At 39.2% G+C, this 144179-nt stretch overlaps 1 protein-coding gene across 1 annotated transcript; it reads left to right on the plus strand.

Annotated features, from left to right (window-relative positions):
* The first annotated feature begins 13079 nt into the window (after positions 1-13079).
* On the plus strand, positions 13080-118486 carry LOC143889922 (ADP-ribosylation factor GTPase-activating protein AGD3-like). Its single transcript, XM_077394324.1, has 19 exons — positions 13080-13697; positions 40298-40374; positions 41191-41291; positions 41868-41938; positions 53694-53756; positions 56744-56788; positions 75848-75913; positions 76059-76106; positions 76227-76322; positions 76419-76460; positions 78825-79040; positions 79616-79747; positions 79894-80124; positions 80337-80423; positions 96980-97324; positions 102528-102673; positions 102823-102919; positions 108105-108598; positions 118073-118486. Exons 1-19 carry the CDS (start codon positions 13653-13655, stop codon positions 118188-118190), a joined length of 2520 nt encoding a protein of 839 aa, XP_077250439.1. The 5' UTR covers positions 13080-13652; the 3' UTR covers positions 118191-118486.
* The last annotated feature ends 25693 nt before the right edge of the window (positions 118487-144179 follow it).

Raw genomic sequence — 144179 nt, forward strand, 5'->3', positions numbered from 1 at the left:
CACTACCAGGAAGTTGACCATTGCGAAAGCTTGACAGGGCGGTTCCCCGACGAGGACCGGGAGTTCAATCTGTCCTTCCACTTTGACAATTTCTCCTGAGAAACCGAACAGATCGGAGTTCGTCGGCCTCAAGCGGTCATATCCTATCATCATCTGTTTGAATGCATGATAGTAGAGGATGTCGGCCGAACTCCCGTTGTCGACAAGGATTTTCTTTAACTCCCAGTTCGCAATGAGCATGGTTATGACCAGGGCGTTGTCATAGGGGAGTATCAAGTTGTCGAGATCTGCATCTGAGAAAGAGATCTCATTCTCTGTCTTCATCTTTTTGCTGCATGTGTGCACTGCATTGACTCGGGGCGCGTAGGCCTTTCGAGCAGCTGATGAGTACCTCCGGCGGCCGGTACCCCCATAATGGTGTTTATGACCCCGTTAGGCTGGGATCGACGCGCCTCGGGCCATGGGCTTACTAGGGGAAGAGATTTGTTCCGCACGGGAGACGGCAGGGGTCGTCGAGGGCTTTGGCCCTGGGGGCTTCTCCCCCTGCGCTCTCTTCTGTCGCCGTCATCTTTAACATACTTTTTTAAGTATCGCCGATTAACCAGCAACTCGATCTCTTCTTTGAGGGGCCAGCACTCATCGGTGTCGTGCCCGTGCTCCCTATGGAACCGACAAGACTTCAACTTATCTCTCTTGTTTCCTTTTGAAATCATCCTGGTCGACCATCTTACGAATTCTTCTCCCTTGATTGCAGCCAGTATGTGTCTCCTGGAGGTATTGAGGGGGGTGTAATTCTCTTCCCTCCTTTGTGGGGTTCTCTCTCTTCTCGAGGCTTTATCGTCCCTACGCTGCATGGTAGGGTTCTTCTCTTCGAAGGTTCTCCTCCGATTTAAATCTAAGGCGGCGAGCGTCTCCTCCACAGATATGTACTCCTCGGCCCCTACCATTAGATCTGCCAATGAGTGCAGATTTTGGCGGGCTACTGATCGCCGGAAATCGTTAGACTTCGCGCCCGCGAGGAGCGCATTTGCTGCGGCTGAGGGATCCAAGTTTAGCACCTGGAGGGCCTCCCTGTTGAAACGGCTCACAAATGCTTTTAGAGGTTCATTATCCTCCTGTCGCAAGGCCATTAGGGATGCTGTTGTTTTCCTTGGCCTCCGACTGCTCATGAAATGTTGGACCAGATCGTCCCCGAAGTCATCAAAGTTGCTGATGGAGTTTGGCTTAATCCGCGAGTACCAATCTCGTACCGCACCCGTTAGAGTGGTGGGGAAGGCTTTGCAGAGGAAACCATCGGAAGCGTCGTGGTTTCCTTGGCCTCCGACTTCTCATGAAATGTCGGACCAGATCGTCCCCGAAGTCATCAAAGTTGTTGATGGAGTTTGGCTTAATCCGCGAGTACCAATCTCGCACCGCACCCGTTACAGTGGTGGGGAAGGCTCTGCAAAGGAAACCATCGGAAGCGCCATGGAAGAGCATCATTGTTCTGAACGTCTCCAAATGGTCTACAGGGTTAGTGGTTCCATCATATTGAGGAACCGGTGGCATTTTGAACCCTCTGGGCGCCGGGGCGCTCATAACATTATCTGTGAACGGTGGTCTACTAGAGAATGTCTTCGAAGTAAGCCTGCATTTCGCTAGTTCTTCTATTCGGTGGTCTATTTCTTCGATCCTTCTCAGCATCGGATCGGGCATCTTCTCCATTCAGCCCACGGATCTATTTTTCTCAACGGAGGGGCTCGCCGCAGAGCTGGAATGACTTTCCGAACTCCTTCGACCATGCCAAGACCTTTCCCGTGGCGCACGATCTTCCTTAGCTCGGTGCCTTTGCAATGAGCGAGATCGTGACCTTCGGCGGTGGTGAGGCTCCGTATGGGCATGCCTGGTTCTCGAATGATGTACTCGCCTTGTGGAGTGGTGGGTCCGGTCCCTGCTGGGAGGTGCTGGTTCCCCCTGTGGGCACTAGACCTTTCCTGCGCAGGTCGCGGAGCCTCTGGGGGATGCTGGGGAGGCGCTTGGATCAGGTTTTGGTTTTGACCAACAAGAGTAGTCATCTGTTGAAAGAGAGTTTAGATTTTTTTCGGGAGTAGGAGCAGGGTTCAGATGCTCCGAATGAGCCAGACTCTGCTCTGCTATTGCTGAATGAGCCACTATCTGTGAGGCCATTCGTTCGCTTCGAATCCTGCGAGGCGCTTCGGTTCGGGCTGTCCGGGCAGTTGGTACTCGGGCACTCCTCCATCCTGCCATTTTATAAATGGGGATTTGAACAGCTTTTAGTTCAGGATCCCACGGATGGCGCCAATCTGTTACGCCCAAAATTGGTAACAAATACGGCAGTGACGAGAGAGCTGATTTCGCGAGCCCAAGGGACTGAGCTGAAGGAACTCTGAAGGAACTAAGCCCTACACAAGAGCGCACGAGGTCAGAAGACCAATCCGGAGTCGTTGCTCCGGACGGGCCCTTCTACACTCAAGTCAGTATGAGCAGAAGTGCAAAGCCAAGACTTTAAAAGTGGAAGTTCAGAAGTTATTACCCCCTTCTTTGAGCTTTAGGAGGCTTTTTATAGAGAAAGCCCTGGCGTGGTTGAATTACCTACCCCAGAACAGGTGTCGGCCCATTTGTGGGTTTAGGTTTACCTGCTCTTGGCAGATTACCAGACTACCCCTGGGCAGGTGCCGAATTCGTGGTGGGCCCTCTAAGAGCCACGTGTCGATAGCTAATTGGTCGTTGCTTTTCATACCCCATCACCATGTTTACTTGGTTAAGCGTCACTCATCATCTCGTTAAGATTTATGTGCTGCAAAACTATACCTTTCAATAGACACTCCTGCTGGTTATACACCTGCCTATCTTATCAGAATTAGATTGAGAATCAAACAATTATTGTCGTTCTGGCTTAGAGCCAACTCCACTAATTGAAATTGTTATCCAATAGTGACAGAAGGCGATAAGATTTATTCCGTGAAATAAATATCACTTGTCAATTAATGTTTGAGGGAAGGTTTTTCAATTACAATCACATCATAATTAAAATATGAAGTATTCAGCTCACAACATTATTAAATAGATCAATTTCTTTTCTTTTCTTTTTTTGGAATGGCAAAAAAAATAGATCAATTTCTAAAAAGATATAAATAGATGATTGAGGACCTTATAAAATTCAAATTTCAATTACATCTATTAATATAGACCTTAAGTCACTGATATTAGACAATGGTCGTTTCGAAATCAAAGGAGAAAGAGGGGGGAGAGGGGATATGGGGGATTTTGTTGTGAATCAGTCCCTTTTAGAGGGTTTTTGCAACATACTGGGTTTCCTTGCCACCTCAATGAACATGGATTCGACAAGGAAAATTGGTATTCAGGATGGCAACCAGCTGCGGGTTAAAACATTATTCAAAGAAAAAAAAAATCTCCTATTGTCATGTTTGGAAACCATGAAATTTTTTTCCATGGAATATTACCTTAGCAACTTAGCGAGTGTTGAGCGAGGGCTAGCGAGAATGAGCGAAAGAGAGAATTCAGAGGTTACGAGTGAGGAGACGATACCAAATGACAGTGAAATAACTAATAAGGAAAACAAGAACTTTATTTTGAGTAGAGTTTTTGTTTTTCTTGTTTTTCGGCCACTTCTCTCCCTCCCCTCACTCGTACCCTCTCAAATCCCGTCTCTCACCCTTCTTGTCCCTGTTCCACTACTTGATAAACTAATATTCCATGGAAAAAACTTCCATGGCCGCCAAACATGGCATACATTCCATCAAAATTAACACTAGAGAGAGAGAGGACAGTCAACCAGACGGACCCGTAGGGTCTTGCACCAATGAGTAAATTTGTAAAGTGAACTACACAGAAAGTCACATTTACAATTGATGATAAAGAGCAATTTTTGGGTCCTATAAGGGGGAATTGGAGGGCATGTGATTGAGACCATTAATCTTGTAGAACGCCATGAGGTGATAAACATGGCCCCGGTCCCATACTGAATGGACATCCATTGTGTAACATCAAGGACTAGGTACAAAAATCAACAGTTTAGGATTTCTTGACAGAACCCTAAACGAGGTTTGATCGAGGCTTGATGGATCATCCAATCAAGGTGTTCTCAACAACATTTGGCGGGCCTTATGGTTGCAATTCAGATCAACAGATCCGATGAGCCCAATAAATGTCTTTTAGGAAGGAGCGTAACAATGACTTTTTTTAGCATTTTCTATCTATAAAAGTGATTTATTTAATTAATTACCCTTCTAAAAATGTGCCAATCATAGGGTGTCTTTACGGCATCTCATGATAAACTTAAAAGTAAGCAATTCTGTAGGTTGTTATAGGAATGAAACAAACAAATAAAAGGCAAGGTTCTATTACCGTTTCCTTTTGGAAGACTCTTCTCTACATAATTTGTCATTGTCTCATTCATCAAGGCCAATATGATGTCAACCCATATCTTTTCACATTTTTGGGCGCCCCTACTAAAATAAGCCAGATCATGCTTATAAGAGGAAGTCTAAGCCCTTTCACCTCTTTTTTGCAAGGGCTCCCTTCAGTCTAGAATTCCTCTGCTTATAAATATGGCCAATCCCAATATATACCTCCAATATGTATTTATAGATAAATATGTCAAAAAAATTTCTGTTGATATCTCCTTGTAATTATGATACATCAATATTTGTACCAATCAAATCAATCGATATATTTGGGATACATAAAATGACAAAAATATAGTTATAAAAAAATATCTTGTTAGTTTGATATAACAGCATTTACATCAATCAACTCAGTCCATACATCTGGTATACATAAAATGACATAAAATATAGTAGATGTATAAACTTGTTCACAAGAGAGCTACCTCACTTGTACTCTCACTTAAGATCAGAAGTGGGCATCACTTTGTTGGAGAATTGTGGGCCACTTGCCATTCCATCAATGTTACCGTTGCAGCCATGTTGTCATTTTGGGTTGATTGACTGATTCTATGGGATTAGATTGAAATCTAATCTCAGCAAGATCTTTATATATACTGATATGTATTTTGTAATCTATATGAATGAAAGAATAAACTGAGAGGTCTCTCCGTGGAGTAGGCAAGATTGCCGAACCACATAAAATATCGCCTTCTTTTGTTCTTCTTTATTGTTTTCATGGTATCAAAGCCAAAAGTTTCGAGTTCAAACCTCCCGCATAGCAAAAATCCACATGCGATGGTCGACCCAAAGTGGGACCACATGTGCCATGTGTTTGCCAAGTGGGCCACACGTGCGGGGGAGTGTTAAAGTATAAATAAATAAATAACGCCTTTCTCAAACAGCTTAAGCTTTTGGAGAAGTTGGTTAATACTCGTTAAGCACACGGGTATGCCCAACTAGTATTTTATATAGTTATATGTTATATTATGACTTTCAAAAAATCACATCTATTTTTTATGGAGTTTTTCAGATAGAGATTGATATTAAATATTTAAAAATTCGATACATCGACCGATAATTGATATTTAGTAAAATGCAGCTCCAAATTTCAAAAATGATTTAAAAAATTATCGGCCCATGTAGTTATATCGAACCAATAGTGATATACCAGTATGTGCATATGGTAGACATATCACACTTTTCAAACCTGAAAGAAGCTTTAATATTTTTTCGAAGCCTTAATATAAGAACCTTAATACGGACGACCAGCTTGACATTAAGGCTCCTTTTCTTTTGACTTAAAAATTAAAATGGGTTGTTTTACGCCCATTTTTAAGTGGAAAATAGGTGTAAATTGTGTTTTATATGTAGTCTAATGAATACTATCAAGAAAATTTGCGATGTCTAATCAATGTCTTTGCGTTGTCTAATCCATGTCTTGTTAAATGGATAGTGGAGAAAAAATTAATAGAGGACATGATCAAGTTCTATAATCGAATGATTAGTAATTTTGACATTTTCTTTATCATGTTCTACATGTCAAGGTTCCTCGACGAACTGATCAAATCATGCTGACATCAAGGGATGGGCCAGGTCAAGCTTCTCATGTTCTTCTCATGCTATTTTCTATTGGGAAGGAGAAACCGCTCCAAAACCATTTCTTTCATCGCATGTTAACAGTCTCTAGCCAGCATTGGAGGCTTTATTAGAGATGAGTCTAGTATCACCAAATGAGCGCACTTTCTCTAGGCCAATGGGAATCAAGGACCCTAGACAAGCAAAAGCGCTGCACTTCAAGCCATAAGATTGTTGGCTAGAGGATATCTCCATCGTCGAAGGCGTTCCTTTCGTGGTTCGCTGAGACGACAGATGAGATTCTGGACACTGTAGACGGCCACTCGATTAGATTTCAGCATTCTAGAAGATCAGCAAATAGGGAGGCTGTTAGGCTCGCTTGGGTGGAGTTGATCACCTCTCATTAGAGATATTATATTTTCTGCTGCCTTGACTATGATTGTTCTCTTTTGTTGATCTATTTGCTTATGTTCTCTTTGCTCTCAAGTCTCAACCGTCTTGCGCTTGAGCTCTTCTTTATCATTAATAAATCATTACCATTTTTAAAAAATAGGTATAAAATCCTTTATTTACTTAGAATTATCTTTCAGCTGATTTTTCTTTAAGTCCCTGTTTTGATGGCTGGAAAAACATTTCTTGAGGAAAAAAATTTCCCTAGAATTTTTTGTTTCGACAGTTTATAGGGGAATGATAAATTTTTAGGGATATCACTATATCATTATAAATTAAGGCCAAGTCTTACCACCATGAAAAAAATATTCCATGGAATATTTGTGGGGCTAGTTGTGAGAGATGGGTGGGAGATCGAGAGACCTGAGATGGCGGGAGTGAGGGAAGCATAACAAGACTCTAAAAACCATGATAACCAAAAACCAATTCGAAATAGGTATTTTTTTACTCACTCAATTCGCACCCACTCCCTGCTTCTCCACCCTCTCACATAATCGGGCTAATGAATATTCCATGGAATAAATTTTCATGGTTTCGAAAACTTGGCCTAAAGCTCAATGTAGATAAATCTTGAATTGAGGTGGTTCAAGGTACTATTTTTTAATGTGTAATCAATGGAAAATTTATCAAATGTTAGGACGTATGTAGTTTTTGTTTGGAATTTCATCCCATGGAAAATAAATTTTCGAGTACCTGGTAAACTCATTTTTCATCAAATTTTTTCCAACATTCAAATTTTTCTTTTTTTTCAAGGAAGCAAAACCTACTCGATCCTAGAATTGTATTTTCCATGGAAAATACAATTTTCTATAATTGTCTTTTCCCTAGATCCAAACACCCCTTAAGGCCATCTTTGGCTACCATGAATACGCCCCCCCCCACCCCCCCACCCCACCCCCCGCGCTTACCCAAAGGTGAGCGAGTGTGGGAGACATGAGAGGGACTGAGTGAGGAGAGTATAAGAAAAGCCTAAAAACTACAAAAAAAAAAAAAAAAAAAAATCTACATGATTGATGTTGGGAAATGATATCTGTGCGAAGGTGTTTTGATAAACATGCGCTCCACCTGTCTGTCGTGTAGTATTTAAAGAGATGTTAGAGGATATTATGGTTCTCAAAAAGTTCTTAAAGGCCTTTAAAATGCTACACGACAAACAAGTGGAGCACGTGTTTATCAAAACACCTTGGCGCAGTTATCATTTCCCTTGATATTTCCCTTATTTTTTACCCACTTCTCACCTTATACTCATATCGTGCCCTCTCAAGATTTTCCTTCTCCCAAACGTCGTACCCCGGACTCTCTCACCACTTGAGAAGCTAATTTATAACGAAAAAAGAGAAGTGATATATCCGCCCCTTTTGATCACCAGGAACACCCCTTGTCAGTGTTTGTGGCAATCAAGGGCATTGAATTATTCTGACAAAAGTGCAACAGCTCCTCTTTAGTCATTGATACACTAACAGGGGATGTTCCTGGTGATCAAAAGGGGTGGATATATCATTTCCCAAAAAAAAAAAATCATGGTTACCAAACATTTGGTAGGCCCAGCTGTCTCTTATCACCAAGCTGTTATGCAAAATTTCCAGCTCTTATAGAAGTGTGCGTGTGTGACCCACCAAGATGTCTAGTACTTGAATAGATGTAGGTCCATCAATGAGCACTTGCATAAATTTACTGTAACTTATTTATCTAAATTGATATGATTATTACACCTTCTTTTGGAAACAAGCTTTTAGATTCTAAAAGCCCGGACATCAGCTCATTGGAAATTGTAAAATCCATAAGAATAAAACCCTAATAAGGACAACATATGGAGTGTAATGTGAGGCTAAATGAAAATAATAAAAGGTTATTATCCCCTCTTTTGTTTTGACAATGGTACCACTTTCCTTATTTTGAGTTTTTACATGGTGTTTGCATGTAAATGCTAGTAATTTAAAAAAAAAAGTCTAGGAATTTATTTCTACAAATGCTAATCAAAGTGGGTGAATTTATCATCTTTCTTCTTAAATACTACCAAGAGGTAATCAAGAAAAGTGTTTGGCAAAGAGAGAAGCATTTCTATCATTTCCCATATAAAAGTAAAATTTTAACGATTTTAATGGATAAATTGTTTCTTTTTTCCTATTTTCCTTTTAAAATTGTTGAGAAGAGATCGGAAATTGAAAAATAAAAATAAAAAAAATCAAAGATGTGCCCATCAAGGCCATGTTTGGCAACCATGAATTTTTTTTTCCATGGAATACTAGCTTAACCAATGGTAAGGAAAGGGTAGGAAAACGCAGAAAATTAAGTTAAAATCTCCAAATACAGAAAATTAAGTAAAAAAGCTCCATTCAAAATGCACAATTTATTTTTTCCTTATTTTTAGCCACTTCTCAACCTATCCTCATTCATTTCCTCTCAACTCTCTCACCAGTCACCATCCTATGACCTATCCCACCATATTTCCTTAGAAAAATTCATGGTTGCCAACACTCTGAGAAAAATGTCACCACATTGATGCCCGTTAATGATTGGCACCTCATGATCAACTATTCCCTAGCAAATGCCTTTTGCTATGGTCCCTAGCAAATTATGGGAAATGATATATTAGCCCCCTTTTTCTTCATGAACTGTAAAAGAGTAGTATAGGGGCTGTCCTAGGGAATACAGTTAGGCAAATATATGCCTCCGTACACACGCACAGACTCACACCGTCACACGCACACACTATCCAGAGATATTTCATGTCTGCGTGTGAAGTCCAGTGTTTTTTCTGGAAGTACCGCGAGTCCCACTTCTTAGGATGATCTAAACCGCTCATAGGCTATCCCCCATAGGACGATCCTAATCCTTTGATTTGTAGAGGGACCGCACGTAACCTCTACAAATCGAATGGTTAAGATCATCCTGTGGGGATGATTTATGGGGGACAACCTAGTTACTTTGTGGCCCATCAAACGAAAGGTTTGGATCATCCTAAGAAGCGGGTCCCAAAAGGTTCTTCCAAAAAAATACTGGACTTCATGCCCACCCATCATATAAAATCTCACACCATAGAATGATAAACAAAGATCTTTTCCCATAATTTGAGAAGCAGATTAATATCATACGTCAAGTATCCTTGTTTCAAGGCTGCTATATACGTGTCAGATGGTGTGGTGAATTGGACCCTTCATCTTGGGACCCACCATTCACTTGCTACGTGGTAGAGCTGTGATTAACTCCATATAATATCATGGTTAGGTCAATGGTTTGAAGGCCATAATACACACTTACAAATACCTTTGTAACTAGAGTCTCACATCATATTTTTGCCCTCCCTACTGGCAGCATTTTTAAACTTATTTAATGCCCTTCTCCAATTGAATTAGAGGCTTAAACCAATCAAACAAGTTTATAAGTAAAAATAAGCCGTCAATATTAGAAATAAAACTGGGCTTTAATATTAAATATGGGAACGCTAAAATGCAGATTTCATATGGTGAGTGCATGTCAAGTTTATTTCTTTTCTAAAAGTACAGTGGGCCCGTACTGCAGAGGATGATCGAAACCGTTCATTTATTGGGCCACAACATAAATGGACTGAACACTATAGATCATTTCCATATGATGATTCTAACCATCCGATCTATAGAGGTTTTTATAGTTTGCAGTCCCTCTACAGATCGGATGGTTAGGATCATCCTATGGAAATGATTGACAGTGTACGGCCTATTTATGTCGTGGCCCAATAAATGAGTGGTTTTGGATCATCCTTTGAAAGTGAGCCCCACGGTACTTTTCAAAAAATACTAGACTTCACACGCATTATCCATATACAAAATCTGCAAATATGATCATGTAAAATAGCGATTTGCTCAATTTTGTGGCTGTTCTCTGATGCTGCTGGAGTCTGCCGCGAAATGGCTTTTCGCAAAATTGCCTACAAATCCCCCCAAATATAAGTAAAACGGGTTTTGAAGATTTTTTTTAATCTTATTTAGTCGGTCTAGATCACCACATCTCCATCCACAATAATTCCAAGTTTTATTTAGATTGTCAATGGACCCAGTAAAAGATCTGAGCATTAATGAAATGGATTTGAGTACACGAGCCTGATCCCAATCATGGTCATTGGATCCATATGGTAATCTCCAAAATTATTTCAGATCGTGACCTATATGGAGCCACAAAATTTATGGAGCGTCCTAGATCCAAATGGACCACCCCAATGTTTTTTCAATCAATTATATCCTTACATGAGGGCTACCTTTGTAATGTTTAAAAACACTAAGGGCACATTTTGCTGCCATGAAATATTTTTTAGCTTACCCAATGGTGATGGGGGTTGGGACTTGGGAAAGGGATATATATATATATATATATATATATATATATATATATATATATATATATATATATATATATATATATGTCATACACTAAGTAGGGAGAGTGTTGTTGGGTATATAATATAACCCTATGTATGTTCTAATATAAGCCCAATAAGATAATAGACCGGTGTGGTGGGCCTACTTGGGCTAGAACTCATTAAGTTGTTATAACCCAGTGTATCTCTATATACAGGGGCTTGAGGCAACAAACTAGGTATTCCAAACTAGATACCTAGGGTGTAATGCTTCAAGCAACCTTTGCTTGACTCTAACAAGGGTGTGAAAAGCTTGAAAAATTAGGAAAAAAAAACTTTGCCCTTCCTGATTTTTTTGCCACTTGTAAACTTCTACTCATTTGTGCCCTCTTGCTCCTCCCACCTGCACTTCCCCACTCTCATCACTTGGAGACACTTATTTATCATGAAAAACTTTTCATGGTTACCAGACATAGCCTAATATCAAACACAAAAAACAACATTTTTTCGTCACTAGTTTAATTTCAATGACAATGCCTCTCTCTCTCTCTCTCTCTCTCTCTCCCCCTCTTATCCTACACCATAATTGTGTAAGTAGGACCTAGGAAACTCTTATGCATATTCCAGTTCAAAATTAACTGTGATATGGATTCAGGATTTAGGATCCGAAAAGCGCTCTAACTTCCTGTTTGGATACTAGGATTTTATATTCAGATGGTAAAATCCTAGATTTTACAATTTTTATTAGCTAAAACATGGATTGTACATTTTTAGGACTGTAAAATCCAGGTCTTAACTTTAAAATGCGGGTTTTAGCATATAAAATTCAAGTCTTAGCTCGTAAAATCCAAAATTTTACAATCTGGTTGTTAAATCCATATACCAAACGACTACCGATAAAAAATATGCACTTATCGTGACCAAGACCGAGTGAATCACCCCGACCTCTAATCACATCTACACTAGCTGTGATGATTGTATAATCCATGTGTATGGCATGGATCCTTTGGAACTTGGAAGCCACATAATTTGGGAGCTCATGGGGATAATGACAGGGAAATGATATCAGCACTACCATGTTTTGAGGAAACTGATATGCTTATAGTTAATATAGAGGGATATTATTATAAATTAAAAGGTACGTCTTAAGTAAAAATTGAATAGGGTTGGTTCATGTTATCTTTATTTTATGTGGAAAAATGTAAATGCTTGAAATATCTTTCCTTTGCAAACTTTTCCAAAAAATTCCTGCAATCCAAATGACTTCCTTTTCAAGAAAACAACAAACCAAACAGGTGAAAATCTGATTTCCATCCTTGAACCACTTTTGACCTGTGACCATGGTTTGAAATTTTGGTTTCGGCAGAAATTTCAGCCCAAATCCTGAAATTTCGGACGAAATTCGGTAAAGAGGGGCGAAATGTGGGTTTTATGGGCCGACATTTTGGCTGAAATTTTGTAAAGAAATAAAAAATTAATATTTTGTCCAAAATTTCACCGAAATTACCTAAATTTTGACCGAATCGAAGTTTCGTACATTTTGGGTTTCGGTCATTTCTGTGTCGGTGTTGACATAAATCTGAAATTTCGGTCCGAAATTTCAAACCATGCCAGTGACGTTAGAAATTCATCTTAAAAAAAATCACATTTTATTCGTGTTTTCACTTTTCTACCTTTATTTAAACTGCGAAAAAGCCAAAATATTAAAAGAAATAAATAAAAAGACCCAACCAAGTGGGTCCCACCACAAAAGCGAGTGAAAGGAACCGAAATGAATGGTTTCAGGGTCCGTCCTTAGTTTAAGCGAAAGTGGTAGGTCCCACCAAAAGATACGTGAAAGAATGGGAATTCATATATTTATCCTTTTTTTACTCAAGACAGCCCTTATAGTGTATTATTGATAACTCTTTTGCACAATAGGGAGCTGTCCCAAGTAAAAAAGAGTATAATTTCCCGTGAAAGAATCTCTCTCTTAAGATTGTCAGGTCGGTGCCTCTAAGAGGGATATTATATTAGGGGTTAAATGGTGTTTTTTTTACTTGGGAGTTGGGACAGCCCCTCTAGCGTAAAAGAGTAGTTATAATTCATAAAGTAGTAGAGTTTTTCGCACCCCAACTGTAGGATAATATACCCCCCATCATGATTTGCCGTCAACAAGGGGGCACATTATCCTACATAGGGGCGAAAAAACCCTCTAAAAGGGCCAAATATACTAATTCCCTCAGCAAAAACCGCAGAGGTTTCCGAACTTTGGCAACACTGCAACAACAAAACTCCTACAAATCCGGTCAAAAAAAAAGGGAGAAGAAAAGAGAAACGCAGAATTTTTTTTTTTTAAATAAAAAATAAAAAAAGGACTCTTCTTTTTCTTTCTCTCTCTCTCTCTTTCAGAAATCTCCAAATCATTTTCCTTTCAATCCTCTATAATTCCATATAAATTACAGCGATTTTTCCCTCCCTTTATACATTTTACATTTCTCTGTCTCTGCTTTTCTAGGGTTTCTAGCGTTTTAGAAATACGCTTTTTCTCTTCAGTTTCGCTTGCAGGCTAGGGTTTCTAGAAGTATCAGAAAAAGCTGAAGCTGGAAGAGCTAGGGTTTCTCGAACGATTTGGAATATCAGAAAATTGAGAGTTTTCTGATGTTTTTTGGGTGAATTTTGAGTTTGGCGAAGGTTTTGATCTGATACATTAGATTTGGATCTCTTTGAGGGTTTTTTTAGGGCTGGAACGGCTGGATCTTGTTTATTGGTGGATTTTCTGTTTCCATGGCGGATTTAGAGGTTGTTTTGCGTTGAATTGAGAGTCAGGGGATTGATTTAGGGTTTTGGTGTGATGTTGATGAGGATTTGCTGTGAAGCGGAGGGAAAAGATCGCGGTTCTCAAGATGCTTTTCGCGAAGCTCGACGATTCTCCGATGTTTCGGAACCAGGTGAGATTTTTTGAGCCATTTCGTGGTTTTTGCTGTTTTGAATGTTTTGATATTTGTGTTTTTCCTGCTCTATTTTCTTTCTGTTGCATTGGGACTGAAAAGATGGTTATGGAAATGCTGAATATTTTAGAAGTTCAGATGTGGATAGAAGACAGTAAAAACCTGATTTTGTGATAGAACATCTATATCTTGCTATTTCTTGGCCATATGTTTCTGTTAAGTTACTGAATTTAGCATAGCTTTCTGGGCAAGCCCCACTAAAGAAATGAAAATATCTCCTGTTTTGTTGACACTTAAATGTATGCCACTTTACTTGTTTGATTGATGAGCGCGTATGAGAGACGAAGATTTTGGGAGGGTAGTAGTTAAATAGTTCATATTGAGGTGGTTAATGTGCGAGCTTACCCGGTTGTATGGTGAGCACATTTTTAAGTTTCTGATTGATTTTGAGCTGGAAGGATTGTGGTTGCCATAAATTCTTTTTGAAGGCACTCATGCAGATCTTGGAAGGCAGTATGACAGTATGATCCGCTTTCCATGATTGTGAATAATTTGCTTTGTTATCTGGATTTATGCTGATGTAGATGGGAATGCTATGCTATCCATGAAGCTGATTGAGACTTGGGTCCATCGCAGTGTTAGAAGATCTGTTTTTTTTTGAACGCTAGCCAAATTTAATTGCTGAAAAAGAGGACCGAGATGGTCAAAACACATAAGATACCAAACATCAAAGAAGAGCGAGCTACACAATTGCAAATAGAAGAGAATCACGGAGGAAGAGAGTCAAAAAATGCCAAGGATTCTTTAGAAACTTCTTCTCTAGCTAGGCTATCTGCTATCTTGTTTGTGGAGCAACACACATGCTGAAACGTAATAGAGGAAGAAGCCACCCAATCTTGCATCTCAGCAAAGAACCTATCGAATCGCCAAGGGTGCTTCTGAGAACCTTTAAGCCACTGAATAACATTCAAGGAGTCTCCTTCTACCACTACATGGTCCAATCGATCTCTCGCCACCAACTTTAGACCTTGGGACCCGCAAAGGCCCATAACACCTCCCCAAGCTCATTTCTAAGAACCCCACCAATCCCAGCCGATGCAGGATTTCCCATGCTAAAGCCATCGAAATTAAGCTTTAATAAACTGGGAGCTGAGTGTTAGAAGATCTGTTGTGCTTGCTTTCTTTTGTCTATGTTTAATCATGCATTTTTAATGCCATTTCCATGTATTCTGATGATTGAGAAGTAGGTAGTCTATTTGTGTGGTTGAAAGTTTGTGCTGGTGGAGTCACTTATTATCTGCCCCTGACCCAAATGTGGGTTGTCTGGTGTTGCCAGTTGTATGTTGTTGGGCCACATGATATTTGAAGTGAATATGTGCAACTTGGCTTGTAGCGGGTCTTCACTCGTAGTTGAGGGAAGTTCAGCCTCTATTTATTTCCACTTGAGGAATTTTGGAAAGATCTAATTACCATATTGCATCATTATACTCAAAAGCTTATGACCAGGAATGCATTCAAGCCTCATGGTTTTCTAAATTTATTAGGAAAAAGAAAAACCAATTGGAGCCTATCAAAACAGAAATAATATTAGATTGAATGGTGTTGGAAGTTTGGACTAATATTTTATGAAATATTCTGGCCATAGGTTCTCTTTTATGCAAGATTTCTGGGCCTTGTTCACTGTAGAAACTGTCCACAGACGGAAGATAAAACCTACATTTGATAGCTGAAAGCTTGATTATGTCTGCATATAAACTTTCTCAGGAACATGAAGGGAAGTGTTATTGACATCAATTTTATATGAGCCTGTTAGAGTGAATACTAACAATGATAAGAGTATGTTAAATGGTCATCTCTACAATTGGCACAACAGTTGCATGATAATCTATCTGATACACTTGTAAGCAGCCTTAAGGCAGGATTTGAGCTTGTATCGATTGATACTCTATTAGATGCATCTTGATTTTATAATTCTAATGACAATCAACTGTGTTTTGGACTGGTTTAAAATGTTTTAAAGTTTGAAAATAAGTTGCAAAGATCTAGGCGTTTTTGTCTTGGAGCGCAGTGTTTTGGAGACGAGAAGGGTCTATTTACATGATGTAGAACACTGTTTTACATTGTTTTTTATGAAGTACGGTTTTTTTTTAATTTTTTTAATTTTTGAGATTCTGATGGGGACCATCCTAAGGTCCAAATTTTAATTTTCATTTGTCTATTTAAGTCCTTTAAGTTATAGGATGGGTACCATGGTCTATTTTAATTTTCCCACCAATATCTTTTGGTTTCGTTACGCTGTAGGTGTTTAAAATGGGGCTCACAAGTGTATTACTCAAGTGATATGTTCATTTAAGTCATTTGTAATTATTCACTTATGTTGGTAAGTGACTCATTAGTCTAGGATTAGCTAGTTTTCTTTATTCTTTTTTTAGTCATTTTAGCATAAGTAGGGGTATTTTTGGTATTTTACCGTGTATGGGCTGCTTATATATGGCCCTTCCTTTTCATTGATTATCCGTTTTTTGCTTGGTTTTGAGATGTAGTGATTCTCTTTTAGAGAGACATTGAGAAAGAGGGTTTTCTCTTCTCTTTTATCCATTGTTCTTAAGATTTGGAAATTATCGATTAGAGTGCTAATCTTTTTCTCAAATCTTTCATTTTCTTGTTGAATGCAAGAACCCTATTCCCTATTCCGACAATTCCTCCCTTGTTTTGATCTCTCTCGTCCCCTCGCTTGAAGACACTTTCAAGAATTAAAGAACACGAAGAACATTTCGAGATCCGCTGCATCAATGACCTCTAGGGACCACCTTTATTTTTTGAATGGTACCTCAAGGGCCCACCTTGCAACTTAAAAGAAGTTCTAGGAGTATATTTGTGGCATGGAGTGTCTATGTAATGGTATTCTTAAGTCATTAGTAATTTTAATTGAATTAGGTGTTTTATTCCAAAAACAAAAGTAGTTTATTTGTAGTCGGATTAGATAGTCCTTGTAAAAAGGGGATATGAGTCCTAATTATGCTAGAAGTTGTTTTTGCAAAAAGGATTAGTTTTTTTTTTTTTTTTTTTTAAAATTTTTCGTATGGTTTGCATAACCTATAAATATGAAAGACATATTGGCCTTGAGAGTAGTTCGATATGAATGAAAATTCATGGTTTCTTTTGTTGATTGGGCGTGAAACCTTTTCTGAAGTTTTATGCTTCATATCCTAAGGTGTGATGCCTAGGAGAACCTAGTGTAACTCCAAGTCCATTTTCTATTCTAAATTCTTATCTTTCATTCCTTTTTCCTCCTCTTTCTTTATTCCTTTCTCTTTTATCTATAAAATTCTCCTGTACTCGAGAAACCTTAATCCTGATTCAAATCTATGATGTTTCCCTTGATCTTGCCCAAAGCCCTTGCTTGCACCTTCCTGGCATATGTTTTCCCCCTTCTAAATCTTCCTTAAACCTCGTAAAAATATGTTTTCAATCTAATCATGAATTTAAGGATCCAAAATCTTAATTTTCACCTATTCTTTTTGTTAAGATGCAAATAAGGGTATACTTGTCATTATGTAACAAATAAGGGTATACTTGTCATTATGTAATAATTTACATAATATATTGAATCGTGGGGGGGGGGGGGGGGGGGAGAGAGAGAGAGAACGACTACTGTTCTCTCCCATACACGCCTCCTCTCTCTCTCTCTCTCTCTCTCTCTCTCTCTCCATCATGTAGCATGTTTACATGGTATCAAAGCCAAAGGTGGATCTCTCAAAGGTACACTTTTGTATTCTTTCTTCTCTCATATTCATCCATCTTAGTATTCCTTCTTAACCCTAGCCAACTGCACCTTTTTTTTTTTTTTTCTTCTCCTAAAACCTGATTCCATTCACCCTCTTATCCCTAATCCCAACCGTCCCCTCTTAACTTTTGCCCTAACCCTAGCCGGCAGCCCTTTACCCCACGCTTATTATTTTTGCCCACCCCTTCTCTATCCCATTTTCTTCCCCTAACCCTTGGTGTACTTGATCATAACCCTAACCCTAGACTCTTATTTGTGTTCAAATCTTTTTCCTAAATCATGTTCTACTTCAAATCAGCCCATAATCTTTCTTTCTTTATGATCTAAATTTATTTTCCCTCTCCATTTATCGTGTTGTTGGCTTCGGAAAGTTACTCGGTGGTTCCTTCTTATTTTCTTCATATGTTTGGGTGTTATTTCAAACTCTTATGTGCCCCGGAGCCGGATGTTGATGTCGTCGCACAAGTATATTGGTGGATGGTTTGATATATGGGTTGTGTTCACATTGCTGTTGATTATTATTGATGCTATTGTGCTGATCGATCTGTTGAGGATCGACATGGTTGTTGTTTGACTTGTTGGAGGTATTGTTAGTTGTGGTTGGTGCTATTGTGGTGATTACCCTTGTGGTGATTGGTTGTTGGTGGTCGCATTAGTAGTTGTTGGCTGTGTTGGAGGTTATTTGTGTTCTCGTGATTCTTGTTGGTGCGATCGTGGTTACCAAGACAGCTGTTAGGTGACCCTTTGAAGGATATTCGGGGTGTTGTTGTTATTGGTAGACTTGTTGGTTGTCCCTTGGTGTTGTTGGTGCCTTTCTTATGGATTCTACGGACCAATCATCGCAGCAAAGTGCTGCCCTCAAGGTTGATGAGGTTCGCTCTTTGTCGTACAATGCCCAGCCTAGTTATTCCCTTGTGGAACCTCCCCTTCAAAGGAATTCGATTAAGCTGGATGGGACAAATTACCTCCCATGGAAGATGGCTGTCTACACTTATCTACTTGGACGTAGGAAAATCAGGTTTCTAGAGCGGCCACCTCCGGCTAGCACCGACTTAACGTATGATCAGTGGCGCGAACATGATGCTGTGTTCCGCTGCTTTCTTTGGGGTTGTATGGAACCCAATATTGCTAATTCCTTGATGTACCTTCAGTCATCGAAGGAAATATGGGAGTAGACGGCCACGATGTATTCTGGAGCGGATAATTTGACTTGTATCTGTGATCGTTTTTCAGAGTGGTTTAGTCTTCAGCGAGGCGACAAGCCGGTGGGGACTCACTATAGTGATTACCGTGCATTATGTCAGGAGCTTGATTTATTGTTGCCCTTTACCGTTGATCCTGTTGTTCTTAAAAAGCGCCAGGAGGAGCTACGAGTTGTTCGGTTTCTTGATTAATTGGGGCCTGACTATCTCCAGCTCCGACAGTAGATTGTTAGTTCTGGTTTGATTTCCACCCTTGCAGATGTCTTCTCTCGTGACCCTATGGTGGATGGGTCTGCTCATGTGACATATGTTGGGGCTGATCGTGGTCGTGGAGGTGGTCGTTTTGGCCGCGGTCGAGATGGTGGTGGTCGTGGCCATGGGCGTGGCCGTGATTCAGGGGGAGGCCGAGATGATGGAGGTCGTGGACGTGGGTCCCGTTACTGCACTCACTGTCGTATGGATGGACATAGTGTCGAGTATTGCGATGATTTACATCCTGAGCTTCGTCCTTCCAGACCTGCGAGTGCTTCTACTGCTGCCTCTGAGAATCTTTTCTCCCCTGCTGCTTTATCTATGACTCCTGACACCATGGTAGTCCCTCGTGCAGAATATGATGAACTCGTGCGTCTCAGGGACAAAGGAAAGCATCCGGTTGCCACATTTGCGCATAAAGGTAGCCCCTCATGTTTTCTCTCTGGTACTTCTTCTGGATCATGGCTTATTGATTCAGGAGCATCCCACCATATGACTTGTAATCCTAACATTCTCTCTTCTTTCCAGTCATTTCCTTCTATGGGCCCTCGTACTGTTACATTAGCTGATGGAACTACATCCGCTGTGTCTGGGATGGGTGTAGTCTCCACCTCAATGGGCCTTCAATTGTCTTCTGTTCTTTATGTCCCATCCTTTCCTGTTAACTTGTTATTTGTTAGCCAATTAACAAAATCTCTAAATTGTTCTGTTTCCTTTTTTTCTTCCTATTATGTTTTCCAGGACATGAAGACTGGGACGAGGATTGGCTTGGGCCGTGAGATTGAGGGCCTCTATTACCTTGACCAGACTGGAGCTGGTGTCACACTTCGTACTTCAGTTGATGCTTATCAGTGACATTGTCGTTTGGGACACCCACATGCTGACATGCTTAGGAAAACTTCTTTTGTTTAAGAGCCTATTCCGTCTTTTCATTGCGAGTCATGTGAGTTGGGAAAACACCATCATGTGTCTTTCCCTTCTCGAGTTAATAATCGAGTGTCTCATCCTTTTGAACTTATTCATTCTGATGTTTGGGGTCCTTCGAGAACTACTTTATTAAATGGATTTAATTATTTTATCATATTTGTTGATGATTATTCTCGTGCCACTTGGTTATTTTTACTTAAAAATAGATCTCAAGTCTTTAAGGCCTTTCGTAATTTTTATTTTGAAGTGGTTAACCAGTTTAAATGTTCCATAAATTGTTTACTCACTGATAATGCTGAGGAATATTTCTCCGTGGATAATGGGTTTCATGATTTTCTTGCATCTCGCGGTATCATTCATCAGTCATCATGTGCATATAAATGTTCCATTAATTGTTTACTCACTGATAATGCTAAGGAATATTTCTCCGTGGATAATGGGTTTCATGATTTTCTTGCATCTCGCGGTATCATTCATCAGTCATCGTGTGCATATACTTTGCAACAAAATGGTGTTGCTGAAAGGAAAATTCGCTACCTACTTGATATGACCCACACCATAATGTCTTAGATGAAAGTTCCTAAGATTCATTGGGGAGATGCAGCCCTTACTGCATGCTACCTAGGGAACCGTCTTCCTTCCTCTATTTTATCTGGGAAAACACTGTTTTCCATCCTCTATCCTTCAGGAGATCCATTTCCCTTAGTACCTTTGTCTTTGGTTGTACATGCTTTGTTCAGAACTTGTCTCTCGGTCTTGACAAGTTGGAGCCTCGGGCAGAGAAGTGCATCTTTCTGGGTTACTCTCGTACCCAGAAAGGTTATAAGTGTTATATAGTCCACGCCTTCAGAAGACACTTGTCTCTGCCGATGTCACATTTTTTGAGGACCAACCGTATTCGGGTGATTTTTCTCCTCCTTTATCCGTTGACGTATCTAGTATGCCAGTTCCTATCGTTATGGGTTCTCCTCTACCTATTTCTACAGCAGTTCCCGAACCCGCACCGGGTCCTACAGGGAAACCTACTGAGTCGGAATTGCAAACTTATAATAGGGGACGTGACCTCGATAGGTTGTTCTTCCGACGAATGAGACACTATCTCCGTCCACTGCTACGAATGAGGCACCTTCTTAGCCAGCTGAGCCTCTTCCGTAGTCAGATTGTCCTACTTCAGGTATTTGTTCTCCTACTCCATATTCACCCATTGCAACCCGTACTCGATCTCGTACTACTGCACATCCCATTTCAAAGTTTGTTTCTTATGATCATCTCTTACTATCGTTTCATTCATTTGTTTCTAGCATGTCTTCGGTTACTTTGCCTTCATCAGTTACAGATGCTCTAAATCATCCTGGATGGCGGGCTGCCATGGACGCAGAGATGGCTGCACTTCACTCGAATAAAATGTGGCAATTGGTTACTCTCCCTCCTGGAGCACGACCTGTTGGTTGCCGTTGGGTCTTTGCCATAAAGTATCTTCCAGATGGGTCTATAGAGCATCTCAAAGCTCGCCTTGTTGCAAAAGGGTATACTCAAACATTTGGCGTCGACTATCAGGAGACCTTTTTTCCCGTTGCTAAAATTCCTTCAGTACGGGTACTGATCTCTCTCGCTGTTAATCGTGGCTGGCCTATGTATCAGCTTGATGTAAAGAATGCCTTCCTCCATGGTGATCTTTCTGAGTATGTTGCTCAAGGGGAGATGTGCTCATCAGTATGCCGTCTTCAGAAGGCGATTTATGGTCTGAAGCAATCACCGGGGGCTTGGTTTGGAAGGTTCAGTACTTTGCAGTTTTGCGTTTTGGGTTGAAGCAATGTGCTGTCGATCATTATGTGTTCAGTCACAGGTCCACTACTGGATATATACTTCTGATAGTGTATGTCGATGATATTGTAATTACAGGAGATGATAGATCTGGGATGCAAAAATTGAAATTGTTTCTCCAAAGGGAATTTTCCACTAAAGATTTGGGTCAGCTTAGATATTTCCTTGGTATTGAGGTAGCATGCTCACGCCATGAACTTTCTTTGTCACAAAGAAAATATGTGTTAGACATTTTAGAGGAGACTAGATCAATGGGGGTAAAACCTGCAACTACTCCTATGGATCCAAATGTTAAGCTTCTTCCTGATCAGGGTGAAGTACTTGATGATCTTGGTCGATACATAAGACTAGTTGGTAAGTTAATCTATCTGACTGTAACTCGGCCAGACATATCATTTGTAGTGGGTATGGTTAGTCGCTTTATGAGTTCTCCACGTACTTCCCACTGGGCAGCTGTCATTCAGATCATCAAATATTTGAAGGGTAATCCAAGTAAAGGCTTGTGTTTCAGAAAATATGGGCATGAAAAGGTAGAAGGATTCAGTGATGCAGACTGGGCGGGATCTCTTGCAGACAGAAGATCAACTACCAGATATTGCACGTTTGTAGGAGGCAATTTGGTGTCATGGAAAAGTAAAAAGCAAGATGTTGTCTCTAAGTCGAGTGCAGAGGATGAGTATAGGGCTATGTCCTTACGAGTGGGGAGCTAATTTGGCTTTGCTCCTTATCAGAGATTGGGTTCTCATCAGCATCTCCAGCACAGTTGTATTGTGATAATAATGCTGCACTTCATATTGCAACGAATCTGGTATTCCATGAACGAACCAAGCATATTGAGGTAGATTGTCACTTCATTCGTCATCGGATTCAGAGTGGTGATATTTGTATAGTGTTTACTCGATCTGCAGATCAGCTTGCAGATATGTTTACCAAACCATTAGGGTGTGCAAAATTGAAAGATTCTTGTAACAAGATTGGAATATATGACATATACATTCCAGCTTGAGGGGGAGTGTTAAGATGCAAATAAGGGTATACTTGTCATTATGTAATAATTTACATAATATATTGAATCGGGGGGGGGGGGGGGAGAACGACTACTGTTCTCTCCCATACATGCCTCCTCTTCCCCATCTCTCTCTCTCTCTCTCTCTCTCTCTCACACACACACACACACACACACACACACACACATCTCCATATGTATATATGTAAGTACGTGTGTGTGAGCAAAGTGACTCTAGTCTGGCGACTAAAAAACTCTCTTTACTCCTCCCATCTTATAAGCCGTCCGGTCGTTAGTGAATCATCTCCACCCTTCAAACTTTCTCCCTCTCGTCGAGACTACATTAACCCATTCTTCTCGATTTGGTTTTCCTCTCTCGACGGAAAAAAACTAGGGTTTGCAATCTTACTTCTCTCCTAGATCTCTCTCCACCGCGAAAGCTAGGGTTTGGGTTGCGATCTTACTTCTCGCCTCGATCTCTCTCCACTTCTCACCAAGACTATCGACAGAAAAAACTGGATTTGGGTTTGCGATCTCGACCGACAAGAACCTAGGGTCTTCTTGATCTCTCTCCACTTCTAACCAAGAAATCTCTTTGCCTACCGAAAAAAACGAAGTTAGTTTTGGACAAGGAAGTAGAATTCTTCCTTGGGAGGGGGAACCGCGATTACCCAGTTTCGTGAATCAGAAACGGGAATCTTCTCGAATCCCCAAAAACTAGGAATCCTGGTTCGGATTTGCCAGAAACCCGATTCCCACTTTTGGAAATCGTGGTTTATGATTCACCGGAAACACGATTCCCACTTTTGGGAACCGCTGTTTAATATTATGTGAAACACGATTTTCCGGCGATTCCCCGGAGATTCCTTGGCGATTCCCTACTCCTCGACGCCCCTGTGAATCTCCGGTGACTCTCCTGTGATTCTCCGGCGACTTCACGATTCCCGCTTCCGACCATTCCGGGAGCCTTCGATTTCTGTTTAGATTCCCGCTTTCGATTCCCGCTCTGGCAACCTTGGTTTTGGATTTATCTTGATCGAAAGTAGGGTTTCTGGTTCGGAACTTAGCTTCGAACGAACTAACCCTAAATTTCTTCCCTTTTATTAGCAGGAAATAGTACTCATGCAATGTTTCTCTACCTTTCTTCTCTGTTTTTTCCTTTTTGCTATTCTGGTGTTCCATGCCTTGATGATGTATTCTCTTATTTTTCAAATTTATTCTTCTATTTTACTGATGTATTCTTCAACCCGTATGATTTTCTGTGGTTTTTTTCTCAGCATATCACAAGTTAGTTCCAAGTGATGTATTCTTCAACCCATAGTTAGTTGGAGCTTGGAGTCTGTATTTTCTCTCTTATTTTTCTCAGCTTAAAGTTTCTCTTTGGTTTTCTTATAGCATCACAAGTTAGTTCCATTTATCGGTTGTAGCTGCCATGGTATATGGGTTGAAAACTTTTATACACAAATATATTGAATTTTTGAGACAAGGAGCTGCCATGGCATATGGGTTGAAAAGTTCTAGCCATTAATAGATTGTATTTTTCAGACAGGGACCCTCCATTTATTAAAAATCTGCTATGTTAGACTTTCACATGGCTATTAGATTTTTGTGTTCTTTTCTGTGTATCTTATTTATGACTATCCTTGCAATGGGTTCTTTGTTCCTGCGATCTTCTTTTGTATAACTTCCTCTACATTTCTGATGGAAATGGTGTTTTTCATAAATTGAAGGTCAATCGAAATAAAAATTGAATACAATCAATTTTTACTCTAAATTTTGTTGGACTACATCATCTCTAGTTTTCATGAATAATATTTCATCTCTTGTTTACATTATGAGTTATAGAACTACACGATGCATGGTTGGAAGAAACAAAACTGTTATATAGTTACAACTTAACTTTTGTTATCACAATTGTTTTTTGTTTAATTTTCATGTTATAGGAAGCATAAAAAATGGCATCCTCAAGAAACACTAGTGGTAACTCACATGGCGTACGACCAACAGCCAAATACTGTAATTGTGATATGCTAGTAGTTTGGAAAATTACACAGACTGACAGAAACAATGACCAAGGCCGGCAGTATTTCAGATGTGCCGGAAACTATTTGATGTCTGACGGAGATATATATATATATATATATATATATATATATATATATCAGAAGCGAAAATGAGAGAATTATTTGAATTTCTCTCAAAATTCTATGAGAATTATACATCACTTTTTTTGACTTTTTTTAACAAAGGCACCTATTCAACCCACATATTTTCAATCTTACCCCCTCCTTTATGCTTTTTAACAAAGGCACCCATTAAAGCCACATAATTTCAATCCTACCCCCCTCCTTTATGCTTTTTTAACTATATATATATATATATATATATATATATATATATATATATATATATATATATATATATATAGTAGAAGCGAAAATGAGAGAATTATTTGAATTTCTCTCAAAATTCTATGAGAATTATACATCTCTTTTTTTGACTTTTTTTAACAAAGGCACCCATTCAACCCACATATTTTCAATCTTACCCCCTCCTTTATGCTTTTTAACAAAGGCACCCATTAAAGCCACATAATTTCAATCCTACCCCCCTCCTTTATGCTTTTTTAACTATGGAAACCTCTATAGATTGGAGGGCTAGGATCAGCCTATGGAAATGATTTTCACGGGCACAACCTATTGATGTTGTGTTCCATCACATGGACGGTTTGGATCAACCTATGATGTGGTCCGTACAGTTCTTTGTCGGCCTGTGGCATCACACGGGTTTTTTTACTAGTATATATATATAGAGAGGAAAATGATTGTGAGCTTGAAGCTCATATAGCTTATATGAGCTTGAGGGCCCAAACACATGGGTCCCACATTGTTTGTGGTGATCCAAACCATTCATTTGCAAGGCCCCATCATAGATAGGGTGTGTACCAAAAATTGGCTCCATTGGATCATCCTAACCCCTCCAAAAGTGGAGGGCAAAAATGGGCAGATTTGTGGCAAACGGTGTCTGTCCATTTTGCCCTCCACTTTTGGATGGGTTAGGATGATCCTATGGAGCCGATTTTTTGTGCACACTCTATCTATGTAAGGGCCTTTCATATATATTATATATATATAGCAGAAGAGAAAAGGAATGGATTTTTTGAATTATTTGAAAATTCCATGAGAATTACACATCACTTTTTTTGACTTTTTTTAACGAAGGCACCCATTCTAACCTACATATTTTCAATCCTACCCCCTCCTTTATACTTTTTAACAAAGGCACCCATTAAAGCCACATAATTTTAATCTTACCCCTCTCCTTTATGCTTTTTTAATAAAAAATCTAGGGTGATCTTTAGCATCCGATTTAAGAGGAACAACATATTATGGAAACCTTTAAAGATTGGAGGGCTAGGATCAGCCTATGGAAATGATTTTTGGGGCACAACCTATTTATGTTGTATTCCATCACATGGACGGTTTGGATCAACCTATGATGTGTGGTCCGTATAGTTCTTTGTCAGCCCGTGCAATGCATGAGATTTTTTACTAGTGTATATATATATATATATATATATATCGGCTTACATGCGCTCGAGCGCACAAAACAGAGTGGGCCCATATTTTTGTGGTGATCCAAACCATTCATTTGAAAGGCCCTTATCTAGATAGGGTGTCCACAAAAAATCAAATCCTATGGATCATCCTAACCCCTCCAAAAGTGGAGGGAAAAAATGGACAGATTTGTGTGACAAACAGTGCTTGTCCATTTTCCCTCCACTTTTGGATGGGTTAGGATGATCATATGGATCTGAGTTTTGGTACACACCCTATCTATGGGAGGGCCTTCCAAATGAATACTTTGGATCACCCTAAAAATGTGGCCCCACACGAGTTTTGTGCACTTGAGCGCATATAAGCTATATACGCTCGAGCGCACAAATAGTTTCCCCATCTCTCTCTCTCTATATATATATATATATATATATATATATATATATATATATAGAGAGAGAGAGAGAGAGAGAGAGAGAGAGAGAGAGAGAGAGAGAGAGAGAGAGAGAGAGAGTGTTTATGAGCTTGAGCTCAGAAACTCATGTGGGCCCACATTTTTTGGGGTGATCCAAAGCATTCATTTGAAAGGCCCTTACATGGATAAGGTGCCTACAACAAATCAGGTCCATAGGATCATCCTAACCCTTCCATTTGTGGAGGGAAAAATGGGCAGATCTGTGGAGAAACAATGTCCGTCCATTTTTCAAATGAATGCTTTGGATCTGATTTTTGGTACACACCCTATTCATGCAAAGTCCTTTCAAATGAATGCTTTGGATCACCCCAAAAATGTGGGCCCACACGAATTTTTGACGCTCGAGCTCAGAAACACTTTACACACACACACACACACACACACACCCGTCAGATATCAATTTGGTATCAGAGCTACATTTGTCCTACATCAGTTTTGTATCAGAGCGTAGTTTTTTTTTTTTTTTTTTTGAAATGGTGAGATATTATTAAAATAGCTTACCCACGATTGAGAAAGTCGAGGCAACCATCACTAAAAGAGAAGTAGTCAGAAAAACCATCACAACATAGATTCCCACTATGGCAACCTATAGTGGTAGGACTTAACTGCTCAGGAATCCGGAGTTTGAAACCAAACTTCTCCTTAGGAGGATAGATGGGGCGATTCAAGTGAGATCCAATGTAGATCTAACTTTCTATTCACTCGTGAGGGTGGAGGGCAGGCTTTGGTCCTTCTTAGTATGAGTGACGAGTGGTCTTGGTACGCAAGGGAAGAGTGATGGTTTCAACATGCTATGCTAAGAAGCTGTTTTATGTTGACTAGGATGGAACATACGGGTTCTCTCTCATTGGAATAGATTATAAACGTCATTTTTTTTGGCAAGACGACAGCAGGTCAATCCTGATCTAGAGGTGATAGAGTTACTCTTAAATCTAGTCGGCAAGGTGGATAGTATGGAACGACAATTGACACGAACTGGATTTCTGAATCACAAGAGAAATGCCACAAACATGGAAGTGCCTAGATTTCGTGAAAGCGATGACGGGCAACTGTGTTTTGATTGGGTAGACATATTAGAAGAATACTCTGTGAAGCACAATATGAACAATGACCAAATGATCAGAGTTGTCAGGATGACTTTGGTCGGGCGTGCAAGAGAATGGTGGATGACACGGGAACCGAAACAAAACCTAATTCATTGGAATGAAACGAGGGACCAATTGTTAGAAAGGTGATGTTGGACCGCGAAGAGAAATTGAGGAAAGGGAGAGAAATAGACGAAAGGGGATAGAAGAAGAAGAGAATAGAAGGAGAAGAATAGGGGAAGAAGAAGAAGAATAGAAGAAGATTAAGAAGAGAAGAAGAGACGAAATTAGGGGAGAAGAGAAGAATATGAGAAGAGGAGAAGAAGAAGAAAACAGTAAAGGGGAGAATCAATCTTTATTAATCATCAAAAGTTAACAATAAAGCTGTAAAGAGGCCTATATATAGGCAAATAAACAACCTAAAAGGTAGAAACCTACTAAAATAAGAGTTCCTAAAAATAACATGGAAAATAAAATCCTAGAAACTAATAACATGGAAATAAAAATACTAGAAACTAAATAATGCGGAAATAAATCCTAATATCTGCATCATTCTCCCCTGCTTGAAAAAGAACTCGCCCTCACGTTGTAGTCTACCTGGGTCAAAGATGTAAACAATTCGCTGAAGTAATAGAACACGTAATCCGGTGGAAGCAATCATGTCTAACGCTCGATACAATCGAGAGAAGCATCTGCAAGGTTGGCGGAAGAAGAGGAAAGAAAGGACCCATGTAGACTCATGCGAACAGAATCTGCGCTGAAGGAGTAAACTAGCTGGGAAGATCGCAACGTACTCCTCCTGGATCGGTGGGATCGGCATAACAGCAATGGGCAGTACCAATCCATAACTAGCTTCAACAAGGTCATCATCTACTGGTATCACGTCGGGCGCAATGAAATCAACAACAAAGTCATCTGTTAGAATCGTATTTGGCATAGTGATATCAGACGGGCAATCCTCCTGATCAATCTGCGTAACAAGCTCCTTGGTGTCAGCACAAAGATCGACAATCTGATCAATCGGCTCAAAAATAGTGCAATCCTCAACAATATGCTCTGGAACATCCATCTCAAGTAATGGCTCAATAGTCAGGTCACTCGGCTCGAACTCATGCAATTGATCAGCCTCACGTGGATCTGCCACAATATCTGACTCAGAAGAATGAAGCTGGTTCGCTAGATGCTAGGCAATTGGTGCTGCAGAAATCCCGGAATCGTCATGCTCAATGATGTCGACGTCAGAAATCAACGGAGTCTCTAGCTCTGGATCGTCCATCTCAGATTCTAAATATGAATCTGATGGAATCAAAGGCTCAACATCGATGATCTCATCAATATTAGCATCGGGCTCCGTAAGAATAGCAGCAACGTTAGATGGGACAAATGAAGTAGTGAAACGGCTTTGCAAATATGACTCGCGCATGCGACGCTCGAAATATCGATTTTCGGCTGCAATTTCAGCATCTCGTGCACGACGTGCTGCGGTTTGTCGTGCACGGCGAGCTTCTTCTTCTCGTCGAGCAGCTTCTTCACGCATCAATCTTTGGTCATACGCTGCTCGCTCACTTTTCAATCTCTGTTGATTCTGATAGTGGTATGTAAACTCGTAACGAACATCCTCCCATCGACGAAATGGAGGCTTACAAAACTCACTGCGCTCGTTAACGAAGAAATTCCATTTCGACTTGGCTTCGCGGCACACTGTAACCGTGACTTTGCGAATTGTTATTTGATGATCATAACCACAGTACCTATGATATGCATTAAGTACCTGGATCCAGTTTAAACACGAATCCGCGACATTTCCATAGGGATAGGTGCAATCATCATAACCATAGAAATATGGAACCTGTTGTGCAGAAGAATATTGAGGATCATATCTATCGCAATATGGAGCAGCGGGCAGAGCCATATGTGTGGCGAAAACTGAAATCAAATGTCTAATCTGTCTGGCATGTCGAAAGGAACACAACGCCTGTCTCGGATCTCAAATCGGACTCCTGGATAGCTCGGATCAATGGTCGGATCAAATCGGATGGGTGGCCAAAGTTGCACGAAGTAGTGCTTGCGCTCGCTGCTGGTTGCTGAAAGTGTGCTAGATATGCACTAAAAGTTGTTACGAACAACTTTTGTGGATAGGGCGAGAGCTAGTTTTGATCGAAAATTGCTCAATGGAGGAGAGAGAAACTAGAAAGAGAGAGGAGAGAGAAAGATAGAAAAAAGAAAAATCAATTTCTGATTATTTTATTTTATTTTTTATTTTCTGATTTTTTTTGGGGGTGCCGAAAGGTTAAAAAGAGGGGGGGGGGGTATATGGTGTACCTTAAATGAAGAAGGGGTGCTCAAGAGCAGAATGGGGTGGACTGTGGAGGATATAACACTTTTTCTTTAACTTCAGTGCACATGAGTGACTGAATTGCACGTGAAGATTAAGTGAATAAGGGGGGTGTCCAAGGGGTAATTTAGGGGAGTGGGGAAATATGACCTTTTTCACACTTACTCCCGGATGGACAATATAATATGGGGGTATATTGCCTAAAGAGGGGGGTGCTTAAGGGAGGAGGAGGGGGTGTAGATTAATGGCTTTAAAGAAACATAATTAATATGGAGGGGGGTGTGCTAGGGAGAAAAGGGGGGTTGCTACCCTTGTTATTTTGACTGAGAAGGCAAGTTACTGTATCTGTGTAACTGCTGACAGCAGCAAAAATAAAGTAACTCAACTTGAAAGTGATTTGTTACCCCATTTAATGCATAACTTAGGTAACAAGCAAGTGTTGGTCCTTTTCTATTTTACAGGTCAAAAAGTAACACCTCTCCCGGTTGCCCACTTTTGCTTTTTAAAAAATTAGAAACAAGATAGCATACTTAACTGTGGGTTCTTCTTGGATAAGGAATGTTTTCTATTTTTGTCAGTCACATCACTTCCTTTCAATTGTAGTAACCCAAGCAATGAAGAAAACTTTTGCTATCTATTTTGGGATACCTGGGAGACATTCCATCTGTGCAACACCGAACAAATACCGTGGAGTGGGCGGAAATCCAGTGACGGCGAGCGTGAAGATAGTGTTACTTTATGGTTAGGGTTCCTTCTCTGTAAGGGTGATGGTAGTTTTAGGATGAAGATAGTGAAGAGTTGGGGTTTGTTAGATGGGTTTTGAAGAGGGAGGGTGTAGGAACTTTTAACACAAGGAAAGAATGGGCTATTATGTTTGGTGTGGCTGAAATCTTATGGGACTGTTTCGGTTGAATTAAGAAGGGGCCGAAATTTGGTGTGGAGGAAAAGGGTTGCAGAAGCTTGGGGAAGGTGTAAAAGGGTTAGGAAAAAAAAGAGAAAGTGTACCTGGGCTGTTTGATCATGAAATTTGCAGGCCTATGTGCTGATCAGAAGAGAATTCTGATTAGAGGGATGAATTTGGGTGTTGTTCCTTGGTTGTGGCTGGGAGAAAAAGAAAAATTTCGGCTGTGATCTCCGCAACTTGAAATTCGGAGACTTGGATCTTGGCTTTAACTGTTCGGAGTGAAAATACAGATTTTCGTGTTTGGATCTTTTGTTCTGATACCAAATTGATGTACCGCGAAGAGAAATTGAGGAAAGGGAGAGAAATAGATGAAAGGGGATAGAAGAAGAAGAAGAGAATAGAAGGAGAAGAATAGAAGAAGAATAGGGGAAGAAGAAGAAGAATAGAAGAAGATTAAGAAGAGAAGAAGAGACGAAATTAGGGGAGAAGAGAAGAATATGAGAAGAGGAGAAGAAGAAAACAGTAGAGGGGAGAATCAATCTTTATTAATCATCAAAAGTTAACAATAAAGCTGTAAAGAGGCCTATATATAGGCAAATAAACAACCTAAAAGGTAGAAACCTACTAAAATAAGAATTCCTAAAAATAACATGGAAAATAAAATCCTAGAAACTAATAACATGGAAATAAAAATACTAGAAACTAAATAATGCGGAAATAAATCCTAATATCTGCATCAAAAGGTTTACGCCGAAGACTCTTCGACGGTTCAAAAGGCTACAATCCAAAAGGAATTGAGAGAAGGCCAACAACGCCAAGGCTCGTGGAGTGAGGCAATCCGCTTGTCCGAGGATTTAGAAAACATGATGAATGTATCAGGCCAAGTGAGTGTACAGGTGAAAAGTCATTTCAATCATTAGATCCAGGCTTGTGTGCAAGGATTGATGGTACGAAAATTACTTGACCTCAAACGACAAACGAGAGATGCACTCGTCATCCAGGGTCAATTCCAAATTTCCAACTCCACTTGGCTTGCTCATGTTATTTAAGGATTCAAGAAGCGACCATCATCCTTCAGAAAAAAACAGTACCTTAGAATCAAGATGGCAACAATTGTTATGTAACACGCTTGGAAGAGGCAAATCTTTCGGCATACCTATCAGGAAGAGCTTACATGGCAACTACAACAAGAAAGGCAGATCCAAATAATTTTTGCTAATAAGTCTCAACGGAGTTACCGTTCATAGTGTTTGAACCCCTGCCAAGTTTCCACTATTTAATTAGTAGAGCACAAGCGAGCATCTATAGATCTAAGGAGACAAAAAACCAAGGTTTTTTCTCCTAAGCTTTCACGGTACAAGTTGTATATTTGAAGATGCACTTTATTATTATATTGCTTTGAATCGATGAAATCATTGTCTAATTGTGCACTGGAAGTATCTAGTTCATTGGAAAGGACAACCGTATGTGACAAGTGCGAAGATTCCAGTTGCATAGCTCCCACTCATCATTCCAAGCATTATATTCGATGTGGTTGAATGTTTTCAAGTAGGGGCGTATGATGGGGGCCATCCTAAGGTCCAAAGTTTAATTTTTAGGTGTCTCTTAAGTCCCTTAAATTATAGGAGGGGCACACCGTACACCAGTCTTTTCTCACCAATATCTTTTGGTTTAATTAAGTTGTAGGTGTTTAAAATGGGGTGCACAACTGTATTACGAAAATCTTAAGTGACAGGGTCATTTAAGTCAGTTCCATTCTCCCTCTTCTTTTTTCATTTTTTCTTGTCTGTAAAAAAATGTTCCTTACATGGGAAACCTTAATCCTAACTCAAATCTACGCTACTCCCATCAATCTTGCCCCAAACCCTTATTTGCACATTCCTGGCATATGTCTGCACTTTCTCGGCATACGTCTGCAGCTTTTAAGTGTACGTCTATACCCTTCTAAACTTACCTTAAACCTAGTCGAAATATTTTTCCAATCCAATCACAAATTTTAGGATTCAAAACCCTAATTTTCACCAATCTTTTTCATCCACAACGTCCCTTTCATAGACACCCTGTATTATTTTGGTATCAAAGCGAAGTATTAGTCTTTCCTTCATTGGTCCTACATCAGATTCTCTTCTATCGAGTTCCTAATTGAAAATATTACCCTATGATCTATTATTCTTTCCATGTGGGGATTGCATTTGGTGCTACTAGTTTTAAGCTTTTGATTTATTTGCTCATCACATTTAGTATGAAAGCAGGTCAATCCCTGCATTAGTTTCCCTTGCATGGCATAGTGTCACTGCAGCGAGGCTTCCATGGGAGAGACCGTTTCTTGAAGAAATGATCAAAGATGTAAAGTGGTAAAGTCTTCAAAAGTGTAATGGGCTTATTTTTCCGACAACCTTTCATATCGAGGCGCAATGGCGAAGGTTGATGGACACATTGAGATGCTCTTTCGAATAAATTTGTCTGATATCCAGGTGGGAACTAATTTGGAAGATGGATACCACATCTTATAGACGAAGGAGTAGGCATCCTAATAGGGATATTTAAGACCTTGTGACTCCAAAAGGAGCCTAATTTTTTTGAACAAGTGAAATTTATTAAAATCGAGGCAGACCATTCAAAAAAAAGAAGAGGCAGACCAGAGAGGGCTTCAGTAATAGAGACAAAGTAACAAAAACAAAAGAAACAATGCTGCAAACTACGTATCTCATGCAAAATCCTTAATCTGCAGTAGGAAACACCAAAATTTGCCAAACCATCGGCATACGAGATTCCTTCTCTGTGAATATGGGAGGAGGAACACTAGGAACAATTCAATAAGTGAACTATCTCTCGAAAGAACACCCTGAATTTGCATGGATGGGGAGTCTTCTTATGCAGCCAACTAATGGTGTAGTCACCATCAACCCAAATTTTGGTAGCTCCAATCATATAGAGCAATTTGATGCCACAACTGACCACACAAACTTCCGTCTCTGCTGCACCGCAATCTCTGCACAGACCTGCAAAGGAAAGGATAACACTAGAATTAGGGTCGGAGAATGCTCCCTCTCCCCCCACATTCCAGCCTTACGACTCGTAGTGCATTACTGGATAAGGGATTTACTACTACCATACAAAATTATCTTCAACCAACCATACGATGGAGGAGCCCAAACACCAGGAGGTCTTACTGTGGGGGAGAACTTCCATTGATCTAGACCAATTACAAATATTGGGTCGAAACCCCATCGAGCCATTTAGTTTTAGAAGCATGCTCTGAAAACTCAACAATAACCCAATTTATAATTTTACCAATTGGGCTAGATATATTGTTCAAAATTCTATCATTCTTATCTTTTCCACATAATTCAAATTGCTTAGGAAAAATAATATGGTGTACTCCACCGCAACCAATGAGACATAATAGATGATGATGCATATTCATCTGGCCGAATATCACAGTCACCAAAGAAATATCTCCATATCTTGATCACCTTGGGACATTTGTTAATTAAATGCGAAGGGGACTTCACTGTGAGACCACAAACCACGCAATCTTGCGACTATGGTTTTAAATTTCCACCGAAACCGACACAAGACGACCGAAATGTTTTTGTTTCCATCCCCAGCGAAACTGAAACCGAACTACATAAACCAAAATCTAAGTGTAATAGTGATGTACTATATCAGTATGTATTACATGATTATATTAATACAAATTTCATATAAAATTTGGTGCATCTATTATGTATAAATATTTATATAAATTACATGTGAAATTTGGTGTGTACGCTAGACATGCGCACCAATGCATGTCAGTAGGTGTTCTATGTTTTTTAACCATTATGGATGGTTTTCTTGATTGTGTGATGTTTTTAAGTGTGTATTTGTGCTCATTCTAGCATTTCCAACTGAAACCGATATGTTTCCCTTTTTGTGGCGACTGAAACCGAAATTTAAAACCTTGCTCGTGACTCATATCCATGTTTCTTAATGTGTTGTTCACCAGTAAGAATTTTGCCATGGAGAACAAACTGAAGGAAGGCAATGATCCTAGGGCTATGTTTGGTTGCACGGGGTTGCTTGAGAGTAGTAGAATAAGAAGTCAAAAGGGAGGGGACAAGCATTTGATTTGTCTTTAAGAATAGTGAAATAGTGGTAAGTGTGTTTGCTTGCGCGGCAGTTCTCCCTGAGAGTGATGGAAAAAGTAGTGGTGTCATTACCCAAAAAAGGAGAGTGAAGAGAGAGAGAAAGATAGAAAAGACAACCACTATTCTACCAAAAATTTAACATTTTGGTAGAATTTGGTTGGAAGATGAGTAGAGGGGACATTAGTACTACGTGTACGCCACATGTGCAAAAAAGTAATAATGATGTCTAGAACAAGTTGGGGAGTCAAATGGAACTTCTATGCAATATTGGCAACCAAACAAGGAATCGGCATTCATTGGCATTTCAAATTCCAATGAATGCTGATCGTTTGTCCAACCAAACATAACCTAGGGGGATGTGTAAGACTTCTAGAAGTTTTGAAATCTCAGGCATGGGGAGGAACCTTTTGCCAAGGCATATTAATATTTAACGAAAAAATACTACTTTTCTCTAGGGTCCACACCAACTCATCATTGTAATTCACAATAGAGAAGCACTGTTTGCTAACTCACTCGAAAAGCCTCGAAAACTCATTAGAAATGCTGAGGGAATTTCATTCCCATATCAATGGAGTGATGACTCTTTGGGCATTTCTCCCTCACAGGAAACCTCAACAAGGGCCATGATTGAGAACTCTTGAAAAGATTTTAGGAAAGGACCTGGCCAGAGGCTCACCATACCATATAAAAAAAAGGGCAGCCCAGTGCACGAGGCTCCCACCATTGCAGGGTCTGGGGAGGGCTAGATGTACGCAGCCTTACCCCTGCTTTGCTCACCATACCATCTATCCAACCAAAAAAGAGTGTTCTCACTGTTACCTATATAATAAAAAATATGCGAAGAAAAATTGGAAGACCCTCTTCCAATTCTTCTAGATTGGGGACTCCCCGTCTACCCACTCTCCCAAGCAAAGGTGGTGCAAACCTGGAGGTTCTCCCAAGCAAAGGTGGTGCAAACCTGGAGGTTCGCGGGTTAGTTTGGAGAACTTTATGAGCTAAATGGGTTAATATTCAGTTAGATTAGCTCAAATCGGCCCTTCTTCCGATTAGGTGTCAAGGAATTAATCAATTCGTGTGAGAGACCTACTTTGATCTAACCTTTGAGATAATTCCAACAAGAAGTAAAAAATTCTGCTCAAACATTCATTGTAAAAAAAGGTCACATCCAACAACAATAAACATATAAACGGGACAACAACTAGTAGATGGTCTGAACACAATCTTAAAAAATATGGAATGCAATACGTCTAGGGCCCAAACTCGCCTCCTGCTTATGATAAACAATGTATGGAATAAGGTAAGGGTAAAAGTACCATTCAAAAAAAGAGGTAAGGGTAAAAGTTTAAGGCCATGAGTGTTTGTGGATCAAAACATCAAGTCCAAAAGGGGCTGAAAATCATCAGCAATCATATCTCATCGGTAGGTATGCCCGTCGGCCTTAAATCTCGCATGAAGGGTCCCAATAGAATTGTTGGAGCAGCCGTGAAGTTGATCGGTCCAATAGACTGCAACTGTCACAAGTAGGAGAGCCGAAGAGGGGAAACTATGGTGTAGGGATAATCATTCAACCCCCGGGCAGCAAAGGAAAGATGAGGAACAAAAGAAAGTGAAGAACAAATCAGAATATAGTGGGAAATGGGGACTGTTATGATGAACAACCCCCTAAATATTTGCGTAACACCCATAAAAAGGTAGGGACAACAAAGAGGGTAAGGAGTAAGGGAGAAAATAAGGGGAAAAGAAAATGAAGTCAAGATGAGGAGGATATAAATGCAATCGTGGAGTGCAATCATAGTTTTAAAACTCCCCTGCATCATGTGGACTCCCCCGAGTCGACTCCCTTTTACCTTTGCCGTTTTTCGCGTTCTGCTGCCGCGTTCGGTGTTTTGCACCGTGGAGTCCATAAAAACTCCCTAGACTCCCGAATTATGATTGCGTCAATCGAGTGCTCGATTTCGTCGTGCCGAGTCGACTAGAATTTTCTTCGGCTGCGTTCCGTGCTGCATTCGTGCTTTTAAACACCCGCTGCAATATGTCCACTCGACTGTAAAGAGGGCAGAAACGTGAGGAGGGATGAAAGAATAAGGGGGAAAGTGAGAAAATGAGATGAGAAAAGGGAGAGGAGAACTAGTAGAAGGATAGGAGAGACGAGAAGAAGAAAGAAGTGAAGAGAGGAAGAGAAAGAAGGTAGAAGGAAGAAGGGATGAGATGAAGGGAAGAAAGGAAAACCCTAGGGTTTTTCACTCGCATCAAATGCACAAGGAAGGGGTTCACGATTTTCTCCAACTTGACTTTTCATTTATACAATCGTTTTTTATCCGGGGCCTTATATTTCTTTATGTTGTTATTTTTGAGCCTAGATGTGGGGGTTGTCCACATCAACCAGGGCCGACTACACGACACACCACATTTCATGCCAATATTCCCTTTTATTACTAAGTAGGCGTAATTAGGTCATTATGTCGTAACTTAAGTTATATCCTATTGACCCATAGGATGGGACCACTTACCTAAGTTATAACATAACCCATTGGCCATTAGAAGGGGCCACTTTCTTTCACTTAAAACCTATATAAAGAGGCCAAAGGGGAAGAAAATTGCACTTCTGGAATTTTATTGTGTGAATTTGTGAAGCCTTCCCTCTACTTGACGCTTGATGCAAGGTGGAAGAAAACCCTAGGTTTTTTCTTCCTTCTATCCTTCTTCTCCTCCACTTCTCCCTTCCGTCCACTTCCCTCCCTTCCTCTTCCCTATCATTCTCTCTATTCTCCTCTTATCTTTCTCCTTCCCTTCTTCGCTACCCTTTTCTCCTCCTCACAGTTTTCTTATCCAGACCATGTGGCTGAAAACTGTAGTCCACGTCTGCCCCAGCCATAGTCCCAATCTTTGTCCCCTATTTTCCTCTCGTCTCTCTTATTCTCCTTTCCTTGCCATCTCTAGCACCCATCTCCCCCCTTCAGTCCTCCTTCCCTCTTACTGTTTTTTCTCAGTGGCTGCAACCTTTGCAGCGCCAGGGGACTTTCGGCATCTTTGACACTCTCATTCCCCTCTGTTTATTCCGGTTGATAACCTTACTGGTTACTATCTTCTTCACCACTCTTTTCCAGTTTTTGGTACCTACCATCCCTAGATCCTCCGCAAAACTTCTCTATTCCTTGAGGGGCTGCACGCGATCATATTTCAATCGTATCTCCCCTAGGCCTTGAACTACTGGTGTGATTGTGGTTATTTATTTTGGGTGGATCGGTCATTTTCGACCCTCAGACCCATTAAAACCAAGGACAATGGCAATGGGTTCAGTCTTAGAGACATTAAGGTTGAGGCCATGCACACAGGGTTTACTTCAATTATTACGTTGCCTAGTTGTATCTTCAATGAGGGAGATCAAAACATTGATCCCAGCTGATTGGTCAAGAGATGCCTCTGCAAAGATAATTGTATCATCAACATATCGAACATAAGAAGTTATAGGGCCACATGGGTACGTAGAAAGACGATTAATGAATCCAGACTTAATTGCTCTAGACAAGATAAAACCCATATTTCAGCTGCCATGGTGAGTAGGAATGGAGACTGGGTCAAAAAATGACCCAAAATGAGCCTAAGCTTAATGAGGTAAGAAAACTATATGAAGTCCAAAATGAATGGTCGCATGCCATCCTCCAATTATGTATGAGCAAATCGAGAACTTTCCCTATAAGCTTAACGAGGAGAAAAATATAGAAGATATTTGGGGGATTAAACATGATGCTTAGTTTATTTTGAGAATTATGTGGCATGTAGTCTATCTTTGATACAGAGGATGGCCAAAAATCAACTAGCCAAGATGACAACGATCAATATCTGTGGGAGAAATTGGTGCAAAACAAGTGCATCCAAAAAACATGATGATTATATTAGGGTTGAAGGCTATTTTTGCGGATTCATGGATTTTTTCTCTTGCTTTTCTCCTACCTTGATTCCAAATTGGGCTCCCTGTATTCCATTTCTTTTATCTGAGGCACTTAAGTACCTCCTAGTGTTGATTGTTGGAGCATTGTCCAGGAAACGATGACTAATAGTTTAAATACAGGTGGCATGTTCAAGAAGAAAGATTTAGAATTGCAGACAAGCGGATGAGGGATTGAACCACTTTTGGAGATTTGAGGTATCAATGGTCTTCTCATTGTCAACTTTGGAGTTTTTTATTGGAGGGGGAAAGCTATATTGGGAGAAAAGCAAATTCCTTTGGTGTTTCACTCCACATGCGGTGTTTTGTGGCCTTTGGGTGAAAGAAATTGACAGATTTTCGATATGTTTATAAATCTCCTTGCATCTTATTCAAAGATGTTGAGCTGTTGGGATGCAGGGAGACTTTTTATTGGATAATTTTATTCAATGGGAATTGATTTTTTTTTCCGGCGTTTTACATGGAAGGTTTCCTGGAATAAAACATTAAACCTTGTTTTCTACTTTTCTTCAAAATTAGGAAACCTACAAGGCCTGGAATTTATTTTTCCATAGATTTTCCCAAGTCCGAATGACCCCTAAAGCTTCTATCATTTCATGGGCCATTACGAGAAAAAGGCGGTATATCATCGTTCTATTTACATTGCAAATATAAGGAAATTTCTAATTGCTACACGATAGGGCCATGTCTAGTTGATTTCCTACCAATGGCCGACAAGAATAGTGAAATGAAGTGGATTGGAAGTGAACTTCCCATTGGGTATTTGGTTGTAAAAAATGAAAATGGGTGCAATTATCAAAATGGATGGGTAATTGAACTCCGGTCCAATTATGATTGAGCTCCATTCCAATTATCTGTTCTTAAAATGGTAAAGGAACAATCACGGTTCTCAATATTTTCATGAAACAAACTTTTCCCAGTATTCTCTTGCTTTTTTTTCACTTTGACTACAATTTGATTGGTTTATCATATGTAACTTGCATATTTTTGCTTTGCTTTCTATCATCATCATCATTGACTTGTGAATTAATATTTTATTGTATTCGATTCATACTTTATTGTGTCTGGTGGCTTTTGGGAAATATCTGCTTATACAATAGGATGTGATTGCTTTCTTTCTTTTGCATGTTCTGATTGTAGACCCATCTTCTGGTGGCATAACAGGTTCAATCTTTAGAGGAAAGTGCAGAATCATTAAGGGAGAGAGGTCTAAAGTTCTACAAAGGATGTCGAAAATATACGTATGTCTATACTTTTAGACCTGTTTATATATCTTGTTTTATTCATATTTTTAGTACCTCTAGATATTTCTATTTGATGGAATACATGCACAAACTATGGCCTGAAACATGCTACATATATTTGGTATCACTGGTTTCAATGTTAGTGATATTAGAGGTTTTTCAATTTTTATTGTACTATCTTTTTAGTCTGCATAAATTTGAATTTAGAATTGTAGGACAGTCTCACAATATTTTCAAAATTTTAAGGATCACTCAACTCCCGCCTCACTCTCTCTTTTTACCTCTCACTTTTAGGGGCCGTTTGGATACGCGGATTTTAGAATCCAGGTTTTTAGTTTGAAAACAGTGTAAAAGACGGTTAGAGACAAGAGAAGGAGAGGACCAGCCGTAGTTTTTGACTCATTTTTTACTTCTCTCCCTTCTTTCCATCATCAAGAGAGTAGAAGATCCTCCCATTTTCCAGGTTTTAGAAATCTCAGGTTGCAGGAGAGATTTTTAAAACCTGATTTTCTTGCTTAAAATCCAAGAAACGCTGCCAGGACAGCACACAACAGCCTGATCATGAACCCTTGTTTACACTGTGTTCAAACTAAAAACTTGGATTCTAAAATCCGCGTATCCAAACGGCCCCTTATTCTTTTTTAAGTATTAATGTACCTTGTATGCGATTCTATTGAAGGAAATCCGTACTGGCTTTATTATTGCCAAAAATGGTTTGGATCGTATGTTGCTGTCTGGATATCATTTCTTTTGCATGTAGTATTTCTTCAATTTTTCAAGGATTTCATGTTCATGTTTTCTTTTGATACTCAGAGAAGGGCTTGGGGAGGGATATGATGGAGACATTGCTTTTGCAAGCTCTCTTGAAATGTTTGGAGGAGGGCATAATGACCCTATCAGTGTTGCTTTTGGAGGTTAGTCTCATGCTTATTATTTGTTCTTGAAATATCATGTTAGTTCTAAATAATTATTTTAGCGATTAGCGGTAACATCTCTACTTAATTACATAAACTTGCTATTTAGTTGGTGCTCCATATGGGTTGTAATATGAATTTCAGTGATCAATGGTTTTATATAGGGTAATTCAATAACATATGTTGCTCTTGAACTGATTGTTCAGTTAAATATGTCCCTGCATTTGACATCATGGCCGAATTTAGCTTATGAAGACAGTTTTCACCATTTTCTGTCCAAATGCACAGTCGAATATGGAAACTGCTTTGCATAGCTTCTTTATGCTGATTGATGACCATGAAATGCCGATGGATAACTTTGACACAATTCTTTCCATGACATATACAGAAAAAACGAACAAATTTTTCGACTCTTGTACTCTCTATTTATATTTTTCTGACAACTCTAAACAATACTATTTTTGTTGTTGGCTTCTATTTTATCCTTCCCAGTCTGTTCTTTAATACTGTGTTTAGAAACAATTGATTATCTGGTTTGTTTTCCAGTGTTATTGATGAAACTTCGTGTTGTCTTAGGGCCTGTAATGACCAAATTTACAATTGCATTAAGAGAAATAGGCACATACAAGGAAGTTCTTCGTTCCCAGGTAGACTTTCTCAATTCCTCTTGCTGTTTTTTTCCTCCCGCTGTTCTTATTGTGAAAATCTCTGCATTAATGCCACACATAAATGGTCCGTTTCTTATTAGAAGTTAATGATGTCTGTTATCTGGACACACTCTAGTTTTTATTGGTATTATATTGCTCTCATTGCTCCTGTTATACATGGGTTGGCTCTTTCTTGCTGTTTGTCTGGTTTTCCTTTCAGTTGAATTTCTCAAACTATTTTGTTTCATTTGTGAACAAATTTTTTTCTTGTTGTATTTGAAGACAATCTTTGTAATTGTAAAACCTCTTTGTATATCTCGGTCCTGCAGAGATTGTAAGAAACAAGGTTGCTTGGGTTTGTGTTTGCCTTTGTTGACAGCCTAAACTACCAGTTCTGTACCCGGTTCTTTGGGGGGGGGGGGGGGGGGGGGGGGGGGATTGATTTGGCAACTATGGCTGGGAAGCCTAAACTACTAGTTCCGTACCCGGTTCTTGGGGGGGTGTCGTGGGAATTTGACAATTATGGCCGGGAAGCACCAAGTAACAGAATTTTCTAGTTAGCATATAACTTTACTTAATTCCTCATCTTTTTCCTATTAATTCGGCATAAACCTCAAGACAGTTCACAACTTCAACACGGCAACTTTGAGAAACCAACACTCAAATTCCATGATTGTCTCCACAACTTCTCCCTATTCTCTTGTTAAGAATGATCTCTCCGCCAGTCGTCTATCATATTTGTAGAATGAATATTCAATTTCTAAACTTGTTGATGGTGATGATGGGGCATTGAGAGTCTGATAGTTTTCCTCTCACATGATATATATATATATATATATATATCTATGAGAGAACATTTCCTACACACTTGTGTAGGTAAGTTCCCAAGACACTACCTTAAAATACAGTGGGGGCCCACATTGTTTGGGTGATCCAAACAATTCATTTGAATGGTCCTCACATAGATAGGGTGTCCACAAAAAATCAGATCCATAGGATCATCCTAACCATTCAAACTATGGAGGCAAAAAATGGACTAATTTGTGATGGTTTATACACGTCCATTTTACCTCCACAAATGTAGGGTTGGGATGATCCTATGGATCTGATTTTTTGTGGACACCCTATCTATGTGAGGACCATTCAAATGAATTGTTTGGATCACCCAAACAATGTGGGCCCCCACTGTATTTTAAGGTAGTGTGTAGGTAACTTACCTACACAAGTGTGTAGGAAATGCTCTCTCTCTCTCTCTCTATATATATATATATATGAGGAAAGTGTTTCTAGTCCGGCCGACTAGAGATCATTCTCTAGTCCGCCACCCAAAAACACATGGGTCCCACATATTTGGGTGATCTAAAGCATTCATTTGATAGGCCTCATCATAGATAGGATGTCCACAAAAATTCAGCTTCATAGGATCTTCTTAACCCTTCGATTTGTGGAGTTAAAAAATGGAAAGATTTGGGTGATGCAAAGCCGTCCATTTTAAGCTCCACAAATCATAGGGTTGGGATGATCCTATGAAGCTAATTTCTTGTGGACACCGTCTCTATGTCAGGGCCCATCAAATGAATGCTTTGCATCACCCAAATATGTGGGACCCATGTGTTTTTGGGTGGCGGACTAGAGAATGATCTCTAGTCGGCCGGACTAGAAACACTTTTCTCTCTCTCTCTCTCTCTATATATATATATATATATATATATATATAGAGAGAGAGAGAGAGAGAGAGAGAGAGAGAGAGAGAGAGAGAGAGAGAGAGAGAGTATGTGCAGGTGCACAGATAAGCTATCTGTGCATGGCTCACAAACCATAGGGGCCTTCCAAATGAATTTTTGGTACACACCCTATCCATGGAAGGGTTTTCCAAATGAATGCTTTGGATCCCCTCAAAAATGTGCCCCCCCCCCCCCCCCCCCCCCCAACGGTTTGTGAGCCATGCAAGTGAGTGCATGTTTATCAAAAAGCTCTTAAAACCCTTTAAATATTACACGGCAAACAAGTGAGCGCATGTTTATCAAAACTTTGGAGCGCTGAAATCATTTCCACACTCACACGACTCGTGACTTGTAAGAGTTTTTGAAAAGAGTAGAAATGTAGTTGAAAAAAATATCATTATATCTCAAAAGATGAAGCATGTAAATAAACTATAACCCAATTGCACATAGATAAAGCACTAAGCCAAAAATATCTATCTACCCATAATATATACTAAGCACGTAACTTTCCAAATGTCATTCACCTTTTCCAGAAAAAAGTTTTTCCTAGTAAGTATTTTCCCCTACATCATGTTTTGATCTTTTGATTGTGTGGGGTGGGGCTCATATTCTATACCCAAGAATAGCATGGGTAGGGTCCACTATTTTACCCTTGATCTGATGAGCCCACCAACTCTATCCAAACCCATGCATACACCGTGGGACCAACTTTTTTTTTTGAATGGTTTGGACCATAGTTACCGGATTCACCATCCGCCCTCCGATCCGCGATCCGGGGTCGCACGATCCGAAACGTGGTTCACTGACGACCCGGATCGCCAAAAATGACGAACCGCAGCGACCCGCGGGAGAGAGAGAGAGAGATGGAGAGAGCTACAAATTTTATATATTTTGGGTTGAATTGGAACTAGAGCTTTATTTTGAAAAAAAATATGTAGGGAATACATGAGGTTTTTTTATTTTTTTATTAAATGGATGTAGTATGGACTATGGAAGGATATTCATATATTCCAACGGGAACTTTCTTTTTGAAAAAATATGTATGACATACACGAGGTTTTTATATTTTGTGTATTAAATGTGTGTAGTGTGTACTACGGAATGACATTCTTGTAAAAATATATGAAATTATATATATATATATATATATATATATATATATATATATATATATATATGTGTGTGTGTGTGTGTGTGTGTGTGTGTGTGTGTGTGTGTGTGTACCCTCATCGTACCGCGTACCGGACTACCATCGTACCCCGTACCCGTTCCCGTACTGCGTACCCGAACGAACCGCGTTCTAGGTAACTTTGGACTAATTATTTCACACCTCAGGCTATGATGGGGTGGGGCCTAATATTTAATGACCATGCCTAGGATTGGTGGGGCCCACTGTCTCTATGCAAACCAATGCAGAAAGTGGGGCCCACCACTTTACCCCTAATGTTATTGACAAGGTGGTGTCCACCGTCCCTACCCAAACCTATGCATTTGATTGGAGCCCGTCATTTTACATCTCATGTTTTGATGGCGTGGGGCCCACCATTTACTAGTAAATAACTACATGCTTGTAACTTGCATGAACACAAATAATTAAGTTTTAATTTCCTACTTCCAAGTTTTCAACCATCAAAGCAAGAAAGCCTAGGTCCAACGACTCGATAAGACTCGTAAGAGTTATAGTTTTTTTACTCGACTCGGAGCGACTCGTAAGAGTCACTAGATGACTTGTTAGAGTTTTCGACAGAGGCGACTCGACTCGACTCGACTCGAGAGTTGACTCGACTCGACTCGACTCGAGAGTTGACTCGTACGACTCGTAAGAGTTTGACAACTATGCGACTCGACTCGACTCGAGAGTTGACTCGTACGACTCGTAAGAGTTTGACAACTATGCCCTTCGAACACTCCCTCTCTGCTGAAGTGTATATGCCATAAACCCCAGCTTGTTACAAATGTCACTCAACTTAGATTTTCCCAATGGATTGGTGAATACATCAGCCAGTTGAGCCCCAGCTCGAGTGAACATAATGCAATTCTTTCCTTTCTGGAGTTTCTCATGAAAGAAGTGACAATCCACTTCAATATTCTTCGTCCTCTCGTGAAAAACTCGATTGAAGGGAATATGAAGAGCTGCTCTATTGTTGCAGTACAATGATGCTGTAGATGAGGAAGGAACACCAATCTTTGTCAGAAGTGACCTCAACTAGGTCAACTCTCTACATGTATGAGCCATAGCTCGATACTCTGCCTGCCTCTGAGCTAGATCTGGCCACCATATATTGTTTCTTACTCTGTCACGACACTAGATTCCCTCCAACAAAGGTGCAGTACCTTGTGGTCGACCTCCCATCTGCTGGAGATCCTGCCCACTATGCATCCGTGAATCATTCTAACCTCACATGATTATGTTTCTTGAAGAATAAGCCTTTCCCAGGGTTGCTCTTCAAGTACTTAACTATCTGATGAATTGCTCCCCAATGGGAAGTACGAGGAGAACTTATGAATTGACTAACTGCTTCCACTGCATAGGAAATGTCAAGATGAGTCACAATCAAATCTACTAGTTTGCCAACCAGTCTCTGATATTTGCCCAGGTCTTCCAACAACTCCTGCAATGGGTAGAGCTTCACATTAGGATCCATAGGAACCTCAACAGGCTTCGTTCCCCAAGGTCCAATCTCTCCTAATATATCCAGTACATTCTTCCTTGGAGACAATGGGAGACCACTGCAAGAATATGCTACATCCACTCCCAGAAAATACTTGATACGTCCTGGGTTTGTGGTATAAAACCTAGTCTGAAGGAACACTTTTAGCTTCTGTATGCCTATCCGGTCATTTCTACTATGACGATGTCATCCACATGCACTATAAAAAAGATGTAGCCAACCTCAGAATGGAGAATGGGAGCTGAATACGGAGCGGTCAACAACACACTGCTTCATACCATAGTGCATAAATGCCTCACTAAATCTCCCTAACCACGCTCGGGGTGACTGCTTCAGTCCATAAAGAGCCTTATAGAGACATACTGACCCCATATCCCCCAAAGCAACATACCCAGGAGGTTGTTCCGTATAAGTCTCCTCAGTAAGATCACCATGTAAAAACACAATTTTCACATCCAACTGATATAACGACCAACCCCAGTTAACCACGAAAGAGATAAGAACTTGGACAGAGGGTATCTTTGCCACTGACGAGAATGTCTCAGTATAATCCACCCCAAACGTCTAAGTGTAGCCCTTTGCAACCAAACATGCTTTCAAACGCTGTACGGTACCATCTGGCAAATACTTGATGGAGATAGCCCATCCAAGGTTTTAATTTTTGTCCGACACACAAAATTTCGGCTGAATTTTTGGATGTCGGTCCGGACTGACACCAATCCCCTAAATTTCGACCGAAATGGTCGGAACGACAAAAAATGGAAAGATGTTATGATTTGCATTTTATTTCATTTCATTAACGTAGAGAATGATATTTGGTAGGCAACATCATTGAACTTCACAGCAAAGTAACCATATCTTAGGCATGTGATGTTGGATTGACATGGGACCAATAGTACCACGTAATTTTCTGTGGTATTGACTGAAGACATACGCGGCAACGCATGTCATCGGGTTTTTGATGTGATTAAGCCATTATGGATGGCTTTCTTGCTTATGTGATGGTTTCTAAGAATGGACTTGTGCTCATTCTAGCATTTCGTAAAATTTCGTCATTTGCAAGTTTCCATGATTTTACGAGATTTCTACCAAAATTTCCACCGAATCCGAAATGTTTCCGTTTCCGTGCCAAGTGATACCGAAACCGAAACCGAAACTGAAATCTAAAACCATGGATACTGTATCTATAGCCATATTTTCTTATCTCCAAGTATGGGTAATTTTCTATTAGGTTATTCTATTAATGAATTCCGTGGTATGAACCAAAATGCTTATGGCTTTCCATGGGCATGAGATTTCCCTCATGGCTTTCCATGGGCATGAGATTTCCCACTTATAACATTAACTGCCAAATTTTTTTTCAAAAAAAAACACATTTAACTACCAAAAAAGACTCAGATGACTCAGATTCAATCCTAACAAGTTTTATATTGAGTTGTAGCACATTGATGCCCAACATAGATAGCTTTTAGCTTGAGCAACCCAATCTCATCATAATTATCGGAAAACCAGATATATAATTACTTTATATAGCATAATTTCCTGAATTTTGCAATATTTTTACCTTTTAATTCCTTTATGTTTTGCTATTTTAGTGGCTAATTTGTCTTTAAAGACTATTTACCTTGAGTTGTGCCTATTGGGACTACTAGTAGTTTTGTGTTGTGCCACTCATGATTTTTGTAGTTATAGTAGTGTTTTTCCAAACATTATTGCTCATTTGATCATTTCTTTACTTTAAAAATAGTTGTTTTTATGCCTCTTAAGTTCAAGTAATAGCAAAAAAAAAAAAAAAAAAACTGGATAGACAAGCAGAATGTCAAGCAACTGATACGTCTGCCAACACACACACCACAAATCTAATAAACCATGCTACAATTAACATATCATCATATTTATTTGAACAAAATTGTAAAAAGAATGGAAGAATATGTAAACGCAAAAATGTGGTCGAAACATTGCACATCATTTTGTTTCTGGGCCATGAGAATGCATATTGCTCATTTCAGTCTTATCGACGATACGACGTATATGTTGAATTTTGGCTTCCAAACTTTTCTCATCTCCAAAGGAAAGGTGCATTAAGGGTGCCCTATTCGGCAAGGATTGTGTCAATTAATGCCATAGGCTTCCTACGTACTGCTATGAAAAAAAAAGTTTCAACCAATCCTATGAAAAGCATGCCGAACTACTTGGGTGATTTTAGGAATTTGTAGTGAATTCGACTATATGGTAGAAATTTTTTTTTTTCTTTCAAATTTAATTAGTGAAGCATTTCTAGAGGACTTGTGGCACTCAAACATCCAAACTTACCTGCCAATAGTGGCATGTTGGTATATCTCTTGATATTTTTTTTGAATGGGACAACGCAAGTGGTTTGGTATATCTCTTGATGGCTTTTATGTTAAAACTTTTCTTCTAAAAGGGCATTGATAAGCATTTTCAATAGTTCTTCCTTTAGTACTTTGCTACCAGCATATTGGCAGTTTTGGCATGCCACTTCCATAAATCTAGAATCGTTAGTGTTTTGAGTGCGGAATGCTACGACAAATATAGGCTTCCTTCAATATGGCCGAGTTTTAATGCCCAATCGGTTGGTTTGCCCAGTGCCTATATATATATATATTTTTTTTTTTTTTGAAAGATGACATATTTTATTGATACTATAATAATTACAAAGGGGACCAGAGGTCCCGCTTACATTACATAGTAAAGGGCTGACAAGGATATATACCCTGATTCAGACCAGTGTAGATTTACCCCTGAATCAAACAGGAACTTTCCCCGACCTTCTCAAACAAAAAACGTTGTAGTAAATTAATTCAACCTACAACCCTCATTTTTTCCATCACCAGGGAAGTACAGGGAACCAATATATTTCTTGGTGTGGGCAATATACTTCTTGGTGTTGGCAATGAATACTGAGGTATTAGACAAGATATTTTTTTTTTGAAAAGTGACATATATATTGATACCATGAAGAGTACAATGGGGACAAGAAGTCCCTAGGACCATTACATAGTATCTAAGTAGGCAATTCAGGGCATACCCTGAACTACCAGAGCATTGGGGCTATCGATCCTAAACATTTAATAAAATCCAAAAACCCGTGTATCTCGCCCAACTTTAAGACATCCTCTAGGGCATCCCACCATTCCTTCCTTCTTTTTTGAGAAATAAGATTACCCTAGTGTATCATACGTAACAACCTATTTATCTAAGATTCATTCTATTTCTTTGTCCTCTTTACTTCCTCCATCGTTCATGTGTCCAGAGCCCAAATACACATAAATCTCTATCAGGATACCAAAAACAAGTGAACAACCTGATCCTTAACTTAAGACCGTCATGCGCATTCATTTAGTTCCACCATTAAAATCCCAATATCCAACGCCAGTTCCATGTCCTCAGGCAAAAACTCTGAGGCAAATTGTGGAAAAGGAACCTCTTCCACTTGGTTCTTCTGAATAGCTATGGTCTCTGCTATTTTCTGAATACGAAGGGTTCGCTTTTCCTCCCATTCAAGCCGCCTCAATTTATCGGAAAATTCCAACCAGCTTTGGAAAAAAAGGAAGCTTGTACATCGGTATACAAATCTTCTTTAAGTTGGGTGTACCTATTAGAGGGAAGAACTCTTCAGAAGTGAGTTTGTAGTCCTCTTGAAACTGCTTCCACTGACTCTTGATAATCCTTTTGACTTGTTCTGGAATAGTGGGGGCTGCACCGAAGCTTTTGCAGAATTGTACCGCAGACTACGAATCCAATGACGATGTTGGAACCATTCCGTATACTCTGGAATCTCTCTCTGTAGTCTCTTATAGGTACGATGACCAGAGGAAGAAGAGGAAGGATCAGCCATTTCTTTACCACAGTAAAAAGGAACTTACCTTTTGCCGAAAAATAAAACAGACTTAGAAAGTGGTCTATTCTCCCATTAGAACCTATATTAAGCATAGCCGTATCTTCGCATCCAAGGGCCCACAACCTCTTTGTACACCTACATGTTTGTACTGACACCTATATAGAAAACCCAATACACCTACATGTTTGTACATATATATATATATATATATATATATATATATATATATATATATATATATATCGGAGAAGTGTTTGTACTCGGTCGAGTACCTAAGCTTATCAATGCAGTCCCTCTAAGTTAACGCAGGAAGAAGAAGGACCGTCGATCGGTTCTAATCCAAGCCGTCCAAACACTATGGGTTAAATGCCTCTCAGTTGCGCATTTCTCCCTCTCCTGCGTTACGATTCTCGCTGCCCTAGACGAGAAAAACTGAAGAAGAAGAAACAGAGTCCCTCCTCACGCCGCCCCTCTCCATAGATTATCTCCTTCACGCCGCGCGACTCTCTCTCTCTCTCTCTCCCAACACTTGTTTATTTTTAGGAAGTTGCGCATTTCTCCCTCTCCCTATTTCGATTCTCGCTGGAGAGGAGAAACCCTAGATGAGAAAAGAAGAAGAAACAAAAACTCTCTCCCTCACGCCGCGCGTCTCTCTCTTCCAACACTCGTTTATTTTCAGGTAACTTATCTTTCTTCTTCTCTATTTTTCAAACCCTTTTTCTCTATTTTAATCTATGGTTTCTCTATTTGGGGAAAATGATTTAACAAAAATCCCTCTCTGCTCTCATTTCAAGCTAGGGTTTCTTCTTCTTCTACGGTTCGAAAATGATTTAACAAAACCCCTCTCTGCTCTCATTTTTAGGGTTCCAAAATTGCTTTACTATATTTTTCTCAACGTGTGAAAGCTCATGTATTTTTCTTCATTATACATATTTAATTCGATTCCAAAGAGCTGTTTACATTCTTCATATATTTAGTTGCTTCAAATTTATTTAAATTTTGATGTGGGACTACAGATTTTTAAAACTACAGATTTTGAAAACTACAGATTTTTAAACCCTTTTTCTCTATTTTAATCTATGGTTTCTCTACCTGGGGAAAATGATTTAACAAAAACCCCTGTCTGCTCTCATTTGAAGCTATGGTTTAAGCTCTATCTGATTTTATATATCATCATTACAACCTTGAGTTGATATGGGTTACAGTTCTACGGTCCTAACTTACTTACTTAGTGATACATTGGAAAAAGAAAACAATTATGAAAAAAACAACAACCCCAATCGCTTTAATCCACCCGTTTTCATTCTCCACTAATTTAACGGCTTCACGCCCTTCTTGCACGACCAACTTCAATTCGGCAACCTCTTGCCTCAGCCTTTCAGTGTCTTTACTGTCTTGACGTGCCTGTTGCCCCAACAACTTCAATTCAGCAACCTCGTGCTCCAACCTTTCAATGTCTTTAATGTGTTGACGCGCATGTTGCACCAACAACTTCAATTCGCCAACCTCGGCCTCCAACCTCTGCGGACGTTGAGTACCACTTATGCTGTCCCTCCTCGAACCAAATTCCCTATTATATTCAACATTGTTGCACCATTCGAAAAACTCGCACTTCTTCTTTCCACCTCCTTCCTGTGTGTTGTATATAATCTTTAGTAAATTGAACTTTTGCTCAAAAGTAAAAAATGGTTACTCACACTAAATCCACAAGTGTAGTAGGGCCGGCCTCGGTTGCCATTCACATCTGACTGAGTTATTTTAATACCTGCTTTTATTCCACATTTACATGGTAATTCTCCAAGTGAACTGGAATCGCTACGGTTAGAGGAGGCCATTAATCTTCACTATCTGCACAATATTGAACAAAAACAATCGCATTACCACAATTATGGCTTTGACTAGCTATTTCTATGCTTTCCAAGATATGAAATTCAATGGAAAATTACAATATGCTGTTTTAAAGCCCTTTTCGTTTTACTTTTAGTACAAAGAAAACTACTGTTAGGGTTCAATTTTCCGAAAATAAAATAGGACCGTAGAACTGTAACCCATATCAACTCAAGGCTGTAATGATGATATATAAAATCAGATAGAGCTTAAACCATAGCTTCAAATGAGAGCAGACAGGGGTTTTTGTTAAATCATTTTCCCTAGGTAGAGAAACCATAAATTAAAATAGAGAAAAAGGGTTTAAAAATCTGTAGTTTTCAAAATCTGTAGTTTTAATTTAAATAAATTTGAAGCAACTAAATATATGAAGAATGTAAACAGCTCTTTGGAATCGAATTAAATATGTATAATGAAGAAAAATACATGAGCTTTCACACGTTGAGAAAAATATAGTAAAGCAATTTTGGAACCCTAAAAATGAGAGCAGAGAGGGGTTTTGTTAAATCATTTTCGAACCGTAGAAGAAGAAGAAACCCTAGCTTGAAATGAGAGCAGAGAGGGGTTTTTGTTAAATCATTTTCCCCAAATAGAGAAACCATAGATTAAAATAGAGAAAAAGGGTTTGAAAAATAGAGAAGAAGAAAGATAAGTTACCTGAAAATAAACGAGTGTTGGAAGAGAGAGAGAGAGATGCGCGGCGTGAGGGAGAGAGTTTTTGTTTCTTCTTCTTTTCTCATCTAGGGTTTCTCCTCTCCAGCGAGAATCGAAACAGGGAGAGGGAGAAATGCGCAACTTCCTAAAAATAAACAAGTGTTGGGAGAGAGAGAGAGAGAGCTGCGCGGCGTGAAGGAGATAATCTATGGAGAGGGGCGGCGTGAGGAGGGACTCTGTTTCTTCTTCTTCAGTTTTTCTCGTCTAGGGCAGCGAGAATCGTAACGCAGGAGAGGGAGAAATGCGCAACTGAGAGGCACTTAACCCATAGTGTTTGGACGGCTTGGATTAGAACCGATCGACGGTCCTTCTTCTTCCTGCGTTAACTTAGAGGGACTGCGTTGATAAGCTTAGGTACTTGACCGAGTACAAACACTTCTCCGTATATATATATATATATATATATATATATATATATATATATATATATATATATATATATATAAATATTTGAATGGCTAAAAATTTCATTGAAAATCGACCGAGATGGTCAAGTACAAGGGTGATGCGAAATTTGTACTGACATATATTGATATTGAAAAATATGCCATTAAAACTTTTAGTTCATAAAAGCATAAGATACAAATGTAACAACAAATATTTCAAAACTATATGAACGATGTATAGACATTGCTGTGACACAAGTAGAAATAAATTAAGGCTTTTTGGCCATGGCTGCATAGACGTGTCTGACACACATGTCGGTGTTGTCAATTTTTAAGAAGATGGAGTGCCCCTGTTACATTCTTATCACTTTTTAACTTGAACTTTATAGATTTTTAATTGCTTTTCTAGTACCTAAAGATTCTAGCTACTCTTTTGAGAAATTATTTGTGACTTAAACTTACTTGTTCTAGTTGCCATCTTTTGCTGATATTTTTGCAATGCCTTTACAGGTTGAACACATGCTAAATGATAGATTGTTTCAATTTGTCAACATTGATTTACAAGATGTCAAGGTAAAATCTGTGCACTAGAAAACAGCCATATTGGATGTTTGAACATTGTTGGTAATTCCACATTATATGGGGACATGTGACATGTCATTCACATGAATAGTGATGTGTATAGTGTTATGAGCAGTTACATGAATAGTGACTGCAAGCAAGGTTTTAAATTTTGGTTTCAGTTTCGGTATCGACCGCCGTAGACATAAATGTTTCAGTTTCGGTTGAAAATTTTATTGGAAATCCTATAAAATCATGGAAACATATGCAAATGATGGAATTTTAAGATGAAACTTCAGGAAATGCCAAAACAACCACAAATACATACTTAGAAACCATCTCATAAGCAAGGCATCCATCCATGCTGGTTTAACAATATGGAACAACTAGTGACATATGCTGTCGTCCATGTCTGATAATTCAGTTCATGCCACATTTCACATGTAATTCATATAAATATCTATACATAATACATGCACCATATTTCGCATCCAATTCATATAAATATAATTATATAACACATTAATATGAATAGTGATGGAAACAGAAATATTTTATCGAAGGAGTATTGAGGATTTCTCCTCTCAAATTTTCACCCATTTCACATGTAATTCATATAAATATCTATACATAATACATGCACCATATTTTGCATCCAATTCATATAAATATAATCATATAACACATTAACATGAATAGTGATGGAAACAGAAATATTTTATCGTCGGAGTATTGAGGATTTGTCCTCTCAAAATTTTGCCCCTTTTTCTTTGTGGAAAAAGATCTTCAGTTTTGTCTCAGGCCGAGGCAGTTGGCCATTTGTTGTGATTCTGAAGCCACGCCCATGGTGTTTGGGACTCTGTGTAATGGTCCTACGATTGGAAACTATGGTGATCCTATGTATGTTTAGGTTACTACTTATGTAAGACATTTAATATTTTTAAAGAAATTTACATTTACATGGTAGTTGATAGATAAAGAAATATACATGTACAAGGTATTAAATGGATATGGTTTAAAGTAGTTTTCCTTTACGAGTGACCTAAGAATTTAAGAAACCGTTGATGTTTCAAATTACCTTGAATGGTCTCAAGCTGCTATGATGTACCTTGGTGGTTGAGGGAAACTCGAGTACTTGAGCCGGTTGAAGCAATCAAGGATAGATGACTTACTTTATGATGAGTTTTGATAAGTGGGAATGCAAGAACTATCTTTGATTGCTTCAACCGGCTCAAGTACTCAAGTTTCCCTTCCTTGTCCCAAATCTCGTGTGCAGTCTGTAAGAACAGATATCATCTATTAGATGGCTCACTTTATGATACGTGGGAATGCGAGAGCATGATGGTGATGTGATGGCTGGATGGTTTTATGTAGTCGCATATTAGTAGATGATATGCCCATGAGATTTGGGACAAGGCAGCAAAAAATTATTCTTAGAGGAAGAATGCCACTCAACTCATATATATCAACTATTAATTGAGACAGGATATTACGCTATGCTTCAGAGTCATTACCAGGATCTAGATCACTATTAAATGTTGGAATGAGACACTAGGAATGACGTAGAGTGTTATCAGAAATAGGTAGAGGAGAATCATATCTTTGATTTTTCTTCAGGCCAGTGGAGAATACGAGATTACTCAGATGCAGATTTTGAGGAGTGATACTCTTCGTTTTCTTTATGTGTACGCCTTGGTCCTGAGTAAGGAATGCTATCAGAAAGCTATGCAGCCATTTCTCTCATGATAACTCAATATTTGTTTCATAATCCGTAGCCTCAAAAGGAGGAAATAGATTTGGTAAAAGAGTTGAGATTGCATATGATAAAGACAAACCACGATGTGATCATTGTGGGAAGACTTGGCATTCTAGGTGGACTTGTTGGGAGTTGTGTGGAAGACTTGGCATTCTAGGCCTGAAAGGTTTAATAAGAACACTCAAATGGAAAAATTAGTCCAGCCAATGGCCAATATAATAGCCTCTGGGTCGATGACGCCACCTTCATGATCTCTCACTACTCCCAACTCATCTTTATTGTAGAGATAAAGTAGTCTCTTTCTCGTCTTCCCTTTTTTTCACTTTCTAAATTACATTATGAATGAGTATGTTAATCTCCGGTCCATATAATTTCTGTCGAAAGTAGCTGCTCGAAACCAGGGTGATTGATATGACGCTTTGCCTAGACTTGCCATATCTGTAGATAGCAGCTCAACCACATACTGTTGCCCCACTTTAGAACGTGGGCAACATTTCCTCTCAAAATGCTCTGGGGTATGAACATTGTTTGCCATTTACATAAGGGGAGAATACATAGGTGCGACATTTTGAATCCCCCAAACCCAATAGTAATTTCTTAAACCCCCTTTGTACAGATGGATGATGGATGCAGTGGAAACAGACTCACAGCACGGCCAGCTTGCTTATACACTGTCATGCACAATTGCACACAAGGCAGAGTGGCAGACATATTAATATACACCATGTATACATAAGTCCACTTCCTCTGTCATTAGGTAGCTGCCCTGGTGCCTGCCTTGTGAGTAGGTGGGAAGGAAGTGAGCTTATCAGTTGTAGTGCTGTGTCTTCGACAACCATGATCTATACAGCTATACCTTGAGGTGGAAGAATTGCTACTTGGTCAAATTTTCTTTGCCATCTTTTGCTTGCAACAACTCTCATATCATAATTTATTAGTCTGGGTGATTTGTCTCAGCTAGTTTCTTTCACAGCAGTTTTATGCATGAATATCTAAGAGCGTACCTCCACAGTGTGGGGCAGTCATTCACTGGCTAGCTTGAGTGTTAAAAATGCATCGGATTTTTTTTATTTGTTTTGTCTGTCATGCTACTGAGAGATTCAGAGGCTTTTCCAAATCGAAAAGTAACATAGTTAATGATGTTTTTGTATGTTTATCCTTGCAAACATTATACACTACTCTTCTCACTCAATTATGTGGTGACTTCGATTTATTTGCTTTACTGAATTTTGTCTTGCTGCAGGATGCTCGGAAGCGGTTTGACAAGGCTACCCTTCTGTATGACCAGGTTTGCTTTCGATGGATTTTTCAAGTTTTAGTGTTGTAAGGTCTTATAATATTGTACAAATTTTTGGAGGATGCTTTTATTTTCGATTGTATTGTTCTCTGTTATCCTGTATTGTGACCATCTCGGTACTGGGCCTGTTCCTGTATTGGTAATAAAATTCTTGTAGCCATTCAAAAAGGAAAAAAACAATATTCTGCAAATTTGTCATGGTTCTCAGACTCTTTGTGGTGCTGATCAACTGTGCTGCTGTGGGCTGTTAATTAATTTGTAGTTAATTATACCATCGCCTCACACTTATCAATGTTTGGGCATGTAATATCTTCATGTTATACTGTTAAGTGAAATAATGACCGGGACTTATGAGAGTTGATTTATTTCTGTGGGTGGAAGTTCTGTAATCGCATTTTTCTTTTGAACAGAATATCATTGTTTTCATCAGAGAATCTTAAATAACATGAACTTGCAAATATGTAATTATAATTTTCATTTTGATCTCTTTCTTCTCTTTACCAAACTTGAACCCAACACCTCGTGGGAGCACTTACAGCCTCAAACCACGAAACCATGTTGGAGATTGGTTTATAATTTTCATTTTAATCTGATTGTATTGATCCAAGTTGACCCAGGGTACCTATCGAGGGGGAAATTTAACCTCAGGCTGACAAACATGGTTCGCGTTTTGGATAACATATGCGAGAATACCAATTCATAAAGTCATAGGAGCAAAAAAAACTGTCAGTGGCGCTGTTTGTGTTAAATAGAAATCAATTGTTTAACAATCACAAAGAAGCTTAGTGTGTAGCTTATCATCATGTAAGACCTGCAAAGGGTTCTCTGTTCTAAATTATGATACCAATTAGTGTATGTAATCGCTCACCCGTCCTGTGTCCTGTGATCACTTCGCTTGTTTTAGATCCTTATGTTGTCAAAACATCTTGAAGAATTCAAATTTACTTAGAGCTAGTAAGAAAACATTGAGTTGAGGAAATTAGCCATCGAAGTGAGACTACTATTGCTTCTGTGCTGGCATTTTCATGGCAATCATCTGCTTGGACCTTCATATGATGATCCTCAAATGGAGATAAAGCTTTGGTTTTGCGTGGATCATCTGCAAGAGATTGAGTCGCTCTGGTATGTGTGATCCAATTAGACTGCGGGTCTTAGTGCTTAGGAAGATAACCACAAAAGCAAAAATGAAGGTACTGGTGATGCGCGACATTAGCTTATAGTAATTTTCACAAGGTGTGTTGGTTTTGCTTGGATTATCTGCAAGATACTGAATAGCTCTGGTGTTTGCCATTCAATAAGACTCAGGGTGCTTAGGAGTATACCCACCAAGGGCAAAATGGAGACACTTTAGGTGCGAAACATAGATTGATGTCATTCTAGTGTTGTACCATATATGGATCTGTTTGCTGCATGCTTGAATTATTTAACAAGGAGAGTTATTTGGTTACTTCGATGAGTTCAGAACTGATTGCAAAGGTTGGTTACTGCTATTGTTTCTATTAACTTGATAATCTGGCCACTTGAACTTCTAATAACCATTGTCTCGTCCATTTATTTTCGCCACACGACCTAATTAACTTCTAGGCTAGCATAAACTCGGCCATGCGAGTGTTCAGTTGCACGCTCTAGGAGAACAATGCTTCATGCTGGAGCAATATCTGACATAGTTCATAAAAGTAGGGAAGATTTTCATTTTTTAATTGTAAATATCATTGCCATATATCTTAATTAGTTTAATTGGATGGAACATACATTTTATAATCTAGAGCTAAAATCGTATAAGAGCATGCAAAACTTCTTTATAATGGTCAGAAATCCCCTTTTAAAATTTTGTTTTGTTGCTAGTGGCCAGAAATTGCCTTTTAAACATCTGAGGTACGCAACCACACTGGGCTTCCCTTTTGCAGCTCAAGTTTGGTATGTAATTGTATTATTGAAACTTGCGACTGTTTAGGATATGGCATTTGTAAAGCAGCCGATGCGTAAACTAGGTTTGTGGTTGGACAATAGATATCGAGTTCAACCCAATGATAGGCTGCTTATTTTCAAGGTTTTAAATTTCGGTTTCGGTTTCGGCCATCACGGAAATGTAAACATTTTGGTTTTGGTGGAAATTTCGATGGAAATCTTATAAAATTACGGAAATGTATGGAAACTGTTAAAAGTCAATATTTACCTAAGGGCACTTTTGTCTTTGTACTTATTCCTATTTATATAAATGCATTAGTGAGGGGGAGCATCTCTCCTACTCAGAACTCTTTCTCTTGTTCGATTCTCCTCTCTACTCTACTCTCTTCTTCTCCTTCAACGTGGTATCAAAGCCCTAGGGTTGTGGCACCTTAGGGGGACCCCCATTGAACCCCTCGCCCCTCTTTTTCTTCCTCTCTTTCTTTCCCTTTCCTTTTTTTTTTCTTTTTTCTCTCTCCTTCTTCCTCCATTCCCCCCCACACCGGCAGCCATCAACCAGCAGCCCTCCTGCCTCCCACCATCCATCTGCAACCTCCCTCGCCCAACTCGCCCCATCTTCCTCCACCTCGCCTCTTCTCCCTCCACTCGCACCTCATCTCGCCTCCCTCCTCCCTACACCCCCACACCGGCAGCCATCAACCAGCAGCCCTCCTGCCTCCCACCATCCATCTGCAACCACCCTCACCCAACTCGCCCCATCTTCCTCCACCTCGCCTCTTCTCCCTCCACTCGCACCTCTCGCACCTCATCTCGCCTCCCTCCTCCCTACAAATCTGAACCCTAATCCCTTCCACCCCCACGCTCCTCTTTTCTGGCAACCCTAACCCTAACCCTTACCCAACAACCCTAACCCTCTGTACACCCCTCCAAAATCTCTCCCCACCAACCCAAACCCAATCTTCTCCTTTTCCGGCCCCTCCCACCCTCAACCCGACACCCTAACAGCCCCCACTCCTCTTCCGGCAACCTCCCCTCACCGGCGGCATCCATCACTCTCACCCCACCACCCTAAACCTACGCCAAAACCCTATTTTCACTACTCTAAGCTCTTTACAAGCATAATCTCTCTCCCTCCCCCCACCTCTCTCTTTCTCTCTCCAAGGGACTCTTGTCTCTAAAATTTCTTCCTTTCTCTCTCGATCTTCTCTCCGTGGCTCTGAGTTCCTTTTCTTGTTAATCGCCCTATGCCCTTCTTGGTTATGTATCTCCTTGGGGGCCGCGGATCGATGTTCGGACCCGCTCATTAAATCCCTTTTCTTTCCTCTTTTTTTGTCCATCACGGTTGTAGTGGCTGTGAGCCTTCTTCTCTTTTTGTCTTCATGGATCCTCCCGTCACCATGGATCGTCCTATTACCATGGCTCCTCATGTCAGCATGGCTCCCGCACCTACAACTCCTTCTAGTTATTCTCCGTCTGTGAAGTACTCTTATCCACAAATGACTTCTGTAAAACTTGACGGGTCCAATTACTTCAACTGGCATTTGGCGGTTGAGACTTACCTTCTTGCTAGGAGTAAGCTCCATTTCATTAAGAGTGATCCTCTATCTTTTATGGATCTCTCTTATGCTCGTTGGCAGCAGGATGATGCCTTGATTCACACTCTTCTCTGGCAGGGCATGGCCTCTCATATCTCTGGCACAATGATGTGCCTACCGACATCCAAGGCCATCTGGGATCATACCACCATCCTTTATTCTGGGGTAGATAACCTTACTTGCATTTGTACTACTTATTCCGATTGGATATGTCTCCAGCGTGGCGACACTCCTTTAGCTGCCTCGCGTGGTTCACTTCCTCCATGCTTTGGGACCAGAGTTTCTACACATTCGACAACAGATTATTGGTTCTGGTTCACTGCCTTCCCTTACCAAGGTGTATTCTTGGGCTCAGCGGTGCCTCCCAGGCGGTTCCTCTCTTGATACTTCCATCGATAGCTCTGCGTTTGCAACATATGCTATTGGTGATCGTTATGGCCACGGTAGGGATCGTAGAGGTCCTGGTGGTGACCGAGATATTGGAGGGGGCCATGGCCCTGGTGGACGTGGACTCCCTTATCGCAGTCACAGTCAGGTCGCTAAGCACCATGTGGATCAGTGCTATGCTTTACATCCCGAGCTCCGTCCCCATCGTTCAACGCACATCACCGTCATTGATCTCGTTGATACCGCGCCATCCTCCACCATTCCAGCAGCTGCACCCTGTGATACCTCTACTCTTTTCTGGGCTGATTATGAAGAGTTCCAAAGCCTCTGTTTGAGCAGCCGGGCACCTACTATAGGTTTTGCTCAGCCAGATAGTTCGTCCACCTCTCTACTTACTAGCTCCAGCTCTTGGATCATTGATTCCGGGCCTCGAATCATTTGACTGGCAATTCTGCATCCCTTAGCTCATTTCGGCCTGTTCGCTTTATTTCTCATTCTATTACCCTTGCCGATGGGACCACTGCTCCCATCTTTAGCGTTTGTACTCTCCGCTAGTTCTGACCTTCATTTCTCTTCAGCTCTTTGTGTTCCTAATTCTCCTTTCAATTTACTTTCTGTTAGCTAGCTTACTAAAAATCTTAGCTGTTATGTCACATTTTTCCCTTATGGTTTGTTTCAGAATCTCTGGACTGGGAGGACGATTGGCTCGGGCCGTGCGGAAGGTGGCATGTACCATCTTGACTACACCCCTTCATGTGCCATTTTGCATACTTCTGTCGACGCCTATCAGTGGCATTGTCGTCTTGGCCATTCATCTCTCCAGCACCTTCAGCAGACATCCATTGTTTCGTGTCGCCTTCAGCCGCTTTAGTGCGAGTCTTGTGAACTTTGTAAACACCATTGTGTGTTTTTTCCCTCTAGAGTCCCTAGTAGAGTCTCGCATCCTTTTGATTTGGTCCACTCGGATGTATGGGGTCCCTTGAGGACTATGTCTCTTTATGGATATCGATATTTTATCATTTTTATGGATGATTTCTCTCGTGTAACTTGGTTATTTTTATTTAAAGACTGCTCTCGGGTCTTCCATACCTTTTGCATATTTCATGCTGAGATCACTAACCAATTTGGTTATAATATTAAATGCTTGCGCACTGACAATGCTAGGGAGTACTTTTCAGCCGACTTTCGTTATTTTTAATCCACCCATGGCATTGTCCATCAGTCCTCTTAGATGCAAAATGGTGTAGCTCAGAGGAAACTACGATACCTTCTTGACGTTGCCCCGTACTCTTCTCTTCCAAATGTGGGTTCCAAAATACTATTGGAGCGATGCTATCCTTACAGCTTGTTTCTTGGCTAATCGCCTCCCATATTCTATTTTAGGTGGCTCTTCTCCTTTCTCCATCCTACACCCTCAGGGGGATCCTTTTCCCATCACCCCATGTGTCTGTTTTGTTCACAACCTCTCACCTGGCCCGGATAAATTGGATCATCGGGCGAATCGGTGTGTCTTTCTGTGCTACTCTAGTACCTAGCCCTCGACTGCGACGCGTATTTGTTTCAATCGATGTCACCTTCTTTGAGTCAGTGTCTTTCTTTACTACTACTGACAACAGTCCCCTTGTCTCTGACCCTTCGGTACCTCTCCATCTTCTTGTTCTCCCTGACAATGTTATCCCTTTTTCCTTCCCTTTGCCGGCTCCCTCGGTCCCTTCTTCAGCTCCTTTGCTGGTCTATCAGCGGTGACAGAGACCGGTTGCTCCACACCCTTTTCCCGAGGCATCGTCTTCTCAGCTGGAGATCTCAGCCTCTTCATCTCAGGCACATCTTCTTCCCTCTCCAAAGGTGGCTGTAGACTCTCCTATTACTTCACGGACTCGTCCCCTGTCTACTGCCCATCCTATTTCTCACTTTGTCTCTTATGATCATCTTACTCGTCGTTTTCGTAGCTTTGTGTCTTCCTTGCCGTCTATTTCTTTGTCCAGGTCTGTGCCAGAGGCTCTTGCTCATCCCGATTGGTGTGCTGGTATGGACCTTGAGATGGCCGCTCTTCAGCCAATCACACTTGGGCCTTAGTTCCCATTCCTCATGGTGCTCTGCCAGTGGGCTATCGTTGGGTTTTTGTCAAGTATCCGTGAGATGGGACCGTTGAGCGCCTTAAGGCGCGTTTGGTTGCCAAGGGTTATACATGGTCATTTGGAGTTGACTACATCGAGACTTTTTCCCTATGGCCAAAAATCCTTTATGTGCGAGTATTGATGTCCCTCGCTGTCAATCGAGGATGGCCCTTGTATCAACTTGATGTCAAGAATGTCTTTTTGCATGGCGACTTGATTGAGGTCTATATGGAGCAACTTCCAGGGTATGTTGCTCAGGGGGAGATGTCTTCCTCAATGTGGCGACTGCACAAATCCTTATATGGGCTTAAACAATCTCTTAGAGCATGGTTTGGAGATTCAGTGATGCTATTATGCGATTTGGCATGACACAATGTACAGTGACCACTCAGTATTTAGTAAGCGATCTGATGTTGGGCATGTCCTTCTCATAGTCTGTGGATGACATTATCATTACAGGGAGTGATACAACTGGCATACAGAGGCTGAATGCCTTCCTTCAAAAAGAATTTTCCACAAAAGACCTTGGGCGTATGAGATATTTTTTGGGGATTGAGGTAGCTTATTTTGGTAGCAGTCTCTCTCTCTCTCACAGAGGAAGTACATATTAGATCTGTTATATGAGACTAATTCTATGGGTATAAAGCCATCTGCTGTTCCATGGACCTAAATACAAAGTTACGCCCAGAAGAGGGAGACTTGTTAGATGACCCTTGCAGATATAGACGATTAGTTGGGAAGCTGATTTACCTCACAGTTACTGGCCTAGATATCTCATATGCAGTGGGGGTGGTTAGCCAGTTCATGAGTGCACCAAGCACCTCCCACTGGACTGCCGTGATTCAGATTCTTTGCTACTTGAAAAGTGCGCCAGGCAGAGGCTTGCTATTCAAGAAGCACAGGCATTAGAAGTTAGAAGGATTTTGCGATGCAGATTGGGCAGGGTGTCAAGCAGATAGGAGGTCTACCAGAGGATATTGTATCTTTTTTGGAGGTAACTTAGTGTTATGGAAAAGTAAGAAACAAGACGTGGTAGCCAAGTCAAGTGCAGAGGCAGGATATGGCGCCATGTCACACACATGCGTAGAACTTATCTGGATGCGTTCTCTTCTATCTGAGATCGGCTTTCCTTCCTCATCTCCTGCTCATCTTTATTGTGATAATAGGGCTGCTATTCACATTGCCACCAATCTAGTTTTTCTTGAGCGAACTAAACACATAGTGATGGACTGTCATTTCATATGCCAAAGGATCCAAAAAGGGGACAACTAGCTGATGTATTTACTAAGCCCTTGAGTAAAGCCAAGATAAATGGTATTTCTAACAAGCTAGGAATGTGGCCCAAAAGGTCCGGGAGCCGGATTTGGCCGAAGAAGGACGTCGGGAGGCCGGGTAGGCCGTCGGGAGATCCAGAAAGGCATCGGGGAGACCATTGTTAGGCTGGTTATGGCCGGGGGAGACCATCGCGAGAACCATAATACAGCCAGGGAGTCCGAATCTGGCCGGAGGCCGTCGGAAGGAGGTTGGATTTGGCTGGATCTTGCAGGAGGTCTTGTTTCGGTCCAAAACTACGACTCAGAACCTTTGGCTCTGGCCGGAGGCCAGATTTTGAAGCCGTTGGGAGGCTGGCGCTGGAAGGCTGGTGAGGCCGCAGAGGCTGGGGGAGGCCGTGGGTTGCCGATTATGGAGGCCGTGGGAGGCCTGTGGGTTGCCGATTATGGAGGCCGTGGGAGGCCCGTGGGCTGACGAATGTGGAGGCAGTGGAAGCCGTGGGTTGCTGGATATAGCAATGGAGAGGTAGGTGGAAGAAACTGATTTCGTGTCGGATTTAATGGGGGTCTGCCAGAGCTTGGTGGTGGTGCGAGGTGGAGGCCGCCGGAGATCGGGTGGTGAAGATGGCTATCGTGCACGGTTAGGGGCACACAATAACTCTAGGTCTTCAAGTAGGATTTTTGAAAATCGAAATCGCCAATTGGAATGAGGTGGATAAGTCTATGTGGCATGGCAGACCTGTATCATGACTCGGTGGGGCCTATAAATAAGGCACTTTTGCTTGGATTCGACACAAGTAGGCTACTGGGTAATGTAATGGGGAATGGGGATGGGTAGCATATAACCGATATGTAAGCTACTTCTACTGTATGTAGGGGGCGATCCTGTTGTAGCCGTTTAGGGGACAACTTGTCCCTTATTTGGCACTTTTTGGAATAATAAATGTCAATTTTCAAAATAAAAAATGAAAAGAAGAAGCTAGGAATGTATGATATCTACACTCCAACTTGAGGGGGTGTGTAGAATTGTATATGTGCCTAAGGGCATTTTGGTCTCTGTACTTATTCCGCTTTATATAAATGCATTAGTGTGGGGGAGCTCTCTCCAACTCACAATTCTTTCTCTCATTCTATTCTCCTCTTTACTCCACTCTCTTCTTTACATATGCAAATGATGAAATTTTCTAATCTTTAAAAACAAACATATGCAAGTGATGAAATTTTAAGATGACCTTAGGGAAATGCTAGAATAAGCACAAATAAATTCTTAGAAACCATCACATAAGCAACAAAAGCATCCATAATAGCTTAATCACCTCAAACACCTAGTGACATGCATTGTAACACATGTCTAGAACAATCAAGTCAATAAAGAAGTACAATGTAAAGAAGTATAAGAAAGCACAATGACCAGTCTCCCCTCTAAGGACCTCAACTCTATGTCAATACCACATAGAGTTACAAGGTATTATTGGTCCCATCCTCATCTGACATCTCATGCATAAGATACGGTTGCTTTGTTGTGCAGCTCAATGATGTTGCCTACCAAATATCATTCCCTTCATTAATGAAATAAAATGAAATGCAAATAATATCCTTCCATTTTTTTGTCGTTCCGACCATTTCGGTCGTATATAAGGAATTCTGGTCGAATTTCAGTCGAATTTTAGGAATTTCGAACACATTTCTGGAATTTCGATTTCGGGGAATAATGACGTAAAAGAAAATCATGTAGATTTCGTTTCGGTGGGGATGGAAATGGAAACATTTCGGTCATCATGTTTCTTCGCTTCTAAGCTAGATCGAGTTCCATTTGATTCTTCATATCAAAATGTAATCTTATCGTGCAAGAAGATTCCAGTTGGTGGCGATGCTGGTCAATTGAGATGTCTGGTCAATAAATGACATTTAAAGATGGAAATGATCCCCCTCCGAGAAAGGTGGAGGGACATTTGTGTTAGTGTGGAAAGGAAATAGATAAAGGTTCAAGATTAGATTTCCCCCTCCGCCGGGTTCCTTAAAGCTTACCAAGGTCTGGAGTTGGTTAAAAAGTTCAACCAAACCTCCCTGGAGATTTGGCAGGTTCTTTGATGAGATGTTTGATTGGGTGAGGTCCATGGAGGTCGTGTTTAATCATGTTCGGTGATCTGCTAATCAAGTTGTGGATAGTTTAGCTAGAGATGGAGTCTTCAAGGATTCTCTAGTACTCTATGACTCTCCCGCCATGATTTTCTTTTTTGTGATTATTTTTCTCTATTGTATTCTCTTTCTCTTGTTGTATCCTGACCATTTCGGTCCTTTATATTAATATTGATGGCTACCATTTTCAAAAAAAAAAGTTGGAAATGATCCCATAAGTTATTGTTTGAGTCTTCCCTTCTCCTTTCGTTGTGTCCTTAGGGTGTCACCAAATCCCCTTTGTGTAGATTTAAATCTTGTTATTGTTTGAGTCTTCCCTTCTCCTTTTGGTGTGGTCTCAGGGCATCACCTCATCCCCCTTTGCATATAGTTAAATTGTACTTTACTATTAAAAGAAAAAAAGCTAACAAGTTATGAATTGTAGAAACATTAGAGTGATGGCACAATTTGCATTCATTTTGATTACCAAATGTCAGTGGCTTTTGGTTACCATGGTGTACTTCTACCGAGCAGTGCTTTCATAGGGCTAATCCCTAGCCTTCAGCCATGGTACATTAGAGTTAGACAAAGGAAGAATAAGAAGATGTGCAAGAAACAAGGGTAAAGTAAGAGTGTTCTGGTAATGGGACCCGGGGTATTTTTACTTTCAACATTCCATTTACAAATCAACAGAATTCTAGAGAAGGCAAATGTGGAACATGATTGGGGGGGATTGACCATGGTTAATAAATAGACCGATTGACTCGACAAAATAAAACATGATTGAGGAGAGAGAAATGCTAACGTAAAAAGATAATGAGTTATTTGGTGTTTCCCTAGATGGATAGGGGGTGCATATTATGGATGTGCATGCTTTGAAATATAGCCTTTTGTGCTCAGAAAGGGTGTTTAAGATGGACGTTGAACCTTTTTTTTTTTTGAACAGGTAAAATTTTATTTTAGAAACCAGAAACCAACCAGCAACAGCTATGAAACAACATATAAATGACTCAAAATGACAGAAGTGCCAAGATATTAGATGCAAACTGGTCGAAAACTCAACATCTAAATGCCCAAGATACTCAACTCAACTCAACTAAGCCTTTTTCATAGAAGAGTGGCAAAGTTTACAGCCGGCTGCCAACTTGACGCCTACCCTCCTCCTTTATCCTGGCTTGGGACAGGCTGTGAAAAACACAGGTGGAGTTATCTAAATGCTCAAGATGATGAATAGAAATAAATCTCGGGTGAGGACTGCCCTCTTTTGGCAATGCATGCGAGAGGGCATAGTTGAAAATGAGTGGCTTGATTTCAATAACGCATTCTAGATTTTGAGATGTATAGAAGATAATTAGCCTCATCTTCAAATTCACTATCCTTTGGAACCTCAACCCCTAATAGTCCAGAAACGTAGGTCGTGTGTTGCTCGTTGGCATCTTTGATTTGTTTTTCCGTATTTTGAAAAGAAGGCGGGGTAGGGTGGGATGGGAGCAAAATGCTCCTAAAACATGTCTCAAAAGGCATGGCGGGAGGATAAGATTGATGAACAAACCGATATTTTCTTGAATGGGATCCCACAAATCTATGCTAGGTATCAACCAATCTAATCCCATATTACTTGATCACCCATCGAGGTCTAGTCACCAAAACACATAACAAGGAATGTGGCAGAGGCTATGGTTTTAAATTTCCACCGAAACCGACATGAGACGACCGAAATGTTTCCATTTCCATCCCCACCGAAATGCATACCGAAATCGAAACGCATACCGAAACCAAAATTGTAAGTGTATTAGTGGTATATTATATCAGTATGTGTTACATGATTATATTCATATGAGTTGAATGTGAAATGTGGTGTACGTATTTTGTATACATATTTATATGAATTACATGAGAAATATGGTATGTACTAAAGTATCAGACATACACAACAACTCATGTCAATAAGAGTTTGATTTTGTTAAACCCATAGTTGCTGGAAACTCTGTGGGGGAGTGGGAAACACTTTTCCTAAAAAACGTGTTTCAGAAACGTTTATGAAACATTCATAAGATTTTGGGGAAAAGTTTTTGAAACGCATGGAAAACACATGGGAAACTTATAAGAAGCATGTGAAAACCGTATAATAAACACATGAAAAACATATGTGAAATGTGTATAAAACGTGTAGGAAATGTACCGAAAATGTTTGAATATTAAAAAGGAAAATAATAGTATATATATTAATAAAATTGAAATAAGTAAAAAATTATAATAAATATAATCTATGCAATTAATATATATATATATATATATATATATATATATATATATATATATATATATATATATATATATATATATATATATATATATATATATGAGAAAACGGTTCCTACACATATGTGTAGAGAGTTCTCTACACACTAGCTTAAAATACAGTGGGGGCCCACATTGTTTGGGTGATCCAAGCCATCCATTTTAAAGGCCCTCACATAGATAGGGTGTCTACAAAAATCAGATCCATAGGATCATCCCAACCCTACGATTTGTGGAGGTAAAATGGATGTCTTTAAACCTTCACAAATTAGTCCATTTTTTGCCTCCACAGTTTGAATGGTGAGGATGATCCTATGGATCTGATTTTTTGTGGACACCCTATCTATGTGAGGGCCTTAAAAATGAATGGTTTGGATCACCCAAATAATGTGGCCCCCACTGTATTTTAAGCGAGAGTGTAGATAACTTATCTACACATATGTGTAGGAACCGTTTTCTCTCTCTCTCTCTCTCTCTCTCTCTCTATATATATATATATATATATATATATATATATATATATATATATATATATATAACTCATCTATCTATGCCTCTAATTTAAAAAAAAATGATTAAAAAATTTAAATTAAAATATTTATGCGTAGAAGCTTTTAGAAATTTGAAATAAAAAAATTCCAAATGTACAAACACACACAAAAACTTATGTAAATAAAAAATAAAAAATTAGCGTAATAAGATAAAGGATAACTAAAATAAAATTAAAAACATATTAGGTGCATTTCTCTTACATATTTCTCTCGTTGGTCTCTCGTGTTTCATATGCATTTACCTTGACGTTTCTCTATTGTTTTTGAATCGTTCTCAATGTGTTTCTAAGACTTTTCTGATACGATTTTCTATCACTTCCTCGTTTATCATTTCCCTCTAATTCCCCCCCATGTTTACCTTTTCTGTTTCACGTTTAGCTTCCCGAATTTGTTTCTCAACTTGGTAACTATGGTTAAATCATTACGGATATCTATCTTGCTTACATGATGGTTTCTACATGTTTATTTGAGCTTATTCTAGCATTTCCTGAAGTTTCATCATAAAATCTTATCATTTGCATATGTTTCCATGCGTTTTTGTTATTTTACAGGATTTCAACTGAAACTAAAATGTTTCCACTTCTTTGATGACCGAAACTGAAATTTAAAACCTTGACAGAGGCACAAGACAGCTCATGATAAAAAGAGAAGAAAATAACCTTGTGAGGACTGAATAAGACCCTTGAGCATCCATCCGCTATGAGGGGATGGATTGGGGATGGAATTTGAAATCTCATGTTCCTCTTTGGTTCATGGCTTCTCTTGGTCGACAATTCTTAACTATCGATCTGGAAAGTTCTGGTTAGTCAGTTAATCTTGATAGATTTAACAAGAAGCTGATGCTAGTGAACGAGTGCGTCTTTTTACGGATGCTGGATAGTCTAATCCATAGCTTCCAGATTGTGAAGCAAATGCGAGATGTGATGCAGGAAATGGAAGCGGGAAGCGAGAAGTGAAGCGAGAAGTCTAAAAAGAGAAATGCGAGAAGCATAAAACAGCAAGGAAGCAAATGGAGAAAGTAAATAGAAAACATGTGGGAAGCATCATAAGAAGTTAACATGAAGTATGTAGAAGCCTCATTGGAAGTGACTGAGAAGTGAATAGAAAGAGATAGAGTTATAGTGGGTTAGGAAGAATGGGTTAGTGTAGGTTAGAGTTACAAGTAGTTGTAGAGGACTTCACGACTGATTAGAGTTACAACTTACAAGTTGTAGGGGTTCATAGTTTAACGAGCTTGAATTTTTATTCATTTTGTTGAGTATTTGAAAAATCACATCACATCAGATCAGTTTTTATGTTTAAAGTCCTTTAGTGTAAACTTAAAAGGAGTGTTTCAGGTTTAAGTACACTCCTTTGGCAATTCCAAAGGGGGAAAATGCTATTGTAGGAAAAAAAAATCATCTAATTAGAAACATGACGGAAGCACGCTTCCTCTAAATTTTGGAAGCAAGAACAATTTAGCTTCTGTAGTGAGCTACCGACCCAGTTCCCTTCCGGTAATTATAGTTTAATCACATTTTCATTCACTATAAATAGCTAGAAGATCATGGTGCTATTCTCGTGTTGTTTTTGGTCATTTAGGTTTTCCCTTTTCTCTCTGTGATTTCGTAGAAATTTGGACTAGTCACCAACTTGGAGACAGAGATTGTGTATTGTGGTCTATGGATTCCTTTTTGATAATTTGGAGCACTTGGAAGGAGAGGAATTTATATATTTTTGTGGACAAAGTTTTTTCACTTGGTTGAACCCTTTTTGTGTTTAAGAACATGTTGATTAGTTGGTCTTTAGCCTGGAAGGATTTTGGAGTGTATGTAACAAAGCATGATTTCTTTATGGAATGGAAAGAAAATTTGAAAGGTAGGATGGCGAGGGTGAGGAGAAGCACGAAAATGTTGTTGCCTTATACGATAAGCTAAAGTTTAATGGATGTAAATTGGGGACCTCGGATCCAGCAGGTATAAGAGCTGTATTTAGAGATGATATAGTGGTAGTTTTGGCATTTTTGGGTCCTATTTGTATCACTAGCTTGAATGAAGTGGAGATTAGAGCTTTGCTAAATGGGATGTACGAAACTGTTGGTTGGAAGGGGATTCCATGGTATGAACTTATGACAGAGTGGGCTGTTTGGATGAATATTGATCCTCGGACATTGGCGAACATCATTAGTAAAATAGTGGAGGGCAAGCGGGGATACCTTGACTATGGCACAGCATCTGCCCTCGATGTATCTGTCATCCACCCGCCCACCTCAAATCCAAATAGGACTGAAACCAACAATCAATTCAAACCAAATAGGAAAAAACAATATTAGCCTCGAGATTAAAGTATATAAGAAAGTATACGTCAGTAAAATAAATTGAAAAAAAGGTAATGCATTTATTGTAAAAATCCAAGAATCTACAATTTAAGTAGACTTGTAGTCTAGGGACTTTCTAGCGAAATATTTATATAAGGAATGAGAGGAATTCTAGATTGAAGGGAGCCCTTGCAAAAAAGAGGTGAAAGGGCTTTCCTATTGGCTACACATCACCATCATGCATAAATAACAGCTGAAAAGTCAAACATGATGGTGATGTGCAGCCAATGGGGGAGCCCTTTCACCTCTTTTTTGCAAGGGCTCCCTTCAGTTTAGACTTCCTCTAAGAATGAATGAGCATTGTAATTTGAAGAAAAGGCAATCCATTTATAGAAAAAATGTAAGCACCAACAATTTTGGTAAACATAACATTAAAAGAAACAATTTAGGCAGACCTGCAGTGTAGTGACTCTCTGGTGAAAACTAAGATGGCTTCCAAGGGCATATCATCGAACACCCGATGGGAAATTATCAACTATAAAACAGCATACAGTTACCAAATAATTGTAATCACTAATTTCCAAATTTCCAAATTTCCAAATGACAAAGCAATGCCACTCATAAAAGTTAGAAAATTGTTGGCCTAATGGCTCTACATCTATTCGTTGAAAGAGAATCAAATATAATTATGTATGGTTGTGATGGTAAGAGCTGATATTACTGGAAGAGGCTCACTCTAGGGCTGCTAATTCAGCAACACAACCAATTTGGTGATCAGTGGGATTGCAAAGGATTGAATGAGCAAAACTGTTCAATTCATGAATTCATATTATCGAGGTACGAATTTCATAATTAATTGATCTCGGAAATCCACTCGGTAAGCAAATCACATTACACTATTGGTTGTTGATATTTGCTTGAGGGAACTGATCTCGGAAATACACTCGGTAAGCAAATCACACTACACTATTGGTTGTTGATATTTCCAGGAGGGAGGGGCAGTGGGCAAATAAACAGGAAAAAATCTAATTAAACAACTCAAACAACCAATAAAATCAATAGAAAAAAAAACAAATAGATAATTTTGCTAAATGAAAAAGACAATCCAGTGAACCCCATTAGAAGAAAAGAATTAAAAAGCTAATTACAACTCAATAGAACAGTGAACTGCAAACTGAAAAACACAATAAAAAGAAAAAATGGAAAAAAAGTTATCATACTTGCAACCACATTTGCTACATGGTAAACAACATTCCGCGAAACGTCATCACCCTTAGAGGTTAGCAAAAGCCTCTTCCCACTTTTTTCCATTCTCAGAGTCATCACCGTTAGAGGTTAGTAAACCCCCTTCCCACTTGACCTAGTACTCTAATTCTGGGAAAAAATATGGACGCCTCTACCGAAATATTGTAAAGGGGTTTTGTTTTTCTTTCGCTGTAGAAATAGGAGACGGGAAAAAGAGGGTTCCATATTGAGAAGCGAAAGGGGTTTTGAAATATGCCACTAAAGCTGTTTAAAAATAACGACATGCATTCGTAAAAAGATGTACTTGGAAACTCATATAGTCCCTAAAAACATGAAAAAATGACTATTAGTTCTTATAAATTAAAACTGAAAGACTAAAAATACAAAGAAACAAATATTGTCAAATACCAATACATCAAAACTAATAGAACAAAAGAAGAAAAAGGAAGAATACACTTGAATATATGGAAGAGGGTTTAAAATATTCAGATGATTTCAAGCAGGAAAAATTTAGTGTCCTTAACCATATATAATTTATCAAAAGAGGAGAGTTGTGTAAAATTATGTTTAATCTATTCAAGAAAATGTCACCGGGGATCAAAACAAACAACTTTCTATAATAGTGTGCATTAATTCCAACATCTGCTATTCAACAGATCTACAATGTTCGAAAACCATATACGAAATATAAGGACTCTTTTATGATGTTTATAATATGGGAAATTAATAACCAAATGTGGGACAGAGGAATTGGTGAATTAAAACTAAAGAGAAAGGCAAGAATTTACAGTATGTTCAGTATTCTCAAAGGTAAAGCTACTACCATGTTTTCTGTTACAATAACCTTTAAGCTAGACCATTGGTTAATCAAGACATTAGATCTCTAGTTTATTTTTTTGCATAAGTGGCTCAAATATCCAATATAATGAAATTTCAGCTAAAAAATGAAGCAAATGACATAAAAAATGACATAAAAGGCCCGCCTTAACTACACAAATTGCTCGCGCTAAGAACATGTTGATATAACAGAGACGATAAAGATGAAGCAGGTAGAGAAGGGAAATGATATTTATGCCCTTTTATCACTAGGGACACCCATTTGCCAGTGTACTTTGCAATCAAAGCCTCTGGATTTTTCTGACATAAAGTACATGAGCCCCCTTTTTGCCATTGAGACACTGACGCTGGGTGTCCCTGGTGATGAAAAGGGGCGTAAATATCACTTCCCGTAGAGAAATACTATCACATAACCATCTAAAATAAAAAAAGCAGGAAAAATTAGCTAAAAAATGGCACGGGGAATCAAATCTCTGTCTTCAGAGGCCCGCTGAATTGTCATTCAAATCTCTATCGCTTCCCACATTCGAAGACGACTCACTGCCTCATTCTAGACCTCTGAGCTAATGTTAAACCAAATTTGGACTTGGCTTTTTCATTTTGTCATTTCGCCAAACGGTTGATATACACCTATAAGGAGTGGAGTTTAGAACCCCTCGTGTTTGACATTTTCTTCTTAGCTTTTCAATCGGACATCTGGCCGAAGTCGTTGATCAGATTGTTGTGGGAATATAACCCAAAACAGAAAAATAAGGGTGAAGTGTCATCACTCTGGTTTGTAGTCACCTCTCAAGACAGAAGTTACATACACCATATTTGAACAGAAAACATAGGGTTCTAAGGGGAAACAATAAAGCAAAGGTGGGTTTAGATCAAAACACAAGAAAGGCAAACTCAATTTCTGATGTGAGAATAGATGAAGTCAGGGTAATAAGAATGAAATGCAAGAAAAAAAACAGAACCCAGGTTGTAAATTAAGAATTGTGAAGAATCTACCGAAAAAAAAGATTCAACCCTCTCCAAAAGCAGAGACAAAAAAAATGAACCATGCTAGGTCCAAAAACCCTCAATCATCACTAAACCCAAGCCACTAAGACTTCAGAACCCAAAACCCACATACATAAAAAAGGAATGGATTTCTGGGAGGGATTTTTGGGCGAAATTTCTGGTAGGGGCGCTATATAGAGTAGAGAAGAAAGAAAGAAGAGACAGAACGAAAAAAATTCCCAAAAAGTTTGTCCTTTTATGGATAGAGGATAGAGATGTAGAGGGGAGAGAAGGGAGACGTGGAAAGCTACCTGTATAGGCATACATAGATATCAGCTAAGGGGACACATGTTTGGTTAAGTCGAGCATGGGCTAAAAAATCGATCTCAAAAAAATCTATAAATTTGGGAGGAACAATTTTACCCTCGCATATACGCATAGTTAAATAAAGCAACGAAGGGTTAAATGGTAAAAATGTTAAAGTACGACGTGTTAAATTGACAGAGTTTACAGAAAATTGGAAAAAATTCTTCATTTTCTCTTATGCTATATAGTATATGTATATATATATATATATATATATATATATATATATATATATAGAGAGAGAGAGAGAGAGAGAGAGAGAGAGAGAGAGAGAGAGAGAGAGAGAGAGAGAGAGAGAGAGGTTCCTGCGCTCGAGCGCAGATAAGCTTATCTGCGCTTGAGCACAGAAACAGGGGTGGGCCACATTGGGTGGGTGGGGGGGATCCAAAGCATTCATTTGATGGGCCCTTTCATGGATAGGGTGTCCACCAAAAATCAGCTCCATTGGATCACCATAGGGTGTCCACCAAAAATCAGCTCCATTGGATCACCATAGGGTGTCCATTTGTGGGGTGAAAAATGGGCAGATTTGTGGACAAACAGTATCTGTCCATCCCCCCCCCAAATGGACACCCTAAGATGGTCCAATGGAGCTGATTTTTGGTACCCGTCAAAAGAATGCTTAGGATCCCATCCCCCCCCCCCCCCCCCCCCCCCCCCCCCCTGTTTCCAGCACTCGAGCGCAAGAACCCTTTTCTCATATATAAAATATATATATATATATATATATATATATATATATATATATTTATATATTGATGACTATTATCTTGGCCTGATCGTGTCTAGATTGTTTTCTAGACATAGAGGCATTATGATTTTGGTTTCTAACATTACCTGACCTACTAGAAAAAAAAGACTCTTCCTTGAAATTTCGGAATCTCCCAGCCGTTATTCATAAATCAGGATTAAGTTGTTCATTTGTAAACTGATGAAGTTTGTTCCCTGAAGAATCTGGGAGCTTGGAATAATTGGAAGGGTGATTTAAATGAATTACGTTGTGAAAGCTACTACGTATGAGAGTATATCATTTTGAACCTGACCTTACTCTTCATCAATTTTGTGTAACAGGCTCGCGAGAAGTTCTTGTCTCTGCGGAAAGGCACAAAGATGGATGTAGTCGCTGTTTTAGAGGAGGTATTCAATAGTTTGTCTTCAACTGGACGTATTATTTTTGTTGAGTTGAATAAAATGATCTGAATTTTTTTTTTGGCAGTTTCAAATGCCCATATCTTTTATTCATTTAGAAAGAAATTTTAATTTAGTTATAGACACATTCCAGGAGCTTCACAATGCAAGGTCTTCTTTTGAGCAGGCTCGCTTCATTCTGGTATTTACAATTGTGTGCTCTAATCAGTTCATGCAAAGAAATGAGCGTTGCTCCTATATATGGCCACTTGATAAACCTGTGTCCTGATTCTGTTAAGTTGGCATTTTTTACTCTGTCTAGGTTACAGCTCTTTCTAATGTTGAGGCAAAGAAGAGATTTGAATTTTTGGAGGCTGTTAGTGGGACGATGGATGCTCATCTCCGTTATTTCAAACAAGTATGTCATATGACTGCTTTTTCTTCCCGTCAATTGTCAATTCACTTTGTTGAGACTAATTTGATCTTAAACTTTCTACCTTGCTCCTTTCTGCAGGGTTATGAGCTATTGCATCAGATGGAGCCCTACATCAACCAGGTTTGCCTATAGCGTTAATGTGGCTCAATTTCCTCGTTTAATTTAAGCATTAAGATGGGTATATAGCGGTTGTTTCTTTCCTGGGATAAGTGGGCTTAACATACTACTATAATATCCCAATAAGAAAGAAAAATAGTGCTGTAGTTACATTTTAATTGTACGATGCCAACATCCATGTGGATGAACTTCGTACTTTACTACACTTGTTCTGAAATTTTTAATGTTAGAATATATCTTTTTTTATGTATTTGTGATCTGGTAGAAACAATCAGTAGAGCTTTAGAATATCCAACTATATGTTACTTTTGTTTCAGAAGTGCAAAAGGTGCTAACTTCTTCCCTAATGCAGACTGCAAGAAGAGTTGCAACCACCATTTTAGATGTATTAATATTCTTAGTCATGTATCTATTGAATTTAGTGAGCTATTGCCTTATCTGACGTGTGGAATTTAATGAGAGCATCTCCTTTGTACAGAGAGAAACAAGGTGATGATTGTTAGCAAAATCAGTGCTGCCTCGTCAACCATAGATGCATCCTCTGCTCTAATATGAGGAATACCGTAGGATGTTAGGATCATTATGCTCATTAGGTGCTGAATCTCCAACACATGCCACAGCAACCGTGGTGCCAACCCATCCTTCAGTCACGAATCTTGAAATCACATACATGCAAACCATCTAGTGCCATGGTTTTAAATTTCCATCGAAACCAACACGAAATGACTGAAATGTTTCCTTTTCCATCCTCACCAAAACGAAACCTATATGGATTTGTTTCACTTCGTTATTTCGGTTGAAATTTAGAAATTTCAGTCGAAATTTAGAAATTTTGACTGATATTCGACCGAAATGTTTGAAACGACAAAAAAATGAAAAGATGTTCTGATTTACAACGTATAACACTGTTTTTTCTTAAAGCAAAAAAATCATACCCTAATCTTCTATAAATAAATAAAAAATGAAATAACACGCTTGAAAGTTTCAGGCTGAAACTCATCGTCGCCATCGTGGTCGTCATCTTCCTTTGATTTATTGCATTTAATATATAAATTGTCATTCGAATGTAAACGATGCAAGTAGTGACGCTAATACCAATTGCAAAGGCAGAGAAACATTTGAGATTTTTTATTTTTGTCAACATGCTTTGTGGGCCCATCATAGTTGAATCGAATGTGTGCCTACTTTTCATTTCAATGCGAAGTGTCACATGAATTTCAAATTTCAAAACCTAGGCATCATACAAATGATTAGTATCTGACTAAGCACTTAAATGGGAAATGTTTTTTTTTTGCAAGTCATGTTACTTCTCATTTCATTAATGTAGAGAATGGCATTTCATAGGCAGCATCATTGGACTGCACAACAAAGTAACAATATCTAATGCATGTGATGTCAAATCGGCATAGACCATTAACACCTCGTAATTTGATGTGGTATTGACATAGAGCTAGGGTCCTTGTAGGGTTAACTGGTACTTGTACTTTCTTATACTTCATTACATTTTTTTTTGAAAGCTAACAATTCATTAAAAGAAGGGAAGACCGAGACAGTCAATCCAAAGTACAAGAGAGAAAAAGAGAAAAGAAAATACAAGGGGTGATTAAGCCATTATGGATGTCTTTCTTGCTTAAGTTATGGTTTCTAAGTATGTATTCGTGCTTATTCTAGCTTTTTCCGAAGTTTCATCATAAAATTTCATCATCTGCATATGTTTCCATACATTTCTATCTTCTTACAAGATTTCCACCTATATTTCCACTCGAAACTGAAATTTTCCGTTTTTGTGCCGATCGAAACCGAATCCAAAACCGAAATTTGAAACCTTGCCTAGTTCTACGATGCTAAAATGTGCCGTGGAGAATCCCATTGCATCGCTATTTCCACCAAAGTTTATTTTGAATGGGTTTGGCACCATGAATTACTTGCCGTGTAATGTAAGACATATTTATGCTCTTTGCACACTGACTTCTGAAATTTTTTGCATTTCACCTTATTTTACTTAAATACAATTATGCAAGTATAACTTGGATTTTTTTTATCAGGTGAAATGCAAGTGTATACTTGCATAATTTTATTTAAGTAAAATCAGGTGAAATGCAAAAAATTTCAGAAGTCAGTATTATGGTTTTTTTTTTTAATCCATTAGTATTATGTTTTATGCCGACCCCAACTAGTTTGGGACAAAGGCTTTGTTGAGTTGAGTATTATGTTTTATGTTGGACTTCCACCTCACAATATTTTCACACTGCCTGTTTGCATATGCTGTAAACAAGTTCTTTATTTTGTTAGAAACAATTTGCTTTGGGTAATCTTTCCTTCAAGATTGGTAACTAGTAAAATTGAGGAGCGCTTGTCATTTTGAAGGTTCTGACTTACGCACAGCAGTCAAGAGAAAGGTCCAACTATGAGCAGGCAGCTCTTACAGAACGGATGCAAGAGTTCAAAAGGCAGATAGATCGAGAAAGTCGTTGGTCTTCAAATGGTGCGCATGGTTCTCCCAATGGTGATGGTATACAAGCCATTGGAAGAAGTTCACATAAAATGATAGACGCAGTAATGCAATCAGCTTCAAAGGGAAAGGTAACTTGCATATGACACGATTTTTCTTGAACAATTAGTACTCCATGCCGGTCATTCTTGAGAGTACACTCTATTGCCTTAGGAGCTATGCCAGAAGTATTATTCTCGGGAATTTCTCGGCAAGGGAAAATCTAGGGTTATTTTATTTATTTTTATTTTTTTAAGGTTTATATTGGGAAAAACGGTAAAAATAAAATTATCTAATTATAAAATATTTTAACCCGGAATTAGGCTTAGATCGAAGGTTTTTGGATGTTTGAGATTTGGTTCTCAAAATCACGATCTTATAGTGAAGGAGAAGATGGAGAATTTTTTTTTAAAAGTCAAGTTGCGAATTTATCGTGATAATTCGTGATAAAATTGCGATATCTTTACGAGAAATTTAAATCTTGTGAGAAATTGAAAATATCATGATAAATTCATATTTTTATCATTTAATCAAATTCTCTCTATTTTTTGAGATATTTTCATTTTCTCGCCATTTTTGTGACATAGCTAAGGAGCTGGTTCAGAAATTATCAATTTATTTCTGAATGATCCATTTTCTTTAACTGAGGTAGTGTACGATATTTTAGGTTCAAACAATTCGACAAGGTTATCTCTCAAAGCGTTCCTCAAACTTGAGAGGTGACTGGAAGAGAAGGTTTTTTGTTCTCGACAGCCGTGGAATGTTGTACTACTATCGCAAGCAGTGGAACAGACCCTCGGTAAGTCATTCTTAAACAGGAAAAGCTACTTGCGGTCCATATTGCTTATAATTTTGCTTTTGTTTCAGAGGGCATCCAGATATCTTTCGATTGTGCCTGCCCTAACATTTTTCTGTTTACTATTAACAATGTGTTTATTCTTTTAGGGAGGTGTAAACCATCATTCCAGCTTGAAGGGTCATAATTCCTCGGAAGTTGGTTCTGGGCTGCTGAGCCGGTGGCTTTCATCTCATTATCATGGCGGCGTACACGATGAGAAGTCTGTTGCTCATCATACCGTGAACCTTTTGACATCAACAATAAAAGTTGATGCAGACCAATCAGATTTGCGGTTCTGCTTCCGGATTATATCACCATCAAAGAACTACACTTTGCAGGTACACTTTTAGAGGTCAGCATTAACTCAGTAAGTTCAGATACTATTTGTTTTCCATACCTTTCTCAATTCATTGTACCACATCCCCTCAAAATAGTTTATTGCGAGTTTGTCTATGTGGTGTTTTATGTCTGTTTTCTGTGCTTAGATTATGATATATGGTGGTGGTGGTCAACTCCTTTCTAACTATTTACGCGGTGGTTGTGGGGACAGGCGGAGAGTGCCATGGATCAGATGGATTGGATTGAGAAGATAACTGGAGTTATCGCTTCATTGTTGAGTTCACAGTCACCTGAACAGGTTAGTATTATGAATGTTTGGATCCCAATATGTCCATTAGCCTATGATTTAGCCGACACTTTGAATTTATTGCCGACACACGTTTCCTGCCATGGTCGTGTATCCGCACGTGTCGACACTCCTTTGGACACTTTTAAAGGTATTTCTAGAAGTGTTAAGAACACTTAATGTGCGTGTGTGGACATGTTTTTGTACCATGTCAAGTGTGACATTCAGTTTTATTAGTGAATATTGTTTTTACCTCTTTTATTTTTTTTGAAAGATGACAAATTTTCATTGATACTATAAGAATTACAATGGGGACCAGGGGTCCCCCTAGCAATACATAGCATAAAAAAGGAAGGCCATGGAATACCCTGGCCAGAAAGGTGAAAGAGAAGATACACTGCTTTCAATCCTCACAAAAAGGGGTTTGCCCCAACTATACCAAAAACACCCTGTCTTGCAATCTTGCATCTTTTTATCCATCGTCTTCCTCCATAAACCCCAAAAACATGAATTCATCCACACCCACCGAGACCATTTAATAAGAGCAGTTCCGGAGTTCATCCAAGAAGCTTTGGAGGAGGAAAGACGGCAAACCATGCCAACTGCTTCCGGGTTTCTTTCCAAGAAGCCAGGGGATGATCGAGTCTCAATTTCTCCCTCTAGGGAAGAGATGGCCACCTCCCTCTAGACTTCCCATAATCTACTCCGTCGCCTCCTATCATCTGGCGAATCTCCAGAGATATCATGAAAGGCGTTGGTGGAGGCTAATTCTTCATTATAAGGCATTCTTCTTACCTTGTGAAGAATTGATTTCAGCACCATGATTTCCATGAATAGATTCCTCTTTCGGCCCTCTGGACAAGAAGATGATTCCTGATGCAAAGGGTCTTGATCGTCCATCTTTACTTTCTTGGAAATAAAGGAAGCCCTTAAAACCTTACAAAAATTATAGTATAAGTTATGTCATCGCCATGAGGATCCTATCCTTAACCCAAGGTTGAAATTTGAAGCAGATACATCGAGAGGAGATATGACGTTTCCCTGCCCTCCCCGCTTCTAACCAGAATAAGAAAAGAAGAAATATATCCACTCCTCTGCCCAAAACCCCTATCCTGCTCTAGGGATTATGTCCAATTCGGGAATACAAAGTTAATCAATCCTTCCCAATTTGGAGAAGATTTTAGGATCTTGAGTAATCTATTCTTCTTTGATCCCGGATTCAAGGCCAAGGTGTTCTCCAGTATTTTCATCATTTTGTTGTGATGAGAATGAGGCCACTTGACCGCCGACTTTGATCCATCATAAACACCAGCAGTGGCTCGATAGCCAAACATTTTCCTGACTTTTGGGTGCTGGCCAGCTGACTTGGTAATCGTGTCCAAGCAGTCAACTCTCCGCCTAGGGATAGTTCTAGGCTTAGGTATCATAGGACAAACCATTGGATTTTCGGGGCGAACGAAAAGGCCTTTCTTGGGAGTGCCGCCCTGAAGATTTGAAATTTGAAATCCCTACAGGGTTCAACGGCTCGCCGGACAATGGATCCCCGATCACCAGAGAATGTTCTTCCGGTTGACAAGAGTCCAATCCAGGGAAAACTGAATCAGGGATCGCCTTCGAAAGCTCAATCCCAACGGTGTAGATCTGATCTGAGACTTTGAGCTTAACACAGGAGCGAAAGAAATGCCAACGGGAGGCTACGATTTTGGCCGAAACATAACTCATGCAATTCTGATGGTTACCTTCCATTTTGATTTCTACAACCTTACCAAAGAGACCCCCTAGCACCTCCACCGTTGAAACAACCCAGGCGTTCAACGGGATGCCGAAAACATGAACCCAAAAAACCTCCTCCCTGAATGAATTCTTTCATAGTGAGAGGGAGAGCAAATGATTGTCCAGGGCCTCAGATCCCTTAGCAAGAATCTGTAAGGCTTGAGATTTAGACTCAAACATAAAGAGAATATCATTGACGCCAATAATATAAAGGGGCAATGTAAAGATGGGATATCCCAGGACACTTGAGCCCAATTCTAGAGCTCCTGCAAGGATTCGTTAGGGTTCTTCTTTTTCCCTACCAAGCAAGATCTTAGTGAGCCCATACGATTCTCCACTTCCTTGCCCGAGATAGATAAAGATGAAAACCCTGAATTGTTGTGACGGGATATTTTACCCGAATCGGGCGAAGGGTCATTCACACCACTATTGGAAGCCTCCATAAAGGAACTAGAACGAGGAACCCACTGTAGCCTGTAGGAATGTTCTGGCCTGATGACACCAGCGGCATTTCTTTCGCCACCTGAGATTAAGGTATTGACAGGAAGAGCAGAACCAATTTTGTCTGTTGTCAGAGGCAAACCCGAGATTGCCATAGGATCTCCTCCCCCCAAGCGGGCAACCCCCCCCCTCTCTGGGGTATGATTGGAGAGGGGGACAGATTCGCTCTAGGTAGCGTGCATCTTTTGCATCTTTTCCTTCATCCAAAATTATTGTAGTGGCAATACAAGCATTGCCAATCTTCCAATGATCCACCTCCCTCAACCGCCCTCATTTTTTGGATAAAGCACACCTCTTTTATTATTAAGCCTTCTTTTATTAGAAACTCATCTTTTAGCTCCTCTTTAACTAATATTTGCTGCTATATCTCCTCCCATAAACTTAAAACCCTAAACAAACTCTTATTCCAATACTATATTCATTGTATCATATTGGTCTCCCTTTTTCGTTGTATATTGGGGACGAAAGAGAACTAAATTAAATTGATGACTACATTATTATTTGATTATCTCATTTGCTTTAGATTATAGTTGATTAATTTTAAGATATATTAGTTTGTTAAATGCATATCATATTTATATTTTTACAAATTATGATAGTGATCAGTTTTTTTATATCTATGTATGTGTCACCCTTTCTAGTTTTTTAGATGTTGCCATGACACAACTTATATCCGTGTCGAAACTCAACACATGAATACGTATCTATAAATTATGATTATATATACTTTGTATTTTAGCCGTGTCCCCGTTTCTAGATTTTGGGGGTTTGCCATGTCCGACATGTCTGTGTCGACACGCGACACTCGTGTCCATGTCCATGTAATGACCCAATTCCGAAATTGGGTCGCTACGAGCAAAGAACCTGCTAAAAAAACCACAATTTTTTTTTAAAACACTTAAAACCCACTACATGAATACTGAAGTCGACCATGAATCTTATTCCAATAAAACTACAAGTTCAACTACAATCAACTTAACATAAATGACCCAAATAGAATTTGTCTACTAAATGTCCCAAATATTTAACCATGCTCAAACTCAAAAGAAAAAACTAAAAACCCAATAGAATCGACGAATAGCATCGTCTCCTCTACTTTATTCGCCTCATGGCTTCTCCTATGCTTCTAAATATCATCCTTTGCAAACGCTCCTACGTTCAAGTCCTCTAACCTTGGTGGAAAAATATGGATTAAAATAGCATGTCGATAAAAAACAAGGCATGTATAAAAATTCAATAACGAACAACAATTCAAGATGAATATCTAGCAATTGAACAATAAAACAGGTTGAACAAGTACAATTATACTATAACACATAATTTGTATAAAGTTTCCGCAATTTAAATAAAAGAAGCTAAACTCGAAGGAAACAAAATCAAGTTCATCTGGCACAAAAATAACACAAGCGAAAGTCAACTATTTCAATTATTAATGGTTACAAATTTTTTTTCCCAAGGCGCTTCGGCTCCCATCTAGCTTGTTGCCTCTGCGTGATCTTATTCCGATAGATCATACCGCCTAGGGACTCATAGTGTCTATATGATTCCGTCATCAACAAGGGGTTGCTCAGTTTTCTCAAGTTGTATATATCTTAATTATCTTTTTCTTAATTCCGGGGATGATTCTATGGCCTACCATCACCCTTCCCTGTTTCCTCTTTTAATAATTTCTTGGTATTTCTACCTTCTTCCAAATCCTTTTATGTGATAGAAAAACAATAAACAATTCGGCACTTTTCAAGTAAAATTCTAATTACATTCGAAAGCATTTGACATACAAATTTTCGGTTAACAAACAGGAATAAAACTTGTACAAAATTATAACTAGGATATCGGTCCATTCCTATTCTAAGTATTGAAAATCCATACAGAACAAGGAAGATCATTATAGAGGCGAGATGATTATTAGGGACGTTTTCAGAAGCCGTTCAACTCTTCCTCCCGTGGCCGCCGTCTTGGGCTTTCCGGTGGATTCTCTTATCTGCTCGTGTGGATTTAACCTCGACCATACAGTGGATCACTTCCAAAATTTCCTTGAAACAGGGTATCATGCTCTGGAAGTTTTTGAATCCTTGGGGATCCTTAATATTTGCTGCCGGAGGACTCTAAGTTTGTACAGGCAAGGTGGCAACCTGGTTAGGTCTCAGTGTGCTCCTCCCAGCTCCCATTTGGGATCCTTGGGAAGTATTGATGACAAGGACACTAGAGCGAGACGATTGGAGTTCGGGGCCAGAAGAATCCATGGCCGTAGAGCCACTGAATTTAACCATTGATTGGCCTCTAATGGTAGTGATTGGATGTGTTCGAAATGTCAATACAAAAACTTCGAATCGCGTAACGTCTGCAGAAAATGCTCAAAGCCTAAGACCAAAATGGCCTCAGCCATGGTCTGGAGGCCTAAAGTTAGTCCCTCTCAGGCTGATGTACTTGCTGACCCCTTGGCCCTTGAGATCCCGATTACCTTGGTGGAGGAAAGAAAGAAGAGCTTAAAGAGCTGCCTCATTAGGAGTTTGAAAACTGGATCTTGGCTGCTGGAGGACGTTTGAGAGTGGGCTAAACGATGTTGGGGCCTTTTGGAATTGCAAAAGCCTTACTCCATTAACTCAGCGGACATTCTGTTTTGTTTTGAGTCAGAATCACATGCGACTGCCATTCTTAGGCGTGGAGGTGATGCATTGGGGGGTACCTCTCCTCCCTTCAGATGTGGTTTTCGGCATATAACACGATTGCTAGAACCATTATGATAAGATTTTATGATATCCCTCTTCATGCATGGTCAACATCAACTGTGGAGTTCCTTGGGCAACACCTGGACCAGATGGTCCAGACTCAGCTCTTTGGTGATCATGACCACTGTATGACATTCGCTTCAGCCTTGGTCATAACTCCCCTTTGGAAATCTATCCCCTCATCCATCAACCTAAGAGTGGACTCCAGCATTTACTCTGTTGGAGTTAAGATGATCTCTGAGGATAGTATTAACAGTCTGGCGTTGTCGGTAATGGGGAATCAAACAGTAAGAATAATTTGGCTGCTTGTGAGGGCCCTGAGTAGGCTTCCTACGCCCACTCGCTGACGATGGCTGATCCACTAGAAATGGTGACAGACGCTAATGCTGAGGTCTGTGAAAGCGCCAGGGAGCTGTTGGTGGGCCCCTGTTTGAATTTTGAATTATCCAAGTCCTTGCCTGGCCCTGCCGCCACCAACCCGCCTAGAAAGTCGGAGGACAGAAAAGCTCCTGTGCTTGGGAGGTGGGGTCAGTCTGGATTTGGATCGACCCAGAAATCATTAATTGCTGCAGCACGAGGTGAGAAAGGAAAAGCCTTCTGTAAAGATGTCGCTGACAGTTGTATACTGAACTCGGCTAAGGAGAAAAAGGCTCTAAAAATAAGGACCATATTTAATAATGAAAGTAAAGGGTCAAAGGGGAAGCGCCTACGTACAGGAAAAGGAAATATACCCCGTAGAAATTCAGAAGTACGGGTGTTAGCTACTGGAGGTGGTCTCTCAGTCTTTATAAGAAAACTTAAAGGTATATTTAGGAGAGAGGATTGCAGGAGGAGGAGACTTGCTGTTGACTCTCAGAAACTCCTTCGAAATTTCGACATCACCACTGCACCAGATATGCCAGGAAAGGAAGCGACTCAGGGTGGAAACTCGCCGGCCACCCAGGATTTTTCGTATGTGGCTGAAGATATCGATCTACTAAATGATCTTCTCAATAATGAAAAGTTAGCAAGGAAGGAGTCACCCACCCCCTGTGAGGCTTCACTCAACCCGCTAAAGAAGCGTTGGGCACAGCTTAGGAAAAATTCTACCAGCAACACCAGCATCGACCTTAATTCCTCTGAATCGACAAGTGATAAGGAATTGCATTTATCTCTCCTTGAACTCCCCATGTTCAGCAAAATTCTAGAAAAGGAAAGACGCACCCGGCGGCGCCTTTGGGAGGAGGAAAGAAGGAATGTTATTAGGGACCTGGAGAATAATCGGGACAACCAAAACTTTCCGACGGTTGCTACCTCTGTCATTTTAGGGCAGGAAATAGATCAGCAAGCCGGGAGCCCCAAGGGCCTAATGGAGACCCTAAAGTTAAGGCAAAATGGGTTGTTGATAGCTCATAAAAATTAAGGAGTCATGGATCGTTCTCGGAAGAGTTCGATGACTTGTCAACAGTGTGGGCAACCAAAGACATGTTTCTTCCAATGGCGGCAAGAGATACGATAGAGAAGGAGGTAAGAGAAAAAGAAGCCAAAAAGAAGGCTGAGGAAGGAGTTTAAGCAATTAGCTTCTATGTTAGCTCAGTACTTCTTCTAAGATGGGCTCAGGATTAAAGGGAGATTGATTGCTGTGTTGAATAGTTGGTAGCTTAATGAGTCTTTTTGGAACCTGTACTAGAGGTCATCAGAACAATTTAAGTATGGGAGGGAATTGATAAGTTTGAGAGAGTTTTTTGCCACTTGGGGCATCTCTGTCATCCCTTTTGGGGTTTTGCTATGTTTTGATTAAGTCTGCCTCTATAAGTAATCCTAAGGAAGTATCTGACTGGACGAAACGATGAAGAGCTTCACCAATATTAGTCCGGAGGTTTTAGTTGTTTGTTTTGAGAACCTCAACTTTTTGGAGGCAGGTTTGTTGATGTAAATCCTGTTGACACACAACCAAGATAGCTAATGTTTAATAGAAGTGTTATATTCTTGTCTATATCTAGAAAGACTTCGTTGATTGGATACTTTAGCCATGCTATACATTCTTGGAGATTCATGTCTGATTCAGAGCTCCAGAACTTCAGTGCAAGTTTGAGCCGCAGTTCTAGAGGGGTGCAGTTGTAGGTGCACAAAGAATGTTATGGGAGTTGAAAAGAAAACAGGTTGTTGAAAGGTAGTAAGGAATAGTTTAGGATATTATACTTTTCTTACTTTTTACTTCTTCGATTTGGTCTCGGGTATGCCCGTGCCTTTATCCTTTATTATTTTGTAAAGCAGGATGGGACTCCTGGTCCCGAATGCTATCTTAATATTAATGAAATTTTGTCAATTTTCAAAAAAAAAAAATCCATATAGAACAAGTTTAGCTATCACTTGCCTTATCAAACCTGAGTGACGAGGAACTGAAGGGCCTTTATTCAAAAGTGGGGAGTGACCAACCTGAAAACGAGGCCACACACGATCCCTAAGTTTCTCATAAGCTTACCCCTGTTATTCTGAGATGAATTATACCCAATTATTTATTTAAAACCTTATGTGTATGTGCTATTAGGTAGATTTTGCCCAATATTTCTTTAAACTTTATGTACATGCATAGTCGGATAGATTATGCCCAAAATATCATTTAAACCCTAGGGGTGTGTGTGCTTCTATAGATTTACACATGAAAAATCTAATTGGGTCTTTTAGTACAGATGGGAAGAAGCATAGTGTACATATTTACATATATGCAAGTATCTATACCTACCTACATACATACATATATACATATATACAAAAATAAATTAGAATGAGTAGTACTGTTGAAATGGAACATGTATATATAAAATCATCTTGAAAAAGTCCTTCGCACGGTACTATTGGGATGGAAACTTACATAAAAAAAGTCAACTTAGAAAAACCCATTCGTTTGTTATTGTTGAAATAGAATTACCCAAAATCATTCATAGAAATGACAGATTAATTTTCTATATACATGTTAGGTACATAGCACCACAAAATACTTGTACCAATCATTTAATTTAGTAGGCTTTTAAAAACCGATGTTTTGCAGATAAAATCATCGGTACTGTTGGGATGGAAACTTACATAAAAAAAGTCAACTTAGAAAACCCATTCGTTTGTTATTGTTGAAATAGAATTACCCAAAATCATTCATAGAAATGACAGAATAATTTTTATATACATGTTAGGTACATATAGCACCACAAAATACTTGTACCAATCATTTAATTTAATAGGCTTTTAAAAACCAATGTTTTGCAGATAAAATCACCTGATCTTCCAGATCTGACAAAAAGGTATATATATATATATATATGGACAATGTTCTGAAAATAGGAATCGTATCGTAAATCGTAAGAGGGGTCGAATCGTATCGAATCGTAAATCGTAAGATTTTTCAGATTTATATATATAAATCAGAAAAAAATAATAAAAAATAGGAAAAATTATAAATAAGAATAAAAAGAGTAATTATCAATTTTCCATTCAAAACCATTAAAATAAATAACATGAAATGCTTGATAACCACTTAACCGATTGTCATGATTAAAATTAATTAACCATTCATTACCAAAATGGCAAAATCCATTCATTCTCTCTATAACGATCTCAAAAAGATAAAAAAAACTTAAAGTCTCACATATGAACCACAAAACAAAACATGAAACATATCATGATTGTATAAAATATAGATCGTGGATGTCGTCGATCCCATTCACATCCTCATCATTATCTTCGTCATCGGCATCGGTAGGTCTTCCCTCAATATTAACACCCTCATCTCCATTATCTGTGTCGGAAGCAGAACCAAATTCTTCTTCATCTTGCAATTGGCGCTTGTCCTTCCTTTTGTTGAGGTTTCTAACGCCTGTTACATTTACAAGAATGAATATCAATAAATCATGTCTTTTCTTTTGTTGAGGCGCATGGCTGGAGCCGGCGCCTGTCTCATCTCCTGTAGCTTCTTCCACAAAACATTCACCCATATCCAACCAAGTCGTGTCTTCTGGAAGCACAGGTCCATTCTTTTCCGTTATCCACTCATCGTCCGAGTCCATGTCAGATAACGAAATAGGATCAAATCCTTTGTTGTCCTTCCTCTTTGAATTGCGAACTCGAAGTTGAAGATTGTATTTGACAAAAACAAGTGCATTCATCCTCTTTTGTTCGAGTCGGTTTCTTCGTTTTGAATGTATCTAAAATAAAAAAAATTAATAATAAAAATTAAAGGGATACAAATAAAAAGATATGAATAAAAAAAGTAGACTTACTAACATTTATCTGCTCAAATGTGCTCCAGTTGCGCTCGCAACCGCTAGCACTACATGTCAGGCTTTCAATTCGAATTGCAAATTTTTGCAACTCGGGACATTCATCTCCAAAGGCGTCCCACCATAAACCTATTTTTCCAAAAAATAATTATGATATTTTTAAATACATAAGATAAGAATTCAATTAAAAATTTTTACTTAAAGAATTTACCTGGTAACTGTTCTTTCCTCATTAACTTTGCCATTTCCCGTCCAAAGAGACCTTCTGCTTTCTTGAACTTATCAATTTGCTTACCAATTAACACCCTCTCTTTTGAACTTGGAACCATTCTTTCTAAGCAATCCAATAGCCCCACCTTAATTTCAATGTCCACGTCATTTGAAGTCTCATACTGAAACTGCGGATTTAAAAAGTAACCCGCTGCGTGCAAGGGCCTATGAAGTTGTCTGTCCCAACGTTCATCAATGATATTCCAAATTTGCTCATATTTCTTCTTTATGTTGCCCAAATTCTTTGCAATGGCTTCTTTGGCTCGGTCCATAGCCTCATAAATGTACCCTATGGCAGGCCTCTCATCTGAATCTACTAAGTGTAGGATTTTCACCAATGGGGATGTGCATTTCAAACAATAATACACACTGGGCCAAAATGTGGAATCGCCCAACACAATTCCGCATATCTTGCTCCCATCGGCTTTTTTGGAATATGGGCTTTTTTGCCAGTCATCCGAGGCAAACATCTGCATCAAGCCTGCCTTTCTCTCTCTTAGACTCTTCAATGTCAGGAAGCACGTTGCAAAACGTGTCACAGCTGGCCTTGTCAATTTCCCTTTCGTATGCTTGCACATTAGATGCAAAACCCAACTATGATTGTAAATGTATACTGTGATCATCCTGGCCTTTGCGATGGTCTCTGCATGGGTTGGTAATTTTCCAATGTCTTCAAGCATCAAATCTATGCAATGAGCGGCACAAGGAGACCAAAATAATTTTTTTCTCTTCTCCATTAACAACTCCCCTGCTCTCACATATGCAGCCGCACTATCTGTGATAACTTGGACTACATTTTCCTCTCCCACTTCTTCCACAACCGAATCAAGTAGAGCAAACAACTTATCTGCATTTTTTGAGATATCAGAGGTATCTACTGATCTCAAAAAAACTGTCCCCTTTGGACTATTAACCAAGAAATTAGTAATGGATCTATTCACCCCATCTGTCCAACCATCTGACATAAGCGTGCAACCCGTCTTCTTCCATTCTTTCTTATATTCATCCATCATAGACTCTATGTTCTCTACTTCTCTTTTAAGGAATGTATTCCTCATCTCATGGTAGCTTGGGACTTTTAATCCATGTCCAAAATGGGTTATGGATTCAACCATGGCGTCAAAAAACGGGCATTTAACAAGGTTGAAAGACAATGCATTCGAGTAAAAGAACCTTGCTATGTGGCAAACTTTATCCCTATCCCCCTTTTTCCAAATTTGATTAATAGTTGCTTGCTTGCCGGTTTTTTTGTCCCCCCTCACCACAAAATCATCCATTTTCCTCTTCTCTCTAGCAACACGTGCATTCTCTATTTCCTCTATATCTTGATAATAGAAGTCCGGCCACCCCACATCATACTTTGCATCATCTCTTTTCTCCTTCTCTTCTTCATTTTCCTTCAATAGTAACTTAAATTTATCAACAACGTCATCCGGATTTTGTGTACAAGTAGCTACATTCTGTTTTGTACGTCCTAAATGATGCTTCATTCTAAATACACCTCCAGAATACTCTTTCCCACAATAATTACAATGTAATCTTGTCTTGTTATTGGGAACGACTGTCGTACAATGCTCCCATGTCACATCCACTTCTCTAGCTTTAACCATCCTTCTTTATACTACACTTCAAACTTCTCAAACCAATGGCTGAAATGAAAATCATATTACAAAAGAAATGATGATACATGGCACATTAAAATTTAGAGTGAAGCACTAAAATACATGGCACAAAAGAAATGATGATACATGGCACATTGTGTTGGATTTTGAGAACAGATTGTGAGTCCATAGCATATTACCCAAATTTAAAAGTAAAGTTGGCTCTAATAATCAGTTTTGGACTTGAAATCAGTTATCAAAATCCTAAAAAAACAGAGCCGGATTACAGCTCAAGTATTATTTACAGGGACTATTAATTTAAGCTCAGCCATCCCTATTTATTTTCGATTTTAAGAACTGATTGGAGTCCAATCGGTTCTCAAAATCCAAAACAAACAGGGCTGGGGGAAAAAAAGAAAATATTAGATTGAAAATTAAGAAAAAAATTGAATATTAGACTGAAAATTAAGGGTCTGTTTGTTTTGGATTTTGAGAACCATTTTGTGGATCCAAAACAGATTATTCGACCCTAAATTTGGGTTTAGAAATCAGTCTTGGACTCGAAATCAGTTCTCAATATCCAAAACAAACAGAGCCTAAGGGGAAAAAAAGGAAAAAAATTGAATATTTGACTCAAAACTAAGGGTCTGTTTGTTTTGGATTTTGAGAACCATTTGTGAATCCAAAACAGATTATTCGGCCCTAAATTTATGTATAGAAATCAGTCTTGGACTCGAAATCAGTTCTCAATATCCAAAACAAACAAAGTCTAAGGGGGAAAAAAGAAAAAAATTGAATATTTGACTCAAAACTAAGGGTCTGTTTGTTCTGGATTTTGAGAACCATTTGTGAATCCAAAACAGGGTACACTGTTTTGCTGTTTTGTGAATCCAAAACAGGGCCTTAGAACCATTTGTGGATTTTAAGAACTGATTGTGATTCGAGTCCAATCGGTTCTTAAAATCGAAAACAAACAGGGCTTGGGTGCTTCCCAGATATGGAGAAAAAAGAAAAAGCAGAGGAAAGAAAGAGGAGAGGAGAAAAAACTGAAAAAAAGAAAGAAAAAAAGAAGCTTACCTCTTATTCTTCTTCTTCTTCTTCTTACGATTTGTTGAGGAAACCTTAAGATCGAACCCAGCAGCAGATTCAAGCCCTAAATCTGCTACGTTTTTTTGGTTTTTTGGGCTCACGTAAACCCTAGTTACGACGCACGAAGACAGAGTCGAGAGAAGTTGAAAAAAAAGTCGTGAATCCCTTATATTTCAAGTTGCTGGGCCCACTTTTTAGTACAAAAACAAGGTGTGAATTTGAATCGTACGATTCAAGAAAGAATCGTACGATTCAATCTTGAAGCGTACGATTTATTCGGAAAACGATTACATGTTGTGATTTGAATCGTGGGAGGTACGATCCGATTTGAATCGTACGATTCAAATCGGAAATCGTTCGATTTTCAAAACATTGTATATGGATGTGTGTGTGTGTGTCTCTCTCTCTCTCTCTTTATATATATATATATATATATATATATATATATATATATATATATATATATATATATTGTTGAGTGACTTGACTAAGGAATGGGTAATGGAACGATACAGATGACTTTATTCCAACATATACGCGGTTGGGGCGTTGGGCAACCTTCCATTGCTGTGGCTGGCCATTCCCTGTTAGCAGTTTCAGCAACCATCTTTCTATCCCAAAACCAAACACTGACTATCCCCTCCCGGAGGGAGATAGAAAGAACCCACCCAATCCATACTTTCTTTGTTTGAGAATGAATATATATATATATATATATACACACACACACACCAAGCACATAGTGTAACTATATACTCGTATAACTTATTTGATCTCATAGAGTTGTCGAAACTAAATTTTTTCGTATAAAAATCATAGGATTCAAATAACCTGAAACATAAGGTTTCATTCGAAATCACATAACAGAATATTGAGTCAATGTAGTTTGGGCATATCGGATTAATCGAACAGTACTTAGGGTTAAATATACTCCACTCAAAAATTTGTTGAAATAATCTTGTTCGCATATATCTGATGAAAATTTGGGGAAAATAAAAGTCATTTAATAAGATCCATGCATAACACTGATAAGATAAAATACAAATGATTCACGAAACCTATGCGAAAATCGTGAATCACATAAATTTGATCACTTCGAAAAGATTGAATACTAATATCTTAATGAAAACTACGAATTAAAAGGTCTACAAATCGCGACTCGAAAATCCTAACTTGAAGTCGGAAGGATAAGAAAGTGATGAGTACTTGCGAAAGGCGGAAACCCGAAGGATGATCAAAGAGCTTGAAACAAGACACGAATCCACACTCTTTCTTCCCTTTCTTCCTTCTTTTCTTTTTTCTTTCTTTTGTTTCTTTCTTTCTCTCTCCCACTCTCGACTCTTTTTCTCTCCCTCGACTTCCTCTCTCTCGGCTCTCGATTCTCCCTCTCCCTCTTTCGTTTGGGGCGTCCAAATTTTGCACGAGGGAGGGGAGATATGAAGCACAGATACGGGTACGGGGTGCAGGTACGACACTATACGGGTACGTGGATACATGTTTTTAAAAAAAAAAAGGATACGAGTACGTTGGGGTTGCGTTGAATATAATATATTTTTACATTTTATTTTATATTTATAAAAATTTAAAAAAATTAAATAGTGAAATTTAATTGTCGGTCTCCTTCTCTCATCTCCCAACTACGATTTTATCGGTCTCCTCCGGAGAAGCGATATGGTCGGTCTCCCTTTCTCGTCTCGCAACTACGATTTTGAGGAAATTTAAGATTCTAAAATCTGCGTATCCAAACGGCCCCTAATTGATCTTATCTCCATGTTGAAGATGATCAACAACAAGGATTTATAAAAAAAGGACCAGAGAGTGAAGGGCGCGCCCTCATCCTCTCGATGATGTTTGGGTGCATACCGGATGTTTGGGTGCGTACCGTACGCACCCAGGGAGTACCCCTCGCACCCCACACGGGTGCATGGGCCTCCGGAGAGTACGCGTGCTTCGTAGGGGGGTGTAAAATATATATATATATATGTGAGATCATGGTTTGTGTGCAGCTGCACAGTTAAGCTATCTGTGCATGGCTGCCACAAACCATGGGGGGGGGCACATTTTCTGGGGGATCCAAAGCATTCATTTGGAAGGCCCTTCCATGGATAGGGTGTGTACCAAAAATCAGCCCTTTAGGATCATCCTAACCCTGCCATTTGTGGAGGGAAAAAAATGCTCAGAAACAGTGTCGGTCCATTTTCCCCTCCAACTTTGATTGGGTTAGGATGATCCTATAGGACTGATTTTTGGTACACACCCTATCCATGGAAGGGCCTTCCAAATGAATGCTTTGAATCCCTAAAAAATGTGGCCCCCCCATGGTTTGTGGCAGCCATGCACAGATAAGCTATCTGTGCAGCTGCACACAAACCATTTCCTCATATATATATATATATATCTATATAGAGAGAGAGAGAGAGAGAGAGAGAGAGAGAGAGAGAGAGAGAGAGAGAGAGTAAAGTATGTGCAGCTGCACAGATAAGCTATATGTGCATGGGATCCAAAGCATAGGGGGGCCGCATTTTTTGGGGGATCTAAAGCATTCATTTGGAAGGCCCTTCCATGGATAGGGTGTGTACCAAAAATCAGCCCTATATGATTATCCTAACCCAATCAAAGTTGGAGGGGAAAATGGACAGACACAGTGTCTGTCCATTTTCCCATATATATATATATATATATATAAGTAAACAGTTCCTGCGCTTGAGCTTAGATAGCTTATATGTGCTCGAGTGCAGGAAACAAGGTTGGGCCCACATTTTTTTGGGTGATCCTAAGCATTCATTTGAAAGGCTCCATTATGGATGGGGTGTGGACTAAAACTCGGCTCCATTCGATCATCTTAGAGTGTCCATTTGTGGGTGAGAAAATGGACAGATACTGTTTGTCCACAAATTTGCCCATTTTTTCACCCCACAAATGGAAGGGTTAGGTTGATCCAATGGAGCTGATTTTTGGTGCACAACCCATACATGATGGGGCCTTTCAAATGAATGCTTAGGATCACCCAAAAATTGTGGACCCACCATGTTTCCTGCACTCGAGCACATATAAGCTTATTTGCGCTCGAGCGTAGGAACTGTTTCCTCCCTCTCTCTCTCTCTCTATATATATATATATATATATATATATATATATATATATATATATATATATATAGAGAGAGAGAGAGAGAGAGAGAGAGAGAGAGAGAGAGAGAGAGAACGTTCCTACACATGTGTAGAGAGTTCTCTACACACTAGCTTAAAATACAGTGGGGGCCCACATTGTTTGGGTGATCCAAGCCATCCATTTTAAAGGCCCTCACATATATAGGGTGTCTACAAAAAATCAGATCCACAGGATCATCCCAACCCTACGATTTGTGGAGGTAAAATGGATGTCTTTAAACCTTCACAAATTAGTCCATTTTTTGCCTCCACAGTTCGAATGGTTAGGATGATCCTATGGATCTGATTTTTTGAGGACACCCTATCTATGTGAGGGCCTTAAAAATGAATGGTTTGGATCACCCAAATAATGTGGCCCCCACTGTATTTTAAGCTAGTGTAGATAACTTATCTACACATATGTGTAGGAACCGTTTTCTCATATATATATATATATATATATATATATATATATATATATATATATATATCAGAGATTCCCAAATCATGCTAACTTCCTATTCCTACTAAATCTCCTTTATTGTTATCCCCTATTTATTTATTTCTATTCTTTAGGTTTGCCTAGAATACATTATTTTTTTTTCTCTATTTAATTTTAGGCATTAAAGATTTTCTTTATAATATGGGGCCCACAAGGTGGCGCCCAAGGAGAAATTGGGTAAATAATTGCCGTGCGCACGCTCCTTGCGAGTTGTGCACGACTAGAATTTTTTTGGGGATTTGGCAAATCTCCCTTTTTTAGTATTTTTCCCATATCTTCCCTCCTTTATATCCTCTTTTCTAGTATTTTCCCCTTTAAGTTATCATTATCTGAATTGACCTACCAACTTGGGAGGTGTGACAACCTGTAGACATTTTATTTTATATTTATATGGATTCCTATTTGGGGTTTGCCAAAAATCAAGGTTTATTGCGTAGAGATCCCTACTTTTGGGTCTCCACTCAAGCCAAAGTTGGCATCTCCTGTCATGCGTGTATCCCTTACTGGGATTGCGAATGACCAATTTTATATTACACAATTTATTTAATAAAATAAAAGGGAGAGATTTTAGGGTGGTTGTTACAGTCCAGAAATCATAGCCATTAGCTCTTTTATTTTCTTTTATCTTTTTGTTCAACAGTAGTATGTCAATTAGCTTTCCAAGATTTTTTTTTTATGATTCTTATTCTATTTTGTTTCAGCGTTTCCCTGGTGGCAGTCCTATAAGTGGAAGTAATCATCAACGTACTGCCAGTGAGAGTAGTTCTTTCGGCAGTTCTGATTTTGATCATTCAGCATTTGAAGAAAACACCTCAGAGAGGAACTTGATTGCTGGACATCATGAACGTTCATCAAGAAGTTCACAACAACATCGGTTCAGTGTAAAGCATGAGAAGCCAATCGATGTATTAAGAAGAGTGTGCGGAAATGACAGATGTGCTGATTGTGGTGCTCCTGAGCCAGATTGGGCATCCTTAAACCTCGGTATTCTTGTTTGTATTGAATGTTCTGGTGTTCATCGAAATCTTGGTGTACATATATCAAAGGTAAATTTGGGCACAAAGTATTTGATATGCTATTTTTGTCTTTGTTTTATCTGCTATTTATTCTTTTAGGTTTTTCCAAAACCTTGAATTGTATCATTGAATAATGACAAAGGCATCAAATGAGGGAATGCCTAGGGTAATGTCTAGTCCTATCTATGCATGCTGCTGCAAACTTGTGTTATTTTATCATTGACTGATGGGGCTTCTTATTTTGTGTTGTCCTTTCGAGCCACTTCGAGTTGATTGTACGATTACCCTTATTGTTTTTGGATTATGGCAATGCCTTTTTTAATTTAAATTCCATCTAATAGCTTTCTAAAGACAAGGTTAATCTGTTATCAGAAGGTAACCTTTGTTTATGTGCGATGATATACTAGTTTCTGGATTGAAGGACATGCTCAGTTGAAGTAATTATGCATTATTGCATTAATTTAGAGAGTTTATCTTGGAGATTTGCTTCTCTTTTCGATGAGCTCCACAACTGGGTGGGCGTGCAACTTTGTCTGTTCATCATGTATTGTGCTTCGCTAATGATGAAGCGGATAGGTTAGCTAGAGAAGGGGTATCCAGAGAGTATTGAAATGTTTGATTTTCTTCCGCCTTAATTGGTCTCAGATGTGGTCGAGCTACTCTATTGTACTATGTTTTAGACCTACTCGGTCTATCTCTTTTTAATAAAATCTTCTTACCATTCAAATTTTTTTATTAAAGAATGATACTATGGATGTTGTATCCTGTTCAAGTTCCTCCCATTGCCTCAGAAGTCCAAACTCCAAAGTAATCTTCAATAGATGAGTTCCTTTGCTGCACATGCATAATCTCTCTATGCACTTGATACATTCTGGTTAGATCTTCCCATTGAGAAAACGTTTGAGCTACTGTTTCCCATATATCTGTTCTTGTTGTCAAAAAGTATACTTATACTTATGCTTGGCTCTACCAAATGCAAGAGTGTAGCCATCACGGTGAGATTGTCGCTGTCCTAATCATCATGGGATGGGTCATTTTCTTTGGGTTTGTTAGCCTTCTCAGTTATGTAACCCAACTTTCTTCGCCTATCAATAAATATCCTAGCCGATTGAGGCCATTCCAAGTAGTTCATTCTGTTACGTATAACCATGGTAATCATCAATCTTGGGAGGTCATTACGACCACTTCCATGAATGTGATTCCTAGTTTCTTAATCTCACCAATCGTAATTGTTTCTCGGTTTCTCCTTCCATAAGTAAAGTTCAAATGTATCACATAAATAACATCATAGACAACCAATAATAGAAGTACTACTACACATCTTAACTGTTGAAGGATACTCCTACTTGCTGTCCATTATCATCACAACTGCCCAAGATGATGAGAAAAAAAGTGAGATCTAGAGTTTTAGGCTTCCGATCTAGATCTGAATCAAAACCTGCTCTGATACCATGATCTACACCATCTTTTGATATAAAACAACTTAGAGACAAAAGAAAAAAAAAGAGAGAAGTGATGGAGGATCGAGGTGAGAAAATAAAAGAAAATATAGCCATATAGGAGGAGAAGAGGAAGAGAGGAAAAGGAAAGTAAGGGAGAGGAATTGTGTTTGTGAAGTTGGAACTTGGAAAACCCAACCCACAGACATGTTCTTATTATTTGCTTAAAGGGTGAAAACCAAAGATGGATATTCGTCTCTTGAGTTCACTTAAGTGACTTAACATTACAAGTGAACTCCCCAAAATACTCTTATACATGTATAAAACCTTGAAAAAAAACGTAAAACATTACCAGTGAAAGATGATTCAAAGATGTAACTGTTTAGATGCAAAAAAAAGAAGTTTGGAGCCATGGATGTTATTGTGTCATCATAGATGAGATATTGATCTCAGTGATGTTGAGGTTTTTTTCTGTCCTTTTTTTTTTGGTGTGTGACTGTGACCAACAAGTTATTGGATTCTCTAGCTAGATATGTATATATACTGTATCGATTGGGCAATCTTAAATCGTTGTGTAATTTCAGCAATGATATTGTCACCTTTAGGGAAAAAATATGGGAATTGTCAACTGAAATATTGATCCTGGCCTTTCCTTTTTAGAAGGTGTAAGTGGAATGGGTTTCCACAATATAAATTCTTGGGCATTGAAGACTAAGTACAGGTATGTGGAGGTTAGCATCCATCATAGATGCGATATTGAACTTTTTAGTGATAATAAAGTATCTTGCAGACATTAGTGCTGGCCATCAAGTTAACATACTATAGCTAGAGAAGATGTATATAGACTAGACATTTTACTTCAATATGTAATTTGATTTTTTTTATTCCGGCAAAAAATATTTCTTGCATTGGAAAAAAATCATGGGTTGCCTGCCTTCTGAAATGTCTCAGATGGCTTTTATTGTTTATTAGTTGATGTTGGTGATGCCTCTTGTTGCTAGTTGTATTTAGTAAAACACAAATTTTAAGTTCAATGAGTTCTAACTTCTAAGTCTGTCAATTAAATGGTGTTCACTCAATTCTTAAGAAGACAAGAAAAGAGAGAAAAAACAATGGAAAATCATTAAAAAAATGCAAAGTCTATGCGAAATTGTGAGCAAAGGGTAGTGATTTGAAAATTATAAAAAAGGTGTTGTCAGGTGAGAGAAGATGGCTTTTAGGACAAATATACCCCTCCTAATGGTTTCGGGGTATAAAATGTGGTTCCCTAATGGTTCCGGGGTATAAAATGTGGTTCCCTAGTGGTTCCGAGGTATAAAATGTGATTCCGGGGTAGAAAATGTGGTTCCCTAGTAGTTTTGGGGTATAAAATGTGGTTCCCTAGTGGTTCCGGTGTATAAAATGTGGTTCCCTAGTGGTTCCGGAGTAGAAAATGTGGCTCCCTAGTGGTTTCGGGGTATAAAATGTGGTTCCCTAGTGGTTCTGAGGTATAAAATGTGGTTCCGTAGTGGTTCCGGGGTATAAAATGTGGTTCCGTAGTGGTTCCGGAGTGTAGAATGTGGTTCCGTAGTGGTTCCGAGGTAAAAAATATGGTTCCCTAGTGGTTCCGGGGTATAAAATGTGGTTCCCTAGTGGTTCCAGAGTGGAAAATATGGTTCCCTAGTGGTCCTGGAGTAGAAAATGTGGTTCCCTAGTGGTTCCGGAGTAGAAAATGTGGTTCCTTAGTGGTTTCGAGGTATAAAATGTGTTTCCCTAGTGGTTCTGGGGTAGAAAATGTGGTTCCCTAATGGTTCCGAGGCATAAAATGTGGTTCAGTAGTGGTTCGAGGGTATAAAATGTCGTTCCCTAGTGGTTCCGAGGTATAAAATGTGGTTCCATAGTGGTTCCGAGGTATAAAATGTGGTTCCGTAGTGGTTCCGGCGTATGAAATGTGGTTCTCTAGTGGTTCCGGGTTAGAAAATGTGGTTCCCTAGTGGTTCCGGGGTATAAAATGTGGTTCCCTAGTGGTTCCGAGGTATAAAATTTGGTTCCTTAGTGGTTCCAGGGTAGAAAATGTGGTTCCCATGCCGGGCCCGTACTGGCCGGGTCGACCCGCGTGTCATCCGGATTTTTGCCGTATTTTTTAAGATGTTTTTGGGAAATGTTATCCGCACTACCATATTTTGATGAGGACACTCCTCACTTTATTAAAAGTACGGTATGGCCCGCACCATAGGATGATCCAAACCGTCCATTAGATGGGCCACAGCCTAAATAGGTTGTGCCCCAAAAAGCATTTCCGTAGGTTTATCCTAACCCTCTGATCAGAATGTTAGAGGGTTGGTCCTAACCCTCTATAGATAGGAGGGTTAGGATCAACCTATGGAAATGATTTTTGGGACACAACCAATTTAGGCTGTGGCCCATCTAATTGATGCTTTGGATCATCCTATGGGGGGCCATACGGTACTTTTAATTAAATGAGGAGTGCCCTCATCAAAATACAGTAGTGTGGATAACATTTCCCTATTTTTGTATGGGAATTTGCTAGCCACCTTTGCCGAGGCAACTTCTCGGCTTGTGGCCCATCCTTTGATGCAAAGATTGGCAGAAGTAATATGGGTGCAAAGGTGGCTAGCAAAAGCATAATTGCAAAAAATAGTAATCATTACTTGCAAAAAATAGTAATCATTACGGATTTGTAGCTGAAGTGCTAAGTTTTAAATGAAAAATTACGAAAAAATGGAAGCAAAGTATTAAAATTACGAAAAAAATACCAAAATGATGCACTTACATATGACAATTACCGAACTACAAAATTTGACTGTCTTCCGTCGGAAGTCCGAACGTTTGGTCGGAAGTCCGACTCAGAAGTCCGAAGTTTTGTTCGAACTTCCGACGGAAGCCAGTAGAATAGGGATAATTCCAAAGATTTTTATTTTCAAATTGAGTAAAAATTCGAAGGATAATAGAGATATACATTGTGATCTTAGTGTCATGCAGGCAACCATAAATTGAAGCTTGATTTTGATGTTTAAGAATAAAAAATGCAAAGAAAATGGATTTATCTTGAAAATGGGGAAAACAACAAAATTCAGTTTTAAGCTCAAAATTCATTTTCTTTGTATTTTGTAACACTGCTTCGATAAGTTTATCATGAATAAACCCTCATGATTACCAAACCTTGTTGTAAATGGCAACCTTCAAAACCCTTCCTAGAGTTTTCCACGTTAGAAAAGTCTTGAGGAAGAAGAAGGTGGTAGGTGAGAAGGTAATAAGTGCATAGGGATAGGTGCAAAAAGGTGGAGAGAAAAAAGAGGTAGGAGGGGTATATTAATCCTAAAAGCCATCTTCTCTCACCTGACAACACCTTTTTTATAAATTTCAAATCAATACCCTTTGTTCACAATTTCGCATAAACTTTTCATTTTTTTTAATGATTTTCCCAAAAAACAATGAAATGATTTGTCTATTATTCTTTATTAGCTTGATACGGAGATTATAATCTCCATGTATGAGGGGTTGGATTTTCTGTTTGAATCACACTTCATTGTGTCAATTATTTATTTATTTTTTTGAATAATAATGTTTCAATTATTTTGTTTGTTATCACAAAAGCTGATATCATCCAAAGCTGAAGTGTTGATATAGTCTTGATTTACTTTGCAATATATGAATAATTTCTCTTGATGGTATTGTCAATATGGATGCCAGTATACTCTTGTCACCTTCCTTTTGTGTCTGCTCATTCTTTCAGCTTGTGGGGCTGACCATGTTTCAAATTAGTGATGTTATCTTGTAATTTATCTCTGCAGGTAAGGTCGCTGACACTTGACGTAAAAGTATGGGAACCTTCTGTTATAAATTTGTTTCAGTCACTGGGAAATACATATGTCAATTCGATTTGGGAGGAGCTATTGTACTCAGCAAATAACTTAAAAACTGATGACATCCCTGCAAGGTAACTATAATTAAATGAGCATGCATGGGAATTATTCATATTTTAGTAATTTGAGAATCCTTTTGTAGTCCTTCAAATTTTTTTAAAAAATGGGTTGTCCTCATAGGAAGTCACTAACAATTTACCTCCTCAACATCTGTGTGATGCAGTTTCTCTACGCTCAATAAAAAACAACCGCAGATATTCGTGAGCAAACCTAATCACTATGATCCAATTTCGATAAAAGAGAAGTTCATTCAAGCCAAGGTATTTCACAAATAAAAATCTTTTTTTCTTCTCTTGGTTGTTCCATGAAGTTTCTTCTCCTTTTTAATTGACAACAGCATCATATGGCTGAGTAGATCATATAAATGCTATGCTGCCTCACTGGCCGAGTAGAAAACTAAATACTAGGCCATTTACATGTCCAAAGAGCATGTGTTTGTTACCCCTTGGATGCTTATTACACATTGTTAATGTGTTGGGTCATGCTATATTTACGATGCCATGTCTATGTGAAAACAACGAGAGAGAGATGGAGAACTCATATGGAGGGAGAAATCCATTTTCTATACATTGCATTTGTTTAAGCATTGTTTTGAATTATCTAAATCAAAACAACAAATGACTAAAATACTCTTAATGAATCATTAAAAAAAATACTCTTAATGAATGGTATTCAACCACATTAATAATACACAACTTTTCTAACTGTCCCCCTCCTTTACAGTTCTTGTTTTCCTTGGAACATGATCGGGTTTCCAATCTGTGCTTATGAATATTTCACTAAGCTCCCTTTGTCAATACACATGCCACTTGATCACTGCTGGATACATCTAGAGGAAGCACTTCACCACTCCAGTTTCTCTTCGACAAATGATATTTGATCTCTACGTATTTTGTCCAAGCATGGGTGTTGGTTTCTGAGAAACCTTAATTGCCTATTGATTTTCATAGCAAAGAACTCTTGAATCAGATCTAAGATGCAACTCATTCAAAAGGTGTCTCAACCTTAGTTATGAATATAGTTCCATTCAGTGTTTCATTTTGCTCAGTGAGACGGGACATGGGACGGGACATACCTGTGTTCCGTCTGTTTCAGTTTTTTCTTTTGGAAAGGTATTACAACCAGATATTTTTAAAAATAAAAAATAAAAATAAATAAAATATTTAGAAAAAAAAAACATAAGAAACCATTATATTAATCAAATTTAACAAGAAGCCGCATTTTACCACTTAAAACATCTACCATATGCATTAAATTGACTCTTCATGGGACTAACTAACTAAGTACTATGAGGTTTAGGGCATGACCTCAATGAAAATAACTATTCTTCATACCAAATTGCTAGCTATAAATAATACAAATAAAAATCAAGTTTGAATGCTTTGGAAGTAGAAGCAGGACACAAAGTTCGACAAAAAAACATCTCTAGAAGCTGAGTATAAGAGTTATGAAGAAGTGATTAAAATAGGGCATTTGATTTGTTTTTACTTTTTATAGCTCTCGTTCGTTTTTTGTTTTAAATTTGGGGTTTTTTTTTTTTTTTGGGGGGGGGGGTGGGTGGGTGGGTATTAAAGTAATAAAATGCCATTCAAAAAGCTATAAAATGGTCAAAAGGCTTAAATGGTAAAAAATTGGTTTTTGGAATTTGTATTGCTATGCTTTTTTTTTTTTTTGAAAAGATTTGTATTGTTATGCTTGACTATTTCACACATGCTTGCACACGCGCGTCTGTATTTACATGCCTGTATGTAACTATGCATGTAGGGGTGTAAATGGATATTCGGAAATTCGATTACCGTCCGCATCCGAATCCGTTTAAAGCGAATATTATCCGAATCCGTTTCAAGCGGATATTATCCGAATCCGTTTATGAGATATCCGGCTCTTAGCGGATGCGAATTTGGTAAATGGTATATCCGATCCGTTTAACATCCGAATCCGAGAAGTAAATCCTTTTTATTTATTATTAATAATATCATTAATATTTATTTTTAGTAATGACACACTATCTTTTGTTTCTATAAAAAAAGTGAATATTCTTTTTAGAAAAATAAAAATAAAAACAAAAATAGCCCAAACCCATTCCATCAAAATAACCCAAACCCATTCCATCATATACAAAAAAAAAGGAAAAACCCAAAGATCACTACCAACAATATCATCCATCCCCATCCCCATCGCCTCCCTCTCTCTCTCTGCCTTTGTTTTAAAAGGAAGAAGAGGATCTCATATATTTTAGGGTTTGAGAGTTAATTTTGTGAAGAGAATGTAGAGTTCTAGTTTTAGGGTTTGGAAAATTCATTCGAGTAAGTAGGAGAAAAAAGATAAAGTGCTGCAATAAAATATTCGAATTTACCGGATAAACGGATACGAATAATATCCGAATTCGAACAATATCCGACGGATACGAATTCGGTAATAGATATTAAATATCCGTCGAATCCGAATTCGAATAGTGTATACTGTAATCGAATTCGGATATAGCCATATCCGCTCCGAATTCGATCCGTTTACACCCCTATATGCATGTGAGGCTGTTAATTCCTTCTCTTTGTATTGATTCATTAAGGTTTAGCCACTAAGTTTCTAGCTTTAACCCACTATTTGTATCTGCAGATCATTACTTTAACATTTCATTTATAAGATAGGATTATTTTTTTGTTTCTTATCATGCTTTTATATTTTATAAGATATAAACAAACTTCTTTATGTTATAAGAAATAAAAAGGGAAGTGATATTTCCGCAAATCCTAGCATTTCGACCCCCCTTTTATTTGTCTTTTCCTGACTTCATTTTCAAGAAAAGTCCAATATAAGGTGGTGGAAATGCAATAATTTATAGTAAACAAACAAAGGAGGTGAAAATGCTTGAACAGGGAGTGGAATATCATTTCCCATTAAAAAATATCAAGCTGTCAAAATGTAAAGAAAAACTTAGAGAGCTCTTTTTTTTCCTAGTTTGTGATTTTTCTGCATTAGTGTTTTGTTTTTGTTTACCTATCCCTAAAACGAAGTATGCAATAAAAAAAAAGAACAGAGAGCACAAGAAAGGCAGATGAGATGGCCCCAAGGAAAAGAAAGAAAAGAATCCTCAACAAAACTCAAGGCCTTCTCAATGCCAATCTCATCCAGTTGCCTTTCTTGACAGTCAACAAAATTCAAGGCTTGCCTAACTCAAAGCTCAACCTGATCGGCACCTTCATGGCTCCAGCCATAAGATACTTGACAAGTCTGCCTTAAAAATACTTTTTTCTAGTTTGTAAGTCACAAACCATAGGGGGGCCACATTTTTGGGGGATCCAAAGCATTCATTTGGAAGGCCCTTCCATGGATAGGGTGTGTACCAAAAATCAGCCCTATAGGATCATCCTAACCCTGCCATTTGTGAAGGGGAAAAATGGGCAGAAACATGAACCCAATCAAAGGTGGAGGGGAAAATGGACAGACACTGGGTGTCCATGTTTCTCTCTCTCTCTCTCTCTCTCTCTCTCTCTCTCTCTATATATATATATATATATATATATATATATATATATATATATATATATATGAGAAAAGGGTTCCTGCGCAGGGTTCCTGCGCTCGAGCGCAAATAGTTTATCTGCGCTCGAGTGGTGGAAACAGGCGTGGGGCCACATTGGGGGGGGTGATCCTAAGCATTCATTTGACAGGCCCCATCATGGATGGAGGGTGTACCAAAAATCAGCTTCATTGGACCCTCTTAGGGTGTACATTTGTGGGGGAGAAAATGGACAGATACTGTTTGTCCACAAATCCGCCCATTTTCACCCCACAAATGGACACCCTATGGTGATCCAATGGAGCTGATTTTTGATGGACACCCTATCCATGAAAGGGCCCATCAAATGAATGCTTTGGATCCCCCCCCCCCCCCTTCCGCCCCGCCCCAACCCAAATGTGGCCCATCCTTGTTTCTGTGCTCGAGCGCAAGAACCCTTTATTCTCTCTCTCTCTCTCTCTCTCTCTCTATATATATATATATATATATATATATATATATATATATATATATATGAGAAAACGGTTCCTACACATATGTGTAGATAAGTTATCTACACAGTAGCTTAAAATACAGTGGGGGCCACATTATTTGGGTGATCCAAACCATTCATTTTTAAGGCCCTCACATAGATAGGGTGTCCACAAAAAATCAAATCCATAGGATCATCCTAACCATTCGAACTGTGGAGGCAAAAAATAGACTAGTTTGTGAAGGTTTAAAGACATCCATTTTACCTCCACAAATCGCAGGGTTGGGATGATCCTATGGATCTGATTTTTTGTAGACACCCTATCTATGTGAGGGCCTTTAAAATGGATGGCTTGGATCACCCAAACAATGTGGGCCCCCACTGTATTTTAAGCTAGTGTGTAGAGAACTCGCTACACATATGTGTAGGAACCGTTTTCTCATATATATATATATATATATATATATATATATATATGAGAGAACATTTCCTACACACTTGTGTAGGTAAGTTACCTACACACTAGCTTAAAATACAGTGGGGGCCCACATTGTTTGGGTGATCCAAACCATTCATTTGAATGGTCCTCACATAGATAGGGTGTCCACAAAAAATCAGATCCATAGGATCATCCCAACCATTCAAACTATGGAGGCAAAAAATGGACCAATTTGTGAAGGTTTATACACGTCCATTTTACCTCCACAAATCGTAGGGTTGGGATGATCCTATGGATCTGATTTTTTGTGGACACCCTATCTCTGTGAGGACCATTCAAATGAATGGTTTGGATCACCCAAACAATGTGGGCCCCCACTGTATTTTAAGCTAGTGTGTAGGTAACTTACCTACACAAGTGTGTAGGAAATGTTTTCTCTCTCTCTCTCTCTCTCTCTCTCTATATATATATATATATATATATATATATATATATATATATATATATATTACAGAAGCGTAGAGCTTGCACAGCAGTTAAATACTTCTTCATACACCATCTCAAATCACAACATCATACGTGAGTCTAAGCACATGACTGAAAAACAATAAATTCCCATTTATATAAATCTAAGATCCCATAACTCCTGGTATTTGTTGGCTAAAAGCAAAGTGGCTGTGGTCTTATGAGTTTCATCCTTCTCATTGTAGTTACATATTTATTACTCGGAATTGACTGTCTTGTGCCATACTACTCTCATCCATGTTTTAATATTGAACTATTTATTGTTTGCGATCTCTGAATTTTTTGGATTTTCATTTTCATATGTACTTTTAATTGTTTTGATATGAATTTTTCTTTGATAATTTATATCCTAATTTTTTTGCTAACTAGTATTTTATTTCTCCCCTTGACTTTTTTTTTGAGTTGCTCTCTGTAGATATGTGCAAGTTAAACCCTAATAATTCATTCACTAAGGGAACTATCTCTGAAATATGTTGTCAATGTTTCCAGTATGCAGAAAAGCTTTTTGTTCGCAAGCAAAAGGCAGATCATCATCTTGTGTCGGTGGCCCAACAGATGTGGGACAGTGTTCGTGTCAATGACAAGAAAGCAGTGTACCGTTGCATAGTTGATTCTGATGCCGATGTCAATTCTGGGCAGGAGCAGGCACCATTTAGCACGTCCTTAACTCTAGCAAAAGTGATGCTTTTGCAAGACCATCCGGCCTCTGTGTTTTCACGCAAGTCCAGTAGCTTGGCAGGGGATTCCTTGCACAAGGCCTCTGCCACAAGCTCTCTGAGCACAAGTGAGGACCGGTACGAGGTGGAGGAATGTGAGGGATGCTCCCTCCTTCATCTTGCATGCCAGACTTCAGATATAGGCATGATAGAGCTCCTCTTACAGTACGGTGCCAACATAAATGCTACTGATTCGAAAGGCCAAACACCACTCCACCATAGTATTATTCGAGGCAGGACTGTATTCTCCAAACTTCTTCTCAGTAGGTTAGTTTCAATATCATCATAATCCATCATGGCTTCAAAACCATTCATTTTCTTTAAAGAAACATTTTTTTTCCCAATGTCTTCGATGATTCTTCTCAAGCTTTGAACATATTATTAGTTACCTAGATGTAAATATTATTATTCGAGGAATGCTAGACTCAAGGGTACCCTTGCAAAAATTAGATGACAGGATGCCCCCATTGGTTGCACTTCACCAAAGTGCATTTTATGTTCTTTGACTTTGTGCTATTATAAATGCACTTTGGTGACATTCAACCAGTGGGGGCACCCTTTCATCAAACTTTTACAGGGGCGCCCCTGAGTTTATTATTCTTATTGTTAAAGTATAAAAGATAAATAACGCCTTTCTCCAGCAGCTTAAGCTTTTGGAGAAGTTGGTAATTTAACATGATACCATGTTAACTTGCCAACTTCTCCAAAACCATGTTAACTTACCAACTTCTCCAAAAGCTTAAGCTTTTGGAGAATTTGGTTAGTTAACATGGTATCAGAGCCAAAGGTCTCGAGTTCAAACCTCCCAGATAGCGAAAATCCACATGCAATGGTCGGCCCAAAGTGGGACCACATGTGCCAAGTGGGCCACACGTGCGGGGGAGTGTTAAAGTATAAAAGATAAATAACGCCTAGAGCCAAAGGTCTCGAGTTCAAACCTCCCGGATAGCAAAAATCCACATGCGATGGTTGGCCCAAAGTGGGACCACATGTGCCACGTGTTTGCCAAGTGGGCCACACGTGCAGGGGAGTGTTAAAGTATAAAAGATAAATAACGCCTTTCTCCAACAGCTTAAGCTTTTGGAGAAGTTGGTAAGTTAACAATTATTATTATTATTATTATTTGGGAAATGATTTCTTCGCTTCAATGTTTTGATAAACATGCACTCCAACTTTTGTCATTTAGTATTTAACGGGCTGTCAGAGGAATATTACGGTTCTCAAAAAGCTCTTAAAGCCCTTAAATACTACACGACAAACAAGTGGAGCGCTTGTTCATGTTTATCAAAACATTGGAGCGCTGAAATCATTTCCCTTATTGTTATTATTATTATTATTTTTCTACATTTTATGCATGTCAAAACTTATCTTCCCCAATAAATTGTTATCCTTTTGTTGCAGTACTGTGATTTTTGTTGATCATAATTCAAGGCTTGCTGAAGCCACATGAACTAATGTGTATCCGGCAGGATTAGGTTTTTCAAGATTTAGTGTTTGGTAAGGTTAGGGTATGCGATATTAGAGTTTGGTGGGAATAATGTTCACATGGGTGGGATTGTGGAAATTAGGGTCTTGAATAGATGATGGGATTCGGGTTTTGATGGTAGGATTGTCAAAGGTAGGATTAGGGTTTTGGGTTATTTTTTATGGATGAGGTTTAGGTTTAAGGTTTTCAGATGGGAAGGATAAGGATTTAGGTATTCTTTGATGAATTAGGGTTAGGTCTCAACTACTTTGTAAGCGGAGATGGTAAGATTCGTGATATATGGTGAAGGTCTCAATGACTCAGAAACTAGAGAAGGTAGTGTCCTTTTGATCACAAGACCCCAACAATCGAGAAGGCAAGAGAAAGACGAAGAAGAATTAAAAAGGGATAACATAACGAAAACTTAAATCGTAGTCTTCTTCTTGGAATCCAAGATCAATTTGTTCTGGTACCATGTTAACATGAAGATGAGTTGCTACCACCATGATCTTTTTTTTTGAGAGATGACAATTTTCATTGATATTAGAAAGGCATTAAGGACCAGGGGTCCCGTCCTGCATTACAAGATACCAGTAAATTGGACTGAGCATACCCAGAACCAGAAGAAGGACACTTAACCGGACCAATTCAAGACAAAGGCGAGATTATATTCCACCATTACCTATGTACCCTATATAGTCCCAACGATTCCTATGGTCAACCTAAACACAAATCCTCCTCCAACTAGTAACCCAAATATATACCATACCCCACAGAGATAATGCAATCAGACGTAAACCCCAAAAAACTCCAATAATCCATGCATCTGTGCAAGGCCAAAAAATAAAGCTTCCCTTCTAATCAGCACACTTCCTAAGATCCAAAATAAGACATTCAATTTCATTTTCTAGTTGCTCCTCAACCAAGGAGTCCGTGGAATCATCCTCCTTTCGATCCTCAACGCTGGCAACTCGTTTCCTGCTAATCAAAGCCTCTAATCTCTTAATCCCTGCCACCCTCTTTTCTTCCCAATGAAGGGACCGTTCTTTCCTTTCATCTCCAAGAAGCTTGATGAACAGAGGGTGTTATTTAATGGCAAGTGGGATTCCTTCACATTACGCGTACCTGAAATTTCGAAGAATGTAGCCGGCCTTCTATTGGCTGCCTCTTTAAAAGAATTCCACTATATTTTTTCTCTTGGGGTTGGTAAGGACACAGACGCCAATTTTTCATTGTAGACCATAACTTTTACAGTTGATAAAACCTCCTCAATTTCTAGCACCTCCAAGGGGCGCTTCCTGCAAATTGGAGACGAAGGGGAGGGGGGTATCATATGAGTCCCTATCTTGGGCATCCATTTTCAGTGAGATACTTGTCCTTGGTTCTTTTCTTTTGTGGTAAAATAAACCCCATTTTTTCTTCCTTCAATATAGGAGCCGCCGCCCAACTCCGAAAAAACAAATGTCTTTTACACTTCTCAATCACCTCCATCATTACCTTTCAGCAGCTACACATTAATACAGCCCCCGTAAGCAAAATTCCATAAGGCCATTTGACTTCCCCAGGAAAAAAAACAACTTTTAAAACTCCAGGGTCTGACAAGTCTACTCAATCTTCTAAGATATCCTTTTACACTTTTTACACCAATGCACAACCTCTTTTTGACAGCTGCACAAAAGAAAGACGCCAGAATCATCAAACAAATCCAATTGTCAGGAAGAAAGACAGCCCCAGAAGCTTGCTCTTATACCGAACCTGCCACGTATAAGGGCCCACCTTCTTCTAAGGACTGACAAAAATTTCCAGGATCTCGATTAAATCTGGGCATAGATAACTCAACACTCAATCTATTATTCCAAGCTAATCCAGGACCCTGCTCTCGCGACCCTGATTTGAAATTCAGATGTCCTTTCAGACCAGGCTGGAAAACGAGCCGTGCAAATTTCCAAATCTAACCCTTGAAAATTTGAATTTTGAATCCTGACGATGGGGGTCCAGTGTGCCAACTGGCCGTCTGGTCTAAATCTCAAGGGGAGGCACCGGCAACCTATTCACCGGTAGGGCAATCAACGAAGGTACTTTCTGACCAACTCCAGGGGCCAAATCGGGGCCTCTGGAACCCTGAATAGAGACTCCAACTATGTAACAATGGTTGGAAATCTGAAGCTTCACAGAGGAAGAAAACTTCCATCGTGGAGCATAGATTTTAGCTGATACAAAGCACATACATTGATTATGGAGACCCTCCATTTTAACTTCCATCACCTGCCCAAAAGGATTTCCCAGGGCTTCAACCGTCGATGAGGCCCACACATGTAATGGAATCCCGAAAATTAACCCATAATGTCTCGGAGCCCTGAGTGTAATCTGGGGACCAAGGGGAAAGAGACGATAGGAAGATTCCCTAGATTTCGAATCCCAAATCCAAAATCCTTGAGGCCACCTCTTCGGAATAAAAAACAAAAAGGATCTTCTCATTGGAGAGCAAACAAGGGCAAGGAAGCGTGGGAGAATTCGAGGACTTTCTGGCCCACTCCCAAAGGTCCTGAAGGGAACCAGGCGAATCATTCCTTCTACCCACCAGACATGCCTTTAAAGAATCCATTCTTGTTTTTACCTCCTTTCCAGAAATAGAGATTGACAGAGATCCATCTTCTACCAGAGAGGGTGAAATTACCTCAGAATCAGGCCATGGATTAGATTCCAGAACTATCAGGCCTCCAGCCCCTGATATGGTGGGGAATGGATATGAAGGGTTTTGTTTTCGATCCTGGTGACAACAACGACATTTAGTCCGTCGTTTAAAATTGGAATAATTACAGGACGAGCAGGACCAATCCCCCCTGTCTCCACCACTGATCAAACTTTGTAGTTTCGTCCTGAACCACAGCCACCGGGCGATAAACTGAGGATGATGAAACCCTCTTCCTCTGAAGGCACCATCGACACCTATTCCTCCATTTGAAATTATAATAAGCACAGGATGAGCAAAACCAATCCCCCTGCCTCTTATTTTTTTGTTTTCCACCTCCCATCCACCTCCATGGGTTTCAAGGGGTTTTTCTAGTCCAATTAATACCAATTTTGAATGCGCCCTATTTGCTATTTCTTATATAGAAGACAACATGATGCTCATTTGTAGAATAATGAAAAACGTATTACTCTTTTATACAAAAAGGAGTAAGTTATGTCTTATGCTATTGTTGCTACCACCATGATCTTGTACATGTAAGAAGAGTAGAGGAAGAAGGAACAGAAGAGGAGAGACATAGGAGGTAGAGAAAAACTGAGAAGTACCTTCTTAACAAGGATCCAACATGAGGTAACAATGCAAAAAAAACAGAATCATACAAGAAAACACAAAATTTACATGGTTCAGCAGTGTCCCTACGTCCACGGGAGTAGAGTTTTCAATATCTCGGTATTAGTATTACAAACTCTTCTTCTTGGCCAAGAGAATACAAAGAAAACCTAGCTACCCGTAACCTTAATATTTGGCTTATGTATCAATGCTACTACATCAAGAAATTTGCCGAGACACCCTTTACGGTCTGTTTGGATGCAGTTTAAAGGGATAGGCAAAGTTCAGGGAAGAGATACGAATTGGGAATCCCTGGGACATACCCAGGGTTTTCACTGCTTGGTTAGGGGTAAGTGTGGGATGTAGGGAATAAAAAACTAAAAAAGACAAAAATGGGTAAATTAATTTCTAAATGACATTCTCGCGTCCATTCCCTTTCTAACGATTAGCTACAATAACCTATTCTAACACGGGCGGAGGGTGCAGGCGGAGATGGATGGTTCTTCCTGAGTGGGCGAAGGGGCTGGCATGAGGGGGCGAGAGGAAGGGCTGGCCAGGGGTGGTTCGGAGAGAACTCTTAGAACGAATACCAAGGGTTTTTTTGAAGAAAATCACCAAATTTGTGAAATTTTTTAGGGATGCCGTTTGGGTGCCATCTTAGTCGACAAGTTGTCGACAGCCTACCGTCAGGGCCAGGAGACGCATCATGTTTGTGATTTTAATTGGCAACCAAACAAGGAATGGGGCTGACGTGGTACTCCAAAAACCTTAAACACCCCTGGTATCTCCCGGCTTTTGGCAACCAAACAGAATGCGTCGCGCACATTAGTCTGTCAGGATGTGCGTCGCGCATATTAGTCCGTCAGGGTCTGTATAATGCTAGAATACAAGACATACACAACAAAAGAAGAGAAAATATGTGTGGGATAGCACCCAACCCCATGAACACATCTTATTTATAAAGCTTGCTTACAGGTAATTACCATATATGGTGTTAGGGTCATCCAATGATGGACCCTATCAAATTTACATAGAGCAACACTCATTTTTTTTACCTTTTTTTTTTCACTTTTTCAGTTTTCCCCAATAATATATCTTAAAATCTGACCAGATGTTTGTGATTATGCATTGAATTTGGCTACTATTGTCTCATAAATTATTGGTTTTGGCCCATTTCCAAAAAAAAAAAAAAAAGTTTTTTGTGGGGAATTGAATTTTTCGTTTAGACATATTGTAGAAGTGCTAATGACTGTGTTACATTTTTATGTATTTTTCATTATTTCAGTTTTTCCTATATAAACCCAAAATACACAAGATTAAACTCTCTCGATATCTTCCCTTGCTGAGAAATTCCCAAGACAGATATTTATGACTATGAATAGAAGTTGACCACTATTATATCGGTTCTGGTGAAATTTTGAATTCTTAGTTGCAAGCACAGCCCAGAAGTGCGAAACTGCTAATGTCATACCTATCATTAGTGGATATGTTCCTGATATGCCTGATAGAGATTTTATTTTCATACATTCCTATATTTTTTTCTCAGTTTTTTCCTGATATAAACGTTTAAAATCTCCTGATATCTTCCGTTCCTGAGAAATTCCAGAGAGCTATTTGTGACTGCATAGAAGTTGGCCACTACTGTAACACAAATTTTTCGGTTTTAGTGGAAAATTGAATTCTTCATTTAGGCACATTCTAGAAGCTAAGGACATAGTTGGATATGTTGGGTAGAAGAGTATATTGGTCTAAACTGTTTTCATGACTAATTTGTAGGAGATTACATCCCCTACCACTAGTGCCCTGTATTCTTTAATCTGTAGTACGGACTATATATATATATATAGAGAAAACGGTTCCTACACATATGTGTAGAGAGTTCTCTACACACTAGCTTAAAATACAATGGGGGCCCACATTGTTTGGGTGATCCAAACCATCCATTTTAAAGGCCCTCGCATAGATAGGGTGTCTACAAAAAATCAGATCCATAGGATCATCCCAACCCTACGATTTGTGGAGGTAAAATGGATGTCTTTAAACCTTCACAAATTAGTCCATTTTTTGCCTCCACAGTTCGAATGGTTAGGATGATCTTATGGATCTGATTTTTTGTGGACACCCTATCTATGTGAGGGCCTTAAAAATGAATGGTTTGGATCACCCAAATAATGTGGCTCCCACTGTATTTTAAGCTAGTGTGTAGATAACTTATCTACACATATGTGTAGGAACCGTTTTCTCATATATATATATATATATATATATATATATATATATATATATATATATATATATATATAGTAGAAGAGAAAATAAGAGAATTTTTTTGTCGAATTACACATCACTTCTTTTGACTTTTTTTAACAAAGGCACCCATTCAACACACATATTTTCAATCCTACCCCCTCCTTTATGCTTTTTAACAAAGACACCCATTAAAGCCACAGAATTTCAATCCTACCCCCCTCTTTTATGCTTTTTTAATAAAAAACTATGGGGTGATCTTAACCATCCGATTTAAGAGGAACAACATATTATGGAAACCTCTATAAGATTGGAAGGCTAGGATCAGCCTATGAAAATGATTTTTGGGGCACAACCTATTTATGTTGTGTTTCATCACATGGACGGTTTGGATCAACTTGTGATGTGGTCCGTATAGTTCTTTGTCGGCATCGCACGGAGTTTTTTACTAGTATATATATATATATATATATATATATATATATATATATATATATATATATATATATATATATATATATGGGACATGATTTTTTCACCCCCTCGGTAGGATTATGCGCCCCCCTTTTAATGTGAATTGTGGGCAGCGTTTAACACATTTTGCCTTCAAATCACTTTAACAGGGGGCCCGCATAATCCTACGGGGGGGGGGGGGGGGTGAAAAAATAATCTCCACACACACACACACACATATATATATATATATATATATATATATATATATATATATGAGAATAGAGTTCCTAAGGTGTCACCTCATATAGCTTATATGAGGTGGCGCTCACAAAACATAAGGGGCCCACATTTTTTGGGTGATCGAAACCACTCATTTGAAAGGCCCTTAGATGGATATGGTGCCTACAAAAAATCAGGTCCATAGGATCATCCTAACCCTTCCATTTATGGAGGTTAAAAATGAGCAGATTTATGGAGGTTTATACCCATCCATTTCAACCTCCACAAATGGAAGGGTTAGGATGATCCTATGAAGTTGAGGGTCTATCATATGAATGCTTTGGATCATCCAAACAAAGTGGGCCGCTTATGTTTTTAAGCGCCACCTCATATAAGCTATATGAGGTGACACCTTAGGAACTCTATTCTCATATATACATATATAATATATATATATATATATATATATATATATATATATATATATATATATATATATATATGTTGTGTGTGTGTGTGTGCAGTTTCATTGCAGATTCAATGAATTTTGTTTCTTTAAATAGTATATTGTCTAATTAAACTGGTGGTCACGTGAAAAATCCTGATATTAAATATATCATGTTTCTAATTCATAAGCTCATTAAATATATTATGTTTTTAATTCTTATGCTAATAATCTTAAGTTAAAACGATTTTTTAGGAAACATATAATTTTCGTATTTTCATGTCCCTTCTAACCCTTCCATTTATGGAGGTTAAAAATGGGCAGATTTATGGAGGTTTATACCCATCCATTTCAACCTCCACAAATGGAAGGGTTAGGATGATCCTATGAAGTTGAGGGTCTATCATATGAATGCTTTGGATCATCCAAACAAAGTGGGCCGCTTATGTTTTTAAGCGCCACCTCATAGAAGCTATATGAGGTGACACCTTAGGAACTCTATTCTCATATATATATATATATATATATATATATATATATATATATATGTTGTGTGTGTGTGTGTGTGCAGTTTCATTGCAGATTCAATGAATTTTGTTTCTTTAAATAGTATATTGTCTAATTAAACTGGTGGTCGCGTGAAAAATCCTGATATTAAATATATCATGTTTCTAATTCATAAGCTCATTAAATATATTATGTTTTTAATTCTTATGCTAATAATCTTAAGTTAAAACGATTTTTTAGGAAACATATAATTTTCGTATTTTCATGTCCCTTCTAAAAAAGAAAGAAAGAAAAAGATCAAGAACTTTGCAGCCTCCTATAAGAAATTTAAAAGCCACTAGAAACTTAGACAACATCAAGGAAATGACTTTTGGTCCCCCTCAGGTTCTAGAACTTACCTTCCTCGGGTTCTAGAACATACCTTCTGGAAGCAACCTTACTTGCAGCAATCTCAGGAGGATCTGGTAGTTGACATCTCATAATAAAAAATTGATGCTGTTGGAATTATATTAGGTTGCCTGGATTATGAGTATCATTAATGATAAAGCAACCCTTATTGACATCTAGCGGGCTATTTTCTGGCAGGGAATAGAATTTATCATTCCATTCACTTAGTTTTCCTTTGAGAAATGCCAACTCTGCTTAAATATGCCCTTGTCATTTATACACAATTGTCAAATATTTACAATAGGAACCTAGGCAGCCACTTCAAGGTTTGGCTGGGATCTGGTGTCTTGCTGCAACCACAAGTTTGTGGGTTCAAGCCAGCTTGTGTATCGAAGAAAAAGAAGAAAAGAGAGAGATAACTCACACCCTCCCCTTTTAGTTTAGCCAAGAATGCAGGGAAGTGCTCCTCATATCTATAGGGTTGAGCAGTCTCCTCTCCTATAAACTTCTATAGCTTCATAAAAAACTTCTTATTTATCGAAAAATATGACATACTTGAAATTATTTCTTTAAAAAACTTAAAAAGAATGTTTTATGCTGGTTCAACATTTTTTATCTAGGGAAGATGTTTTTCTTTCTGAGAACTCTACTATGTTTATAGGAGTCTGATTTCGTGTATCTGCTCATTGATTTCCAACGTGGGTTCTCTTGCAGGGGAGCCGACACACAAGCTGCTGACAAGGAAGGAAAAACTCCCCTACAGCGTGCAATGGAGGCCAGAACCATTACTGATGACGAGGTTCTCCTCCTGTTGGCAGACCCAAACAGATAACGCCATTAGATGGACCAAGGTCGATCACAACAAAGCCGGGAAGTTGTACTAGATAGGTATGATTGCTGTACGATTGTAATTCAGAACTTTCAGCTGATTCATTTGCTATTATCAGTTGTAAGTGGCTTTGGTTTAGGATAGTGGGTAGGGTTTTCGGGGGCTTTGTAATGTAAGGTGTCTGGTTTTTTTTTCGGGTTTGGTTTTTGTTTGGTTTGCAGTTTGCAACCAGCAGGCATTGTGTTTTTTGTACATTGGTGATTCCTATCGTTATGGAAAGTTTCCTTTGGTTTGCCCAAGCCTTCTTTTATAATGTGTTCAGGCATTGTTTGGATGATAAACATTTCACTGTAACAGTTCCATCATTGGCTTGAAAGCAGATAGTTTGGCAAGGCTTTTGTCACTCCTAGTGGCTCCGAAGAATCTCATTTTTAGTGGCATGCGAGAGGAGAAAACCGGGATTTTCAGCTTTTTTCATTCTCCCCACCCATAAAAACAAAAAAAACAGAGAAGGCCCTTTCAATAATGGTTGCAAAGACAACCTTAATGCTTTAGATTCAGGTAAATATGATTCGATGACACTTAGGGGCTGTTGTCACTCTTGTTTCTTGAATGTGGGCCATTGATGGAATGATTTTTTGAGTGAATGCATTTATGTACAGGGGATGGCCATTGGATGAACGGCCAAGATTTTGCATCGTCCCATAAATGTATTTCATGTGGGAATTCTTGGCCCATGTATGTTTTGGATTTTGAGAACCAGTTGTGGGTATCATTTCACTCAAAATTAAATGTTAATTTGAGTCCAATAATCAGTTTTGGACTCACAATTTGTTCTAAAAATCCAAAACAAACAGCACCTTAGGCCATGTCTGGCAACCATGATTTTTTTTTTTTTTCATGATAAATAAGCTTCTCCACGTGGTGAGGGTGGGAGGAGAGACCTGAGAGGGGACGAATGTGTAGAGAAAAATTATCATAGTTCTGCTAGAGTTTATTGTTTACTTGGTTTTTCATGCTTTTCTTACGCTCTCCTCACCAAGTCCCATTCATATCTGTCCCTCTCCCATCCTCCTTCACCATCGGGTACGCGAATTTTCCAGGGAAGAAAATTGATGGTAGCCAAACGTGCCCTTTAGTGTCTCTGGAGGCCACCAAAATTGGTCCTCTTTTGCCAATAAAACTAATTTAAATGAAATTTTATTTGCAAACCCGAGACTAAGGGCATGTTTGGCAAGGCTTCCCATTCTCAGTTGAAGAAACAAGCAGGAGAATAATCAGATTCTCCACCGTCTCTAGCAACTGTCAATGCAGTTTGGGTTGTGTTAGCATAAATTTAGAGGACACTTTGTCATTTCTTTTATTAACTTGTGTGTTTATATGTCATTTGACACTATGAAACTTTTAAATTTGTGGGGTGATAGAAGTTGTGATATATTTATTTTAGAAAGTTTAATCACTTTGATTGCACACCGGTTTCGTCAGCTTTTGATTCAAACGTAAAACTATGTCCTAACACTGGTAGGTCTATTTCTCAGTAAAAGTATGCTAGTGTCATAGGTAGTTTGATGTATGCTATGACATGTACTGGATCTGATATTGCATTCTCAATAGAAAAAATTAAGTATATTTACTAGTAATCTTGGTTATATACATTAGAAGGCACTATAGACTATGGGTTGTACTATAGACTATGGGTTGTACTATAGTGGGTATCCTATGGTTTTAGAAGGATACATTGATAAAAGTTGGATTACTGAGCATGATGATCATTCATCAGCTAGTGGTTGGATATTCACTCTTGGTGGGGGAGCTATCTCCTGGGACTCTAAGAAGCAAACTTACATAACTACTTCCACCACGGAAGCAGAGTTCATTGCATTGACTTCATGTTGTAAAGAGGCACAATCGCTAAGGAATTTGCTATTAGAAATTCCGATTTGGGCAAAACCTATGCCATTGATTTATGTGCATTGTGATAGTCAAGCCACACTATCAAGGGCATATAATCATGTTTATAATGATAAGTTCAGACATATTGGACTTAGATACAGTGTTGTCAGGCAGTTACTTACTGATGTAGTAGTAACTATATATATTTTGTGAAGTAAGTTAAAACTTGACTGATCCTTTAACAAATGGTCTTGCAAGAGATATTGTGATTAACATATGACCACCAATGATGGAAACTTAACTGAACGCTTGAAGATACATTAAGTCTTGAGTTCAATGAGCCCAAGTACATCATATGGAGTAGTTACAAGCATTACATAAATAACATCCCAAGATAAAGTGCTTGGTACCTGTAATGTGTAACAGAGGAGGTTGAGCAGTGGGATCTTAATAGGATTGTAACAGAGGAAGTTGAGCAGTGGGCTCTTATAAGGCTTGTAACAGAACTATTAGGGTGTTATAGTTACAGAGGCACTCTTAAGCTTACCTATGTGAGTGTGAAGGTGGTGCCGCCTTCTGTGAGACCTGGCTAGTCTCTAGAGTACTCATGAAACCGAGATACAGATACAAGGTGTAACGACCCGAATTTTTTTGGACTCTATTTTTTTTTTTGACAGCCAAAGTCCAAATTGTTATCACAAGATCAGAGACAAAATATAACTACAAACTGAGCGATCTTATTCTAATAAAAGTTGATTATATTGATTAATAGAACATATTTCAGAAATACAATAAACTAAGGAAGCCGTTTGCTAAGGCTATCTGGCTACACCAAGGACTCGCATTCGACTATTCACTCTTCCGAGTCATCCACTATTAGAAATCCTGAAATGTTTGATCAACAATAGATACAACGATCTAGCAGGGTCATTTAGTGACCCAACTAAGTGTGGAAGACAATAAAAGAGTAAGAAATAATATAATCTACTGAATAGAATTACAATATAAAATAAGCAGGAATAAAACTTAAGAGGTTATCTGGAATAATGAAAATATGAGTAACAATGAGAATAACTAGGTGCAATATGAAATATGGAATGGCTACCCAAGGTACTCCGGCTCCCCATAGCTTGTTACCTTTGCCTGCATAGTCGGTTTGTGAGGGCTTGTTACGACAGATCCTACCGCCTCGGGACTTATAGTCTCCAGAGGATTCCGCTTCGACAAGGGTTAGCGCTTATCACCCTTGACGTCTAATATCCGGGGATAGCTCGTTGGCCTCCCATCCCCCACCCATTAACAATGTTCATATAATTGTATAACACCTTATCAGATCTAATCATATATCATATTATCATTCAATAAACGATATTATTGCATCTAATCCCCTTATTGAAAACCATACAGAGTTTAGGTCAACTGTCACCTGCCTTATCAGAATTGAAGAGTGTGAATCTGAAATGGCCTGAACTGCAATCACCCTGAAAAATAAGAGTTACACACATATTTTAAATTTTATTTACAATTACTTTATTTATTTTTAAATTCCTTTTAATCCCATAATATGTTCAATTTGTGTTCATCAAATAATGTTCATTTCTGTCCAGATAATGTCCTTTATGTTCCAAGACAGTGTCCTTTCTGTCCAACTTATGTTCTAAAATAATGTCCTTTGTGTCCAAAATAGTCTCCAGAGTGTCCCACAGACAGTGTCATTTCTGTCTGGATTTAGGCTCAGAAATTACTAATTTAGTTAACAATATATTTGGTCAAATTTTTAAACATATATAGGCATTATTTTTGTTCATTTTTTGACCTAATAATGCTCGTATTATGTCTGTCCTAAATAAAGTCATGCATAGTAAAATCGTAATTTCTACCTTATTTTATTAGAAAAATAAAATTTAAAACTTACCAGATGGGAGAAGTAATTCTCCCTAGCCTCCTCTCTTCTCTCTCTCTCTCTCTCTCTCTCCTTACTTTCTCTATTCTGTATTTTTCTTCTTCTCCACTGACTATTTAGAGACAAAGTTTTCGTGAATAATATATGTCGTTATTAAATTCAGACAGATATAGTTATTAAATTCTGATAGATATCGTTAATATATTTTATTCATAAATAAATGAATAGTCTATGTATAAATTTTTGAATAGTGAAGGCTTTTAAACAGTCTAACTGACTAATATTATTTTATTATAAATTTTATTATTTTTTTATTCAAACGAATTCTCTCGATTATTATTTTAATATTAAAAACCGAACGATTTTCGTCGGTGATTTGTTATGATCCAACGGCTTCGTCGGTGATTTATTAAATTAGTTGAGAGTGGTTGAGAGGTGGGCCCTGCTGGCGATGGGACTCACTGGTAGTGGGACTCGCTTGTGGTGGGACCCACTGGTAGGCCCCGCCTGTGAATAGTATTCAGTGGGTCCTACTGTAAATAGTAATTGATAAAATTTACATTGAATAGTACTTCGAATAGTGTTTTGTAGATAGTACTTTTGAATAGTGTGTGTTGACAATATCCAATATATATAATATATTTACTCATTTTCGTCGACATCTAGGGCAGTGACTTAGTGGTAGGAAGCCGTTTAATCTACGCTTAGCGTCCGTGGTTCGAATCGCGTAAGCCCCATTATACCAGATGTCATTATGCCTTGATTAACTCGGGGGAAAATAAGTAATGGTCGATGATTACCTATCTATGAGGCAACTATCCTTTTATTTTTACCTTTCTACTACTAATTTTTTAATCCGGGTATTACAATACTCCCCTCAAAGGAATTTCTTCCCCGAAATTCAATTTTTAAAAAAAATTCTCAAACAGAAATAGGTAAAAGCGTACCTTCATATAATTCTGGAATTTTTTTTAAACATCAGATTCTTGTTCCCAGGTAGCTTCTTCGACACCATGATGACGCCAGAGTACGTTGATTAACAAAATTCTTTTGTTCCTCACAACTTTCATTTTTCGCTCAATAATATGCACCAGCCCTTCTAGGAAGGACCAATCCTCCTACAGTTCCACCTCGTCTTCTTCCAGTACATGGGAAGGGTCAGGATGATATAAGCAAAGCATTGTAACGTGAAAGACATTATGCATTCTTTGAAGTTTTGGGGGTAACTCCAGTTCATAAGCTCGAGACCCAACCCGCTTAGTGATGCGATAGGGTCCGATGTAACGAGGACTCAACTTTCCCTTTTTACCAAACCGCATCACTGTTTTGAAGGGAGAGATCTTCACAAAAACCATATCATTAATTGCAAACTCAAGCTCTCTACGCCGCTGATTTGTGTAACTCTTTTGTCTATTCGTAGTAGCTTTCAATCTTTCTCTGATTAAAGCCACCTTCTTTATAGTCTCTTCCACCAACTTTGGACCCAGCAACTGTTTTTCACCAACTTCTACCCAACACAAAGGGGATCTACAAGCACGACCATACAAGGCTTCAAAGGGAGCCATCTGAATACTCTGCTGGTAGCTATTATTGTAAGCAAACTCACAAAGATGTAAGTGTTGCTCCCAATCTCCTCCAAAATCAAGAATGCAAGCCCTCAAGAGATCTTCCACTATTTGATTCACCCTCTCTATTTGACCGTCAGTTTGACGATGATACGTAGTACTGAAATTCAGAGTCGACCCCAAAGCCGTTTGTAGACTTCGCCAAAATCCAGAAATGAACCGAGTATCTCTATCGGAGATAATAGATGTGGGTACCCCATGCAATTTAATGATCTGTTTAACATACGCCTCGGCCAACTTTTCCAATTTTCAAGTGTTCTTCATGGGAATAAAGTGAGCCTACTTGGTTAAACGATCCACTATCACCTAGATACTATCGAAACCACTCTTCGTTTTGGGTAAACCCATGATGAAATCCATAGGTAAATTATCCCATTTCCACACAGGAATCTCTAAAGGCTGAAGAATGCCTCTAAGTTTTTGATGTTCAATTTTCACCTTCTAGCACGTTAAGCATTTGGGGACATAGTCAGCTACTTCCCTCTTCATCTCATTCCACCAGAAGTTTATCTTTAGATCTTGGTACATCTTGGTGCTACCCGGGTGAATGGTGTAGCGAGACTTGTGAGCCTTCTCCAAGATGCTCTTCCTGAGGTCCTCCTTAGCTGGTACACAAATCCTGCCTTTGAAATATAAGCAGTCATTGGTACTAATAGAGAAATTTGGTCTGGATCTACATCAGCCCGTAACCTTAAAATTTCAGCATTATCAGCCTGAGCCGATTTAATCGACTCTAGGAAACCAGACTGAACTCGAAGGTTGGCTATCAAGGAATTCTTACCAACCTCGCAAGTTCCCAAAATCAAATCCTTGAATTGCTCCAGAAGCTTCCACTCTTCTAGCATCATACAAGCTATCTTCATACATTCATGTCTGCTGAGAGCATCTGCTACAACATTAGCCTTCCCAGGGTGGTAGCTCAAAGTGAAGTCGTAGTCTTTAAGGAATTCAAGCCACCTCCTTTGTCTTATGTTTAACTCCTTCTAGTCAAAAAGACATTTAAGGCTTTTGTGATCTGTGAAGACCTCAAACATCACCCCATACAAGTAGTGGCGCTAGATTCTGAGTGCGAAGACTACGACCGCCAACTCCAGATCTTGAGTGGGGTAGTTTACCTCATGCTTCTTCAACTGTCGTGATCCATAAGCGATCACTTTTCCAGACTGCATAAGCACACACCCCAACCCTTTGATGGAGGCATCGCTGTAGACTACGGATTCCATCCCTTCAGAAGGTAGTACAAATACTGGTGCAGACGTGAGCTTTTTCTTCAATTCCAGAAAACTGTGCTCGCACTCCTCGGTCCAGATGAATTTTGACATTCTTTCTTGTTAGTTTCGTCAATGGACTAGCCAAAGTAGAGAATCCCTCCACAAACTTTCGATAATAACCGGCTAATCCTAAGAAACTCCTGATTTCAGTCGCATTAGTAGGCTGCTTCCAAAGAGTGACTGCCTCGAGTTTTGCTGGATCGACTGAGATACCCTCCTTCGAGACCACGTGACCTAGGAATGTCGCACTCTCTAACCAGAATTCACACTTAGAGAACTTGGCGAACAATCGGTTCTGTCTCAAGGTCTCAAGTGCTTTTCTTAGATGCTCAGCATGATCTTCTTTTGACTTAGAATAGATGAGAATATCATCGATAAACACCACAACGAACTGGTCTAAGAAAGGCTTGAATATTCTGTTCATCATATCCATGAATATAGCCGGAGCATTTGATAATCCAAACGGCATCACCACAAACTCGAGATGACCATATCGAGTCCGGAATGTTGTCTTAGGAATATCCTCGTCTTTAACACGTAGTTGATGATACCCGGACCTGAGATTAATCTTTGAGAAGTGGCAAGCTCCTTGCAGTTGATCGAAAAGATCGTCAATCCTAAGCAGAGGATAACGATTCTTGATGGTAACTTTGTTCAATTGCCGGTAGTCAATGCATAGACGAAGACTGCCATCCTTTTTCTTCACAAATAGTACTGGAGCTCCCCAAGGTGATGAACTAGGCCGGATAAATCCTTTCTCTAGTAGTTTTGTCAACTGGTCTTTCAATTCCTTCAATTCGGAAGGGGCCATCCGATAAGGTGCTTTAGAAATTGGTCTGGTCCCTAGTCATCAGTCGGCGATGTAGATCGCCAACTGACCGGGCGGAGGTGTAACAAACTCCTAACTCTAACACAAACACAAATAAAACGCACAACATATGAAAGACAAACTCCTAATTCTAAAACTCTCTAACTAGGATAAACTCCTAAATCTAGAGGAAGATCTTGTTAAAAACAAGGTTTTAAGAGATTTTTGTATTTTTAAAGAGTTTAAATGATTTATTTACAAAGTTTGGCTGGACTTGGGATAAAGATCCCAAGCTGCACTACGTACCTCGTGGGAGAGGATCAAGCTAACGTAGTTCGGAAGAAACTTCCTAAACTACGCTTCTAAAAACACTCAACACTTTAGATGACTTTTATGCTTTCAAATGTTTTTAATTTTTTAAATTTCTGATGTTTTTGGAGTTTAAAGGTTTCCAATGCTTTTGTAAATTCAAATAATTTCAATGTTCTTGTGATTGTAAATGATTTCAAAGTTTATGGATTTTAAAATTTCAAATGTTTTCACCCTTTTGGTCAAAGGCCAAAGGGAACACACAATGCAACACCTTACGGTAAAACCCTTAGGGTAAAGGGGAAATCCCAAACCAACAAAGTAGTATCCCAAAACAAGATGTAACAATCCACAAACAAGTAAGCAAGTGTCCCAAGAATAGAGAAAACGATCTAAGATCTCAAGCGAGTAAAGCTCTAATAAGACTGAGTTAGTCTCTAACCAAGATGAAGTAGCAACTCTAAAGGAGAAACTCCTAACTAACAATACTAACGAGGTAGTGCAGATGAGTCAGAGACTCTCTAATAACACTACCGAAATGAGGGCAAAAATGAGTCAAAGACTCACTAGAAGAGGAGGGCTCTAACATGAGGCTGGGTAAGCCTCCTAACGGGAAAACTCTTTAAATGAGACAAGGCTTGTCTCCAAATAAGGGCTCTATAAATGAGGCAAGGCATGCCTCTTGGACACAAAGGCGGGCTCCAAGTATCCCTATCATCGCCCTTGTAATGAGAAGGGAAGAACTACCATCTAATGGTGTTTAAAAGACTAAGTAAGTTTACTAAATAAATGAGGAAAAAATTCTACCGAGAGTTGGCAAGTCTTCTAAATAATGGGCTACTAATGTCTAATGCCTAAACATGTTTAAAAGGCTAATGAGGAAAAAATTCTACCGAGAGTTGGCAAGTCTTCTAAATAATGGGCTACTAATGTCTAATGCCTAAACATGTTTAAAAGGCTGTGCTAGCCTACTAAATCAAAGAGGGGAATGCTATTAGGACCAAGCAAGTCCCCTAATGATGGGCTTGGGCTAGCGCCTTCATCGCCCTGACCTAAGGGGAAGATACCGAAAAATCGATAAAATGATGGAAACCCTAAACTCTAATGAAAATCCTGATGTCAAGAGGACGCTTAAGGAATCCCAAATGAAACCCAAATATCAATACAAAGCCTGAAAGGGAAGAAGAGAAAAGGGAAAAGGTGGGGCTCCGAGTAGCCTCATCATAGCCCTAAACACCATTTGCTTCTATCCTTGCTCTTTTTGATTCCTCAAGTCCATAATCAATGGAGTGCAAAAATGATGACTAAGTAAGATGGTCCAAATGCCCAAATACTCAGCCTGTGAGGTACAAGTACAAGAGTTGATGAAAGAATACTAAGGTGTTCAAACTTTGAACCCATGGGATGACAAAACACAAATCAAAAGGGAGGGTGACAAGGATATCTACATACTAAAAGCATAGAACAAAGATCAAGATGAATAGTAGGAGTATGCTCAAGCATTAAACCATGGGTTGTGAATCATCTAGATACAAGTATTTCAGTATGTCCCATGATAATCAACTAGGTGCTCCGAAAGGCAAATTGGATAAGATGAAGGCGGCAAGCCAACTCTCATGCTAATACTGGAACCAAATGGTATTGAAGACAAATTTTTTTATCACTTTAAGAGCTTGACAAGAACCGACATGGCTTTGGACAAATATCTGAATGGCAAAAGAAGGTTGGATCCACCTCATTGTCAAAACAAGGTAACAGAAATATATATGGCGTGGAATAAAGGATCCCTGTCTGAGACTTATATCAATGTCCTAGTGACTAACAGGGTGAACCCATATGTATTCAATTTAGTATAAATGTCCCAAGGATTTAGTAATATTCCTTAACCAAGATCCATCGATCTAAATGTTGGAAAAGGTCACAATCTGGGGATCACGATGACCTATGGATTGATGGAATACAAAACAAATCCTGAGACGGAGTAGAAACTGACTTAAGCATGTATTAGGATGATGCAAAGTGACAAGACCAATTTAACCGTATTCCCCTTTCCTTTGATGGACTTGTGTAAAATTAACACAAGTCCATCAGACACCATGAATCTTAACACAAGAGTTAAACAAGTGAAGATCCAAAAGAAAAAAAAAATAGTAGCAAGCATACAAGTAGCCCAAAAGGATGAGAAGAGATAACACTTATGATTCTTGAAAGGTCTGAGTCAATTTCAATCCAATAATTGGAAATGGAGTTGTTAAAATTCGACTACTGATTCACCAAGTCAAGCAAATTAAACAAGAGTGAAAATCCACTTTAAGCAATCACATATGCAAAATAGCATTGATAATCGAGAGAAGACAGAAAGGTTACCCAAGCTCCTCCTTGCAACAAATTAGGCTTTCTTTATCAGAATCCTCGTATGACAATTTCTAGTTCAAATCCTCACTTGCAATCGAATACCGAGACTCGCCAAGATCGGATCAACTGGCGAAATGGAATGTAACCCTACTCCAAAATTTGCAGACTTCTTCTGTTACTTCTTTCCTTCTAACTCAAGCAACTCTAGCAGATCTTTCTCTCTCTTAAAACCATATAAAAGAGAGACCCTTCCTTGCAAACCCACAATGGAGACAAGAGGGGTGATGGAAAAAAGTGATGGTTAGCAATAGTAGCTACAAACCCTCTTCATTTCCTTCTCCTCCTAAATGATGAAACCCTAGTTCTATTCTTCACTTCCCCTGATTTTTCTTGCTTGGGAATCCTAAATGAAGATTAAAGAGGGAGGTAGAAATCATGAGCTTAGATGGAAATGAGGTGGGGATAGATCTGTGGTGATGTTGGTGGCTAATGAAATGAAGATGTTAGAAACAGGGGCTGCTATGGTGGAAATGGGCGAATCTAGAAGTTGAAGATGTGATTTAATGGATGAGGGTTTGGATAGTGGTAATAGAGGTGAGGGTGGTGTGAGATGTGTATAGGGGAATAGAAGTAGAGATCTGTTGGAGGTGGGTTTATGATGTAATAGACAATGGAGGTTGGTGGGTTCTCACCGGATTTCGGCAAGATCCGCCGGAAAACAAAAATGGAGGTCGTAATGGTGGGAACTGAGGAAGATGGTGGCTGAAATGGATGGTGGTGGTCTTGGAGATGGCTGATGTGGGTTTCGATGGGAATAAAAAAATGAAATGGGTTTTAAGATGATGGTTGAGAGGCTGACCGGAGATGGGAAGATAGTGGTGGTGGTGGCTTGGCTAGGTTCTGGCCGGAGGTTGGTTGGAGAAGATGGTGGGGGTTTACAGAGATGGTGGGAAAAATGAAGTGGGTTTGGGTTAAACGAAAATGGGTTTATGGAGATGGAGAAATTGTGGATGTGAGGGGCTATGAGAAAGATGGGTAGCTTGGCTAGATTTGGTTCGGGTTGGCCGGATTTGGGTTAGAGGTAACCGGAATCCATGGAGTTGTTCCGAGATTGGGTTTTGGGTAAGGGTTCGAAGTGGGTTTGGGTTAGAGGTGAAGGTGGAAGAAGAGGTGAGATGGGGGTTTTGAGGTTGAAGATGGTTGTGGGGGGTCGGATTCCGGTGAGGTGTGGCTGGAATTAATGGAGGTCGGGGTTGATTTGCAGAGAAGATAGGGATGATGAAGGTAGACGAAGGGTTGAGATGGGTTAATGGTAAAGGGGTAAAGGAAGAAGAAGATGGTGGTGGGATGGTGGCTGAGAAGGTCGGTTGGATAAGTGGAGCTCGAGTTCCTTTCCTGCTCTGCAAGTCTCTCTTTGCTCCCTACCTCTCTATTTTCTTACCCAAAAAAAAGAACCCTCCTCCTTCGATCATTATATGCATAGGAAAATAATATATTTAACCCCCCTACTTCCTACTTGGACAGCCCACTTGTATGCGTATTCATGAATTTCTTTTTACACTATGGGGTGGCCCAAGTAAAAGAAATGGGGAAACGAAAAGGGTAAGGGTATATTGGCTCTCTTTCTTTTCCGGACAACCCCTTTTAATACATTTGCAACCTTCCTTTCACACACGGAAGGTGGTCCAGGGTAAGAATAAAGGGGGGAAAATTATGAAAAATATCTTCTCCTCCTTTGATCTTAACCCTTCAAACCCCCTTTTTGTTCAAGGGTTAAGATCAAAGGAAAATCAACCACCTAGGAAGCTTCTAAGGAAGCTTCCTAATATTCCCTCTGTAAGCCCAATGGTTTCCACCTTGGCATTCCTATCTTATTTTGATGATTCCAATACACAAGTGATTTAAAATCACTAATGTGTTTGATTGTATAAGTCGTAGATCACATTAGTGCTAAGGCAACATTGCTTGGATTGAGGCCAAGAAGATCTCATTGGACCACATCATGAAGGCCAAAGACATCGTCGTCCAAGACAAATGAAGACTTGAAGAATCCATTGAAGATCAAAGTCATATTTGAATGTATAAGATCCAATCTTAGTCTTAGATTTTAAGTGGCATAATTAAGTAAATAAACACTCCCTAAATGTATAAAAGATTGTCCTTGTGGTGTTCCAACACCTTGGAACCACTTTAAGTCTCGGGTGCACTCTCTCTTGAACTCTAGCTCTTTATTTTGCATTGCATCTTTAGATTTAACTTGTGTGCTTGAATTTCATCTTGATCTCTTAATCTTCTAAATTTGGGTTTGAGTTTTAAAAAGGTTAAAACTTGTTAGCAACCTAAATTTCACCTCCTCATAGGTTGCCAATTCGGGACCACCTTTGAATTTTCACCCTCCCAACTAATCCTAGCCTTAACCCTTATTATCTCATGATTAGGCCTAAATGTGACTTGAAAAAGAAGAAAAGAATCTTCCCTAATTACCAAACTGCCTTGCTCTCGGATAATGCACCCTCTAATTATGCTACACATTAATCTGTACGCCTGCATATCCTCTTGGACAGTCCACCACAGCAAATTTGAACTGGCTTTTCAGGTTCCAGTGCACCCCCTTTTCTGGCTAAATCACCACCCTTATTCCTACACTATACTACACTACAAACTTCGTACGATTGCTAGGCAAACTGCAGCGGATTCGGATAAAATTTTATGGGGACCTAAATGAGACCCTAATTTACTCTAGGAACAAATTAGGGACACTAAGACACTAGTTTGGTGGGGTTTCTATCCTAGCAACGCCATTAGGGTTCGGTCAAAATGGGGTGTCTACAGATGCCTCTCTTTGGCAGAGCGTGTGCAATGCGCGAATGCCAAAGCTGAATAGACAACACATTTTGGCTGGCTCGAAAGCAAAACAAATTTGTGAGTTTTGGGTTCTGAAATGGTACTCACAAAGGTAAGACAACTAAACAACACTACGAGACTCAAAGACTGTAAGCAACAGGGAGATAACCTCTCACCGACCCTTAGCTCGGCAATCATGACATCTCAATGAGATAGTCTCTCTCTAATACTCACGACTTAACTATCTAGACCAATACGCAAGGACTCTATTAAAGTAAGAAGACACAAAACACAAACATACTCTTTTATTTTTAAAACAAAATTTTATGAAAATGAACACAATGAAATTACTCAGAGAATGTAAACCATTATTCACGCAAATATAAATCAATCACTCAAAAAAATGTGAATCAACCACTTAAAGAGTCTGCAACACTCAAAGAGTCTCGAACCAATCATTCGAAGAGTCTGTAATACTCAGAGAGTCCAAAATAATCACTCAAAGAGTCTGCAACACTCAGAGAGTCCAAAACAATCACTCAAAGAGTCTGTAACACTCAGAGTCTAAAATAATCACTCAGAGAGTCTGTAACACTCAGAGAGTCCAAAACAATCACTCAAAGAGTCTGTAACACTCAGAGAGTCCAAAATAATCACTCAAAGAGTCTGTAACACTCAGAGAGTCCAAAATAATCACTCAAAGAGTCTAACACTCGGAGAGTCTCAAAACAATCACTCAAAGAGTCTGTAATGCTCAGAGAGTCCAAAACAATCACTCAAAGAGTCTGTAACACTCAGAGAGTCTCAAAATAATCACTCAAAGAGTCTGTAACACTCAGAGAGTCTCAAAATAAACACTCAAAGAGTCTGTAACACTCAGAGAGTCTCAAAATAATCACTCAAAGAGTCTCAAAACAATCAAAGGAACTACTAAATTATCCCATATGAACCCAGATTTATATGCCCGTGATGTAACACGGTTCCATATAAATCAAAACTTGTATGCCTGTCATGCAACATGGATCCATACAAACCACCTCGTAGATATGCCTGACTCCTAACTTTTTAGGTAGGGACACATTGCGGATATTCAATGAGTCTGTAACACTCAGAGAATCTCAAACCAATCACTCAAAGAGTCTATAACACTCAATGAGTCCACCACCACTCCATGAGTCTGCAATACTCAAAAAGTCACTTTTTTTTTTAGAAATTGAAGCTTTACCAAAGCAACACTAACAAAATACTCAAAGAGTAAGAATGAAACCAGTACACCAATCAATCAAAAAGCTCTTTTTTTAGAGGACAGAATAAAGGGCTAGGTCATGAATCATGGAATCTAGCAACTTCTTCCTTTAATAAAACAACTCCAAATGATGGACTCAGATTAATTTCACGGATGAAAGAATCATTTCTCAAAGAAAATAATGAGAATGCATGATCTTTACCAAAGACCAGACTCAAGCAATTTTAACAGAAATTTTCAAGTTGTAACCCTTTTCCAAAAGATGTAAAGCACTTCTACGAAATTTTGAAAATGGCAGAAGTGAGTTTTAGATTCCGCCGGGGATAAGATTTTTAAAAATTTTACTCCAAAAGAAAACAACTCGATGGGGGAGCCTGAACTAAAAGAGTGTGTTCAAACTTCTCTAGTCACTATTTGAGGAGAATGTCCATTTCAAATATCATTGTGTATTTGACATCTTTTATGACGCAAGTCATAAAAGATGCCCCTAGTATGATTACTTCCATAACAAAATTCATTAGAGAGCAACACAAGAAAAACAGGCCAAAGGCTTTCATTAATGCGCACTTGGGGTTACAAAGCTTTTTGATGAACACATGGGCTTATAAAGCTGTTCAAAAGTACAAGAACATGGTTCTGCTCAAAATCTTGCTTCTTTACTGCCATCTGCTAATGCCGGAACTGGGCTAAAAGCCTATCAACCTCTGAACTCTGCTCGGTTTCACGTAGTCCACAGGAGCCACAAATTCTCTGCTTCTCTGAGTTTTTTATTTTTATTTTTTATCACCCCGGCTTGGGAGAACTTGGACTAACAAGACCTCGAAACTTGAATTCGACTCAACCAAGAAAAGACTTTGACAAGCGATAAACGAGGACCCTGACTAACACAGGACTCTGAAAACTGACCTCGACTCGACAAAGGAAAGACTTTGACGAACAATAAGCGAGGACATTGACGGACACTTGACTCAAACACTAAGAGAGACTGAAATCTGCTTCTTAGTCTGATAAGTGTTTTAAAATGGTTAAAAGTACACCACTCTTAGAGTCCTTTGAATACCGTGTTTAAAGGCGTTTCATTCCTTTTTTCTGGTATTTTCGTCATGGTTATTATCCCTTTGGATTGTTTAGTTTCAAACTCCCTAACTCAAAGAGTAACAAAAGAAGCTTTGTTGACGCTCACTCAGACATTTAAAGAAGAACCAAAGAGAAAACAAAAGTTCAATTGGCTTCTAGAAAGCTCTGTCCTTCATGAAGTCCTTGCCATGACTAAATCACCCTTTTGGGTTTTCGATTTTGCGGACCGCACGCCTTAATTTTTGCCTGGACTGTCTGCCCTTGTAGTTTTCCATCCAGCAGCCTTAGCACCCTGATTTTTGCCTAAGTTGCCCTTTCGGATTTTTAACTTAGTGGGTGAATGACCCTAACTTTTGCCTAGACCGCCCTTTCGGGTTTTCAGTCTAGCGGGTCTAAGACTCCATCATTTTTCTTTCTTTCCATTTTTTTTTTACAAACCGGGGCCCAAAATACACCAGAAGGACTTTCAGGTAGGCTTACGTTCAAACATGTTAGACTTTGGTATGCTTGCATGCATTTGGACCGAATCTGGACCCTCCAGATTGCCTACGTATCCCCAAAGAAATTGGGAATCAGGTCCCGCATAGTTCAGGTTTAAAATATTTTATGACGAAAGTCATAAAAGATGCCCCTGGTTTAAGTTTAACAAAGAAATTTTGATTTTGCTTTTGGCTCAAAGGTGCTTTTACCAGAAAGGGTTTCCATCTGTGGACCCCGATCCGAGAGAGTCGAGGGACGTGCCCTCGAAAGTCTCTCTTGATCATCCACGTGATGGAGAGCTCCGCCAAGGAACTCTCGAAAGAGTGCCCCTCACAGCATGAGTGGCGATGTAAAGTGAGATACCTCTCGATTCGGGGACTAGCCCGGATTCGAGGCGTACCTTAAACAAAGAAAGAGTCATCATCCAAGGAAGTAGGCCCTGAATCCCATACTATGCTCTGTCGCAACAGATAACCAGAGATACAAAAGGTTCGTGCCTGATGACGAATGGGGAAGGGGTTAGGCGTCCCCAATTCGCCCAAGTGCGAGCACCTGGTCTCTTATGCCATTTATTTATTGATTTTGAAGAGTTTTGGGCGAAAATCATGTGAAATGGGAATGAATATCCCCGAGATAACGTCTATCTAATCATGCATGTCTCGGAGATGAATAATAAGCACATAAAATGTCACCTAAGAATAGCTATGTTATGAATGTCATGCCTAATTGGTGTCTAAGTTCTGATGGCGAACACATGCACAGTACAGCTAAAGGTATAAGGTATGTACAGAAAAGTAAGAAAACACAGCAAAACACACAACATGACAAACCCTAGACTCTAATATGAGACTTGACTCGGACCAAGATAGCCATCCATCCTGGCTGCTCTACGTATCCCGGCCTCGGGAAGAATCAGAGTCAACGTAGTTGGCGGCCTATTCTAAACTACAATGCCTAACCATCTAGGACCGCTATCCTAGACTCGATCAACTAGACTCGACTAGTTTTTAAAGCTTCTTGCTTGATTTCTTAAGTTCAAGTGAATGGTAATTTTTAGGATTCCCTATATGCCCTAACTAATGCAGGTGGGCCCTACACCCTATGTGTGACTAGGCTGTGTGTCCTAAGAAAAACCATGGGCTATCCAAGTGCATTCTAGTCTAGCCATCGGATCGACTAAGTGTCTAACCGACCACGAGTTGAGGCCTCCTAACTCTAAGGACACTCACACGACAAGACACAGCATATCAACACAATCAGGACAGACTCCTAATTCTATGGGAAGATCCTTTGAAAATGGTTTGCAAGGTTATTTTGAAGAATTTTTGTATTTTGGGAATGTTTGAAAGGTTTTGAAGCTAGGGAAGTTTTTGAAGTTGTGACTGAACTCAGGATGCCAGCTGCAAGCCTGAGCTGCCTACGTACCCCTCAGCTAGGGATCAAGCCATCCGTAGTTCGGATTTTTTTTCTAAACTACGAAGCCTAGGAACACGCAAAGACTGACTCTGAAAGATGGAAGGACGGAATCCTAAACTCTATGACAGTTGGACAGATTCCTATACTCTATAGAGGTTGGACAGACTCCTAAACTCTATAGAGGTTGGACAGACTCCTAAACTCTATAGGGGGTAGGACAGACTCCTAAACTCTATGGCGGTAGGACAGACTCCTAAACCCTATGATGGAGTAGGACAGACTCCTAAACTCTACGATGGTAGGACAGACTCCTAAACCCTATGAAAGACCGTAGAAGGTAGAAATCCCTTAACTTGCGAAAGCTCTAAGGCAGGAAGGGAAGGGTTTGGCTCAAGAAGCATTCTGTCATAGCCTGTTTACCGAAAGTCTCAGAAAATCGATGAGGAGATCAAGCTTTGGTGATAATCCTAAATTCCAATGACAAGCTTGCAAAAAATGAACTAACTCTAAGAAGATTTAATCTGGGTGTCAACATACAACCTAACGAAAGTGAAGGGAAATGAAGGATGGTGGAAAAATTTAGCAAACTGGGATAGGCATGGGAATACATATCCGAAAAAGCGACATGTAAATTGTGGTACAGATGGTCTTCTTAGAGACATGAGTATTCTAACAAAGGACAAATGAGCTTGGCACACTAATGAAAGCGAGGTGTACTCACCACATTTTGGGAGTATAAGACTTTGATACCCTAGAAAATGGCATTAACACAACCGTGCACTGATATATATGCTTATATATCATGCCCTTTGTTGTCCAAAAGGATTATCAAAATATTATTACAACTTCCATGGAGAACCCTTATAAACAGGATGAAGTAACACTGCCATGCTGTGATATCCTGACTAAAGCATTTTGCACTTTACCATTCAATGGATTGTCAAAATGTTACATTAGCTCCCCAAAAAAAGACACAAGTCAATTAAAGCAAAAGATGAATTTGGGCATGTAACTATCATAACATGATAGAACTGAACATACAACGACATTAATTCTACAAGGCTTTGATGCTTGTACTAAAACACCTTATCAGCTAATCATTCAAAGAACTATCCAGAGATTATTACAATTCCTGAATGACACTAGTAAGCTCACCAAAAAAGAAAGATAAGGTGGTTCATACACATGCCAAAACATAGTCAGAACGATATCATTTTCTCTACATGCCAAGTTATAGGAAAGGAGGACTTAGAACCAAACACAACAATACATGGCAGTGCTAACATCAATTCTCAAAGGAATGGAAGACTTGCTTTCCATGAAATAAGATAAGGACCTATTGCTCACAGGGTGATCGATCAGGCTTGAAATTCTCGATCTTTCAAAAGAGATAAACCAAAAGATGGAGTTTTAGAAGGGAAGTCAAACTAATTCTCCTAATATCCGTAGCCAAAGCTCTCTCCCAATTTTTGATATAATGTCTTCACTAGCCTAAGGCAATGAAATCACACTACACTCTGAAAGCTAGAAATAGAATGAAGGACCCCATCTCCATCTTGAATTGGAATATAAGAGCAAAACCACTCTACTGCTCCCTGTATGGCACAAATGACTTGGATAGCAATGAGATCGAGAAGGAATCGAAGATAATTGTGACTTCTCATACCACTTTGACAAAAGGAATATCCAAACTGTTATATATATATATATATATATATATATATATATATATATGTAGAAATCAAACCTCCAAAGAATCCAAAGTCAGGTAAAATAAAATAATAATCGAATCCAACTTTAAATCTTTCTGAATGCAAGCATGAATACAAAACTACTTTTTAGAACCAAAGTACTGAACCAATCATCAAATATGTTAAAAGGAACTGTGCCAAATCAAGAGTCCTACCAAATCAGAAACCAAGCATGTGACTTGGAATTGGATCCAACACTCGAGAAATTTCCAAATCCACTTTTAAAAGGCAAAATCCAAATCCAAATCAATGAGGATAAATCGCAGACCAGGCATTGTTAAAATGAGCAAAACCTTGATTTATCATGAATTGAAAGGAGAGAGAAGGAGTTACCGAAGAATGGAAAGGATCAATGCCGATTGATGGATTCGCTGGAGTCGCGAAGGACAACAATCGGATCAAGAGAAGATCCAAGATGACGGCGGCATCAAGGCGTAGCAATTGAAATGAGCTTGATGTTGTGAAATGAAAGCGATTTGCAGAGGTGATGGATTCCGGCGAAACGATCGGAGAAGCAAGCGGGAAATCCCTTCTTTTTCCTCTCTATTCCTTCTCTACCCAAATCTTACTCAGAGAAAACCCCTCTCTCAAGCTTTCTCTCAGCCCTGCTAACGAGAAACCCTAGATCCCCTTTTTGATTTCTCAGATCTCTATCTCTCTAACCTCCCTCTCTGATTTTAGAAACTCTAATCTTTTCTCCACTCTACTTCTTCTGTATCATCTCCCTTTATCTCTCTTTCTGCTGACGAAAATGGGGGAAGAGTGGATTAGACACGAGAACATCAATGGTAACGAGGAGATGAAGCTGGTGGTGGAATGGGGGAGGGGATCTAGGGTTTTAAATGGAAAAGATGAGTTAGCAATAGGGTTTTAGAAAATGGAAATAGTGGCTCGGAAATGGTTGATGGAATTGGGTTGAATATCGGTTTTGAAGGGGATTTGAGAGGTGAAATCAAGGATCTGTTGAGGGAAATGGTGGTGAGGGTGGAGATGAATCAGATCCAGTTGGAGATGGAAATGGAGGTGGAGATGGAGCTCGAGACCTTCTCTTCTCTGTAGAAAATCCCTTTCTAGGATTTTTTCTTCCAAACGAATGAATTTTCCTTTTTGCCTCTCTCTCTCTCTCTCTCTCTGTGTAAACGAAATGAGAACCTTCCTCTGCAACTGAGGCTCTCTCTCTGCAATCTCTCTCTCTCTCTCTCTCTCTCTCTCTCTCTCTGTTTTCTCAATTTTTTTGTTGCAAAAAATGAGGCCTCCTCCTTTGAGAAAACCCTAGCCGAACCTTTTATTGAAAGGTAAATGATATATTCCACCCCCTTTTCTGCCTTGGAACAGCCCTATAGTGATTTATGAGTACTCTTTTTAATCTATAAATGGGTGGTCCCGGTAGAAAATAGGGTGAAAATTCTCTTCTCTTCAAATGATCATAACCCTCTAATTCGATCCAATGGCCATTAAGAGTTGCTTGCAACAAAAGCAATACCAGAATTCCAAAATTACCCTTGTAACAAATGGCAAATCCCCTCTCTTTGAGTGTGGTCTTTTATAGAAAAAGGAGAGTGATATCTACACAACCAAGCTATGATAATTCATATCCTAATACAACCAGCTTTGATTGTTGCACAAACTCCGATTTCCTTATTTTACATTTTTCACCCGATTGCCATGAAATTTTGCAGGGCTATCCCTGAGAACACTAACAATCTTCTGGGAAACTTGTACCCACGAATGTGCTCGATAAGATGCCCAAAAAACCTAGCCTTCTTCTCATTTTGGGTCCATTCTTCAGGAATTTCTTCAACTCCGAGACCTCGACTCTATTTTAAGGACTTTAGGGCCCGGTCAAAATGGAGTGTCTACACCATCATTCATTTCTCTTTTTTTTTAGGCCCAAAGGGTTTGCAAATGGTTTAAAACATTTGGGATATTGGCTTGAAGCTCAAATCGTCCAAGGATGGCCTCCTGGTGTACTTAAGCATAATATTTCTTTATTTGATCCAGGTTTGTAGGTTCATTTAATTTTTCTTCATTTTCATTGAGGAGTCTTACGGATTTTCCAGGAAGGACTTCATCAACGATGTAAGGACCAGACCAGTTTGGTCTGAACTTTCCTCTTAGGTCAAACACCTATGCCCTGTAGGACTTCAAAACAAGATCTCCAGGCTTCAAATCTCGAACACAAACTTTCTTGTTGAAAGCTCTCTCAATCTGTCTCTGATATCCCTGGATATGTGTAGACACCCCATTTTGACCGTGCCCTAAATCTCTCTTGTTTGAGCAAAACCCAACCAAATCAATCAACTAGGGTCTCAAACTTCACCCTCATCTAGATTAGGGTCTCAACAAGATCCCTGCAAAATTTCGTCAAAATCCGAACGTGTTTGCATAGTAAACGAGTCGAGCAAGGTCGTAGTACAAATATGCGGAAAGGAGGGCGAATTATCCTGGAGAGGGCCGATCCTAGGCCAGATAAGACACGATTTGTTCGTGCGCTTATCAGTTTTTGCGCAACCGCGCGCTCATCCATCTCGGTAGTGCCAATATCACCACTCTATTTTTTTTATAATTTTTTTTTTATAAAGGAGATCTCATTTTTTTTCATAACTGAGAAGAGAGAAGCAGAGAGCGAGAGAGCGAGAACCCCATTTTGCTTCGATCATCTCCTCCGATCCTCTCTCCGGCTAATGTTTGGCCGGCTAATCATCTTCGGTAAGTTCAAGCTCTATTTAGTTCTCTTCTTTTTGTTCTTCTCTCAATGTTCAAACCCCTAAATTCTTCTTCACCGATTTCCTCTTTGGCCGGTGATCTTCTCCGACGAATCTCCGGTGAGCTTGAGTTCCGACCAACCTTCTTTCACTTCTACTACCTTTGCAAACCCTCACCTTGTCAATCTTGATTATTTTTCTCTTCTTTAAACCCCTTTTCTTCATCCAAACCCTAACTGTAGATCCATTTCATTTTTTTTAAACCCTAGATTTTCCACTTTCTCTTCTTGAAACCTTAGTTTTGCTTTAGGGATCTCAGATCTGTTACTAACTCAATTTGAGAACTTATGATTCAAATCTAGCCTTCTTCTTCTCCGGCCAAATTCCGGCCTAACTCCGGTCATACTTCGGTTATTTCTCCGGTTAGCTTTTCTTTTTGGATCTTCATTTCTTTTCCTCCATCACTAACCTTCTCCATCATAATCTCCTTCTTCTACTTCATCTAAACCCTATCTGCTATTTCCAAACCCTAGATCCAAGTGTATTGTTTAAGACTCCAGTGATTATTATCGTCAGAAGCTTCAAATCTGTCTTGAATTGGTCTGATTGTTGCAGATCTCATCTCTAGAATGCAATTTGAAAGAAGAAAAAGGAATTGAATTGTCTTGCTCTTCATCGCCATTTTTGCCAAAGTCCGGCTTCAATTCTGGTGACCTCCGTAAGTTCTGGTAGATCCAAACTCTAACATTAGTTCTCAACAGGAGGTAATTCTTACAATCTTCTACTTGAATTTTATTTTGTATGATTTCAATTCCATAATATTTGCTCTTATTTTGGAAACCCAGTGATAGAGATGTGCTTTGTATGTGCACATGAACAGCTTGGTCAATACTTGTCTTTGTTGAGTTTGGTCATTTTTTTTTACATATATAAGTGCATTGCTATGATTTTAATGATCGTTGGATAGTAGATGGGTTCCTTGCAGTTGTTAGATTAGATGGAAAGCTATTAGATTGTACCTAGTTGTTAAGCCTTTTGAACTTCATCATCATTTGAGAGCCTATGAATTAAAAGGCAAATGTCAGCACAACTATGTCTACCAGCCGTATAAGCTATGTCTGTGTAAAGAATAGGTGGTCACTTTCCATCATGTAGCAGCCCATTCATCCATTGGATGCTTTCAACAGGTATGTTCCATCTTGTAACTAGTGGCTTGATTTATTGGGTGCATCTTCTGAGGCCTTAAGCTAGAATTGGGTGCTACAAGTGAGACAGTAGCTGATTTGAAACGGAGATTAGTAGCTACAATCCAAGAGAATGATTCATTTGCATTTGAAAATTTGGAGGTTTTGTGCCAAGTGTGGAAGGCTATTAAAACCTTAGAAGAATCTGGAACCGAAATACAACTGTTAAAATATGAGAATTCAGAATTGCAAGTCAAGAAGCAACCTAAAGGTGGAGTTGGAAGCTGCAATTAATGAAGTGGCTAATTTGAAAGAGACATTGATGTCTATACAGGGTGAGGTGGACATTTTAGCATTTGAAAATCTGATAGTCATGAGCAAGGATAAACTGGTAGGGAAATTCAATGAGAAACTCATAGACGAAGTTGAACAGTTAAAAGGTGATGCGTACAAATTGCAAGTTGAGAGCAAAGATTTAAAGAGTGAATTGGAAGTTGTGAAGGGGCAAGTGACTGATATAAATATGATACTACAAGTGAAAAATAAACAAAAAAATAAAAGAGTTGCAGGTTGGTCCTTTTTAGCCCTTTTGTTTTCTCCTGCAGCAGTCATGGATTTCAGTCAAATCCTCTTACTCAACTCAATCATCACCATTCACATTCGTCTCCATTGACATCTACCTCTATCAAGCTCATGTCCCTGTGGAAATTTTAACGCTCATCTCCTTTATCCCAAACCTCATTTTTATAACCCCTCTTCCCTCTTCCTCTTCTTTAGATAGAGGCTTGCCAGTTCTTTAGACATATATCCTTGCACATCAGTAGCCTATTCATTGCAAGGGCGATGAAGGCGATAGCCCAAGCCCATCTTTAGGGAATTTGCTCAGTCCAAATAGCAATCCCCTCTTTCATTTAAAAGACTTGTCCAGTCTTTTAGTTGTATATCCCTTACGTTCCCCTTATCATTGCAAGGGCGATGAAGGCGTTAGTCCAAGCCCATCCATAGGGGACTCTCTTCGTCCAAGTAGCCCTCCCCTCATTTATTTTTAAGACTTACCCAGTCTTTTGGATACCCTTAAACATTGTCATCTAGAACCCTTTTAGGGAGACAAGCTATGTCTCAACATGAATGTCTTACCCTATTAGGAGACAAGCTATGTCTCGTGCAGAAATGTCTTATGTTGTTAGGAGACATGCTTTGTCTCGTAGAAAAGCTTACCCTCAGGGAGACAGGCTGTCTCATGCAAAGAAAGTTATATCCTTTAGAGACAAGCTTTGTCTCATTAGTAAGTCCATCCCTAGGAGACATGCCATGTCTCTTTAGCACCTCTCTTAGAGTCACCAGTTTGAGAGTCAGTCCTTTAGCATAGGAGTCTGTCCTTAGTTAGAGAGTCAGTCTTTCATGAGTTAGTCCTATCATCATAGGGGTTAGGATTCAGTCCAACCTCTCGTCAAGTCTTGTTTTTTTTTATCCACTCTTGCAAGGCATAGGATGCTGTCCAACCCTTGCAGAGATGTGATTCTATTCTGCCTTTCACCCGTAAAGCATAGGATGCTGTCCAACCTTTGCGGGATATCAGGAGTCTATCCTACCCTTATGATGATAGGATTCTGTTCTCTTGTGTCAAAAATTCAAAAAAAAACACTTGAAAAACATATGAAAAACCAAAAATCTCAAAAATCTTGAGTCATTCAGAGTAGTTAGGAAAGTCTGTTTCCGAACTACGTTGGCTTGATCCCTTTCTATGGAGTACGTAGTGCAGCTTGGGATTCATATCCCAAGTCTAGCCAAACCTTTAAAAATAAACTCATTTCAAACTTTCCAAAAATACAAAACTTCTTTAAGACCTTTTTCAAAGAGATCTCCCCCTAGAGTTAGGAGTCTGTCTTATATATTTGGGGCGTTTTAGAGTTAGGAGGATGTCCTGATTTGTATTGATATGGTGTTTCCTGTCGTGTGAGTGTCCCTAGAGTTAGGAGGCCTCGAGTTGATCGGTTAGACATTTAGTCGAATTGATGGCTAGACTAGGAAGCATATAGTCAGCCCATGGTTTTCATTAGGTTGCACAACCTAGATACACATAGGGTATAGGGCACACCTGCATTAGCTTAAGGCTAACCAACTTGCATTAGTTAGGGCATATAGAGAGTCAAAAAAATTATAATTCACATGAACTTAAGCAATTGTACAAAAAGCTTTAAAAATCAGTCGAGTCTAGTGAATCGAGTCTAGGATAGCGGTTCTAGATGGTTATGCATCGTAGTTAGAATAGGTCATCGAACTACGTTGACTTCGATTCTTCCCGAGGCCGGGATACGTAGAGCAGCTGGGATGGACGGCCATTCTGGTCCGAGTCAAGTATTGCATTAGAGTTTTATGATTTGTCTTGTCCAGTCGTGTATATAATTGATTTGTGTTGTGTGTTTTGCTGTGTTTTCTTACTTTCATGTACAGATCCTATACCTTTAGCTGTACCATGCATGTATTTGCACACCAGAACTCAGACACCAATTAGGTATGACACTCATAACCTAGCTATTCTCAGGTGACACTTATTTTATTTCTTTTATGTGTGGTTATTTTTCCTCCGAGACATGCATGATTAGATAGACGTCTTCTCGGAGATATGTGTTCCCATTTCAGATGACTTTCGCCCAAAACTCTTCAAAATCAATAAGTAAATGGCATAAGAGACCAGGTGTTTGCACTTGGGCGGATGAGGTGCTCTTCGGACCTTCCAAATTTGTAACCAGGCATGAACCTTTCTTTTATAATCTCTGGTTATCCGTTGCAACAGAGCATAGTATGGGATCCAGGGCCAACTTCCTTGGATAGCGACTCTTCTTTGTTTAAGGTACGCCTCGAATCTGGGCTAGTCCCCGAATCGAGAGGTATCTCACCTTTTATCGCCACTCATACTGTGAGGGGCATTTCTTTCGAGAGTTCATTGGTAGAGCTCTCCATTCACGTGGATGATCCTGAGACTCATGTGGGGGCTCGTCCCCCTGCCTCTCTCGGATCGGGGTCCACAATATGATACAAGGCTCTCAACCTCTTCTCATCTATCATATGCAGCTCATCATGTGTAATGACCCTTTTCTTCTATCTAAATGACGGCCCTTTAA

This window comes from Tasmannia lanceolata, unplaced genomic scaffold, assembly GCF_043159265.1.
Source record: "Tasmannia lanceolata isolate RefF3 unplaced genomic scaffold, GAP_Taslan_0.1 ptg000013l, whole genome shotgun sequence".
In the NCBI taxonomy this organism is placed as follows: domain Eukaryota; kingdom Viridiplantae; phylum Streptophyta; class Magnoliopsida; order Canellales; family Winteraceae; genus Tasmannia; species Tasmannia lanceolata.

Coding starts and splice junctions, on each gene's coding strand:
- LOC143889922 (XM_077394324.1), top strand. CDS start 13,653: ATGCTTTTCGCGAAGCTCGACGATTCTCCGATGTTTCGGAACCAG. Junction 76,107..76,226: donor AGCAGGCTCGCTTCATTCTG/GTATTTACAATT, acceptor TACTCTGTCTAG/GTTACAGCTCTTTCTAATGT. Junction 80,424..96,979: donor GTTCACAGTCACCTGAACAG/GTTAGTATTATG, acceptor ATTTTGTTTCAG/CGTTTCCCTGGTGGCAGTCC.